The sequence below is a fragment of the Callorhinchus milii genome, unplaced genomic scaffold, assembly GCF_018977255.1.
Source record: "Callorhinchus milii isolate IMCB2004 unplaced genomic scaffold, IMCB_Cmil_1.0 Scaffold24, whole genome shotgun sequence".
Classification (NCBI taxonomy): domain Eukaryota; kingdom Metazoa; phylum Chordata; class Chondrichthyes; order Chimaeriformes; family Callorhinchidae; genus Callorhinchus; species Callorhinchus milii.
In genome coordinates, this window is record NW_024704765.1 from 5,471,781 (window position 1) to 5,596,187 (window position 124,407).

The window sequence follows — 124,407 nt, forward strand, 5'->3', positions numbered from 1 at the left end:
TGTGTCGTTGCCTGATTCCCACAAACACTTCGTAGGATCCCATGAAATTGTGGCTTTGAATGTAGAAGAATTGCTTGATGGGACAGTGACCCTGATCTGGGGAGATTCTCAATAAAAAGACTCTTGAGTAGAATATGTACATACGAGCAAAGGCCTTTTGACAGTGTGAAAAGTTCACTGCATGTATTTCTTTAGGTACTTGAAGATCAGTGCCCATTCAGTTTTCTCCATCAAATGCTTTCTTGAACAATCTAGCAATGTAATCACTAACTTTAGTGTCAGTGTTTTGGGGGTTGTCAGTAATAATAATCCCTCCAAAAAAACAAAAAAACAATAATAAATTGGTCATTTTCAATCCACGACTGTTTGTGGGACATTGCTGTGCGCAATTGGCTGCCGCGTTCGCCCACAAATATACAGTCAATTCACTTTACAGTATATTCTGTGAAGCGCTTTGGGACGTCCTCCCGACGTGAAAAGCGCTATATCAAATGCAAGGATTATTATTATTATCATAAGTTTTTGTGTAAGTATTGCAAACCCTTCACACTTCTGCGGTACCCATTCTTGCGGTTCAGATAAATGCACTAAATCGCTTTATGAATGACATCTGAAAGAGAAAAGTCGCCATAATGCTGAACTCGGTAAGAAGTCACAGGTAGTGACCGGATGTGGCCACCAGGTGGCAATCTGATATCACAAAGTTTAACTGGAAAAATATTCATTTCAAGTCCTTTTCATAGAAGTTCAGATATTTCAGCATAATATTTTAAGATCATTCTTAATAACAAATCATTAATTAGCCAGATTTGGTCACAAGAAAGTTCTATAAACAGCCACGATTAATTTTATCTAAGGAATTGCTGGTCATCTGCAGAAACTCCCTTCTCTTTCAAATAGTGCCATAACGCCCACCAGAATGTCTCATTCAGCACAGCAACCTCGAATGTCAGAGAGCGCCAGCCTGGGCTGTGAGCTCAAATCATGGTGTGGACCTTGTCCCAGAGGTGTGAGTGCTACCAATGGAGATGGGGTTAAGGTGCACCACCTCAATATTAACACCTACGGCACCAGCTTCTCCAGGGAATTTGGGAATCAGTAGATGTTCTTGAGTTGCTTCCTTTATATACAAATAGGCTGGGTTTTCCCCATTGTTCATTGCAGGCAATCAGGGCTTTGATTCCCACTTGATACTTTTCTAAAAGTTAAATCAATAGTTTTCCCTGTTCTGTTGTGCGGCTCATTGTCTTTATTAAGCAACTCTTTCATTTCCACCACAACCTCCATTTTTATGCACTTGTTTCCCTTAAGTTTTCCTGGCTTCATTCCATCTGGTCATATCCTTGGGAGTGTTCAAGCTGTCATTTTTTTAATGACTTTCATTATTAATCTCTATTTTCCCATGTAATTGGACACTCAGGTCCAACTACCCGAGAGGTATGTCATTGCCGGTGAGAAATAGGGCGACCAAATTAACTCTGAGTCATTTTCTTTCTGCTGTCTCATCTCATTTGCCTTTAAGGGAAAAGAGATTGTCACTTGGTATTCCACACAGTAACCACTAGTTGAGAACATAGAACTTTACAGCACAAAAGAAGGCCATTCAGCCCAAAGTTTGTGTTGGCTCTTTGAAAGGACAGTCCATTCAGTCCTGTTTCCCAATGACTCCACAAATGACTAACTGTTTTAAGATATAAGTCTATTTCTCTCTTTGAAGCTAATATGGACCCTATCTTGACCACTACACCCAGCAGGACATTCCGCATCCTAACAATTTCTTGTAAAATAAAATCCTCCTTTCCCCTTTGCACACTTGCTATTCATTTTAAACTGATGCCAGTGGAAATAATATCGCCCTATTTACTCGTTTTGATGTTAAAACCCTCATGATTTTAAGTACCTTGATAGGTTTCTTCTCATCCTTCTCCAATGAAGCTGGTCCCAAAGACAGAAGAAATAGAGAGTTAGAGTAATTTTGATGTACTGGGCATGATGTCTACGTTAGTAAGGCACCGAAGTGTGGAACTTCACACAGAATGAATAACCAGTCAAATGCCTCTGTGAGATAGGGAAGGAAATCAGTGAGTTGGGTGGATTGGTCTTCAGTCACAACAGGGAATTGAGTGCATCACAATATTGCAGTGAAGTTTATCAACCCTGGGTTTATATAACTCGTCTAAAAAAAAGAAAATGCTTTTATCGCTGGAGTCCCTGCAGATCTGAGCCCTGGTGTCGCAGTTTTAAGAAGCTTCAGAATTTAGCTTGACATCACAATATTTACAACAATTTGCATTTCCTGTTCAATTGTATTCAACGACATTTGTAGTTATCCTACAACAACAACAACAACACAATGTCATTTGTAGAGCGTCTTTCACGTCGGGAGGACGTCTCAAGGCGCTGGACAGTTGGGACAGGACCTGAGCAGAGGGGAAATGGTCAGGGTGAGGGAAGGGAAGGGCTTCACATGGAGCTTGCGGTTGTTATTAAGTGCAATATAAGAGTCTGCCAGCCTTACTAGCCTTAAAACGTTCCGCCAAGAATCAACTAGCACAGAAATTACTGACTGTTGTCTTTCTCAAATGATAAAGCAAAAGCTACCCTGGCGGGAGAGTCTGATTGCAGAGGATGGGGTGGAGGTGGGCAGGACAAGCATGTGGGTGTGGTATTGGGGGGAGGGCCATGCTCTGCGTCTTGTCAAGTTCTGTGAAAGAAAAATCCCCTAATTGCAAATTTGGCACCAGTGGTAAATGTGCGGCTGTTATTCCTATTGTCTCATTGCGTTGCACATGTTGCTATAATTTGTGGTGTTTAATAGTGAGAATATGAGAATCTTCTCATTCTAATATTGTCCAATTGCAAGCATTACTGTGCAGAGGGTTGCTGAGAAATTTAAGAAATTTAAGAACCAGGGAATGATTTGCTTATTTTTTTTAATACCTAATAAAACAAGAGTTTAAATTTTCAGTTTATTAAAATTTGTTTGAATCACAGGGGTTGGGACCCCACTTAAGTCAAGAATTGAATTTGTGTTGGAACAAAGAAGCAATATAATTGTCAATAGAGCAGCCGAACAGTCCTGCTTTGGAAGGTAAACTACGTACTAAAATTAATTCAATAATTGGAATGATTTTATACTTGTATTGGTAACAAAGATATAATGAGGTCGTTGGAATATTCTCCAAAAATTTAATTTCTTTGCACAAAACAATTAGTTTTCTTGTAATGTGGGACATTGCTGTGTGCAATTGGCTGCCGCGTTTGCCCACAAATATACAGTCATTTCACTTTACAGTATTATCTGTGAAACGCTTTGGGACGTCTAGAAGACGTGAAAAGCCCTATATTAAATGCAAGGATTATTATTATTATTATATTTGGACCTGATTAACATAGCAAAGGCATCTTCCTCCTTCCTGCAAAGCCATTCAGAATAGTCTGCTGGAGCCTAAGGACTCTGAGACTCGAAAAGGGATAATATAAATGCCAGTTGTTGTTTGTTAATTGTGTGGTTATCTCTGCCTGACCTGTGCTGTGGATGGTCAGCAAAATTCCTACACTTGGAGGGACTACTCCCATTGCCATTGCCCCCACCTCCCCCAGCCATTCCTTCCCTTGTGACAATATCCTTAACTTCTCTTGAGGTTCTGATCGGAGGTAATGGCAAAGTCAATCAGAGTCAAAGTGTCCGACAGTGCAACTCGCTCCACAATAAGGAAATATGCATTTTGTCAAAAAACTCGAAGTGGTTTCAGTTCTTTTTTTAAAAAAATCACAATGGAGAATATCATTGGGGAGAAATTGGGGAGAACAACAATCCGCACTTAACAGCACATTTCAAGTGTGGAGAGTGTCTATAAGTGGTTTACAAGGACAAAGTAGGAGCCTGCGATGCAAGAGGGGAGTGGAACGCTGATGGCACAGTGGAAGAGATGAGATTTGAAAGCAAGAGAGATGGGGTGGGGTCAAGGCCGAGGGATTTTACAAAATGAAATCGGTCATTTACTTCATGTCTGTTTGTGGAAATGGCTCTGTGCAAAATGTCTGCCTCATTCTGCAAAATCCACAAGAGTAGCAACTTGCATTTATGGAGAGTTCTTCGCATGGGGTAGATTCCTGAAATGCTTAGACACAGTAATGAGATTTGTTTATCCTCAGTTGTCGCAATTTACAGTATATTGTGTGATCCATTTTAAGACATCCAGGTGCTGTATAAATACAAGAGTCATGATTACGTTACAGAAAGAGATTGCTTAAAACCAGCTTTTGTTGCCCTGAAAGCAATCTCAGTGCTTGTACTTTGGCACAAAGTTAGAGGTGGGAAATAGAGAAGCACTGCCCTCTCTCAGAGGAATGGGATTCAAAAACTTTAGAGAGGGAGTGAGCAGCAACAGAGACACAAAGAGGGAAGAGCAAGATAGTAAGACTGGAGTAGAGCTCCAGTGGGGGAATGAGCACCAGCACAGACATTGGGTGAAAATGCAGCGGGTTGGGATTGGAATAGAGAGCTGATGGGAGGGAGAAAGCTGGCACCAGCACAGGCATATTGGACAGAATAGCTTCCTCCGGTGCTGTGATTTTCTATTATATTTAGAGAAACGAAGCAAAGCTCTACTTGTAACTCAAAGCAGGAAGTAGGAAAGGGCTGATCACAGAGTACATAAACCCACTGGCGGGGGACAATAACAAGATAGAGAGAATAAATTGAAATCTGAGTGAAAATACAGACTCACCTTTTAGCCTTTGATATGAGATTGTTTCGCGCAGACATTGATTTTTTCTATTAAACCAAGATGACTCGAATGGTTTTCCTCCTGAAGTGTTTGCACGTGGGTGGCGTGGTTTCAACTTTACAAAGTAACATGGGATATATAATATGCCTGTCCATGAAAAGGATAACAATAAGCAACAGATTGCCTTTTGGCCACTGAAGCTTCAGGGCAAATATGGGAGGTTCACCTTCGTTTTATACGTTGTTGCACTCAGAATCCACGAGGGACGTGAGGCGTGACGGACGGGAGACAAATTCGCAGTCACAGGCACTGAAGTCTTTCATCAAAGAGCGGAGATTTAGTTTAAATGTGGAACCAGTCTGCGTGGTGTGGGACACTGATCCTCACAAGTCCCAAGTTATCTTTTGCTGCTTTGGATTGAAAAACAATTCTTAATTTCTCAAGAGCCATGATAGAAAAACAAAATCTAAAAGTATTATTCGACTAATAAACTCAAACATTCAGGAGAAATAGATATAGAAACTAATCACGTTGGAATTCAATTCTTCAGAGTCAGAAGGTTGTAGGTTCAAGCCCCTGTATCAGGATTTTGAAGTCACAGTTTGATCTGACAGTCCAGTGCAATGGTAGGGAAGCATTGCATTGTTGGAGGTGCCATCCCTTGGACAAAATGTTAAACTGAAGTCTTGTTCAGGCGGACGTTAACGATCCTGTGGCACTCTTCGAAAAGAGACGGGAGCTTCTCCCTGTATCCTGGTCCACAATCCTCCAGATAAAATTGTCCGTAAATCTCACAGCTGTTTATGGGGCATTGCTGTGCACAAATTTGGCAGCACTTGGCTCGCAAGTGAGAGGACGGGTTCAATTCCCAGGCAGGGTGAATTGTTAGGCAAGTTTCCTTACTCCACACGCCTCTGTTTACCGAGCAATGAGTAGGAACCTGGTTGTTAGTTGATTGGTGGATCACTTTGCCAGAGGTAATAACACCTCATAAATAAATAGACAGACAGACAGACAGACAGACAATGATAATAATTTGGTCACTCAATCCACGACTGTTTGTGGGACGCCGATGTGTACAATTGCTGCCACGTTTCATCCCACAAAACATACAGCTGTGAAGTGCTTTGAGATGTCTTGAAGATGTGATAAGACGCTATATCAAATGCAAGAATTATTATTATCACTGATGTAAAAAGGATAACTACAGGTGTGTCAGCCCCTGAGATTGGAATCTGAAATAAAGGGAAATGGTTTTCAATCATAGGAGTCAATTTTGCGATGTGTATCATCCCCTGAAGATATATAGAAAGTAATTGAAAAATTAATGTTCAATCTGTTGTGAATATAAGATTGACACTAAGAAGCTTGGCTCGGGGCATTGCATATTAACCGAAACACAGAGGTCAGGTTGGGTGATTACAGTTGCTGAACAAGAGGAAATCATGTTAGTTCTGTGAGATGCAGCAGTACAGCGACCGGAAGGAGTTAAACTCCCAGATTCCACCCTGTTCCATACTGATGGATTAAGCTTCCACACTGGATCCCAGCCGGAGGCACGTTGCTACACGAGAGGGGCTGATAGTTTCATTGGTTTTGCTGATCCCTCGCTCCAATTTTATAATTGGGTTTTAGGAATTTTGAACGATTCTGGAAAATTTTAAATGTTAAGACAATTGTGTCCCACAGGCTAAGACTGGGTGGAATTTTAGGCAACTGAAAGCAATAGGGTGCCTTACTCTGATCTGAGAAACTGACCTGAGTTCATTGAGATTATTGGGAAACCTTAGTGGCTTAGTGTTCAGGAGAGAACAACAGCAGGTCAGATGTCTATCAATACAGTATATTATGCAATTAAAAATACAAGGAGTATTATATACATCTGGGAGAAAGTACAGAAAGAGGAGCATTAAAATAATAATCCTTGCATTTGATATAATGCTTTTCACTTCAGGATGATTGAGGCCTTGATCCCATTTAACAATCAGTTTTGTTTAAGAGGAATTGACTTACTTAATCAGCACCAGACAAGTTGGTTTGGATGGTTTGTCTCCGTGCTGTAAAGTTCTACAGTAAGAAACTGCTCCATGTTGTGATGGGTGGGTGTTCTGGCACCTCACAGGATATACTTTAGGCTTTCCGAGATGCTACCCTGCGTGAATGGCCCTTTATAAATGCAAGTTGTGGTGCTTTGTTGTTGTAATAATAATAATCTTTGCATTTAATATAGCACCTTATCACGTCGTTGAGACGTCTCAAAGCGCTTCACAGAATATATTGTAAAGTGTAGTGAGGGTGTGGCTTAATATACCGTTTGAAATTCCTCTCCACAATAATAACATCCCACAGGATGTCTGATGGTAAAACAATCCATTGGGAAAATAATAAATGTAATTACCTTCAACTTATAAAAACACATCTCGTAAAATCTAATAAGTGTCCAGGATGGTACACTCGTGAAGTCTGGAAATAGATAAATGGAGCAAACAATGCCTTTACTTTGGAACAAGCGGAGTGTAAATCATTACTCTTAACAAGCTTTGATTTCCAAAGTGCTTTGAAAGTTGACCTTGAACGATCAAAAAAGCATTGAGAACGGAGGTCCGTGTCTGTGTGCGTTTAAAATCTGGTCGCCAAATACCTCGATTTGTCACAGTAAATATAAACTTCTGCTTCTTTTGATCACTTATTACTTAATCACAGGATTAAGTTGTTGGTGTTGATATGAGCAATTATTTCCACCAAACCAGGGACATGGGTAAATCTAGATTGAATCGTATGTATGTCGTTTCCAATGTATAGCATTGAACAGAGGAGTTGGGGAGGAGGAATCCACTGGCTGTTACAACCTGCCACCATTCACACGATTCAAGGGACATTTGCATGTTTTTTGAGGCGCCGCACATTCCTGCACAGCGCTGACTTTCAGCAATTGTTTCCTCCCCAGATGGTGTTAAATCATAGTAAAATGACAGAAAGTTTAAAATAAACAGTGTGTTTATGTAGGTCCTGTCCCCCTTTTTTGGGGGTATTTTTCTTGCCACTAACAAGAATATCCTTCCCTTTGAAACGCAGAGCGTGGAATCTCTTTTGAGGAGTCGGAATCGCTGGCGTGAATTATGTATGAGATTCTGCCCCTGTTACTGATCTCCCTGTTGTTCCACTTGGGGTCAGATCCCAGAGCAGCAAACTGGCTCCGAGATGCACACCGACTGCTTTAATGTCTTGCCGACTGCCCCCCCACCGCCCCCCACATATCCCTCACCCACACATACCCTCCCCCCACATACCCTCCCCCACATACCCTCCCCCACATACCCTCCCCCACATACCCTCCCTCCCACATACCCCCCACTTATCGCCCCCCCACATAACCCCCCCAATACCCTCCCCCCCACATACCCTCCCCCTGTCCCGTCAGTAATGTTTCGCTTCTGTAACAGCAAACAGCTTTTTTTTCCCCCAAACCTGACACAATTCCTCGGTGACTCGTTGGAACCTTTCACCAAAGTTTTTTTTTGCCAACATTTGTGACATGTTGCGGGAATATGGCCTGATCGTTTGCCAATTAATAACGACATCGATCACCCGCCGCAGTTACTGTTCCCTTGTCGCTCGGTAGCGTCTGGGATCCCGCACTGGGGCGGGTCGGGCGGGGAGGAAACCCCAGGAGCTGCGGGAGAGGAAGATGTCGATGTGGGATTTAGACATTAAGGGGGTCTGGAGCGAGGTGGAGGGAATTCCTCATGAACTGTATAAACTGTGTCTGGCTCCTGTGCTGATGATGTGCAACTTCTACAAATACAAACCTGCAGAATTTACGCACAGACGCAAACCATGGCCGAAGCCTCTGGGCGGCTGGTACCTGGGGGTTCTTTTAATCACTTTTTTTNAATCAATCCCACTTTCCAGCTCGTTCTCCAATCCCTTGATATTTTTATTGCTCAGATGCTTCTCCAGTTCCCTTTTGAACTCTCCCATTGATCCGGACTCAACAGTCACTTGTGGTGAAGAATTCTCTCCCCACAGCACAGCTCTGGGCACTGGATCAGCTCCCCGTCTATCTTCTCTTACTGATGGCGATATTTGAGGCTTTATCTGTCATTATTGTGTATAAAGCTCTTGCCTCAAGTTCATCAATTCCTTCAAAGGGAATTAGATAATAATCCTTATAATATTCCTTGCCTTTGATATATGCCTTATGTTGTTCAGACGTCTCAAATAGCTTCACTGGCGTATCTTGTGACTTGTAGTGACTGTGTGTTTGGAGGCAAACACGGTAGCCATTTTGCCTACAGGAATAATAATAATCCTTGCATTTGATATAGCGCTTTTCACGTCTTCTCAACATCTCAAAGCGCTTCACAGAATAGACAGTAAAGTGAATTGACTGTATATTTGTGGGCGAAACGCGGCAGCCAATTGCGCACAGCAGTTTCCCACAAACAGTTGTGGATTGAAAATGATCAATTTATTATTGTGTTTTGTTTTGGAGGGATTGGAGTGAACTGGTCCATCAGGTTCGAGTCTTTCCTGAGAGCATTGCACAGAGATGGCTTCAGCAGCCACCAAATGACCAACAAACAGTCTTGAACTGAGTAACCAATTTTATTTGGGGGATTGTTGTCTCGGACACCTGGAGGTTGGAGTGAGCAAGAGTGTAGGATTAAACTAGGCTCAAACCAGTACCAGCCCCCTCCTCCTAAATAATAATAATAATAAATCCAGTCAACCTTAAGTCAACCATCCCAGCAGTGTAGCACAAACCTTAAATATCTGAGCCATAAAATAATAGTAATAATCCTTGCATTTGATATGGCGCCTTATTAAACATTGAGACGTCTCAAAGCCCTGTAAATCGTGGAATCATACAATCTTACAGCACAGAGGGAGGCCATTTGGTTCATTGTGCCTGTACCGGCTCTTTGGAAGAGCCACCGACTAGTCCTGCTGCTCCTGCTCACAACATTGGTACTAAGAGTACAGAGGTCGAGGCTCACAATGTTATTAAAGACGGATACCATGCGGTGCAGAGGAGTCTCTCCAGGGGTCCTGGCCAGCAATCCTCCAGATTCTTCATTCTTTCACCTTGTAGTTGTTTACGGAATCGTGTTGTGTGCAAATTGCCTGCTTACAAATTCAAGCACTGCCCTATATAGCAATCAGCTGTGAAGCTTTGAGATGTTTTGACATTGCAGGCAGTGCCTTAAATACCAGGGTTATTATTATAAAGGGGTTAATGGTTGGCTGTGGATTATTATTATTATAAAGGGGTTAATGGCTGTGGTTTCACTCGGCCACTTATTAATCGCCAATTCTTCATGACTGGGAGCAGTGGGATTGCTGATGTGCACTGACCTTCTCGCTGAGGTGAAGTGTAATGATGAGGTGTGAATCAGCCTTTTAAGGATCCTGTTAATGATCTCCTCCCACCCCACACACTGTAGATAAATAGGCAGTTAATTTACTCTTTCATTAATCATATGAATTGCTAAGTGAGCGGGTGGTGTAGGTAACAAGCATGTTCGCTACTCCTTACCCTCTGTACTTGGTTAGCAGTTTCTTGGATTAATAAATAATAAATAAAAGTCACATACGTAAATAAATGAATACATGAGTTTCCTCCTTGCGACTGTTTTCCTACATTGTCAATTATCTACACATAAGAGAAGTCCCTCAAACAAATAAACACTTAAACCAGTAATATCACTTGACGTCCAACTTAGGGGGAAAAAATACCTTCTCAAAACCTAGTTTCCTCTCTTTGTTTTGCTTCATTACAAGGTGACCCTTGCTGTCTGCTCAGCAGCTCAATTGGGATGTAAATCACTTGTTTCCACCTTGTTATTATCGCCTCACACCGTTGCCAACCCGCACACACTGGCTTGGTGCAGGAGGTCATCTGGCGAGAAGGGAAGGGATGGAGTTGCAGGCGGCTCATTATCTGCCATTCATCAGTGCCCACCAGGAAGGGTTACCTGTGACTTGGCAGTGTAATGAGGCCTTCACTGTGACAGTTACAGACTTCGCATCGTTCCCGCAGTTGATAGGGAGCCAAGTGAGAACCAGATTTTTATTTCTAATCAGGGAGGAGACCTGCTGACAACTGTCTCTCCTCAGATCCCATTGAACATTAGGGGAAGCCAGCAATCCCCTCCCTCCTCAGCCAAACCAACGTCAATCAAACGCCCTAAATACTTCCCCAGAATATGTCAAGGTTTGGAGTAAATTGTAATTTCATGACCTGAAGCTTCCTGGTCACAAGTTGACAGCTGCTGACAGCCTCATTCAGGAGCAGACGATTTCTGGGGGGAAAATCATGGCTCTGAGCTTGGAGACAGTCTCACTCTGGAAGGGAGAAAATGCTTGAAATGTTTTCTATCACAATCCTGTTACAGGAAACACAGATTGATAAGAGATTTACGCTTTTCCCTTTATCTACAATAATAGGGTGGCAGATAAGCTGCTCTTTCTACAGTTATTCATTTCCCTATAAATCAAGATATTCCTGCTATTTATTTTTAGGTCAATTAAAATAGACATGGGCTTATTGTGGTGACTTGTCCTTACCTTATTGGCAGCTGATACTCTGCTCAAGTTTACAAGATCAGTTCAGTTGAAAAAGGACCTTCAACTAATTTAATCTCATCCTTTCAGGATATGCAGCCTACTGTCCTCCCCCACAGCATCAAGCTGTTTCTTGACAGTATCCAGTGTGTCTTGGCCTCAATTACCCTTTCGTATACAGCTATTTCCCCTCTGTGTAAAGAAATACTTCCTGGTGTGTGTCCTGACATTGCTCTGAGCTGTGTTTTCTTGTCCCACTGCATTTAACACATCTTACCTATTGTTCTGGCTTCACTCTCTGAACCTCACTTAGTATGTTATACAACACTACACGTTTCTCCTGAGATGCCTCCTTTCGAGGCTCGGAGTCTTAGTTTGTCTAATCTAATAGTTTGTCTTAGGTTGATTATTGCAGACGTGGGCATTTATTTCACAGAGCAGCAGTTGTCCACCCGCTCGGCTTTAGAATTAATTTCCTGACATTAATGTTCAGCATGGCTGTACTTTTAATAAGTTTGCAAATCGTTTTCCCATCAAATATCAAATATTAATGTCCAAGACAAAGCTGGATGGGAACGTTCATTGTCACAGATACCGATCTTCAGACTGAGTGCCGTCTGCCTGTCCAAGCGCAAGTTAAAGATCCCATGGTTCTTTAAGTTAGTCAAAGTGGCGCTATTGGGAAAGAGAAGGGAGTTTCTGTGTCCTTGTATGACAATCCCCTGGATTAACTGGTTATTCATTTCATCGCTGTTTGCAAGATCCTGCGGTGCACAAACTGACTTACACTTGCAATGCATTTTGAAATGTGTTGATGTCAAATGAATATGGACACATGTCCTTAACTAGAAACACATAGACACGTGGACATAAATTGTTGGTACCTTCATCCTAGATAAAACCAACCTTTTCCTGAAAGTGAGTATAGCACAGGCAATCAGACTGGAATTGCAGCTAGATTTCCAGCCATTCACTGCATCTAATAATAATAATAATAATCCTTGCATTTGATATAGCGCTTTTCACGTCGAGAGGACGTCCCAAAGCGCTTCACAGAACACACTGTAAAGTGAATTGACTGTATATTTGTGGGCGAACGCGGCAGCCAATTGCACACAGCAATGTCCCACAAACAGTCGTAGATTGTAAATGACCAATTTATTATTGTTTTTGGTTTTGGAGGGATTATTATTAGACTCTGTGTGGAGTAAGGAAACTTGCCCAAGGTTTCGCCCTCTGTCTGCAATTGAACTCAGGTCTCTCGCTTGCAAAGCGAGTGCTCTAACCACTGAGCTACAGGACTCATCTATGAACTTCAGCTAAATCCTGATAAAAACATTCATTAATGTGATATGATTGAATCAATATTATTCTCGAATGATATTTTTTTTGGTCTCGATAGTGCCTCATTGTCTTGGAGATGAGTAATTACTGCTGTGTGTCTGACTCAAGCCTGTGATGATGCAGTCACTGACCTCTGCTTGTCAATCCAGGAATTAAAAACAGGATTCTTGACTAACTCAAAGAGTAGTGTTTTGGGGGCTGAGAGGGATTGGAAGCAGCTGAAATATTTATACCAACAAAGTGAATAAATTGCTCCAATGGAGAGAACCAACTGTGCAGTTTGTAATTGCGTTGCTGGCAAAGTTCCGGTTCTCGGCATTGTAATTTCCTGTCTCTCTTACCCGAATGTCTACAGGCATTGGGAGATGGGTCTGGGCTATCAGTCTCGGCCACTCATCCCTGCCATGGTGATGGTGGAGACTTCAGCTATTGCTCTCTTGAACTCCATCGTGGAGTGCCTCCGCCTTGCCCACTTCCTCTCCACTTTTAAAACTTGCCTTCAGCCCTCTCTCTTCGACTGTGCTTTCAGCTTCCTTTTCCCTCCCCTAGGACTCTCGCCCCCTTCCCCCCACTACACAGACACACACCCACAGCTTCCAGTCAGAGGCACTTTGAGACATCCAACCTTTGGATGAGATGTTAAACCAAGATCCCGTCTGCTTATTCAGGTGAATGTTAAAGATTCTATGATGCAATTCAGTTCCCCCTGGAGTCCTGGCCTACAATCCCCAACAATTTAATTGGTCACTCACTTGGATGTTTGTGTGCAAAATGGCTGCCGGGTTCATCTGCAAATAGACCTTACAGAAAATCCTGCTTTGAGGCATTCTCCCAAAGTGAGCTATGTCAAATGAAAGGATTATTATCCTCCTGAGATGAAATGCGCTTTGCAATGTAAATTTTTGTTGTCAAGTGGGGATCATAAGAACAGATTTCCGGTGATGTTTTGTGGGCAGGCAAAAGTCTGGCAGTTTCACTATATTTATGTAACGATGTCCAGGCTGTGCAGACACCGAATGTTACTGTACTCGATGCTCCAGTGCCAATATTTTTCACTGTGGCTTCAGAGTTGCTGGAGCAGGAGATCTGACTCCAAGTAACGTCTTGGATAATTCAGCGACGGAAATAACTTATGGCCATTTTACACTGGGTGTTTGTTGCCTCCGGAGCTGGGCTGGGTCTGGAGACAAACATGAGCGTAAAAGCAGCATAAATGTCACTTTGCTATTACGTGCAATACACAGTGTAATATCCATTTACAAACAGGGATGAAATCTCTACCTGGATACATGGAGATCATCCATTCTTCTGCACTATGTTCTAAAGGAACTTTGATTTGAAATGGCCATTGTCATTAAGTGAAAACAATTACAGAACCAGCGCTCACCACTAACTCAGTGTCTGCTCAGCTGCTATGGTGTGCCTCAGATCCTTTACTGTGTCTGATGTGTGGGAGAAATCCTGGAACTAAAAGTATCTGAAAGATATCAAAGGGAAGGAGTTTTGGCTCCATCGATATTCATCTCAAATCCTAAGAGGGTATTTGTAGAATCGGCACTTACCTGAGTCCTCATGGGTGTCTGAATTCAGAGTGGGTGCTGATAATTTTTTAAATAATTCATGAAGACAGCAGCCTAATTATTAATATTAATATCAGCTGCTGAATACCCACCAGCATCACAGGACCTGTAAACAGGATCCCATAATGCGATCTTGTCTGAGACCTTGACTTGCTGGGTTTTTGTGGGATCTGTTCCCAGACACTTTTCAAGTCAATTCCTTTCTAATTTTCACCAGAAATACAATACCTCAAGCGGCTTTTACAGGTTTTTTTTNGGTGGTCGGCCTGACACGCGTCTGACACGTGCGGAAACCATCAAGGTTATTAATGATACAGTGTGAGATGTAATATAATAACTAATAATAATCCTTGCATTTGATGTAATTCACAGAATTTATATTAATTCACAGAATATATTGTAATGTGAATTGACCGTGTATTTGTGGAATGTGTAAACTCTCGCCCTCCCCACTCCTCATACTCTCACACTGTTGCTGGAGGGGGGTGGGGGGTGTGGGGCTGATGTCTGCACGTGTGGATCATGGTGATAGTGTGCGTGCTCCTTAATCCCAGGAAACTTTCCTCATTCCGATCCAGTGGAGTTGTGCGCCTCATGCTGTGTTGTTGTGCTGTGTTTTGATGAGAAGCTGCTCGTCTGCAAAGAGCCGCACGGGGGGGAGGCATTGCATACAGTTCACTAACCCTCAGGCTGAGCATCGGCCACACACCTCTCAGAGCTACAGCCACACAAAGCCACCCTCCCCTGCACCCCCACCCTGACCCCCCCACTCTGACACCTCCCCCCCACCCTGACACACTCCCTTACCCTAGCACACTACACCCCCCCACCCTGACACTTCCCCCACCACCCTGACATACTCGCTTACCCTAGCACAATACCCACCCCCCCCACCCTGACACCCCCCTCACCACCCTGACACACTCCCTTACCCTAGCACACTATTGACTTCTTGGAGCAAAGATTTCTTCACCACGCCACATCCCTCGCCTCCCTCAAGGCCCGTCTCAAGACCCTCCTCTTCGACCGTGCCTTTGGTCACCCTCCTACCCTCTCCGCCCCCCACATCTCCTGATCCTAATCCCCAGCTCAGTCTCAAATCCTTGACTGTCCAGCATCTTGGGACATCCTCCCAACATGAAAGGCGCCGTGTAAATAATAATAATAATAATAATAATCCTTGCATTTGATCTAGCGCTTTTCACGTCGGGAGGACGTCCCAAAGCGCTTCACAGAACGCACTGTAAAGTGAATTGACTGTATATTTGTAGGTGAACGCGGCAGCCAATTGCGCACAGCAATATCCCACAAACAGTCGTAGATTGAAAATAACCAATTTATTATTGTTTTTGGTTTTTGGAGGGATTATTATTAGGCTCTGTGTGCAGTAAGGAAACTTGCCCAAGGTTTGGCCCTCTGCCTGGAATTGAACTCAGGTCTCTCACTTGCAAAGCGAGTGCTCTAACCACTGAGCTACAGGACTCCACGAATGTCATTTGTTGTCGTCACAAACTAGCCTACTGACCCCTGCACCTGTCCAGGCAAGTCTGTGCCAAAGGTCCAGTAGCTGCTGAGCTGTGAAGCTCAAGACAGGTATTCATTTGTCCACTTCTATATTGCCCTTTTCCTAAAAAAAACTCTTAGGTTTCCACCTCCGTCTGCCTCGGCTGCTCCCTCCCCCCTCCTCTGCTTCTGCTCCTCTTGTGAATCTTTAAAAGAACCTGAAGACCTACCTCTTTGTTCCCGTCTGTGTTAATCTCCCGCTGCCCCTTCTCCCTTGCTCGGCATCCAACCCCACCTCTGTACAGTGCTCCGAGACACTAACCTACTTAAAGGGACCTTAATAACTACAAGTTGTTGTAGTCACTATTGCTGTCTTTATTTAAAAGCCATAATCCCTTTGCTTTTTCCCACTAAGCAGAGATTTGCCTTCGATTGATACCTGCCCTAACTTTTTTAGTGAAAATTAAACCATGGACCCAAATGGGAAGAGTATCAGTGGGGTGCGTGAATCAGAAGTGCTTCTGAGCACGGAGACATTTCTGCTGAATGGTTCATGGCTATTCTTGATCCTACCTTTCACCAACTCAGACAGTGCAGGCAAATCAATGAGCCAGCCAGCCTTGGACTGGAAGTTCGTGCGTTCAGCTTGTACATGTTTTGATGGCGTGTTTACAGTGTCTAAGTGATGCCAGAGGACTTTAGTAGAAGGAACAGCTAGTCTCCAGGGAGCAAAATACTTCAACATTTTATTCAGGTTATGATCCGAGCTTGAAGAACAAATACTTCACAATGTCAATGCTGCTCTCTGCACAAGAGAGGAGAGTTTTAGTACCGTTCAAAATCTTCACATTCAGTATAGCAGCTTTGTGTTGGGAGTATAATAGTGTGGCCACCGCTGGTGGAAGGTGGAGTATAATATTATAAACCCCAAACCTGGTGTAATGGGAGAGACCTGTGTCTGCAGATGCCACGTTGTGGAATTGGTGCCAGCGATGGCCTTGCAAGTGAATTCATTGTAATTATACAAAATGTAAAAGTTCCTGCCGGAAACAGCAAAGATCCAGAGACTTAAGATTCCACTTGCTCTCGGCAACATAAATGACTGATCAAAGTTTGGTGAAGGAATGAGAAATGAGGGGAAGTATTATGAGTATACATTTATAAAGCACTTTAAAAGCAATTATCAGTAGCTCTGAGTCTAGACTGACAGCCCAGCTCATGCATTTTAATGTGTGCCACAGTGACTGCACGTTCCTCACAGCAGGAGGGACATGGCAGTCACGAAGGCTGACATCAGAGCCTCAGTGTGTCCCTCGCTGACATTTAACCTCAGACAGTCGTTTCAAATAAAATGTCAGTGCCATAGATGTAAGTTTCTTTTTATTTGCAGGTCAGTCCACACCGGATTATTTTCAAAACTGATTGGTTTTCGAGGGTGATAATCGCTTAAAAAATAATGATGTGGTCACTCAATCCACAAATTTTTGTAGGAAACTGCTGTGCGCAATTGGCTGCAGCGTTTCATCCACAATTTATCAATTCACTTTACAGTATATCCTGTGAAGCGCTCTGAGACGTCTCAACGACCTGTCAGGTGCTACATCAAATACAAGGATTATTAAGGCTGTGGTCAAAGGGAGATGAAGGGGAATCTGTTTCCTTTATTTGGGGAGTACAATCTCCACATTGTGTAGCATTGAAAACAAGAGTCATGGCAAGGGATGGAAGAATTCTTCATCTGATCCGATCCAATCTGACTGGAAACGAAAAACTAATTCAGGTCACCAAACCTGCGTGAGGAGTATGCGGGAGGAAGGGCCGTGTTAGAGCCGCAGGCAGACACCCTGAGGTGGATATGAATTTGGTTTTCCACGGTTCTACGACTGAATGATTTTTCAGGCATTCTGACCCTGTTTCCGGGAGCTCCTTCACTTTGCACCCTCTTTTCCCACCTTCCCATCAACAACAACTTGCATTTTTTTTTGGTCCCTTTCTGACTGCTGCGCTTGCTTACAAAAGAGTCACGTCTCTGAGTGCTTTACCCGGAGTGAAGCGGACACAGAGCGGGGTGGGGAGGGGAGGGGAGAGGGGGGAAAGAAGTGAGTGTTGGAATCGTCAAAAAGATAGGTGAAACCTGAAGAAAAGAAAGAGGGCGAGACAAAGGTATTGAGAGAAGCAAACCTTCCTTGAGGCCTATGTATTCCCCCGCTTTCAGCCACTTTACCCCAGCACTGCATTGGAGTGTCAGCCTGGATAATATGAGTTCAAAGTCCCGACGTGGGGCCTGAACCCACAAGCTTCTGACTTGGAGGCGAGAGCACTGCCGACTGAGATGAGGTTGATACACTTTCACATTGTGTGGAACTTGATCCGATCCTTGGGAAGTTGCAGTGAAAGGTACCAATCTTTTCTGAACATCCAGCCTGCCTCGTCGCACGCCTGTCAACCCGACTGCTAAGAGCAGATAAGAGGTCGTAGGCCACTTACATAAACAAATGAGGTAAACATTTAATCAGCAAGTGAAGTCTCCATGTTGACTTAGCTGACAGGTGTTATTCTGATTCCTGCCTTAGGCAGCTTGTCGTTCAATTAAAACCAAAAAGACCTTTGACGTTGAGTGATTGCCAGCCATGCTGTGAGTCATTGTGACACTGTTTTACACGGAGTAATGTCACTGCTCTCCATTGCACAGCCCAGTCCTCGGGGCTAGGATTGTAGTTGAGGAAGGGGATTCCTCTCACAATCGCTCAGCTTTCTCACTCCCTCAGTCCTTGTTTAGCCGCTGCTTTGAATTCTGTTTGGGCAACTGCGATAATATTAATTTCTGAGGTTATTTAGTACTAATAATTCTCACATTTCATACAGTGCCTTTCACATCAGGAGGACGTGTCAAAGTGCTTTGCAGGATTTGCTGTAATATGGAGTGACTGTGTCTCTTGTAAGCAAATGTAGCAGTCAGTGTTGCACACAGCAATGTCCCACAAACAGCCATGAAGCAAATGGCCATTTTTTTCTGGAGGATTGTTGACCAGGACACAGGGAGAAACTGCCTTCCCTTTTCGACTAGTGCCACAGGTTCTTTAATGTCTTCCTGAACAGTAACTTAGGTGCTTCAATGCACACTCGGGCCAAGCCATTGGCTTTTGCCAATCTACCAATAATATTTTTGGGATTTAAGTCAGTAGTGTGTCCCTCTGGGGAGAGAGAGTCAAATTCCTTTTCAGACACAGGGACAGGTCCATGTTGAGGATACTGTTGAGCATGGTGATGGGTTTCCGTGTGTGCCAGACACCCAGCTGACCATAGGGCTGAGAGAGTTAAAGAGATCAGCCAAAGGCACAGTCAAAGAGCTACACCTTGGGAAGTGATTGTTGAGGAGAAGAGGTAGTGAGACTGACTAAACGTCTCTGGGTAGTGTTTATGTGCTTTGATTAGTGTTTTCCAGTGGTGTGAGCCCATTGTGTTTTTGGTGGCTGGTATAATACCCTGGTATTTGCTCTGTTTCATAAACTAATAATTGATGGCATTGTGTTTTTATGAGACAACCTTTAATGCGAAGGAGCTTAAGTGTTGCTAGGAGAGCGATTGCGTGTGTAGTCCTGCTGCCTGGGCCTCCGGCATCAATAAGTAAATGATTTTTATGGTGTTTAGACATCGAAAAGGATATATATGTCAGTCAGTTCCTGCACCCTCTCTGCACTTCATCTGCTGGAAGTCAAAGGATAGAGACAGAAGAAAGTTTCAGATTCCTCCTCTTTGTCAGTGTGTCACAGGAAGCCCAAATATCAACAATTAGAATTCACATTTATATAGTGTCTTTCATGTTGGGAGGACATCTCAAAGTGTTTCACAGCACCAACTAGAAGCCTGAGCGGGGGTGGGGAGGTGGGGAAATATTATGAAAGTACAGTGGAAAAGAAAGGCCTTAAGATGTGTTGCAAAAGGGATTAAGAAAGGTTTAAACCTACATTATGTCGTCAATTTTCAGATATTGCAGAATTGTGGAAATTTCTTCAATTTAGTCTTAATTTGAAACAAAACCCGGATTTCCTCAGTGGTTTCAAAATTAAGGCTTCTCTCACAAATTTGCCAGTTTTGTGCAATTTTAGGGTGAAGAAATGGGTTTTATAGCATAAAACTGGATGGAATTTCAGGATGGGTTCTGCACCATGACCCTGACCAGGCAGCCCGGGCCCAGTTTGACATCTCATCTGTTTTTTTTGATGGAGAGTAGTGTCTGGCGAGGATTAGGGTGATGGACTTGCGGGCAAACCCTGTACATCAGGGCAGATCAAATGAGCTGTACGTGTGAGGTGCCGGAATGGGAAGTGAATAGAAAGACTGAGAGAAATGAAGCCTCATTAAGAGTCTCATCACAAGAATATGTGATTTTGCTTTGAAGCGTAAAGCAGTGGCTGAGGAGAGACTGCTGAGATATCAAACACTCTGTTTTCCCAGAAGCCGCCAACCTCCCCAGAGGATTGGGTAAATAGACAGATGTGTGAGGATTACTGACAGCTTTATCTGCTGTCTCCTAATTAACTTATCAGGCACTCAGATGTGGGCTGTCCGCACTCCACACTAAGTTTGTTTATCATTTCAGTGGAAAACCTTTCACGGCTGACGCTATTTTTGTATTGATTCTACACTGTGTTTACACTGATTACTTCTCCGCCCGCAAACTCACAAATACTAAACTCTGTACCCTCATCACCCTAGTCCTCGCCAGGCTCCACTGGCTCCCTATCATACACACTAAACTCTACTCCCATCACACCAGTTCTTGCCAGGCTCCACTGGTTCCCTATTAGCCAACAGATCAATTTCAAGATCCTCACATTTGTCTTCAAATCCCTTTCTGCCCTGGCACCTCCCTGTCTCTCCGATCTGCTTACTCCCCAGCTCACTACCTGCTGCCTACGCTCGACTAGCTCCAGCCTCCTGCTTGTCCCTCGTGCTCTCCGCTCCACCATCGGCAGCTGCACTTTCAGCCACTACGCCCTGAAACTCTGGATCACTCTCCCTCAATCCCTCTGCCTTACCCCTTCCACCCCATCTTCAGGACATGCCTGAAGACTTTCCTCTTCGATCGTGCTTACAGTCACCTCCCCTCTCCCTATGGCTCGGTGTCAGGCTCTGCCACTATTAAGCGCTCTAGGACGCTATCCTGCATCAGGGGCACCTTGTAAATGCAAATTGTTGTTGATTTTACTCTATGTTTACAATGTGTTTCTGTCTGGTCTTGCTCTGAGCCAGGACATTGTCCATTGCTAGTTTTGCAACCGTCCTCTTTGTGAAGCTCAGACTCTAGCCAGGTTTTAGGCATTGTGGTGCGATTGAGCTAAGTGCTAGTTGAGCACTTGCTCTTACAGGGGATTAGATGAAAAATACTTTGAATTCTATTTGAAAAGATACGCTCCAAGGGCTGTGTGCTGTAAGGCAGTCACCACAACCCAGAGTGTATGAATTATGTACCCAAGAAAACTGGATTTTCTTATACAACCGTTTGTGGAATACTAGAACCCATGGTAAGTGAGACATTCATGTAAAAGCCTCTATCACAGCCCGGCTAGTATTTCAGTCACTCGACAGATGAGGCAGTTTAATTGCCGGCACGTGTGCTCGCTGGCGTCCCTGTCCCCATTACAAACAGCCAGTTAATTGATCACTGTGTAAGCGCAGGATTCACGGCTAATTAAAGCTTTTCCACTTGTAAATGTAAATTCTGACAATATGTTCACGCGGAGGTCGAATGACATTCGATTTGTTCTCTAAACCAACCCATGAATGAATATCTTTCTTTAGCAACGCCGAGTCACTGCTCTCTGCCTTTGCAGGTGAATAATAAGTAAATAATTCTTACATTTGTACAGCATCACTTACATCAGCCGGACGTCTCAATGTGCCTCATAGGAATGTAATGTGACTTGTATTTTGTAGCCGCTTTATGCTCAGTGATGTCCCACAAACAACTAAGAAGTGAATGACCAATTTTTCTCTCTCTCTGGGAAATTGTCGGCCAGGACACCGGGAAAAACGACCTTTTTTTTTAAATGGGGTCTTTAACATCCACCTGAACAGGTGGGAACTTGATTTAAAGTCTCATCCAAAGGATGGCACCTCCACCAATGCAGCGCTCCCACCCAGCACTGCATTGAAGTGCCATCCTGGCCTGGGACTTCCAAGTTCCGACATGGGTCTTGGACTCACAACTTTCTGAGGCAAGAGAGCTACCAACTAAGCCAGGCTGCCACCGTGTGATTTCCCACTCGGAAATGTCCATATGCCGCATCCACAATTACACTCCGTCTGCACTTGACGGACATCAATGATGAATGCTTAGTGTTTCTCCTCTCAAACCCAGATATGTTCCACACGCAGGGAACAAACACAAGCCTTTACCGTCAGCCAGCTTTCACAAAACCTCATTTCTCCAAAGTCAGCATGTCACATTTTTAAGTCAAAAGTCACGGAAAACTTGCAAATAAGAAGTTAGATTTAATTTTTTTTTTTGTTTGTTACACCGGGCGTTTCTATTAAACTGTCAGATATTTGAGATGAAAGATCCTGAGATAGTTGACATTTTGACTTTAAATATCATCTTTCACAGGTTCTGAAACATCGTGATGTTGAGAATTTGCTTTCTTTGTCATGTGAAATGTTCAGGCAAAGTATCCTAATTAAACCCAGGATGCAGCAAGGTGGGGATATCCATCATTCACTGCCTGATCTGACGGAGCTGAGAGTAAGATTTTACCCTTGTTTGCTTCGACACAATGAAGTGCAATAAAAACTCAACTTTTACTTGCCTTTTACGCTCTCTTTTTTGTCTCGATCTCTCTTACAAGCTCTCTCCCTCCTCTCTCTCTCTCTCTCTCTCTCTGTCTTCCTTCCTCTCTATCCTACTTTCCCTTGTACATTCTCTCTTGCTGTGTGTGTGGATTTCAATACCCAACAACTCTCTGAGTGAAAAAAAATTCTCTTTGTAGCTGTACGCAAATTAGCTGCCATGTTTGCCCACGAGACACATGGGAACCACACTTCACAGTGATCCTGAAGTGTAGTGGTTAGAGCACTTGCCTTGCAAGCGAGATGACCCAGGTTCAATTCCTCAGTCGGTAGGGCGAAAAGGATGTCTCAAAGTGCTTCACAAGATTTACCGTAAACTTTAGTGACTGTGTATTTTGTAGGCAAATATTATGCATCCTGTACACTGTGCAAATCTTGCATAAATGCAGCCGCTATGCATGTGTACAGAATTACAGCTTCCCCAATGTCACTGCGTAATTAACTAATGCAAAGGCTTTATTAATTATGTCATTAACCAATCCTTCTCATTGGCACCTTCAGCTCACTCTGCACACGCACGCTTACACCTGGTGTAATGTTTACAGCTGTGTCTGCACAATGTTCAACATGCTGCTTGATCATTTCCGACGTCTTGGTCTGGTGAAATGCATAAATTTAGGTACAGGTGTTTCATTTGTTTCAAAACAAATCAATTTCATTCAAGTGTTGCTCAAGTTAATGAGCAGAAAACACAGGGTGTGATAAAATGCACCAATATTACATTGTGGAGCCTCCTGCCCTCCAGTGGTGATCTGAATGGCACAGTCTGAAGGGAGGGGGGCTTGATGGACAAAGGTGACTTTTATTTGGAAAATTCTGTAATTCAGTCACGGTTGAGCAGCCGGGTTTTCTGCCGTGATATTTGTGCAACGTAATAATAATGATCCTTGCATTTGGTACACGATCGGTCCCTTTGCATATCGCATCAGGAGCACGTCCCGAAGCCCTTCCCCAGGGTATAGTGTAAAGTGCAGTGTGTTTTGTGGGTGAATGTGGCAGCAGTTAGTGAACAACCAAGTTGAGAGATTAGATTTTTTGCCACACAGAGTGGTTAAGATATGGATTGCCCTTCCAGGAGTGGTGATTGAGACAGAATCCATATTAGGCTTCAAAAGGGAACTCGATATATATCCAAACTGGAGGAAACTACAAGTGGATGTCAAAGATCCATTCAAAAAGAGAAGTGGGTTTCTCTCTCCGGTGTCCTGGCCAACAATCCCCCAGAAAAAATCCAGCATTCACTTCACGGCTGTTTGTGGGACATTGCTGATTGCAAATCGGCTGCCCCGTTCTCCAAGAAAAACGTAGTTCAGCACTTTTAAATATTTTGACAACGTGATAAGGCGCTACATCAAATGCATGAATGATTAAATGAGATCTTAACTTTGTACCCTCTCATTAGTGACCCATGAAAATAATCTTATTGCTCATTGCCCTGTGCATTGCCCATCATCATAACCTTCTCAGCTCTAGAGCTTTGGAACGCTCCCTGAATCCCTCCACCTTGCCCCCTCCTTCCCCTCTTTTAGATCACGACTGAAGACTTTCTTCTTCGACTGTGCTTACGGTCACCAACTCCATCCCCCCAGCTCAGCTTCAGGCTCCGCCACTGTTAAGCGTTCTGAGACTCTGCCCTGTGTGAGGGGCACAACATAAATGCAAATTGTTGTGAAACAAAAANTGCCCTAACCTTTCAATTCTTGTTTCATAACTCACTCCTCCCCCACAATCTCTGGTGCTGTGGTTTAACTGCGGCAGAATTCAGCCCCGGTACAGTTAACTCCACGATAATTATTTCATTCTAAAACGTGGCTTAGGTCGACTCAATTAATTCATGTATTTCAGATCTATTTCATGATCCGGTATTTGTAAAATATGCATTTTTTTTTAACAAGGATCCTGGAGAGAACAATCTTTCCACTTTCATGAAACCTCTCTCTTTTCTTCTCCACGCAGAAGGCAAAATGACAAGTTAACAGAAAATAAGAGATTAAGACCAGCATGTGTGAATTATACATGAATCCTGTCACAACCTCTATTCTGTTCCGAGACTACATCTTCATTACAAGCTGTATTTGCTATTTGTTCAGTGTTGCGATGCACCAATCAGTGTCGGGAACTCCAATGCTGCTCATTTCCTCTATTTTTCAGAGGCTTTTGTTAGAAATTGACACAAATAACTGTAAATTAACACAACTTACTTCCCCGGAGGCAACAACAACCACTTGTGTTTGCATGTCTCGAATCGCTTTTCATAATGACCTTAATTAGAAATTAATTGAATCTTGTTATAGAGACAAACACGACAATTAATTTGCCAGTAACGTTCTACTAAATGGTGGCCAATTCATTTCAACTTGGGGTGAAGATGAGGAGAGAATAAAAAGCAACAGAAACCGGGAGGAAAAGGTGGGTGGGGAGAGTAAGTTAGTGGGTGTGGGGGGGCGCGCTGTGGATGTGTGTGTACGGCCCTTTAACTTGCACGGTGCAAATTCGACCTGAATGGATCGCTCAATCAAAATACACGATGACCATGTGGAAAGTGCAGGTGTACCCCAGCTCTCGCCTCCGAGTCATGGCTGCTTGTGGGGACAATGTTGTGTGGCAAATGGCTGCAGGGTGATACTCTTAGAGACAAACTCTTGCCATATCAAATACAAGGATTATTGATGCATTTATTTATTTATTTACGTCATCTACAACAACAACAAAATTACATTCGCATTGGGAGGACGTCCCAAGGCGCTGGACAATCAGTGTTTCAGACTTGAGATCAGGATCGGGAGGGTGGCGGAGGATCCTTTGTGTGATGGGAAGCCAGTGGAGTTGGGTGAGGCTGAGGATGATAGGGTCATGGACCCTGGTGCGGAAGAGGACTGCAGAGTTCTGGATGATCTACAGCTTATGGAGGGAGGAGTTGGGGAGGTCGACAAGCGGGGAGTTTGCATAGTCAAGCCTGGATGTTATGAATACGTGTATGAGGGTCTCGGCGGCCTGCGGTGTGCGACAGTTGTTGCTATAGGATGTTACTGACACACAAGGGGACCCTCCTGTCTATTTGGTTTAGTGCAATAGTGAATGGCTCAATGGGAATTCAAAACCTGAATGTGTGTCATCACATACTCATGGCCTTGGGTTCAACAATTTTCCATGTTGTAATTTTCACACCGAGATTCTTTACTAACTAAGGAATACCACAAATTAGACTTGTTATTTCACTGAATGGTATTGCACTATTTTATAGCAAACAGAGTAATTTGGAATGCATCGACAGATATTAATCAATCTATTCCACATTCTGTATAACTTGTTTGTCAGCGACTGTTTTTATTTTCCGTTGTCATTTGGTGCCATTTTTCCTACAAAATACACAGTCACTACACTCGACAGTGTATCCTGTGAAGCGTTTTGGGATATCCTCCTCACATGAAAGGAGTTGGACTGAATGTAAGGATTATTATTAAATACACAGTCACTACGTTTATGATAAGGCACCACATCCAATGCAGGGATTGTTTTGCTGTTCTCTTAATTATTCGATGTGTTTTTCAAAGGAATTAAGTGATTAAAGCTTTTGCAAACTGTACACACGGCTTCCCTGTACGTACTTTCCTTTAAGTGCTTTTAGGGTTTTATGTAAGTTAATGACAAAATCTGAGGAAAAGTAACTAATAAATAAAAACATAACCGATGTCCTATCGTGACACAGATTTGAAGAACACAAGTCCACAATGTTCTAACAGTGGGATATCTCTGCTGATTGGATATCTGGGGAGTTGGCTCCGCTTCCTTTGATAAATGATGAAATCACACTTCTCTTACCTGGGGATACGCAGAATAATAGATTTCACACCGGGATGAATGGTCGGTTGCGCTTTTTTCCCCTTTTTTTTTGTTTTATTATCTTTGCTCTTGATGTAGGCAAAGCTGGGAGCATGAGCTGGAGGGCTGGCTTCAGAGACGTGTGGGAGCAAGTGAGCAGAGGAGCGCGCTCTGCTGGGGGGAAAGAGTTTCTCCCAGCGAATTGGTTGCCAATCTTCCAGTCCAGCTTGAAGCTGTGATGGGAGGGTGGCTGTTGAGGTTTGATGGGGTCAGATGGGCCGAGGAGCCTTCTTCATCTAAACTAAGCTTGTGATTTTGTGGCTGTGTGATCGCCCTGTGTGACGAATGGGCTGCCCCACAATAAACAGTCACTACACTCGACTGTAATTACCACAAAACACTTTGCGATGTCCACCTAATGAAAATGCAAGAAGAAGGTGTGTGTGCGGAAACCTTAGCAGCGCAAGGAACGAGAGGAAAACAATCTCCATTTGTTCAAAGTCACAGTGGAAAACGATTCGACTTTCTGGACCAGTTTAAGCTCATTTAATGGAAAGTAGAAGTGCGAATGTATTAGTTATTTAGCATTTCAATGTGTTTAATATCAGACTGCAATACTTTCAGGAATAAGTATTCTCAGAAAAAAACTCTATTTGAACTATTTCCCTGTTTCCTCCATCATCCTCCCTTCCTTTCCTATTTATTTCTAATGATTTGAAGGATATGTTTAAGGGGGGAGGCATTATGATAAGGAATGTGATAAAATGGCTGTCATTATGCAAAGTTCCTGCAAATTACATCCCGTAGCACTCGTCTCTCTCACATCTCGGCTGAATAATTCATCAGTCGCTTTAAAACCTCGTGTCTGATCTCGCTTTGCTTTCCAATTTCATTGTTCAAAGATTCAGCAAACAGTTGATGTTGGACGGTGCTGAGGACAAACTTTCTCATTCACAAGAAACCGCTACTGCTACGGTGGTTAGATGTTAAAATAAAAAAAAATTTACATTCGCAACCAGCGACTTACCAGTGAGCAAGAGGCAGATTAAAACCATTCCCCCTCCTGTCTACTCCTGGTCAGGTCACCCCAGGTCAGTGACTCAACTGCCTAAGGAGGACTGAAAAGTAATTTAAGATGATGTCCACTTGTTTCAGATCCCTCTACCGGAGGGAAGAGTCACCCTCTTTAGGTTGTTGACTCTCTGCATTATTTTAAGATAATCACTCACAAAATGATTTCAGGTGAAGAAGCCTTTTGTCAGATCTGATCTGATTTCTCCAGAACTGCACCCCCCCCCGCCCCTTCCCTCCCCCATCACCCCTTCACCCATCACAGCGCCAAACTGCTGTCCCAGTGTCCTGGCCTCAACTGCCTTTCCTGGCAACCCGTTTCCAGTCAATAATTACCTTCTGCATAAAGAAAAACTTCCTGATATCTGTCCTGATATTGCTCTTAGATTATTCCCTAACCTTACCACTCGGGATAGAACCCACGTTTATTCCGGTTATTGATTGAATAATTTCTGTGAACCATCTATAAGCAGTTGTGTGGCGTATTGATATCCTCTCCAGCTGTGTAAGTGAAGTCCACTCCTTCCAAGACACTAGCCTGCGTGAAGGGCACCATATAAATACAAGTTGTTGTTGTAAATTATATTAACCCCTAGAGTGGAGCTATAACCTAATCCTTGTGCCTTACGTCAGGAAACTTGTGCAGAAACAGAGATTGAACAAATTGTGAGTGAAAATGAAATGAAGATGGAATCTGTTTTCCTCTTTGTGGTTTTTCACCTCCTCGTGTTCCTGTAACTTCTTTCCAATGCCTTGATCCTCTGAAAGTTAGCTATGTTTTAATGTAGTAATCTATTTAATAAACATCGCCACTATTTAAATTAACTGAGCTATGTGTACATGCAAGGTTGCTTGATTTTTAGTTTGTGAAGCTGACCTGATATTGACAAGGTGCTTGTTGAGAAGAGAATATTGCTTCTGTAAGTGGAACAGTGATACAGTGGAATCTCTTTAACTATTCTTTCCTCACATGCAGGGCACTGGTGGGGTCAGAGTTGGATCACTGTGTTAGCAGACGAGGCCTCATTTATCTTAGCTCTCGATGTCTGACAGCTTGTTTCAAACCCGTCTCACGGCTTTGAGCTGCAAAGAACTAAGGATGTCAATTGGCTTTGTCTGTCTTACACCAGCAGTTACACAGCACAGCGACCACAACGGATTCTAAAGAAGACGCCACCTTTGCTCCGTGTGGAAGCTGAGGAACCTCTGTAACAGCAACTGTTAATTTTAAATATTAAGCATATCCAATATAACCCCTCATCTAACTTTGCCATGTGCTTTCAGAATCTTAAATACTCCATTACATCCCCTCTCGATCTCCTCTACTCCAGGGAAAAAGCTCCAGTTTAGCCAGTTTCTCTTCGTGTAACAATTGTCTCGTACCCGTATCTCTCTGAGTTCCTTCCAGTATTGGGGACACACTGTGCAAGTCATTCTAACACATCTGAATATTCCACACAAATAAAGCAATGTCTGTTACAGACACGGTGATGACTGGCTTCTTCGGAACATTAACAAACGAGTAAATTTGGGGCCTGATCATGCCTACATATTTCTGCTGAACGGTTGTGTTTTCCCCGTTTCTCATCTCATCATTAAATCTGAAACATTCTTATGAGACAAACTGCTTAATAATCTCCCCTTTCCCTCGGGCTCGGTTACGTTTCAGGTTTTTGCTGATAATAACACACTTTAAGGGCATGAGAGCTCAAGAGCTTCATTCAGCCAGTGATTGACATCTTCCTCTCTATCAGTAGATTGAAAGCAATAATGCTCATTGTTGTTGATATTCAGATATAATTCTTTTAGAGCATCCTTGGAATGCATTGCTGATCCCAGATCTGCTGAGTTCCTCAACTGCACCAAATTGTTCTGCAGTTTTATTGAGAGCTCATATATATTGTCTTTTGTATTGGGATTGTCTGACGTGCTTAATTCTCAGCTAGAGTTTGACGTCCATTCCTTCTTGTACTGCTTTGTGCTTGCTACAGAAAGACAGACCTTGCACTTTTATAGCGCCTGCTACATCCAACCGTCTCAAAGCGCTTTGTGGTAATTATTGGCAAGTGCAGTGACAGCCTTTGTAGCCACCTGAGCAGGCAGACAGAAATCTCATTCAAAGGACATCTTTGACAGCACTTCCCACGTGTTCACTGGAGAGTCAGTGAAGACCGAAAGCTTAAACTCCAAAGTGGAGCTTGAACCCACAGCCTTCTGCCCCAGAGGCGGGAGAGAGAGAGTGTGCCGCACATTGACAAACGTCTCTGTCTCTCACTGCCTGCTTCCCTGGTTTGATTTGGGGTAACTATCAAGTGCAAATGTTTGTTAGTTTCTCCTGCACACTGACTGGGAAAGGAGGGGCATTGTTATATTGCTCCTTTCAGATGTAATGAGCTTTGGAAGTGAAGTAAAAGGAAAAAAAAGAGAAAAGAGAGAGGGAAATAAAGTAAATATCGAAGCGAGAGGGAGTCTAGATAGAGGAAAATGTGATATTGGCTTCCTTTGACACCTCCCCACACACAGAGACTGTGGTGTAGTGGAGCTGTGAACAGGGAGAGACAGCGAACAGGTAAATGGTCTCCACAGGGAGATGCTGTCTGGGGGCTGCTTCACTGATGGAGGACGAGTTGACAAAAATCTAAGGTTGATTTTTATTTTCCAGAATACAATACAAAACCATTGGAGAGAAGATGGGCTCCAAAGCTACAAACTTATTATGTCGGCAGCCAAATAGCCTGTGATTCTATACAGAAGCTATGCAAGTCTATCAATAAATCAAAGATCTGGCAATAGGTACCAATATATTTTATAAGAATAATCCTTGCATCTGATACATCGTCGAGACATCTTTCTCAAAGTACCTCACAGGATTTTGCTGCAAAGGGTAGTGACTGTGTATTTGTAGGTAAATGTGACAAGCCAATTTGCGCACTGATATTCTACAGTTTTAATCCAAGGGAGAAATTTGGGGGAAAGCGAATAATGGGTTTTAATTAGTATAATAATAATAATAATCCTTGTACAAAAACAGAAGTGTCTGGGAACCCTCAGCAGGTCAGGCAGCATCTATGGAGAAAGGAAAGTGAGTCAACCTTTGGGGTCCAAGACCCTTGTCAGAATTGGAGCGTGTTGGGAGGGAGAGGCTTTTAAGGGCTAACAGAGAGGGGGGAGGCAGGACAAGGAGGAGAAAATGTGATAGAGGACAGGGGATGATGGGTTAAAGAGGTATTAATGAAGCCAAACAAAGGGGGGATTGCTACAAAGGAGGGGAATAGAGGTGTTCCGTGAAAACGGGTTTTAGTGAACACATTATCAAACGCAAGAAGGGAAACAGATGGCAAAGAGGGAGAGCAGGGCAAGGGGGAAGAACGAAAGACACGTCGAAGCGAAGAGCAGAACTTCTTTAAGGTAGGCTTTCCTAGAAGAGAAGTGGCAGTGAATTAAATATAAACAAGACCCAAAATACTGCAGATGCTTATCTGGCTTATTATTTTTCACCTCTGCAATCTGCCCCCTCTGCTTTACTGCCATGGTCCTCTCTCTCTTGAAGCGTCCCCCCACCGAGGGCTCAGCGCACAAGGTTGGCTTGCATTTCTGTAGTGCATCGCAAGGTTGTTGCACTCCTCAGAAGTCACTTGTGATTTGAGCGCCTGGAGAATATCGCTGCTCACGCCGCTGGCATCCCATCCAACCCCCTGGCACTGTCTAGCATGTGTGTGTTTGATTACCTGACACACACGGAAACAGAGAGAGACACAGGCAAGGTTTCCGCACAGAAACCTTAACTGCGAAAGACTTGCTTGGTGCTCAGCCAAAGAGTTTAAACGATCCAGGATCTTGCTTTATTATTAATAATGTTTTATCAATGTTCTGGAGACTGCGTGATGAGGTTAGCTTTGAAAATGCATCCGTCCTGAATAATGATCACAGTAATCATGCAATCCCATCCCCAGCCTGAAGGGGTCGCTCCGTATCCTCATGATCAGCAATAAAACTCGAGAGGTGAGCAGTCAGATCTATATTTATCTTCTGATTAGCTGACAGCCCTCGAGAAGGAAATAACTAAAGGGCACCTTTTACTTTACCACGATATCGGTTGTAAACACCTCTGTCTGAGCGAGTTTGCTTACAACTGTTGAACATATTGAAGCTCCCTCCCGAGCCCAGGTCTGACTGGGGTGGCGGTGGGCAGATACCCTCCAGAGAGGTGTCTGTAACCCAGAGGCAGCTCATAGCATCTTGAACCTTGGCTCCACTTTCAATTTATTTGGTCCTTCGGATGAGACGTTAATCCGAGGTCCCATCTTCCTGTTCAGGTGGACATTAAAGATCCCATGGAACGATTCAAAAAGAGAAGGGAATTTCTCCCCGTCCTGGCCAACAATCCCCCAAATAACATCAATCACTCAATCCAGGACTGTTTGTGGGGAAGCTGCTGTGCGCAATTGGCTGCTGCGTTTTGCCCACAAAATACTCAGTCAATCCACTTTGCAGCGTATCCTGTGAAGCGCTTTGAGACGTCTTGAAGACGTGATAAGGCGCTATATCAAATGCCAGGATTATTTTTTTATTTACTCTATGTAACATTTTCGAACGTACAGAAGTCTTAAACGCAGGCCTTCAGTCTGAAAGCCAGTTTTCTGTAAATTATTTTTTAAACAACGAACAAAACCACCTCCAAAGTCCAGACTGAACACAACCATTTGCACAATCATTTGGCAATGATTTGTCGCTATATGCCTGTCCCATGTAAGCCAGACTGGATGTTATTAGTCTGTTAGTAGTATATCAAATTTCTGAAAGGATTTTATACTCAAAATCGACAGATCTGAGACTGGAACCAGAGCGTTTCCACTTTAGTGACACTGGACAATACAGAGCAGGGTTTGTATTGATTGATAGACTTAATTTAAACGTTGTATCACACGTTAAAGCTTAATGGATTGTTTGCATTCAGCATTTAAGATCTGTGTTTATTAACTTAAAGTGTTTTACACAATATACAGTAATACTTGTCTCTGGGATAACATTGCTCGCATCTGGCGTTTAGTTCCTGACGAGAAAGAGGATTTCTCACCGGCAAACATTGCATTTCATCAATTCTCCGTCTCCACATGATGTCATGACTTTGGGCCCAAAGGAGTGAGTACAAGTAAGTATTTAAACATAAAAGAGTGAGAAATAGGAGGTGGGGAGAGGGCGAAGAACAAACCCAGCATGAATTAACACGTCAGATATAGCCAGAGAGAAACAGACTTCAAGTAGGAGTTGAAGGTTAAATCGATGTTTGTGCAGCCAGCGCTGGTTCCTTGTCGAGACAATTAGCTACTAGTTTGAGAAACTTGTCATGATAACACCATTTGCACTGTGGTTTCAAACCGCTCCACGCATTAATTACACTGATGCTTGTTTGCAGCAATTTCTTAGCAGTGAGATGTTAATGACAGTAGATTTTTTTCCCCCAGAGAAGAGACTGTCTGATAATCGAGGGTGGGACAACGATAGATTGGATCAGATAATAATTATCTTTGGGATTAACAAAGATCCAATGGGAGGGAGGAATTCCTTGTTTGGAACCTTGCTATCACCTCCAGAACTTAATTGTATTAACCAATGGATTGAGATGGGTTCAGGTAATTTTAAACAAGAATTATCCTGTAATTGTATGCTCTGTTTAAAGAGAAAGTGGAGATTTCATCTCCAGCCCTAATTGGGTCGTCAAATAATGTTTCTTCCCTCCCCCCCCCCACCCCCCAACACACTGTGATATCTGTAAGCTTCACATTTGTTTTATAAGGAGCTAATGTCAAGCCCTGAACAATGTGCTTCACCGCTATAAGTGCTGCAACCGGACAGCCAATATACGCACAGCAATGTTCCACCTCCAGTCATTCAAATGAACGATGAATTTATCTTCCAGAGAGATGTTGTTGACCATAAATAATAATAATAATCCTTGCCTTTGATACGCGTTATCACTTCGTTCAGACGTCTCGAGGCAGAATATACTGGAAAGTGAATTGACTGTATATTTTGTGTTTGAAATACGACAGCCAATTGCGCACAGCAGTGTCCCACAAACAGTTGTGGATTGAGTGACCAATTTTTTTTCAGGGATTATTACCCGGGGATCGCGATCCACCAATCGACTAACAACTGGGTTCCTACTTACTGCTGGGTAAACAGAGGCGTGTATATTGTGTGTACTGTGTGTGTATTGGGGGGGTGTATTTTGTGTGTATTGGGGGGGGGTGTATTGTGTGTGTATTGGCGGTGTGTATTGGGGTGTGTGTGTGTATGGGGGGGTGCATTGGGAGGTGCACTATATTGGGGGGTGTATTGGAGGGGGGTGTATTGCGGGGTGCACTATATTGGGGGGTGTATTGGGGGTGGGTGTATGGGATTGTGTATGGTGGGGTGTGTATGGGAGTGTGTATGGGGGGGTGTATTGGGGGAGTGTATGGGGGTGTGTATGGGGGGGGTGTATGGGGGTATGTGTGTATAGGGGGTGTATGGGGTGTGTGTGTGGGGGTGTATGGGGGGTGTGTGTGTATGGGGGGGGGGTGTATGGGGGTGTGTGTGTGTATGGGGGGGTGTGTATGGGGGTGTATGTATGTGGGGGTGTATGGGGGTGTGTGTATGGGGTGTGTATGGGGGTGTGTGTGTATGGGGGGTGTATGGGGTGTGTGTATGGGGGTGTGTGTGTATGGGGGTGTGTGTATGGGGGGTGTATGGGGTGTATGTATGTGGGGGGTGTATGGGGGTGTGTGTGTATGGGGGTGTATGGGGGTGTATGTATGTGGGGGGTGTATGGGGTGTGTGTATGGGTGTGTGTGTGTATGGGGGTGTATGGGGGTGTGTGTATGTGGGGGGTGTATGGGGGGTGTGTGTATGGGGGTGTATGGGGATGTATGTATGTGGGGGGTGTGTATGGGGTGTGTGTGTATGGGGGTGTGTGTATGGGGTGTGTATGGGGGTGTGTGTATGGGGGGTGTATGTGGGGGTGTGTATGGGGGTGTGTGTGTATGGGGTGTGTATGGGGGGGGGTGTATGGGGGGTGTATGGGGGTGTGTGTGTATGGGTTGTGTATGGGGGGTGTGTGTATGGGGTGTGTATGGGTGTGTATGTATGTGGGGGGTGTATGGGGGTGTGTGTATGGGGGGTGTATGTATGTGGGGGGTGTATGGGGGTGTGTATGGGGGTGTGTATGGGGGTGTGTGTGTATGGGGTGTGTATGGGGGTGTATGTATGTGGGGGGTGTATAGGGGTGTGTATGGGGGTGTGTGTGTATGGGTTGTGTATGGGGGGTGTGTGTATGGGGTGTGTATGGGGGTGTATGTATGTGGGGGGGTGTATGGGGGTGTGTGTGTGTATGGTGGTGTGTGTATGATGGGTGTATAGGGGGTGTGTGTATGAGGGGTGTATGGGGGGGTGTGTGTATGTGGGGGGTGTATGGGGGTGTGTGTATGAGGGGTGTATGGGGTGTGTGTGTATGAGGGGTGTATGGGGTGTGTGTGTATGGGGGTGTGTGTATGGGGGGGGTGTGTATGAGGGGTGTATGGGGGGGGTGTGTATGTGGGGGTGTATGGGTGTGTGTGTGTATGGGGGTGTGTGTGTATGGGGGAGGGGCGCACTGTGTGTATGAGGGGGAGGGAACGATCACAAGCTCTGCGTCTGATTGGCTCGCGGGTGAGGACGGCTCAGCCAATGACGGGCGGCGGGGTGGGCGGGGCTGCGCGGTGATTGGCGGGCGGTGTGTGAGTGACGGGCGGGGCCGCCCCGCCCCCCGCGCTCTCGGTGTGAGCGGCGGAGCTGCGGCGCACAGCGCGGAGGGCAGGACGGCACCGGGCGGGCGGGACGGCACCGGGCGGGCGGGACGGCACCGGGCGGGCGGACGGCACCGGGCGGGCGGGACGGCACCGGGCGGGCGGGACGGGGCGGGATGGCGGCCGCGCGGCTCTGCGGGTTACTGTGGCTCCTCTGCAGCTCACACGGCGGCTTCTCCCCATCAAACCAAGGTGAGAGACCCCGGGAGGGAGCCTCAGGGGGACCCCCACAGTGCCCGGGACCCCCCCTCCACCCAGTGCCCGGGACCCCAGTGCCCGGGACCCCCCCTCCACCCAGTGCCCGGGACACCAGTGCCCGGGACCCCCCCTCCACCCAGTGCCCGGGACCCCCCCCCCCAGTGCCCGGGACCCCTCCACAGTGCCCGGGACCCCCCCAGTGCCCGGGAACCCCTCCACAGTGCCCGGGACACCCCCCCCCCCCAGTGCCCGGGACACCAGTGCCCGGGACCCCCCCCCAGTGCCCGGGACACCTCCCCCCCGTGTCCGGGACCCCCCAGTGCCCGGGACCCCCCCCCCAGTGCCCGGGACCCCCCACCCAGTGCCCGGGACCCCCCCCCAGTTCCCGGGACCCCCCCCAGTGCCCGGACACCTCCCCCCGTGCCCGGGACCCCCCCCCCAGTGCCCGGGACCCCCCCCCAGTGCCCGGGACTCCCCCCCAGTGCCCGGACCCCCCCCCAGTGCCCGGGACCCCCCCCCCAGTGCCCGGGACACCCCCAGTGCCCGGGACCCCCCCCAGTGCCCGGGACCCCCCCCCCAGTGCCCGGGACCCCCCCCCAGTGCCCGGGACCCCCCCCAGTGCCCGGCCCCCCCCAGTGCCCGGGACCCCCCCCCCCCAGTGCCCGGGACCCCCCCCCCAGTGCCCGGGACCCCTCCCCAGTGCCCGGGACCCCCCCCCAGTGCCCGGGACCCCCCAGTGCCCGGACCCCCCAGTGCCCGGGACCCCCCCAGTGCCCGGGACTCCCCCCCAGTGCCCGGACCCCCCCCAGTGCCCGGGACCCCCCCCCAGTGCCCGGGACCCCCCCCAGTGCCCGGGACCCCCCCCCCCAGTGCCCGGGACCCCCCCCCAGTGCCCGGGACCCCCCCCAGTGCCCGGGACCCCCCAGTGCCCGGGACTCCCCCCCAGTGCCCGGGACCCCCCCCCAGTGCCCGGACCCCCCCCAGTGCCCGGGACCCCCCCAGTGCCCGGGACCCCCCCCCAGTGCCCGGGACCCCCCCCCAGTGCTCGGGACACCAGTGCCCGGACCCCCCCCAGTGCCCGGGACCCCCCCCAGTGCCCGGGACCCCCCCCCCAGTGCCCGGGACCCCCCCCCCAGTGCCCGGGACCCCCCCCCAGTGCCCGGGACCCCCCCCCAGTGCCCGGGACCCCCCCCAGTGCCCGGGACTCGGGCTGTGGGTCCCTGACCCCCATTGAGAGCGCACCGCAGGTGTTACCGCGGCTCCGGGGGGTTCCTCCTCGGCACTCGGACTGAGATTGCGTTAAATGTGCATTTAAATGCGTTTTGCTGACATCTGTCTCTCTGTGTGTCTCTGTGTGTCTCTGTGTCTCTCTCTGTGTCTCTGTGTCTCTCTCTGTGTGTCTCTGCGTATCTGTGTCTCTCTGTGTGTCTCTGTCTCTCTCTGTGTCTCTCTGTGTCTCTCTGTGTGTCTCTGTCTCCCTGTGTCTCTGTGTCTCTCTCTGTGTCTCTCTCTGTATCTCCCTGTGTGTCTCTGTGTCTCCCTGTGCCTGTGTGTCTGTGTCTCTCTGTGCGTCTCTCTGTGTCTGTGTCTCTCTGTGTCTGTGTGTGTCTCTGTCTCTCTGTGTCTCTGTATCTCTGTGTGTGTCTCCCTGTGTCTCTCTGTGCGTCTCCCTGTGTGTCTCTGTGTCTCTCTGTGTGTCTCCCTGTGTGTCTCTGTGTCTCCCTGTGTCTGTGTGTGTCTGGGTCTCTCTGTGTGTGTCTCTGTGCGTCTCCCTGTGTGTCTCTGTGTCTCTCTGTGCGTCTCCCTGTGTGTCTCTGTGTCTCTCTGTGTGTCTCCCTGTGTGTCTCTGTGTCTCCCTGTGCGTCTCCCTGTGTGTCTCTGTGTCTCTCTGTGCGTCTCCCTGTGTCTCTCTGTGTGTCTCTCTGTGTGTCTCTCTGTGTGTCTCCCTGTGTGTCTCTGTGTCTCCCTGTGTGTCTCCCTGTGCGTCTCCCTGTGTGTCTCTGTGTCTCTTGTAATAAATATTCCCATCTCACGTGAAGTTCTGTTGACTTTGTTCCGAGTCAAACTCGGGCTCCGGCCAAGAGCTGCTCAATTTACCCCATCATTAAGTGCGGTCAACTCCAAATATATATATATATATGATTTCCCGCTGTCCCGAAGTGATGAATTATATTCAAAACACAAAATACTGCAAATCAGTATTTGATCCTCAGGGGGTCAGGCGGCAGCTTCGTCGGAGAACGGGGTCGTGGACCCGAAGCGTCGACTCACTTTCCTCTCTCCACAGATGCTGCCCGACCCGCCGAGCGTTCCCGGTCACTTCTGCTTTTTGCGATGGTATATAGTGTCGGATTCGGGCGGACTATCTGTGAAAAGCGCAATCGATATAATAATAATAATAATAATACTAATAATAATCCTGGCATTTGATACAGCGCCTCTTATCGCGTCTTCGAGACGTCTCGAAGCGCTTCGCAGTAAAGTAAAAACATATCACAAGTAAAGTAAAACCTCCCACTGCGAAGTGTACCGACTTTCTGAGCTAAACTCTTCGAGTCCTTGTTTCTTGCAACAAATTGCCTCCAAACGCTGAGCTGGGGAGGGTTTCGCAAACTGTTCCTCATTCAAATTATTTGTACCTCTTGTCTCGGGGGCAACTAATTTTTCGGAGACTTGTCATGTGGTGCTCAGAGCACTCGCCTTGGAAGCTGGAGCACTGGGGTTACAAGTTTCCTTCCTCCGCTCACTCACCTCTATCTGCTCAGCATTAAGCAGGAACCCGGTTGTTAGTGAATTGGCGGATCGCTTTCTGGGGTAATAATCCCAGAATGATACCAGTAATATGTCACTCAACACACTATGGTTTGTGCGGACGCTGCTGTGCTCAATTGGCTGCTGCATTTCGCCCGCAAACTACACCGTCACCACTACGCTTCACAGTATATTTTGTGAAGCGCTTTGAGACGTCTCAACAACATGATAAGGAGCTGTATCGAATGCAAGGACTGTTATTATTATTATTCAAGCAATTCTGGGTTGACGGGACACTTATTAGGATAGAAACAGATGATTGCTTTTAAATACAGGGAATTAATTGAAATGAATCCCCGTTCACACATCGAGGGGTGGGGGGGGGTCGGTTTCACTTGCAATACTCGGTTAAATAAAACAGGTAACTGTCTGTAAAGTTCCGTTGGTTTGCGCTGTGCAAAGGTCGGTGTTATTTTTACACCCGGAGTCGGATCAATGCCCCTAACAATGTGCCCCCAACACCTTTGCGCTGCCGTCCCGTCCCCGTCCCGTCCCCCCCGTGAAACCTTCGTGAGTCACACAGTTCCTTCGCAAACGCTTCTGGAGGAGGCGCCGCAACGGTGTGAAACTGCGGCGCAGAAGGGAAGAGAAGTCCTCATCTTATTAAGCATTTACTTCCAGGAGTGACACCGTTATAAATATGTAACGTTATAAATATATAAATCTAAATGTTCTGAGAGATGTCCTTTTTGTTTCTCTTCTCCCACAAAACAACATGAAATCGGATCAAACTGAGATGAGTTTTAATGTGCGAAGGGGTGAGATTCCGGCGAACGAATTTGCCTTTAATCCAAATGTTTGCGAAACGGATCCCCAACGACTAAATAAACGGGAAATAACGACTGCGCCTTTCACAGCGGGAGGTCCCCGACACTCGGAGCTGCGCCGCTCACAGCGATGAGCCCTCACAGCCCGGGATTGCGGCTCAGCGCTGAGGACAGGACAGGGTGGGGAGGGGGAGAGGGTGGGGAGGGGGAGAGGGGAGAGGGGGAGAGGGTGGGGAGGGGAGAGGGTGGGGAGGGGGAGAGGGTGGGGAGGGGGAGAGGGTGGGGGGGAGAGGGGGAGGGAGAGGGTGGGGGGGGAGAGGGTGGGGAGGAGGAGAGGGTGGGGAGAGGGTGGGGAGGGGGAGAGGGTGGGGAAGGGGAGAGGGTGGGGAGAGGGAGGGGGAGAGGGTGGGGAGGGGGAGAGGGTGTGGAGGGGCTCGAGGGTGGGGAAGGGGAGAGGGGGAGAAGGTGGGGAGGGGAGAGGGTGGGGAGGGGGAGAGGGGAGAGGTGGGGAGGGGAGGGGGAGAGGGTGGGGAGAGGGAGGGGAGAGCGGAGAGGGAGGGGTGAAGGGGGAGAGGGTGGGGAGGGGGAGAGGGAGGGGAGAAGGGAGAGGGGTGGGGAGGGGGAGAGAGGAGAGTGGGGAGGTGGGGAGGGGGAGAGGGACAGGCTGGGCAGGGGGGGAGGGGGTGGGAGGGAGGGGGGAGAGGGGTGAGGGTGGGGAGGGGGAGAGGGGTGAGGGTGGGGGAGGGGGAGAGGGGAGAGGGTGGGGAGGGGGAGAGAGGAGAGTGGGGAGGGGGAGAGGGGACAGGCTGGGCAGGGGGAGAGGGGGAGGGGGTGGCGAGGGAGGGGGGAGAGGGTGGACAGGGGGAGAGGGGAGGGGGGAGAGGGGTGGGGAGGGGGAGAGGGTGGGGAAGGGGAGAGTGGGGAGGGGGAGAGGGGAGAGGGTGGGGAGGGGGAGAGAGTGGCCCGGGGGAGGCGTTCGCTATTCATGTCTATATTATCCGCAGTTTGTAATCGCGGCTCTGGGATCTCACACAACACCTAAACTATGAAGAGTTTTTTTGGGGGAAAAGAAAATTAGGAAATATTGGACACACATTCCAGTGGTTTTCCTGACGACGAGAGAATCAATGTTTCCCAAATCCGCCCATCACACAGTCCCGTTCCATCGGATGCAGTTGTTCACCTTTTTTTTTAATTGCACAACATCAACGATCGCGTTTTAATTATAAATAAAAAGGAAATTGCGAAGAATGTCCACAGGGGTCCAGGTTTACTGCAGCGTTTCTGAGGAAATGGGCAAATTCTCAAATGCAGATTTCAAGTTTCTTTTTGTAAGTCTTAAGGAACTGTAGAGAAAAGGGTTTTGGAACGGTACAGTTCGATGGTGGAACTTATCCCCAGTTATCGCGGTGAAGGGACCAAGGGATACGCAGTTTTATCTTGTGCCGAAAGGTAGAACCAGAGGACACAGCCCGCGACGGAACGGGGGACATTCCGAACAATTTGCGGAAAAAACACTCTCTGTCGGGGAGCGAGTGGTAAACTCGGGGAACCGGCTCCCTCGGGAGAGCGGAAAGTGTTTGTTTCACGAGCAAATGAGATGGATTTCTGTTGGAAAATAATATCTCGGGGTACGGTACGCCCCCCGCTTAACTAATTCTGGAGAGTATCAGGCACAGGTAGGCAAGAGCCGAGGCTTGGGGACCCAGTTGCAGCGATCTCACCTGGCGGGGAATTAATGCTGCATTTGAGCTAACACACTGGAGCGATGTGACCGACTTCTTGTCTGTGCTAAATATTGTCAATATTTTCTTTGCAGTTAATCTGTTAGACACTGGATCGATATCAGGGGATTGGGGGTGGCTGACGTACCCGCACAATGGGGTAAGTGACCCTCGCTCTGCGTTTTTGGTTTGGGCTGGTGGGGCCTCAACCTCCAACCTGTATTGTAATCTGCTGTACAACGCTGTCCTGTGCTGCACTCCACGGGGAATATCTCCGGGAATAGCGATTACATTGCCCAGTGATCCGCCAGGTTGAAGCCTATTTTCGTTGTTTTATTAGACTGTGTGTGGGACGCTGCTGTGCACAATTCGCTGCAGCTTTTACCCATAAAACATACAGTCAATCCACTTTACATATATCCTGGGAGGCGCTTTGAGTCGTCTCGATGATGTGATAAGGCGCGATATCAAATGCAAGGATTATTATTATAATTTGCTATGTTGCTGCCAATGCATTTTTGCCAGTTTTCTGCAGTTTATACAATTCCCAGAGCCACCAAGTCCAGAGCTCAGATTCGTTCTTGCCCTTAATAATAATATTAATAATCCTTGCATTTAATACAGCGCCATGTCTCGTTGTATCCGACTGTATTTTGCGGGTGAACGTGAAATGTTCTTTACAATTTTAGTTGCTTTAAGAATATTGTGAAACGTGTGTATGTTTACTATTTCCCTTCAAATATGTCAGAGAGATGGGAATAGAGGACGTGGGAGGGGAGAGGGTTAGGGTTGGGTGGAGACTTGTGTGGAGTTTAAGTGCCTAATTCAGCCCAATTGTGGTGCTGCAGATTCTATTCACAGTGTGAATCTGTGTGTAAAGCTGTGTGTGTCTCAGTGTGGCTGAACACGTGTTGAACCAGTACAGAGCTGAGCAGCTCACAGAGGAGTAAGGGACCCAAGTACCTTCTGTCTCCAAGTGCCTGGCAGTAATTACAGTGAAGCACTTTGAGACGTCTTAAAAAAAAGATTGCTTACGTTAGTAAGGAACGGAGAGGAGCCAGAGCCAAGTACTTAATCCAAAAATAACGTTCAGATCTCGGCAGATCGGGCTGTACATGACACACCACTGGCTTCTCGTTAATAGTAATAATAATAATAATAATCCTTCTGGAAACCACGAGTGTCATTCAGTGTCGCTGTGACACAAATCCAACACAATCCTTCCAATAATCATTTGCAGTTTAATAAGTGGGTTGTTATTGTTCCTGAGTTATTAACAATCATCTTTGTATTTGATAGAGCACCTTATCACGTCATTGTGACATCTCAGATTTTACTGTGAAGCGTAGTGACTATTTTGTAAGGCAAGCATGGCAATACAGTCATGGAATGAGTGACCAATTTTTATTTATTTTAATTGTTGTCCAGGACACCGGGAAAGAGAAACTCCCTTCTCTTTTCGAATAATGCCACGGCATCTCAAACGTCCACCTAAACTTGGTTTAACATTTCATTCCGAAGGACAAATGCAAGGTTTATTAACCTTTCACTGACTATAGTCAGGCACCGGCAAACTCAGCAGCTTGACGTGGTGATGTGCTCTTTATACCCAGCAGCATGTTAATTTATCCTCCCATGTGAAGCCATGTCACTGTCGCTATTTGCCTCCATGGTAGAAATGAGCGGTGATCTCTTGCTTCCTCTCCGTGTTAGTAACTGTCGGCTCTACTTTTCCGCCAAGGAAAGCTTTCTCCGTGCTTTATGTCTGCAAGACACATCCAGCCTTTGTCCTTTGTGATTCATGCTCTACAAACACTCATTTGTGCTTATGCCAACTCCCACATTGGAACTGCGTTATCTACTCTAATCCCAATTCCCTGCGCCTTCTTTCATACACTTTCGAACAATTATCCAATTGCCTATTAACTGCATAGTTCAGCCTCTTGTGGCTTTCTGTGTGGAAAAGTTTACTCTAACCTTTAACACCTCCAGGCATTAATCCTGTGTATCCATCCTCTGAAAAAATTCTGAAAAGCTTTGTAGATGCTCTTAGCAAGTGAGGAACAATGTTTGTGTGCCTGACATTCTGTATTAAATGCAAGTTTAGTTATTTCCAGATCCGTTTGTCTTTTGATTACAATACACATTAACAATCTCTGCATTTGATAAAGCGTCTTTTGCATCAGGAAGCTGTCTTGCAATGCTTCACAGGGTGAAGATTCAGTGCTTTTTGTTCCAGCTTTAATTCTCCAAACTAAGCTGATGTTCTGCACAACGTGTTCAGGGCAGTGGCTCTGGTGCTGTCTGAGGAGAGAGACTTTTGCCGCAGAGTCTGTGTTTACGCCTCAAACACATGTACTTCTTCCTGCTCTATTAATCATGCGAAGCGAGTGTGTGTTTGCGTCACGCACTGCTACAAGGTTTAGACTTACTTCATCATCCGTTTCCAGTGTCTGTTTTGGCTGCATAAAGTGAATATTTTATTTAAGCCCTTAGGCTTGCTGTTACCTAAATCATTGCCACCTTTTGCGTGATTTTCCACATCAAATGGTTTCAACACTGATACCAGATGAGTTGGAAAGCATTAAAAAAAAGCTTAGGCTTTCAGTCGGCTCCCGAGGTGAAAGGCTGTGTGTCAGTGCTAATCAAAATAGTCTTGTAAAAAGCGCTATATCAAATGCAAGGATTATTATTATTATTATTATTGTCACAGGACACATCCGCAGCACAATGTTCCTCAGCCAATTTGAGAGTCATTTGTGAAAAGATTTGTAAATAGCTGATCCGATCTTTCAAGTAATCATTAATAATCCTTGGATTATTACATGGACCCACAAATCTTCTGACACATACGCATGTGTGTCTATGAGTGTCGAGCAAGAGAGGGTAAAGAGTATGTGAGAGGGTGAGATTCTGAAAGAGGGTATGTGTGTGTGTGTGTATATAACGGAAGGATTGTACTGCAGACAGGACGCACATTATTGGTCACTAGACACTCGCTAGGTCTGGAATTGGTAGCATTTACTGTGAGTTGCTGGGAGTAATTAATATTTGACAGCTGGAAGTGGCATCTGGGGAAAACTAGAACAAAGGAGCCTGTCGCTTTAATTCCGAGAGCTGCAACGTTTTCTGAAGCAAAAGTTTAAAAATAACAAAAGTGACACCCCAACCAGCGATACGAATGTGACCATTAATCACGCCTGCTCCACATTCGCTGTGCCGAGCCCTCCTGTGTTTGTGATATGATGCACTCGCTTTCCTTTGGCAGAGGCAAATGTTTCTTTATGTCTTTAAGTTATTTTTAAATTCCTGCTTTGCTGATGTTGTTTGTTCTCTCCATTAAACATCTTCTCTTGGCTGAGGGTGATGGGAACGAGATGCCTTGCCAGGTCTCCAATCTGCCTGTGATTACGACACTGCTGGAACACATCAATGTAAGATAGCTGCTAGCAGAACTACTGGGGAGTTTAGGAGGAACTTTTTAACACAGAGAGTGTGTTAAATAGCATTAATTTAGACATGAGGGAGAAGGGCATCGAGGGGATTCAGAGGGGTGGGGGCTTGTGTGGAATATGAACCCGCAAATGCTTGAAGATGTTTCCACGTGATGAATTATTACAAAGTTCTTTCTTGATGACATTTTAATACCTAAAGTAGCCTTCACTGAGGTGACTTAACAGATGAGGTTCTTGACACAATTGTGTGTATGCTATTAAACACAATCTGTTATCTGTACTTGGTATCTATTGAGGTGTACTTGGTATAATAATAATCCTTGCATTTGATATAGCATCTTATTATGTCATTGAGCTCTTCAATACACTGTAATGTGGATTGACGGTATTTTGTGGGTGAAATGCTTCAGTCAGTTGCACAAAGCAGTTGCCCACAAACAGTCGTGGATTGAGTGACCAGTTATTTTTATCTACAATATATATATATATATACTATGAGGATTGTGGTTTACAATCTGCTCGTGACAAATATTGGTGGGTGAGACTGAAATCTGCCACTATTGTAACATGACCTGATTGTCTCCATCATTGGAACGTGAATTTTCTGGAATTGATAGCATTTAATCAGTTCATTTAATCGATCTCAGTCAGTCATACTCTTGCTTCTGAGCTCACAGTCTGGCTGGTGCTCCAGTGCTGTTGTCTAATTCCCTCTTAATAGGATTTGTGGGTGAAACGTGCAGTTTGTGAATTAATGCCCCGTGATGTTCATCATCACCTCGTAGTACATCGCACTCCTGGAGACATCTCCGTGGATGACCAACACGTCCGCCTCTTTAACTTCAATAAAACAAAAGCCAGTTGCTGCAATTAGCCAGCTATTTTGATGCTGACTGGTCCAAGCGTTACAGTGCTGGCTCAGGGACTGAATAGATTGAGAGAACTCTGGCCTCACAGTCAGAAGTTTGTGGATCGAAACCTTTGAACTCGCATAGTCTGGGTTGACTTTCGGATGCAGTGCGAGGTGCCGTCCTTCAGATAAGATGTTAAACCGAACTCTGTTCAGGTGGACATTAAAGATCTTGTGGCATGACTCGAAGAGAAGGGAGTTTCTCCCATTCTGGCTGACAAACCTTGTCTCCGATTAAATCGACTGCGGCTGTTTGTGGGACATTGCTGGGGCAAACTTTTGGCAACAAAGTACAGTCACCTTCACAGTAAATCCTGTGAAGCAGTTTGAGATGTCCTTCCGGTATGATTAAGGTGCGAAATTAATTGGAGAAAAAAATATGCTATCAGTGCAACTTTGCTTGGCTTTGAGTGGCGTCTGGCTCTGGATTGTGTTCCTGAGGTCAGGCCAACCCTCCGAGTGTTTGCTCCTGATCACGGTCTAAAATTCTGAACCCTTTTGATTCTGTTGCTGAGCAGCACTTGTCACAGCAAAGTTGTGTAGTGTAATCTGACAAGTACCATTACAAGGGCTTGTTCCTCCTGCGCACACAATATATGTTAGACTCAATGCCTTACAGCTCATGTCAGCCAGATTCCGCTGGCTCAAATCCAGGACATGCGTTACAATCTGTTTATCAGTAGCACATGTACTTAAGGAGAAATCAGTCTTGTTCTTGTAATGTTCTGTCACAAATGTTTAATGGTTTATAATGAGTTTATCCTGAAACTGTACGGCTGTAAAATCTGGAGCATTAATTCCTGGAACATTGGCAGCTGATAACAGTGACTTTCACAAAGTGGAGGAGTGTTGTTGTTCACAATAAAATAATTTAATAATACTTGCATATGATATTATGAGTTATGTCAGTGCTATGAGACATTATCTTGGCTGAAGGGCGCCATATAAATGCAAGTTGTTGTTGTTCTGACGTCAATGTCTCAGCGTGTCACAGTAATTACTTGAACGTGAGGTGACTGTGTATTTTTAGACTAACCTGACAGCTAATTTGACAGCAATGTCCCATAAACAGCCAGACATGAAGTGAATGATGATTTATTTTTTCAAAAATCTGACACATTGTTAATTTGTGTGTTTGTGTTAATCTAAGTTTCTTCCCCCAACTCCTTTCTGAGGAGGTAAGAACGGAGGTTGCTCCAAAGTGATGTTCTTGGCAACCGAATGTTGGAATCGATTCAATCCTCTGTAGCCTCTGTCGTCCAATTTCTGATCCCATAAACAGCCAGCAATATACTTCATGGAATGGAATAACATTAATAACATTAGCTGTCACGTTAGTCTAAAAATATACAGTCACAGTACTTCAAGGCACTGCTGATAACAGCCCAGCCAACCTGGCACATTGGCAGAACTTGGATGGTCACTGGGGCCAGGGATTGAATTCTCACTCAGCTCCTGTTAATCTGAAGCCAAAGCCCCAATGGGCTGCGTGGTCCTGGCTGGACAAGCAGCGGGAAACTTGCATGACAACTCTCTGAACAGCGAGCTATTTCACATAATTGGTTAAACTCCAATGCACACTCTGGGGTCCCTGAGCCTTGGCTCTTGCCAACCTGAGCCTAAACCTCACTTGAATTCTCACCTCTCGTGTGTCTCTCCAGGGGGAGAAAGAGGGACATTTTCCATGTGTAGATGGTACATGTATCTGGTTTGTAAGGTGAAGGGTTTCTGCATGTTTTGGACACAAGATGACCAAAAAAATGAACCAATTCTATACTGAAATCCTCGCACCAGGAATGAGTGGCAGAAAAACCAGGTGAGAGTCTTGAGTTACTCCTTCATTGCCATCTCCTCATCAAACCCAGGACAGCCCAGCCTCGTCACTGTGAAGCGCTCCAAGACATTATCCCATACGTTATAAATCCAAGTCGCCGCTGTTTTTTGAGTTGACCAGTTTACGCTGCTTGCTGTCTAACGCATGAAACCTCTTCTTGAGCACTAAGGCTGGATTGACAAATTGGTACCAGGTTTCCCAAAGGAAAATTACCGTGAGAGTCCGGACGGAAAAGCCATGGGTGTGTGCCGGTTGAGGGTGGAACGGATTAGCTCGTGGGTCAGTGCGACAGACTTTGCTGAGTAAACCCCAGATTTTTATAAACTTTTAATAATTGATTGATTTGGAACTGACTTCTCGCTTCTTGTAAATGTTCGTGGGTGGTGTTCGTGGGAGGTGCTGTCAGCCAGCCACTGTCCTGCACATCTTTCACATCTGGAATCTGGCTTGAAAGCTGCCAAACTGATGGAAAGATATCTCTCTCCCTCTCTCTCTCTCTCTCTCCTCTTCCTCCCCCCCCATCTCTCCCTCCCTCTCTTTCTTTGTTGACTCCGTAGGAACAGGAAGAGATCATTCAGCCCATCAAGGTTGTCCTGACATCTCTTTTGAGACCACAGCAGATCTTTTTATCACTTTTTCCCATCCCTTTCTTCCTTCCTTTCCTTCACACCCTTTATTCCCAAACATCTATTCATCTCACTTTTAATTTCCCCGATTCTGCTGTATGATCTTCTGTGAAAATTATTCTCTCTCTCTATCCCTCTCTGTTTTTCTCTTCTGTATGTCTGTTTTTCTTTCTTTTGCGCTCCCCCCCCCCATCCCCTTGCTCTTTGTTGGCTGCAATCATTCTTCTATGAATTTTGACAGGGAGCTCTAACATGGTGGGATGTAGGGGGAGGTCTAACATGGTAGGGTGTAGGGAGAGGTCTAATGGTGTAGGGTGTAGGGGGGGGGTTGTGTCCCACTAGTTGGGAGCAGACACATTGTAAGGCAGGATGTGCTGAGTTATGTAACTTGAGAGGCAGTGAATCCACAGCTCGTTACTTGATTCCTGACGACAGAAACTGCATTGTTTCCGTGTCTCGAGTCTGTAATTCTAGCCCTAACGCACACTGCGTGGAACTGAAACAACAGAAAGAATAACTTTCCATTTGGAAGTAACGATCAGACAGCATTAATTCCCTGTTAGAAATGTAGCTTGTGGTGGGTTGAGTTGGGGGAGGGGGGCAGACAGTGGACTTGCATTACCACTTGGGATCAATCAAAATTTCTGCCGAGTTGTTTACAATCCTTACAAAAATCAATGTTTATGGTTGAAAATAATATTTAGATTTTTATAGCAAACTGGTTCAGGCACACGGGCCTCACACTATGTGAACCTTGAACCATGCAAATTTACTGTTTCGCTCCGAGACTCAAACCCGCATGAAGGGCGCTGTATAAGTCAACTTATTATTGTTGTTGTTGTTGTTCAGCCATTAAGTGTCTGAAGCATCGGTGAAGAATGTACGGACTTAATGGGAAAGGTGTTCAGAGGAGAACCTTCTGTTCAGTCACTCGCTAGCTGCACAGTCTGGGCTGTCACTCTAATGCAGTGATGGGGGGAGTACGGCATTGTCAGAGGTGACATTGATTAAATGCAATTATCCAATTCCAACTCTAACTGCCAAGCTTCGGTCCCTGCACTCTAAATCCATTCTCTATCCCTCCTCCTCACCTACTTGTGGAGTCCTGTAGCTCAGTGGTTAGAGACGTACTCAAAGAGGTGTGTAACATTTTAAATGGGATTGACCAAATAAACCCAGAACAGTGCTTTAGGGATGCACTAGGGGAGCAGAACAAGAGCTCAGTGGTTAGAACACTCACTTTGCAAGCGAGAGACCCGAGTTCAATTCCAGGCAGAGGGCGAAACCTTGGGCAAGTTTCCTTACTCCACACAGAGACTAATAATAATCCCTCCAAAACCAAAAACAATAATAAAATTGGTCATTTTCAATCTACGACTGTTTGTGGGACATTGCTGTGCGCAATTATACAGTCAATTCACTTTACAGTGTTTTCTGTGAAGCGCTTTGGGACGTCCTCCCGACGTGAAAAGCGCTATATCATATGCAAGGATTATTAGTATTAGTATTATTATTATTTACTTTGTATCTGTCTTTAAAACCTACCTCCCCCACAGCGTCTGTGGTCACCTCACCCTTTACCTGTTTCCTTTGCTCAGTGTCCAACCCCACACTGAAGCATGTGAGACACTATCCTATGTGAAGGGTGGCTGTATGAATGCAAGTTGTTGTTGTTGCCCAGACAAACTCCGCTCAGCCTGGGTGGAACCTGAGACCTTCTGATCTACGTGACTCAATTACTCACTGAATAAATTCCCCGAGTCTTTGTGGGATGGAATTTTTCCCTAAACATAGCTGAACCGTGGTGGGGGGTGGGAGCGGAAAGGAGTGACCACAGCACAGACTCCGGGAGTGAGCACAGCACACCTCCAGGATTTGAGGAAATTCCAAGCGCAGCTGTGTATGTTTCTGATGCTTCGCCCAAACCCCTTAATGAGCTGCATTGTCTAATTTAGGCTCTTTGGGTTTATGAAGCCAGAAAGAACTTGTTCCTTGACAGACTGTCTGTTAGGTACGATGTTTTAGTGATTGTTGTACGTGTGGTTATAATGGGAAGTCCCTGTAATTCTCTCTGGATTTCCCCTATCCCTCATATGTTGTTTGAAATGACTTTCTGATAACTCTTAGCCAATCTGCGCTTAATACTCTCTGGATTTAGCTGACTCTCTGGGAAGAGACTGCCTGGTCCATTCCAGATACAAGGTTATTTCTATGCATAGGTAGCACACCCGGGAATCAGTCTGATATGGATACTGTTAAGCATGTTGATGGGTTTCTGTGTATGTCAGACATTCAACTGAATAACAAAAAGCAGCTTGATTGAGGTTCGGGTAGCATCTCAGCGCACTTAAACAGTCAGTCTATCATCAGCACGGCTGCAAACTCCAGCGAAACGTCTTGATTCTAATTCTGTTCTCTTCCTGCTGTTTATTGCCCATTCCCCAGAAATAGACTCCCAGTTGTTCCTGATCATTCAGTGGATCGAAAACAGAACTTGTTACATTTGCAAAATGCATCAATATCCTCTTCAACACCTTTGTAACAGCTTTGACTCTGCATGCAAATGTCCCGTTTAATGGCTGTAAAACCAATGACTGGCTAAAATCTGAATGGAAGGGGCAGGATTTCTATATTCGGTCTCAGAGGAATTGCAGATCCAAACCTGTGTTCCCACTGTCATGGACAATATAATGGCCTCCATATTGTCAAAAATAAGGACTCTTTAATTGTATTTTTATATAAACATACAAGCCCATGTTAGGATTTTGAGCCGACACAGTCTAAGGTGGCTCCAAGTGCAGTGCATTATTGGAGGTGCCATTATTTGAATGAGATGTTAAACCGATGTCCCGTTTGGATGTTCAGGTGGATGTTAAAAATTCGGTGGCACTATCGTAAAAGAGGAGATAGTTTCTCCCGATGGCCCCCAAATAAAACTGGTCTCAAAATCCTCCTCAGCTGTGACTGCTGTGTGAAGCGTTTGAGACAAATGTCTGAAAGAAAACCAATGTACAAATGTAAATCCTTATTGAAGAGGTGGAGAGAGTTTTTGTGACTCCAAGTTGCAGAAGCAAAGAGGAAAAATTAATTGTTGCAACAAATTATGAGCCGAGTCCTATTGATAACCAGTCTGGAGATCGCCTGGTATTAGCACTGTTATATCCAATTCCTTGTTCTCTTTCTAGTGGGATGCAATCAGTGAGATGGATGAGTACTTCACTCCTATCCACACGTACCAGGTCTGCAATGTCATGTCTCCCAACCAGAACAACTGGCTAAGGACTAACTGGATCCAGAGGAACGGGGCGCGGCGGATATATGTTGAGATAAAATTCACGCTTCGAGACTGCAACAGCATGCCAGGGGTGGTGGGCACGTGCAAGGAGACCTTCAATTTGTATTACTTTGAGTCTGACAGGGATGTTGGCAGCAATGTGTGGGAGAGTCATTTCGTGAAGATTGACACGGTGGCAGCTGACGAGAGCTTTACCAGCGTGGACCTGGGCGTCCGACGGCTCAAGCTGAACACTGAGGTCCGCGGAGTGGGGCCGTTAAGCCAACGAGGCTTCTACTTGGCTTTCCAGGATATAGGGGCCTGCATTGCCATCGTGTCCGTGAGGGCTTACTACAAGATGTGTCCGGCTGTGGTGAGGAACCTCGCCGTGTTCCCTGACGCGGTGACTGGGGCCGACACGTCTTCTCTGGTGGAGGTGCGAGGCCGGTGCGTGGACAACGCCGAAGAGAGAGAGCCCCCAAAAATGTACTGCAGTGCTGAGGGCGAGTGGCTGGTCCCCATCGGCAAGTGTGTCTGCAGCTCGGGCTACGAGGGACAGAGAGACAGCTGTCAGGGTAAGTCTCCCATCTCTTGTTACCTGCTTCTGTCTCTGGCTTATCTGTCTTTGAGCTACAACGTTGGGACATCCTCCCGACGTGAAAGGCGCTATACAAATGTAATCTTGTTGTTGTTGTTGTGGGTTCAGGCCTCACATGAGGACTTGTAACTCATCATCTAGGCCATTGGTGGCCAACCTTTTTGGTCAGCCACAAAATACATTTTCTTGATCGGATATTCCTTGATTGATGCCGTGCGAGTGCAAATGTTCGGCGGCCACTTCCTGGCTGCCTCGTGCGCCTGCCTGCCCTCCGTTCCACCATCGGTGACCGCACTTGTTGTTGCTGACGTCGTCATTGTTGTTTATTTCCCTCTCTTACATTCCTTATGCTTTACCCACAAAACGTTCACTTTACAATCAATCCTGTGAAACCCTTTGAGACGTCCTCCTGACCAAATGCAAGTATTATCGTGTTAGTATTCCCCTTCTTTCATAACTGCAGCTATCGCTTTCAAGTGAAAAATGCATCAGATTACTAAGACGCATTAGAGCTGGGTTTGCCTGTTTGCTTTATGACTATAACAAGTAATGACTCTTGAGTATTAGATGAATTTGAGAATCTTTGGCCAAAGATCTTAATTCAGACGAACTGGAAAGAAAAATAAGCGGAACTCCCAAGCAGTCCATGTTATCTTTAATATAAAATGTGTGTTTGCTTTTGATTGGAAATGAAGGCTGAACAGTAACTGCGGTTCGGAGTCTTTGCTGGGATTCGCTCGGGTCAGTCTCTGTGGGACTCGTTGTTTACACGGCACCAGAGCTGGTGGGAAAGGCCTGGCCGGTGAGCAGGCAGCTCCCGGGCACAGCATTTACTCCCAAGATTCACTTAATAACAACAAATTGTATTTATATGCAGTAAAACTCGCACAAGTCTGATCTGTATAAATCATATAATCGCCTCTGGGGCACGGGGAGGCAATGAAGCCGGTAGAGGATGGGGTTGATTTGTTCACGGAGTTTAGTGAGGGAGAGGACATGAGCTGCAGACTTCTGGATAATCTGCAGTTTGTGGAGGGAAGAGTTGGGAAGTCTGGCGAGCAGGAAGTTAATCCTAACTTTCTAGTGAGGTTAAAGGTGCCAACCTTCAGACCCAAGCCCCGTATGCCCGTTCCCTTCGCTCAGCCGGCTCCGGCCTGCTACACGTCCACCGACCCACTCTGCCTCCTCTTCGACCATGCTATCGGCCAACACCCCTTCCTTCTCCCCTCCCTTCTCCCACCCCCCACCCCAAACCCAGCTCGGGTCTGAAATGCTGTACACTGTCCAGCGCCTTGGGACGTCCTCCCGACATGAAAGGCGCTATACACATGTAATCTTGTTGTTGGTTGTTAAAGATCCCACCGCGCTTTTAAAAACAGAAGAGAATTTCGTTATATTCTGGGAAGGGCTTTAAAGACGTGATAAGGTGCTACATCAAATGCAAGTATTATTATGATCATTTGATCATTCTCTTCAAGGGTGTTTGTGGGACCTTGCCATGGGCAGATTGGCTGCTGTGTTTGCCTACAAGTATACAAATTTGACAGGCATTGTCTGTGAAACACTTTGAAGCATTGCAACAAGAAAGATGCTATACTGAATGCAAAGATTACAGTTTTTACAATATGATTTCCTTAATGTGAACTAGAAGGCATTTTAGAGTCCTGGACAATCCAGACTCGTTAAACCACCCATCTCTGTGTTCGGTTTAGGGTGAGATTTTCAAAAGTTGCCACTCAACCTCTTTGAAGGCGTTTAAATTTCGTCACTCGCTAGGTTTAAATACCGGCAACAGCTCCACTGAGTGATGGGCGGGAAGAGATCTCTGCCGGGACAGGCTCCGAGTGAGACAGTTTGAGAATCGGGGCTTGACCATGGGCTGCGGAGCTACTGATCGTCTCAACAATTAGGTGCAGCTTTGGATTGATTTTCCCGCGAAGGAATCGGTGTATTTGCATAAAGTGTGTTTCCTGATTAGTTGGTACAAAGCAGTCAGTTCTCTCCAGACCAGATGACTAATATGCCCCAAGCAATTGAGGCAATCTGACTGCCTGTAAATAATTGGTATCTCGAAAACCCATTACATTATTTGATGAGAAAGAAAGTTCCATTTTCTAATAAATAGCCTTTTGATACTCTTAAGGGTTTGGTAGTGTGATATCTATCGGTGGTGACTAGGGAGGCTGACTAGTCAGCTGTTCTGAGACGCGCTTTGATCTGAAGGACATATTAAAGGGAAGTACCAGCAGATATGATATATATTGAACACCAATCGAGCTCATGGCTTGCCTTTTGCACGATCGCCTCCCAGGCTGGAAGGCTGTGGGTTCAAGCTCCATGGAGGGACTTTGAGCTCACTGTCAGTACAGTGCCGGGGAAATGCTTTATTGTCCTTTGGATGAGATGTTAAATTGTTTTCCCACATGCCTGTTTGGGGTGAGAGGTGGAAGGGTTTTGCCCCTTGTTTCTCCAGAGCGAACTCCCTGAATCATTCTGTTCTCCCAGATACACCCAGAGATGTCAGCCTGATATCTCGTTAGGCTTGTTAGTACACTTCCCCCCACCCCCCCGGTATTTAGCCCCCGTTCAAGACCTGTTAAACTCCAGGTTGATAGTCCAGTCAAATGTTAGATTGTATTGAAAAACAAAAGGAGGTTTCTCTGTTCCTCCAAGTAAACTGGCCATTCACTTTAAGGATGTCTGTGGGACGTTGCTCTGTGCAAATTGGCTGCTGCCTTTGATTACAGAAATACTCGCCACACGTGAAGAGTTCCAAATCCTGACGTGGGGTTTGAACCTGCATTGGTGATTTCTATGATGAACCAGTAGCTGTGACATTGTTCTCCCTCTCTCTCCCCCCACCCTCCCCCCCACACACCTCCCCCCTTTCTCTCCCCCTCACACACCTCCCCTCTTCTCTCCTCCTCCACACACCTCCCCGCCTCTCTCCCTGCCACACACCTCCCCCCTTTCACTCCCCCCCACCCCCCCCCACACACACCTCCCCTCTTCCCCATCACCGGCTTGTACATTTCAAAATTGCTGTAAGTAATGCGGAGTCAGCCCGTGCTGGCTGTCTCTTTGTGGTGACAATTGGACCAGATCGGCCAGTGAAATAGCAATGAGGGAGGCGAGTGGTGGAAAGAGAAAATCAGAATATGAATCAGTCGGAAGTGATCCGTATCACTTTGCGTTTGCAAATCTGTGTGTGTCAGCCTGGAGTGACTTGGATCTGATTAGGTGTGGCTGAAATCAATGCCTCTAAACACTGCCCAGAGATGTGAAGCTCATTCAGACTAAGATTGGAATCTTTACTGAGGTTTTCCCTCTCGGATGAGTTTCCTTCAAGTAAATCTATCCTTTTTCCATCTTCAAAAAAGAACAGATAGGTCAAGTGGAAATTAACACCAGAGTGCAAGGCAGTGAGCTGCTTGTATTGGAATTTGTTGTTGTTCGGCCTGGTGTCTGACACATTCAGAAACCCATCATTGTGCTTAAGAGTCTCCAAACCAGATAGAGTTACTCATAAGTCTGGCACCTACACAAGGAAATGTCCCTGTGTCTGGGATGGAGTAGGCACTCTGCCCACAGAGTGCCACACCCTGCTAAACTAAACCGCGTGTCTTGGTGCAATGGGATCCCGATGGGGTTTAACCAGCTGGAACTGCACAGTTTATCGCTGAGAGGACTGGCTGGCTACACGGGGCTTTGGCTTGCAGAGTTAATGGGAGCTGAGTGGGAAGGATCCCTGCTCCCAGTGACTGATCATCCCTTTCAAATCCTGTCAATGAGCGAGGCTGGCTGGGATACTGCAGCCCCGCCTGGCTCAGGAACCGGGATACCCAGACCTTCACAGAGGGTTAGTTAACTGGATTCTGACATTCTATTGCCAAACAAGTCACCTTACAGCCAGCGCAGCACAGGGAGACCAGCCTGCCTCCACCGCAGGATAGTCACTTAAATATAATTTTGTTGTTGTATTTGAGTATTTGAACAGGAAGAAGGAATGGAGGATATGGGAGAGGATCAGGAGGGGTGAAGGCTACTATGAAGTTTGAACACCGTCACAGACTAGTTGGGACTGATTGGGACTAATGGTCTGTTTCTGTGCAGTAATGTTCTGTGTAATTCTCTGCTGTGAGAAACCTCTAATGGACAGACTTGTGTCCAGGGGGCAAATTAAAACTCCAGAACCTCGTCGCTCTCAGCAAAAACACCCTCTGATCTGCACTCACTGACCCCGAGCTTTACACAAAAAGACTCAAATGGAAAAAATCAGCCACCATTTACGATGATTAGTGTAAATATATGTGCTTTTAATTATAAAATAGGAGTGCTGTAATTCATAAATATAGATTAAATGTCAGATTTGAAAAGTGGTGTTTTTAATTGTCGTCCGGTGTGAAGAGAACAAGGTTTCAGATCTGGGCTTTGGTGCAATTTTTCATTTCCTGCCATCAGACCTTGGAGTATAAATCAACTCTGTCTCCTCAATAAACCTTTTATAAATATTCCATATTTTCAATGAATGAATTTGAGCCTCATCCACTTTTAATTTAAGACTTGGTACCAGCTCTGATTCTTTCTCTTTAACTGCGCCATATCGAGTTGGTGTGAAATTCCCTTTAACGTTATGTTTTGCTATTTTGCACACAGAGTCCCACAAATAGACATGAAGCGAATGAACAATTTAATCTGGACACTGGGAGAGACTGTTGGATTCACTTGCATTTGACTCATTAAATCCCCGAAAAGGGCTCATTAGTGAGACTCCCATTGACTCCTTTTCATATCAAATGTGCAATTGACATGCCATAGCCCAATGGGGCCCTGCCCTGTTATAATCTGAATTTTTAGCCAAACATTTTGTTAACACATAACAGAAGTTGCCGCCGGGCGTTGAGTTTGCTCTGGTGTGAAGGGTAAACAAGTGTATTTTTTTTGTGCTTTGTGCGCACTTTATTGAAATTTATAAGAGAGAGAATCGATGACGTGAGGTGATATTGAAGCAGCGCTTTTAAGCAGAATAATTAGGAATGATTTAATGTTTGCCGGTGGCAAACCTTCAGCTTTGTTTGATTCATTCTTACCAGATACTTTGGGACTGATGGCCTGCAGGACTTTTGCTGCTCTTATTGAACGGGTTACTGTTTTTACGTAGGGGCTATTGTGACCCTGATGTTCTGTGAGTGGCTGTACACCACCGTGAGTTTTCTGCTTCATTCCAAAGTTGAAAGAAAAGTGAATAGCAGCCATATGGTCTTCTCTTCGGGAATTTTTAAATATCACTGCAACCGCATGCTTTCACACAGACTTATGTAGACGCACGCAAATTCACACTCTCGCACATGGCCCCACTCACAACCTTGTGCACACACCCACGTACACGCACTAAACCTTGTGCACACACCCACACACACCTGTCGTCACTCATGCTCAGACGCACATACTCAGGCAGAGAGAGTTGTGCACACAGACGCACACACACTCGCAGAGAAACATACACACAAACATACAGAGCCTGAGAGAAGGTGAACAAAAGTGCGGTCGAAATGATAGAGGTTTCAGATTTCTGGTAGGTCAGGGTATTAAGGGATGTGGGGAGAAAGCGGGGAATCGAAAGGATTAGATGAGATACAGATCAGCCATAATCTAATTAATGGCTGAACAGACTCGAAGGACTGAATGGCCTCCTCCTGTTCCTTTGTTTCTAGAGGTGCTACAATTATGCTGCCACGTTTGCCCTATTTAACATAAGGTCAATTACAGACCATGTGTAAACCCAGCTGTTTTTTGTGACGTGTACAGAGAAAATTACAAGTCATTATGTAATTAAAAAATAATGAAAGATTGGTTACTAATGACATTAATTAATAAATCCTTTTATTGGTAATTGCATAATAAAGGCCATTTGTAATTCCCTCTGTATACAAGCAGCATAATACGGCTGTGATTATACATGATTTGCACATGGCACATAATCCACTCAATATTTTACAGTTAGCCTCTTGACAGCTAATGTTATGGCATCAAGGAAAGGCGATGCTTATCGTGTCAGTGTTTCAGTGTCTCCTAAACGAGGGGTGCAATTCCCCTTCTCATTAGCAATGTCCACCTGAGAAGTTTGAATCCCCCTCTCGCTAGACCTGTGGGTGCATCACGTTGTGTCACGGTGATTGTGGCTGTGCTTCCCAACAAGATGAGGAGCAGAAATATCAAACCAGCTGTTGGTAGTTGCCCTGAAACCGGTGTATGGAGTGTGTGGTGTGTGGGGTTGTATGTGTGTGGGGTTGTGTGTGTGTGGGGGGTGGGGTTGTGTATTGGTGTGCGTGCGTATTGAGGTGGTGTGTGTGTGGTTGTGCATTGGTGTGTGTGTATTGGAGTGGAGTGTGTGTGTGCATTGGGGTTGTGTGTGCGTGCATTAGTGTGTATGTGTGGATTAGAATGGAATGTGTTTGTATTAGTGTGAGAGTGTGTGTGTGGATTGGAGTGTGTGTGTGTGTGTGTATTAGTGTGTGTGAGAGCGCGTGTGTGGATTGGTGTGTGTGTGTGAGCGTGTGTCAGCTAATCTCTGCCTCCTCATAATACTGTTGCTGTCCCTGATGACCGATGTGTGTAACTGGCAGCCAAATCCTGTAGATATTGTGTACAAATGTCCAATTTTGCTGTTACTTTGTGAAGCAGATTATTTTGTCAGGAAAATGATTGAAACCCCCCCGAAAGGCATTGAATCTTGTTGACCAGCCTGCCCTGACTCTCACATCACAGGGTTATAAATGTGGGGAAACAGATCAGGTCTGGAACGATGCTCAGTCTGAGGCTGTGCAGTTTATGAGGCAGTATAACATGAAAGGCTCCAGATTTTCCCCTCCAGTGATCCGCAGCCATTTAAGCAGTTAATTGTCTGATTAAGATGGGGAAGAACAATGTTTGAGGCACATTAGGGTGCCGCATAATTTTCTCAGCATATTTATGACATGTTTACACCAAGAAAACGTTTTAAAGAATCGCAGCTCAGCAGGATGTAAATGAAAAGCAATTAGATTACTGCGGGAATAATAAGCCTCGCATGTGATACAGAGCCTTCCGCGTCAGGAGGATGTCTCAAAATGCTTCACAGGATGTACTGTAAAGTGCAGTGACTGTATTTTGTAGGTTGTGTGGGCAGCACAACAACGTTTCACAAACTGCCATGACGTGAATAATCTCGGGGACTGTTAGCCGGAACACCAGGAGATACTCCTTGAATGGGATTGTGTTAAACATTCTACGGTAAACCCACTCCCATCTGACCACTGGGTCCCTGGGTTAGTTAATGAGTACGCCAAGCTGTGAGCACAGTACTGTCCAGCTGCATTAAGCAGGGCTGGGTAACAACAGGAGAAGAGGTTGGTGAGATTGCTCTGTTAATATGCGGCGCAGAGCAGACTTGTTTATTTGACTGACATAATTAGAGCAAACCACTGGATTGTAATATTTCTATTGGATTATAATTATTTCTCTGATGAATCAGCCCAAATCCGAACCAGCAGTTTTCGTACTTGTGTTCCCCCCCCCCCCCCAGCTCCTCGTTACCGGCACGGTGTAAAATGTTTCTGAGACTCACTGCACCGTTTGCAGTTTGTGAGGTGAGGCACATGTTTGATCTCCCTGTTGCCAAAAGTTTGAAATTTTTTGTGGCTAAGATTTAAGGTCATTTGGGATTTTGGAAAGTTCTACAATTCAGTGTAAATTTTAGAAAACCTTTTGCACGGAGAAGGAACGACAGCTGTCAATACTCGAGCGCCAGTGACAGTGTGGAGGAATCAATGGCTCGTTTCCAACCATAATTCTAGGCTGACTTGTTTGTCATCCACTCAATCCTCACCACTTATTAACAGATGTTCCTTCATCTCGGGGGAATGTTATGATAAATATCGGCAAGTGCAGATGGCTCTTGAAGACTCACTCCCCAGCCCCCCATCCCCACCACCCCACCTCTTTTCCTCTTCCATTCGATCTCTCGCAGCAGTAAAAGGTTTGCTATGTTGATGGTCACTTTCATCATTGGGTGGGTTGCCTACAAAATACGCAGTCACTACACTTTACCGTATAATCTGTGAAGAGCTTTGAAATGTCTCGAAGACGCGATAAGCTGCTGTATCAAATTATTATTATCACATTCATCGTACAGGCTAGACTCCCATCACTCCAATGGTCTGTCAGCAATACAACGCCTCAGAAAGATGGAGAGGTAGAGAATGATACATATACATAGAGGAAGGTAGAGGCAGTCAGTGATAGAGAGAGAAAAAGATGGTTGAAAACCTTTTAACCTCAGTGAAACTCAATGCCTTGGATGACCTCCCGACGTGAAAGGCGCTATACAAATCTATTTAAATGCAAGTTGTTGTTTTAGATTAATATATTTAGTCTTAATGTTCGAGATCAAGGAGAATTGCAGTAAATCCCGAAGCTCAGTGTTAATTTGGAGATTGGTTCTTTTTAGATCTGGGGGAGAATGGCTTCCAAAGTAAGATTTACTTTAAGAATCTACCACAAAATGTGTGAACTCTTACATTTTAAGACAAAATGATCTTGCAGGCTAAGACTGGGTGGAATTTCAGGGCGACAGACAGATGCACAGAACCCAACTCAGAGTCCAGGCTGATACTCTGCTCAGGTAGATGTGAAAGATCCTGTGGCGCTTGTCAAAAGCAGAAGGAGTTTGTCCTGATGCCATGGCCAACAATCCACAAACCCCTGGATAGAATTGTTCATTCACTTCACGGCTGTTTTTTGAGACATCGCTGCGTGTAAGTTGGCTGTGGTGTTCGCCTGCAGATTACATGGTCACTTGCGCTTCACAGTCAACCCTGTGACGTGCTTTGCGATACCCTCCCCACGTGAAGGGCACATTCTCAAATAGAAAATCATGCATTATTAATAATCTGTGCCCAGCTGCTCTTCGAAGACGGTGCAAGTCTAAGTTAGCTGCGGCCCCTGTTACAGACACCTTCTGGTCCTTGCCCCGTATATTGCCGTCAGATCAGAGGTGGGTGGTGCAGACATTCTGGACCCCCTTCAAATGAAGGAATGATAGAAGGTAAGAAAAAAAGCCACTTAACCTGTGACTGCAGACCTGCTGTCTTCCTGCCGTGCAATCAGTTGGCGGTACTCTGACTGAAATAGTTTGTGACTGTTTGTAAGATATTCAATAAGTGAAAGAAAGGATCGCACGGGTTTTTGAAGATCTTGAACAAACAAAGAAAAGGCTCATATTTTTATTGGGTTATATCGGGTTTCATCGTGTTGCAAAGAGCAAGTTACATTTCGGGTCTTGTCTGAAGGACGGCATCTCTGACAATGCAATGCCCTGCGGTGACACAGCAGGAATCGCCAACACAAACAGTCACTGCATGTGACGTGATTAACGTAGGAAGTGCTTTGACGTGACAAGGGACAATCCTCACCCATATTGTGGCTGCACTTTATTCCTGGGTTGAGGGCTCATGTGGAGTCTAATCACCGACGAGGACTAGTTGGGCTGAGTGGCCTGTTTCCGTACTCTGATGCTCTGTGTAATTCCATGCAAATAGCTCCTTAAATACTTTACAAAGAGATGATGAATAGAACATACATAAGTAAAATGTTATTAACTGACTGAAGATGGACGGCATTTTGGCTGCGATAATAGCTGTTGCTCAGCCAAGTCGCAAGTAATATTAATATAATGTGGCTGAATGGGGGAACTCGTGTTGAATATGCAAAATCAATTTAGACAGAAACGAATGCAGTGAAGTGACATGTGGAGAAATGATTTTCTGATGGATTGGAAATATTCCCTATTTGAGAATCGTCTGCCAGCTGCATAAGCAATATTTTTGTGTTTCCACTTCCAGATACATAACAACATTTCCGGGTTAACGAGGGAGTGGGTGAGCCAGATGAAATGGAGGTGTGGGGGTGGGGCGGGGAGCGGGGGGTGAAATCGGCCCACAGGCTGCCAGTTGGACTAATTAAAGTCATCCCATCCCTGTCAAGTCACTTCAAATTCCACGCGCAAAATACAGAGTTAACGACAACAAAATGACGTGTTTCACGTCGGGAGAACATCCCAAGGTGCTGGACAGACAGAGTTATGGACCCGGGGTGGGGGAGGGTGGAGGGCAAGGGGGAAAGCAGGGAGATCGAAAGCACGGTCAAAGAGGAGGGTCTTGAGGTGGGTCTTGAAGGTAGCAAGGGACGGGGCGAGGCCCAACAATTTCTTGGTTTGTAACTTGCAAAGTATTTTTTTCCTGAGGCTCAATCCCGTCACCTGCCGCACGTGAAGCAAATGTTTATTTCATTCACGTTGTGGAGGGTCTAACAAGTGCGACTCTGAACACTGAGTGAATTCAACAATTGATGTTTGAGAAATTAGTAATTCAATCAATTGCTGTTGTGCTTTGTTGATGTATGTTCAGGTGTGGCTGTGCACCTGTGAGTGCCACTTCACACTCTGTATTCAGTAGTTGAATGTAATTAAGATGAGTTAAGAGCCACTTAGTGGTAAATGGATTGGTATTGGAGTGTTAATTCTTCACTTAGGATAGGCCCCAGGGATTGTACACATCCCACTCGTGCCCTCAGTGTCCGTGTGAATATCAATTGCTTTGACCTTGGGTCAAATGGTGTTTAATATCTAATTGATGAAAGGAGAGAATAATTGAGAAAGCAATGTGACAAATTAATCTGGGAATGGTGTGTATGTGCATGAGCGAGGGATTGACTGAGGGGGATGAGAGGGAGTGGGGGCCTATTTGATAGACTGATAGAGAGCGAGAATGACAGAGAAGATGTGTATGCAGTGACTGCACACAGGTAAGTTCTGCAAACAGGTGTCTGAGGGACATTGCTGTGTGCAAATTGGCTGCTGTGTTCACCTACAAAATATAGTCACTAGACTTTACAGTATATCCTGTGAAGAGCTTTGAGATGTCTCAATGACCTGACAAGGCACTGTACCAAACACAAGGTTTATTATTATTCATGTTATTTATTATCAGAAGATTCAAAGGTGAACTGAGTTCCTCAATTATTTGGGGAACAGTGTAAATAGAGGAGTGTTGTGGCCTTGCACCAGCAGTCTATTAGCTTGATTTTTGCTGTGCATTTTCTCCCTGTGTTACTGCTGCTCTTACCCGGGCTGCTGCTGCTCCTGTTATTACTGAGATTCATTTCCTCTGTGTTTATTGCAGGCTGTGACCCTGGATTCTTCAAGTGGATCTCTGGGGACCTGTTGTGTGCCAGGTGCCCCTTTCACAGCCGTTCTGACACTCCAGGCTCTCTGTTCTGCCAGTGTGACACCAGCTACTATCGAGCTACCTCAGACCCACCAACTGCCCCGTGTACCCGTGAGTACGTGCGAGATGGGGAGTGCGGGGACAGTGGGGAGGAAGCTGGCCTCTCTCGGGCACTGGCACCAGGCGTTCATTCACTGACTTCATGAAATTCTAAGTGAATATTGGCCAGTTCACTGGGAGACATCTAGTTTCCAAGTGGTCTGTTGGCAGTGATGAGAGCGCACTGCACTAAGCCACCAGTATGTTTATTCCCGGTGGATCATTCGGCACAGAGCCCAGTGTGGAATCCCATTCTCCCACCTGACCTGACTGCTCTGCGTTAAGATGTTTGTGGGTCGTGGCTGCATGCAATGGGCTGCCGCATTCACCTGCAAAATACAGTCACTACACTTTACAGTATATTCTGTGAAGTGTTTTGAGACATCTCCCAGTGTGAAAGGTGCTAACTCAAATGCAAGGTTAATTATTTATAGATACTCGATGTTTAAGTCTACGTTTTGAGAAAATCTATTTTAAAAAAAATATATATAGGCTTTCTATGCTTTAAAATTGGACGCAATGAGTTTGAGATTATTTGTGCTTTTCAAAGAAAACTCCTCAACAGATGGGCTTTGGAATCAATTATTTTTTGCTCAAGTTTAGTTGGAGCCGAGGTCACCAGAAAGAAATCGCCACAACATTAATGAAAGATTTTACTTCCCCGTATTAAAATAAGTCCATCTAACTTGCTTTTATATCCGTCTCTAACCAATATCTGCTGAGTGTAAACTCCCTGGCATCTTTCCAGGGATTTCAGGTAGATTTGGGATCAATTTCAAATTAATCTGACAATTTTACTTTCATCAACTGCTTGAACTCACAACTAATCAAATGGCATTCTAATAGCCATTCGTTATGTGATCAGTCACAGTCTGATTGCTGGTCTTGCAGAGAGACTGAGTGTCACAGCCCAGAGTAGGGCAGGTCTCCTGCTTCTCAGCATCTGCCTTGGCCCCATCCTGACAGGATCCTTGCTCTGAGCCGGAGGCTGTGGGTTCAAGCCTCATGTCGGGATTTTGACCTCGCAGTACAAGGAATTGGATAAGCAGGTTTACCTGTCCAGCTAGAACCACGCAACCCATTATTCGGGCTTTGCCTTATAGGGTTAACAGGAGCTGAGTGGGAAGAATCCTTGCGCTCAGTGCTGTGTGATTGAGGGGTTCCAATAGTGTATCCAGCAGTCCCATCATCGATACTCGAGGTGATCATTCCTGATTGATAATAATGGTTTGAGACACTTTTTACATTTCTTTAAATCTCATCAGATGCTAACATCAGGCCACGAGTAGTTTAATTTCATTCAGCGTTTGCAAAACCTTCAGAAGCTGATGGACAGCTCTAATCTGAAGCGCATTTGGTGCTGATCTGGAGATTATCTACAATCCATTTATAATAAATTGCAGCAGCCACAAAAACTGACACCTTGTCACCTGACCCGCGCTGGGTCTGAGATCACCCCAATTTACCATCCACCTCCTTAATTCCTCTCACTAACATCTCACGCCTACCTCTGACCCCCACACTGCCCACTGAGCCCCCCCCGAATTGCCCTCTGACCCTGCACTCCCGGCTCACGATAACCTCTGGACACGTCGCCTGCTGTGGACTTAAAAATGTCAACTTGTTTTTAATGCTAACATTTGCAATATAAGGTCTGATTTATGGAATTCCTTAACAAAGAATCCAGCTGGAATTACAATAAAAATGACATTTGTTTAGCGCCTCTCACACGTCGGGAGGACGTCCCAAGGTGAAAGGCCAATTCTGATTGACCCACATGAGCTGGAGGTAGAGCGCATTGGAGTTGCTTTCCTACAGGTCAGAGTTTCCTGTTTATTAAGGAATCCTGTTAAATACCGTAAATTGTTACCTTTAAAAGAGGGGCTTTAAACATGGGGAGGGAGGGAGGGGGTGAGTCAGAGGGATGGAGAGTGAAGGGGGAAGAGTGAGGCTGATCTTCTCAGAGAATCTCACAATTTGTCCTCTCTCTCTGTCTGACACAGGGCCACCCTCCGCTCCATTGAATGCCGTTTCTAATGTGAACGGGACCTCGGTGAGGCTGGACTGGAGCTCGCCCGCGAGCAGCGGAGGCCGGGGGGACGTCCGCTACAACGTGATGTGCAGGAAGTGCAGCAGGGAGGCCATCCAGTGTGAGGCCTGCGGGAACCACATCCGATTTGTCCCTCGGCAACTGGGCCTGGAGGAGCCATCAGTCAGCGTCCTGCACCTCCTGGCACATAACAACTACACCTTCAACATCCAGGCTGTCAACGGGGTGTCTGATCTCAGCCTGGAGCCCAGGCAGTTCACCTCGGTTAATATCACCACAAACCAGGCAGGTACGGTAAACCACAGCCTCTGTCAGTCTGACACTGGGGGGTGGGAGAAGGGAGAAGCATAAGTTTTTAATTGACCGAGATCCAAGTTTATTGTAACGTTACAGAGTTGAGGAGAGCTGGCAACTGAGATCCAAGGCCTGGGGCATCTCATTATCCCAGCGAGGAGATCATTGCTGCAAATCTTAACATCGCACAGAATTTGGGGAAAAAAAACTAGAAAATTCACTTAATTTGAAAGTCGCTTTTCTTTGAAGAATTGGAAGAAATCGTGGCTGGATTGTGATCTTGATTGACTGGTCCCCAATGCTAATTAATCTGCTAGAATCTCTGTTGGTGTCACTCAATATATAAGTGACACTTCCTTCCACCGACTCACCGTTAAATCTCATGTTATGGCTTATTGCTTTGACCGGGCACTTTGAGTCATTGCTCCACTTTTCCCCCCCCCCCCACACTCCCACCCGGTTCGGTACCCCAATCAGCTGTGTGAAGCACCTCCTGATGTGAAAGACACTGTATAAATGTATAAATGTAAATGATATTGTTCTGTAACAATGCGCCAGTCAGATCTGCCAACCAAGTGATGATTCTTGCCAATGTATCAGAAACGATTATGTCAGGTCGATGCGTTTTTGTAGACGTCTCACCTAAAATACTCGGTGGCTGCGCTTTACAGTAAATCGTGTGAAAGCTTTCAGACGTCCACCCGACGTGAAAGGGGCTGTAGAAACCCGGTGTGTAACCACAGCAGTGATTCCAGTTTTGTTTCCCTGGTGTGGGTCTCATTCAGCTCCGTCGGAGATCTTAATCATCAGACAGGAGAACAGCAGCCAGGACAGCGTGACTCTGCTGTGGCTGGAGCCCGATCATCCCAACGGCATCATCCTCGAATACGAGATCAAGTACTTCGAGAAGGTAACGTCTGGTCTCGGAGCCACGGCACCAGACGGAGCTCGGCTGCTTCACTCGTCTGTAGAGTCACCTGAGGATTATTACTGTCTGTCTATAGCTCAGGCACCCAGGGCTCTGCATTCACATTGTACACCTTTTATTATGTTTTTTTCTTTTATTTCCCTTTTTATTTGGTCGGCCGGGTGTCTTGACACGGGCAAAAACCCATCACCGTTGCTTAAGTCTCCAAACCAAGCTGAGATTTCCAGGTATCCCACCTACACATGGAAATCCCAGAGACAGGTTGTTGGAATGGTATGCGCTCTCTCTCCCTGGAGGGACACATCCTATTTACCTAATTCCGGAGAGTATTATGCGCAAATTGACGAGAGAGAGGACAAAATTCCTGGGTGGGACGAAACCTTAAGCACGTTTCCTTACTCCACACGCGTGTGTCTGTTAACCTGGCAGTCAGTAGAAACTGGTTTCTTAGTCGATTGGCAGATCACTTTCCGGGGGTAATAATCCCTTCAAAAAAAAATTATGATTTGGTCACTCAATCTACACCTGCTTGTGGGACACTGCTGTGCGCAATTGGCTGCCGCGTTTCACCCATAAAATGTACAGTCAATTCACTTTATGATATATTCTGTGAAGCGCTTTGAGACGTCTGAATGACGAGATAAGGTCTGTATCAAATGCAAGGATTATTGATATTATGATTATTATGATATAAATGGATGTGGCTGTTAGACTGGGTATCGATCTCAGTTTCCACTCACTATTTCAATGTTCTGTCCTGCAGGATAAAGAGCAGCAGACGTACTCCACCCTGAAGTCCAGGGGAACGAGTGTGACCATCTCCAGCCTGAAACCAGGGACCCGCTACGTGTTCCAGGTTCGGGCTCGCACTTCAGCCGGGTGTGGCCACTTTAGCCAGACGGTCGAGTTTGAAACGGGCAAAGCAGGTACGAGGCTTCTGGGCAAGCTGAGAGCTGAGCTTGGTACACAGTCATGGCGGGCTGTGGGAGGGGGTGCTGGGGCAGGGGGGCTGGAGGTAATCCCTGAGGCTGGGCATCTGACTGTGATGAGAGATGGCAAATGGTGGGAATGTTCACGTTGGTGATCACCAGGAGACTTATTAAAGTCTTTTGGACTCTATAAGATGCAATTGGGCTGCAATACATTGTTCACTGTGGTCGAGGGCTTTCTCACACAACCTGGGTCGACAGACACCTTCAAATCTTCTTGTCTGCGGTATTCCATAACAGAAATCCTTAACGTTTAGAATTTCCACTCGGGCCGGTTTCCGTGAGTCAGGGTTGAGGATTTCCAATTCCTGGAAGGAGTTTGCTCTTTCCCTGACTCGGAATCCCTACGGAGGATTCCTTGTAGATATCTGTTCGGGGTTGCCTTGTTGTACTGTTTGCCAGAGTGGCTCAGCTGGGTGCACGCTCACCTGTGGATCGGAAGGTACATCATCGTCTAGGCTGACACTCCAGCAAAGTCCTGGGGGGAATCCTGCATCGTTGGAGGTTCAGGCTCCTGATGAGATTCTGTTTGACAATGGATTAGATGGTTGCAGACCTTGTCGTGATGTTAATTATTCCAGCAAATGAAAGTCCATTAAATGTTTCATTAATTGCTGCTAATCCCCTCCATCAAATCTAACGGAGGTGTCATTTTCTGAGGGAAATAGATCACTGGAAAGTTGAATAAACTATTTGTTGGGGGATAGAGAGCATGTAAAGCGGGGAACCTGTTTCCAATGTCCAATTAATATCATTCAATGCATAAAGGCTACAGGACTCATCAAATGGGATTCCTTTCTAAAGATCAATAACCCGGTCAATCATCAGTCTATAAACTTCTGGTTCAAAGCCTGACACGTCTTCTTTGGCTTTCTCTCTCCAGTGGGGCTGCGCTACAAGACCAGCACCATTGTGTGGATCTGCGCGGCTCTGGTTACTGGGCTCATCATCCTCCTCGCAATGTGTGTCTGTAGGAACAGGTAAAGCCACAATGTCAATTTGTTCCCTTAATAGAATGAAACTACTTCTTCTCTAACTGTGAGCAGAGCTGGAGTTTCAATCTTAGGACTATGGGAATTTATAGCACAGAAGAAGGCCAATGGGCACATCGTGTCTGCACTGGCTCATCTAAAGAACAAACCGTTTGCCCACTGTCTTCCCCCCACCCCCCATCCCACTGGCTACGGTTAACATATCAAACTGTGTGTCCGTGTGCTTGCTCTATCTGCCTGGCGATGTACCAGCTGCTGAGACCATCAGAGGCTGTGTTTGTCACTCACAAGATTGGGTCAGATGAAAGAGGCCTCTTGGCCTATCTGGTCTCATCCCTCCAGAAAAACCTCTCTATCCTCCTCCCATCACAGCATCGAGCTGAGTCCAGTGTCCTGGCCTCAATCACCTTTCCTGGCAACTTGTTTCAGTCGTTAATTGCCCTTTGGGCAAAGAAACACTTCTTTGTTGCCGTCTATCCAGAAATTGCGCTTCACATCCCTCAACCCGTGGCGTCTTAATAATAATAATAATAATCCTCGCATTTGATATAGTGCTTTTCACGTCGGGAGGACGTCCTAAAGCACTTCACAGAACACACTGTAAAGTGAATTGACTGTATATTTGTGGGCGAACGCGGCAGCCAATTGCGCACAGCAATGTCCCACAAACAGTCGTAGATTGAAAATGACCAATTTATTATTGTTTGGTTTTGGAGGGATTATTATTAGGCTCTGTGTGGAGTAAGGAAACTTGCCCAAGGTTTGGCCCTCTGCCTGGAATTGAACTCGGGTCTCTCGCTTGCAAAGTGAGTGCTCTAACCACTGAGCTACAGGTCTTGCTCTGCTCCCCTAGTGCATCCCTAAAGCACTGTTCCGGGTTTATTTGATCAATCCCATTTAAAATGTTACACACCTCTTTGAGTACGTCGTGTGAGAATCGGCCACAGCCCTGAATCAGCTCAGCTTCCTAGGAGATCGGCTGATTGAACCTTGTGTTTTTTGTCGTCGGGAACAGGCCTTGAAGGAGGCGGACTCCAGTGAAAGCCTGGCTTGTGACATTGTTTAAGATTCCACCACATCGGTGCTCGGCTGCTGATGTTTCAAGATGAGGGGAGGGATGAGGGTGTCCCGATTGTCACCACCTGGGATATTCTAGATGGGTTCAAAGACTTAATGATTCAAAGAAGCCACAGGATCTGCAGTACTCATCAGAGAGATGAGCTGATAATACTGTAACTAATACTAATCCTTGCGTTCAATGCAACGATTTATCACGTCGCCGAGATTTACCAGGAAGTGTAGTGACTGTGTTTGTAGTCTGTGTACCCAGGAGCGATCTGGGAGTGACTCGCAGGGTGACCCGGAGTGATGTGGGCCACGCGCAGACAGACAGCAGCAATTCTGTCTCCGAGTTTCCTGAAGCTGCTTTGTTGTTGCAGGAGCTGTGGCTACAGTAAGGCCTTTCAGGAAGCCGATGAGGAAAAGATGCACTATCAGAATGGGCATCGTGAGTACATCCAAACACTGTACCTCAAATCCCACAGCATCACAGCACAGTTACATAGACTTTACAGCACTTTACTTAAACCACAAGCTTGACAACAACTTAGCAGATACTCGCGATTAATATCCTGCACTGTATAAGCTGCAGCTCTTGGCCACGTTGATCCTTCATTATATGACGAGCAATTTCATCCCCCTTTCGCTGGCTCCCCTTCAGATCTTATGAAGGATAGAGGGATATGGAGATAAGGCGAGCAGATGGAGTTAGGTTAGAAGATCAGCCATGATCTTATTGAATGGCGGGGCAGGCTGGAAGGGCTGAATGGCCTACTCCTGCTCCTAATTCCTATGTTCCTTATCAAACCAGAGGAGGGGGAAGAGTGTTAGACTGGATCAGGGCGACCTGTTTATCCGTTGCTTTGACGCATGTTACAGAGATTGTTCTCTCTCTTTTTCCCAATATCAATTCCCAGTCGGATTACCGGACCTGAAGATTTACGTGGACCCGCACACGTACGAGGACCCCAGGCAAGCGGTCCACGAGTTTGCTCGAGAAATAGAAGCCTCGCGAATAAAAATTGAGAAAGTTATTGGCTCGGGTGAGTTTTTTTTCTCTCTTTGGTTTTTCTCTCCTTCCCCCCCCCCCACCAAAAAAATCTGAAAATCCCACTTGTCACAATGGGAACAATCTCCTCTCCACTCCCCGAGTGCCAAGCCCTCTGAGTCGCTGCCCTGTATGAAGGGTTGTCACGCTGTTTGCTCTCTTGCAGGTGAGTTTGGCGAAGTTTGTTACGGTCGGCTGAAGTTGCCCGGCAAACGAGAGGTCCCTGTGGCTCTGAAGACCCTGAAATCTGGCTACACAGAGAAGCAGTGGAGAGATTTCCTGAGCGAGGCCAGTATCACTGGGCAGTTTGACCATCCCAACATCATCCGCCTGGAGGGAGTGGTCACCAAGAGTGAGTTTAGTGACGAGTTTCTCTCCCGGGGGGCCGGCCAACACTCTCTTCCCCCCCAAATAAAATAACAATAATAATAATAATAATCCTCGTGTTTGATGTAGCACCTTATCACGTCTTCGAAACATCTCAAAGTGCTTCACAGAAGCAGGTTGTAGGAGCCGTGTATGTGAACGAAAGCTTTAATTTATACAGTGCCCTTCAAGGAGGATAGCGTCTCAAACCACTGCATCGTGCGAGGGGAGATGTGACGATTGCCAAGGTCGAAGAGATTCTCAGGTGGAATTTAATGACTGACGTCATTTGCTGTGTAATTAACCACCAACGTAACAGACGACAGAATCGCACATCATTCTCTCTGCACACCAGCATTTACACATGGTCAGCACCTCCTCCAAATGAGACGTCTCCAGCGTGTAATGGTGCTGACTCTCGTGATGACAATCCTCACAGAGCTGGCTGTTTGCTCCTTGGTTGACTATAATTGCTGCCAACCCAAAGTATTTACATGGAACCATGCGTTGCCTCCTCTCAGTTTACCTGGGCGAGAACAAGGCTGGAGGTGATTAATATTGAAAGAGAGAGGTTGTCCCAGCGTTTTCCGTGTGACTGCTCGTTCACTGCTTCCGTTACAGTCTGGCGTGTGCGGTGACAATAGATGCCGCAGCTCATTACTCTGACATTCTGTGGCCTGCAACAAGGAGAATGTTCCTCCAGCCTGTTTTGCCAGCAGCCTGGATCTGACTCCCCCATCTCTCTGAGCCCCTGACCCCAGTCACACAGATAATTAGCTCCAGTTTTAATTTACATTGTACCAAACATTGCTGACGAATCTTGGTTTCTCACATGACTCCAGGTTCATGTTACTTTCCGACTGAGGTGCACAAAGAGCAGGGGTTACTGTCCTTGGGATTGTTTAGCTGGAGAGCGATGTCGGTGCTAAGGCTGGAGGGGAGAGTATCCTGACCATTCGTTATTTCACTCTGTTTCACACGGCATTCTATCAGCTCAGAGCAATAGTCAGTGAGAGAACACGGGCTCAAGACTGGCTCGGTCGCTCGCGCTCTCGCCTCTGAGTCAAGATTGTGGGTTCAAGCCCTGTGTCGGAACTCGGAGCTCACAGTCAAGGCTGACGCTCTAATGCATTTGTGGGGGGAGTGCTGCACTGTCTTAGCTGCCATCCTTAGCGAGAGATTAAAACGAGGTCTCGTCTGCCTGATCAGGTGGACGCAACGATCCCTGCGTCCTGGCCAACAATCCCCCAAATAACATCGGCCACATTCACTCGCACAATACACAGTCACCGTGAAAAACAAACACCCACTGGAGTTTTTTAAAAAAAAATCTTTTGTTTGTCTTGACGAGGTGCTACCCCAAATGCAAGGATTATTATTAAAGTGTCTGGAGATGTGGGGGGGTGGGGTGGGGGGAGATACACGAGACTCACAATGCAATTTTGAATAAGAGAATGACCTTTGGGATTGTATTCCCAGGTTTGGGGGCCACGCCACAGGGTTGTTGTTGATCCTCTTTAAGTAGCTGGACAGTCACTGGCTGCTTTTCACGAAGTGAGTGATGGGTTACAGGACCTCAGTGGGTTAAACGTGCACGATATTGAACCCACTTGGGACGGATGTCCTCCCGATGTGAAAGGCGCTACAGGAATGTAAATTTGTTTTGTATGTGATCTGACTTTATTTATTTGGTCTGTAGCTAAACCAGCGATGATCGTAGCGGAGTACATGGAGAATGGATCTCTGGATTCATTTCTGAGGGTAAGGCTAATGGGTCAATGTTATGAAACCAACTCGTGAAAGATTCCTATTCCAGCGGGAGAGATCCCAATGCAAACCAGAACCAATGGAGAAGAGGAGGGAGCTTCACCCCCCCCCCAGTGTCCTGTCAACAATCCCCAGATAAGGTCCAGCTTTCACTCCGTGGCTGTTTGTGGGACGTTGCTCCGTGCAAGTTGGCGGCCGTGCGGCCACCAAAACACAGTCGCCGCGCTCAGCAATGGCTTGAGATGTCCGCCTGACGTGAAAGCTGCTCCATCAAGTGCAAGGAATATAACTTGACTTGTGTAACGCACCGAACAGCGGTGCGAGTTGTCTGTCCCCTCAGAAGGAGAAGCAATATCGCCCCCTAATGGCAGATAGAACACTGATCAGAGACTTTGTACTGAAGGTGGAGCAAAGGGTTCGGTTTGTGACCTAAACGCAAAGTTTAGGTTGATTGACTTTTTCCCCCGTTTGGTTGTTCGCTCTCCGGCTGCGAGACACTGCCCCGCGGGACAGACTAAGGTACAAATGTAAGCTGTTGTTGTGTCAGTGACCGATTTCGTTCCGTGTCCCTGCAGAGACATGACGGACAGTTCACTGTAATCCAGCTGGTGGGAATGCTGCGTGGGATAGCTGCCGGGATGAGCTATCTCTCGGACTTGGGATACATCCACAGGGATCTCGCTGCTCGTAACATCCTCGTTAACAGTAACCTGGTGTGTAAGGTGTCGGACTTTGGCCTCTCCCGGAGCCTGGAGGATGATCCGGACGCAGCTTACACAACCACTGTATGTCTGCAGGTTACAGACGGACGTCACCCTTCACGGGGGAGGCGTCCCAGAGCGCTAACACTCTTTTTCCTGAGTCACAAGGTTGTGGGTTCTTGGCCCACGTCAGGACTTTGAGCTCACGATCTAAGCTGTGTCATCGGAGGTCCTGTCCTTCGGATGAGATGTTAAACCGAGCTCCCGTCCGCCTGTTCAGGTGATGAGGTTCAGGTGGACCTTAAAGATCTGTGATGTCCTGACTGACAATCCCCCCGATAAAATCACTTATTCACTTCATGGCTGTTTGTGGGACATTCATTGCTGTGTGCAAATTGGCTGCAGCGTTCGCCTACAAAATACTCACTCACTGCGCCTTGCAGTGAATCCTGTAAAGCACTCGCTTAAGAAGCTTTGACAACGTGGTGAGGCGTCGTATCGAATACAAGGATTCTTCTCCTGGCTGAAGGATGTTCCAGGGTGTGAAGGGTTAATGTAGTAGCTGTAAAGTAACAGGAATGTTTCTTAAAGCTGCTGATATGGTCAGCGCTCGACATTAATACAAATTGATCCGTGTACGCTCAATTTGCCCATGTAAATGGGAGTAATGAAGTGGAATTTCGCTGTTTGCATTCAATCCTCCGAGGGCAGTGGGTTCTGCGTTGTGATCGAGGCCGAATGTGTGATTTGAGAATCTTTGGAAAAGCCGCCGGGGAATAGGTTTTATAAATTTAAATTGGGACAAAAAGAAGGTTTGAAACATCACAAAGTCAGCTGCCGTCTTTTTTTTAAAAAAAAAACATCATTCTCTCTGGCAGCTGTTGTCCTGGTGTAAATGCCATTGATTTTCTCTCCGTGCATCTCGCACCTTTTTTGCCCAAGTAAAGTGCTTTAACCCTGAGAGCCATCCTCACAAACCTCCTCCTGTGTCTCTAGAGCTGTCTGACAATACTCCTGACCTGTCACTGTACATTGTTTCGCCTGTCACACGCTAACCCTGAGTGCTCGCGCCAATGCCTTGGGAGCTCGGTGACCCCATCAATTCAGGGCAGTAACTAATTGGAGTCCAGTAGCGTAGTGGTTAGAGCACTCGCCTCACAAGCGAGAGGACCCGGGTTCGATTTCCCACCCCCCAGGCAGAGAGAAACCTTAGGCAAGTTTTGTTACTTCATATGCCTCCATTTACCAGTATCAGTAAGTAGGAACTTGCTCGTTAGCTGATTATAGGGGTAATAATCCCTCCCCCCAAAAATTGGTCACTCGTTCCATGTCTGTTTGTGGGACACTGCTGTGCACAATTGGCTGTTGCATTTCGCTCACAAAATAGTCAATTCGCTGTACAGTGTTTCCTGTGAAGCACTTTGAGACATCTCAACGACATGATAAGGCGCTGTATCAAATGCAAGGATTATTATTATTAAGCAAGGGGCGTTAGGAGCGAGCAGAGAGAGTGTGTGTGATTGAGGTGGCATGGGGAGAATAGCAGGTCGTTTAGCCCAGCAACTGTACAATGATGCCTTGTCCTCACTGAAACGCCACTCTTGCCCACACTCTTCCAACCCTTTAATGTTCTCTGATGAGAACCTTTGGGAATGAGCTTTTCCCAGAGTTTGCAAGCTGAGCCTCGAGTAAACAGGATTATCTCAGCAGTTGCAAGAGCTGCAGTCATATTGTGCTGTCAACTTGCAGAGATGTTCTCTCTCCAGCTGAACTGTCTCCAAACTCTTTACAGAAGTCTTCGCAGCACTTTATAGAAGTGCTTTGAGACGTTTTGATGATGTAGTAAGGCGCTGTATCAAATGCAGCGATTAATGTAATGATAATTAATAATAAGGCGGTAATAATCCCTTCTAAAAGATCAAAAATAATAATTCGGTTACCCATACGTGACTGTTTGTGGGACACTGCTGTGCACAATTAGCTGCCACGTTTCGCCCACAACATAGAGTCAATCCACTTTACGATATATTCTGTGAAGCGCTTTGAGACGTCTCAACAAAGTTCTAAGGCTCTGTAACAAATGCAAGGATTAGTATTATTGTTGTGGTTTTAAGATGCAGAAATTAAAGGTTTAAAAATGTGTTGTTGCTGATCAGGTTAGAGGTTTGAGGGCATGTGGGGAGAGGGCAGGGCAGTGGGATTGAGAGCACAGCTTGCTCTGAGATGGGCTGAATGGGCTCCATCTTCAATGTGAATCTCTACTTCTATGATCTCTTTCCAATGTGGGGCACGGGGAATATCTGAAGTGGGAGTGGAAATAACAGGGCATGTCTGGCCTTGCAGGTTGGGACCTGGGTTTGGCTGATGCTCAGAAGGTGCTTAGAAGAATATAAAATCACACCCTGATTTTCCGCTCTTTGCTCAGGGGGGAAAGATCCCGATTCGATGGACCGCCCCGGAGGCCATTGCTTTCCGCAAGTTCTCCTCGGCCAGTGACGTGTGGAGCTACGGGGTGGTCATGTGGGAGGTGACCTCTTATGGAGAGCGACCGTATTGGAATATGACCAACCGTGATGTAAGTACTGTCACCTCTTGAGGCAGCTCATTGGCGTAGACCACAAGGGACCTCTTCCACAGTCCATCACCATTGCAAAGCCCTTAACGTAGATCACGAGGGTCTCCTAGTGGGGACGGAGGGGAATTTACATGTAAATATTTCAGAGATGAACCAATTTATCATTTAAACTCTTTCTGCGTGACCGGAAGCTGTGCTTGAAGCAAATAGCAGCAATGTACAACAAGAACAACAACAAAAATATGACGCCTTTCACTTTGGGAGGACGTCTCAAATGTACTGTTGAGAGAGAATTTGATGTGTGCCTGAGGGACAAGAGAATTGAGGATCGTGGAGAGGGGAATAGTGGGACAGGAAGCTCTTGTGAGTATAAACATCGGCATGGACTAGTTGGGCTGAATGGTTTATTTCTCCATGTTATTCTACGTGACCTGATCCAAAGTGTTGCTGCTCTGTGGTCTCGAGCTGTGTATAATGTGGATATTGTCGACGTACATGCTCTGAAGATAATACTGTTGACGGCCAGCTGTTCCTGATCCATCTTCCAACATCTGTTTTTAGGAGATGAAAGGGAATTGATGTCATTGCTGGAGAGTTCCACTAGTTACTCACAGATTATTATCATTAGTATTTTTATCATCATTATTATTATTGTTGTAGCGTTGTGGCTTGGGTTTTTACTTTGGATTTGACTGACAATCACTGGTGGAACTTTAACCAGAGTAAATCTAGAGTAGCAAACCTGGTATACCTAAAAAACACAAATCAAATCTTCGACACTTCAGAGGAGTAGCTGCCAGAGAGCTTGAGAGTAGGATGGAAGTCCTACAGAGAGGGTGGGAGGAGATGTGTCAGCCTGGCTCAATGGTAGCGCTCTCGCCTCGGAGTCAGAATGTTGTGGGTTCAAGCCCCACATTGGGACTTGGAATCGCATCGTCTAAACTGACACTGCATTGGTGCCGTCCTCCCGACGTGAAAGGCGCTCTATAAATGGAATCTTGTTGTTGTTGTTGTTAAACCAAGGTCCCGTCTGCCTGTGCAGGTCAATGTTAAAGCACAATTCGAAAAGAGAAGGGACCCCCCCAAATAAAATGGGTCATGGCTGTTTGTGGGACGTCGCAGTCACTTCACCCCACAGTAATTCCTGTGAAGCGCTTTGAGACGCCCTTCTGACGTGATGAAGCTCTGTACCAAAATTCAAGGATTATCATAGATACCAAACTCCCGGCTTTACAGGTCCGTTAAGGCGTTGTATGTTGTGCTGCAGGTAATCAAGTCGGTGCAGGAAGGCTATCGCCTCCCGGCTCCGATGGGCTGCCCCACGGCTCTGCACCAGCTCATGCTCGACTGCTGGGAGAAGGACCGCAACGAGAGGCCCAGATTCCTTCAGATTGTCAGTGTCCTGGACAAGCTCATTAGGAACCCTGACTGCCTCAAGATCATTGATACCACAAGCAGGTGAGGAATTGGGAGCAAGGCTTCCATTGATCTGTATTGAACATCGTTTGCCAGCCATCAGGCTGTGAGCAAACTCTATCAAGCTCTCTTTATAAAACCTTTGTTGCCTCCTCTGATTCCACTGTCATTTCCACCCTGTGGCTCTATTCGAAAAGATAGTGATGCCCTGACCGACAATACCCCCAACCCCCACCCGCCCCGAAAAACCTGTCCATTCACTTCACAGCTGTGGCTGTCATGTTCACCTACTAAATACAGTCACCACATCTCACCGTGTACCCTGCGAAGCACTTTGAGACGTCCTCCTGATGTGAAAGTGCTAGATAGATCTAGTTGGGAAGGATTAAGGATATTTTTATCGCTGTTGTTTTCCAGGCTGCATACCACACTCCTGAATGGGACCATTCCTGACTTTACCCGCTGTGGCTCTGTGGATGAATGGTTGGAGATTATTAAAATGGGACGATATAGAGACAACTTTGCAGCTGCGGGCTATCTATCACTCGGCCTAGTGATAAGAATGAATTTCGAGTAAGTACTTGCAGGGTGAGAGTGATTAATACACTGAATTAATATGATGGATTTAAATGCCCGTTTTGCAGTAAAATGTATCGAAATTAAACCGTATTTAACTTCCATTTCTCTCCCGTCCAATAAATCATTCTTGGTGTTAAATCCTGAGCTTTTTGTGACTGGTTAACAGAGTGTGTGGGAAGGTGCGAATCTAAGCATTACTCTCCCGCTCCACGTTCCACGGTTTCATTAAGCGCTTTAAGGAGTTGCCACTCGTGCTGCTTCATATAAGCGCTGCAAGAAAATCACATTGTATTACACGTAGAGGGTTGGTTATCTGCAGTACTTGCGATAAAAACCCAATTTGGATAATTAGTCATCAAACAAAGTACAAATTGGCCTCTTTTCCAAACAAACTATTTTTCTATCAGGAGTTTTTGCTGCTGAGTCTCTCTCTGTCTCTGAGTCTTTCTCAGTTTATTTTTCTCTGAGTCTCTCTCTGGATCTTTCGTCCACAAAATATACAGAATATATTGTAAAGTGGAGTCACTGTGTATTTTGTGGGCGAATCGCGGCAGCCAATTGTGCACAGCAGTGTCGTACAAACAGTCGTGGATTGAGTGAACAAATTTTTTTTGGAGGGATTATTACACCCGGAAAGCCATCCGCCAATCGACTAACAAGCAGGTGCTTACTTACCGCTGGTAAACAGAGGCGTGTGGGTGCAGTGAGGAATCTTGCCTAAGGTTTTGTCACGCCCAGGAATCGAACCCAGGTTTTCTCGTATGCGAGGTGAATGCTCTAACCAGTTTGCTACAGGACATCCTACAGCGTGCTTTGCTTACAGAGTAAGGCACAGTGTGACCCGCTCTCAGATGTTTGGACGTTATGAAGTGCAATTTATTTTGGTGTTGGGAAAAAAAAAAACTTGTTCTTAGATCAATTGCTTTATTCTGTATTTGGGCTTAAACATCCTGCCCAATTGGGGGGAGGGATGGGGTGGGGGGTGGAAAAATTACCAACAGCCGGTGGAGAAAGGTTTCCATCCCATCTGTCTAATTCGCATCGATGAATTGCCTGCTTCACCACGTGTGAACGTGTGGACAATTAGAGAATAGAGGTGTTTCTGCTCACATGGCTGTGACGGCTGATGTCGCCTCCACCTCCAGCTCTGGGTGTCGGACGTTTGAGCTGGTGACTTGTTGGTAATGTTAGGAATCCTGTAGCTCATTAGATAGAGCATTCGCCTCGCAAGCGAGAGACCTGGGTTCGATTCCTGGTAGGCCGAAACCTGGGCAAGTTTCCTTACTCCACTCGCCTGATAATAATCTCTCAAGAATAATAATGTGGTCACTCAATCCACGGCTGTTTGTGGGACACTCACTGCTGTGCGCAATTGGCTGCCGCATTTTGCCCACAAATCAATTCACTTTACAGTGTATTCTGTGAAGCGCTTTGAGACGTCTCGAAGATGTGATAAGGCGCTGTATCAAATGCAAGGATTATTATTAAAATAACAAGGTACATGAGCCAGCGCAGAGTATGTATGTGTGATACCCCCAAACGTGTGATCATCTTCCCACGCTGTGTTTATTGATGGTCTCTTTAGAATGCCCATTAATGGCGTCGAAGGTCATTACATTACTCGGGATACAAGCACTTAATTGCTGGTGTGATGTCTGCTCTGTTTTTGCGGTGTTGTTTTACCTGCTCCACCCCATCCCTCCCACTCCTCGAGCAGCCCAGCTGTGAGGATCAAGCCCTCTTGGGCTGTCCTCACAATCATATCCACAGCTGCTTTTTTCTAGCCATCGTGGTGAGGGTGGGGGGAGGTCTGACCGGAAACTAACCCTTTGAGACTCTGGATGTGTGTGGGTGTAAAATATTCACTGCTTTTTCCACCTCATCTTGCCTTTTATTCACAGAGATGTCCGGAGGCTAGGAATAACTTTGATGGGACATCAGAAGAAGATTCTGAGCAGCATCCAGATCATGAGAGCACAGCTGATGTGTATGAGCGGGCCTGGTGTTCACGTATAGCCAGACAGAGGCAACAACCTATTGCACAGTTAACAACAGGATTCCATGTAATAAGGCTCTTGGAAATCTCAGCAATTGATCGTCAGTCTTCTACAGGTTTTGCCTTTAATGTAAAGCTTAGAAATAATTCACCAACGTGACAAAGGCTGTCGCTGTTTCTCCCGATAAAACTGCACAGTAGCTGCCTACTTGAGAAGAATCAAACTCCTTTGATGCAGTGCCCTTTCTTACAATCATTCCCGTGCTTCCCATTTTGTAATGAACGCTGTTGGGTAGTCAGACTGCCTTTTCCAGCCGACCAAATCTCTGAGACGGTCATCGCCATCAGGGTGACCCCGTATTGACAATGAACTCAATTGAAAGCCAGAGCCCATGGGAAGGGAGTGCTGTGATGGTGGTGGGACTTCCTAAATGGTGCAAATAATCCAAGTGTGTTATTCCAGCCGATCGCAATGACTTTAATAGCAGAAGCGACTGTTGGACAGCACCGGCCAGCACGGACGGCAAGTTTCAAAGCCGAGCTGCCCCAGCGATGACTGTGGATCTGCCATGAACCAGGACGGGAGGTGTCTCTCCCCAGTGACCGGCAACTTCATCGGGAAACGAGGTAGCGTTTCTGCAAACTTCCTTCAATCACTGCGACCACCCCAAAATCAGCAGTTTATTAATCCGCCTATTTCACCCTTTGTTCTGCAAATGAATCCGAATCTCAAGCACTGCTTGTCCGGACGTTGTGATTTAAAGGATTACATTTCTGATCAGTGGAATTAGGGAAGCTCCAAAGTGCTGAAATCAGGACGTCAGTTGCTAGGATATCGGCCCATGATAGACTGTGCCAGGCTTCGCTGATCTCAGTTTGTCTGTCTCCTCAGCGGACTCTCGGCAGATCTGAAGGTTGTGTTGGATTCACAGACGTTTGGTGCAGTTACTGCCTCCTGCCAGTAGATGTCTCTGGCACTGATGAGTCATCAACATGTCAGAAAGCAAAGTATCATCACAGCACCTTCTCACAAGATCATTTCGGATGAAGTGCGCACTTTGGTCCATTTGATCTCCTCCTTCCAGAACAACCGCCCTACAATCTTCCCATCGCAGCACCAAGCTGTGTTTTTTAAACAAGTCCTAATGTCCTGGTTCCTGGTAATCTTTTCCAGCTGTTGATAACTTCTGGACAAAGAAATTCTTCCCGGTGTCTGTCCTGAAATTGCTCCATTGCAACCGGAGACCAGTACCCTCTAGTTCTGTTAAATCGGTGCAGCTTAAAGTGTTGTCTGGGATTTCTTATTCAATCCCATTTACACAATGTTGTATAACGTATTATCCACATTGACTGCTTAAATCCAACGCAGACTTCTCTATTGGATTTGAGAGTGAAAATGAGTTCAGAATTCTGGATCTAACCATTGAGGCATCAAGGCTGTGGGAGTGAATGTGGTGGCAGTTAATGTTCAGACAATAACTCAGCCTTTGCAAATGACAGCGTCTGTTTCAGTGGCTTAGTACGGACCCGAGCTCCATCCTTCAAACACAAGACGTGGTGGATTCTTCAATGACTTTTATGAATTTTTTGAAAAATGTTTTCATTTGACTTTCAGAGCTCTGAACCCTTAAAGGCACATCTTACCCTACAGTGTTGGGAGAGGCTGAGTGTTAATTGGTTGCACAGTGGGAATGATAGACTGAACTCTCTCACTATCACTGGTGTGTCTGCGTTTCAACTCCCGTTCTGAGGTAATGACATGTAGCAACTAAAGCAGATTTTGTAATATTTCTAAGCTTTAGAATTATAAAGTAGATTTAGGGAATTGTAAATTCAGAGAACATTTTTATACCACTCAATAGAGAGAACTGCGCTGTTTCTATTAATGTATATCTCCAAATGGTTATTCTGTTATAGGGTCTCGATCGATAGCTGGATAAAGCTCCCGAATTCATCATAACTTAACACATAAGGTATATTCATCTTTAGAATGTAAACAGAGTAGAATCGTCACAGCTCAGTATATCAATAGTGTGTAACTTGGTGCCAACTCAGACTCGCATTGTGTTCTTGCAGGAATTTCCACTTGTAAGCAGCAGACATAAAGGGAACTTCCAGTCTGGGTTTTGTAAGTCTCTGCATGTCAGACACCCGGCTGGTCACGGTGACGGGTTTCCGTGTGTGTCAGACACCCGGTTGGTCACGGTGACGGGTTTCCGTGTGTGTCAGACACCCGGCTGGTCACGGTGACGGGTTTCCGTGTGTGTCAGACACCCGGCTGGTCACGGTGACGGGTTTCCGTGTGTGTCAGACACCCGGCTGGTCATGGTGACGGGTTTCCGTGTGTGTCAGACACCCGGTTGGTCACGGTGACGGGTTTCTGTGTGTGTCAGACACCCGGTTGGTCACGGTGACGGGTTTCCGTGTGTGTCAGACACCCGGCTGGTCACGGTGACGGGTTTCCGTGTGTGTCAGACACCCGGCTGGTCACGGTGACGGGTTTCCGTGTGTGTCAGACACCCGGCTGGTCACGGTGACGGGTTTCTGTGTGTGTCAGACACCCGGCTGGTCACGGTGACGGGTTTCTGTGTGTGTCAGACACCCGGCTGACCAAAAAAAAAATTTCTTGTGTTGTGTTATTGGAGGACTAGACTGGTTCGTGGTTGACTGCTTTGTTACTTTAGTATCTCCCCAACCCCTCACGTTTCTCGTGACTCCTAAATATCTCCCATTTCTTTAGGTTTCCAACATGTAACATCCAAGGCAGGTTCCTAGGTCCTGTTATTGCTGCAACGAGGAGGCTGGAGGTACCTTAAATTTGCCCTCACTCTTGGGGTGGGGGGGTGGGGGGTGGAAGCGAACACTGTCATTGACTTTTGTCTTTACACAGACTAAGCTGAAACCTAAAACTCACCAAATTGGGTGGGAAAGTGGGGAAGAGTCCTTAATTGTACATCAAAATAGAAAACGTGCATCTCACTGGGTTCATTCAACCTTGCTCACTCTAGCACTTAATTTAAACAGTTATTTAGCTGATTACTTAAAATTGGAACGCTATTTTTAATTGACGTGTGATAGAACTGCACGGCTTGAGAGCTAAGTGTCAAGCCCATGCGAGTAATGGGGAGAAGCTGGGCTCAAACCTAGAAGCTCGTGATGGATGACCTCTGCAAGCTTCCCATTCACAACATCATGAGAGGTTCAGACAAAGAAAATCCTTCTCCTGGTACCAAACCCAGTTCACTGTCCGCCCATCATAGTATCCTGGCCACAACCACCCTTCAGATTGCCTTCTGCAACTCCAAACCTGCATCTGAATGTATTGTTTCCTTTCTCAATCCCATTGTACATCACTATAAAGTTCACTCTCCTGTCAAGACTGAAGAGCCTAGCCTGTCTTAATTGTTTTTCATTTTGCATTCCCCCCCAAAAAAAACTGCCACCAGAGTCTGTAATGGGTTAAAAAGAATATTCTTTCTCTGCCCTACTGAAAATGCAGATGGAGCTGGAAATATTCCTTTGGTTAAAATATTCATGAGATTGAAAACAAGGCTATTGTGCTGAAGCACTTCAAAGAAATTATCTTTGAGCATTCTGGCTCCTGCAGGCATCTCATGGAGTTAATGAAACCTTAAATGACCCCTTAATTTTCACGCACAGCTTTATAATCCGTTGCAAATGCACTAAAATAGTCTGACTTAGACATGGAGTATCTGGGACGGGTGTAGATCTATTACGTAAGTGTTCATGTCGATTTGCATCATTTCCTATAGAACTGTTAACATTTATTCCAAAAATCATTCAGGCCTTTTCTGAATAACATCACCCATTAATATAGGTGCCCAATAGAGAAAGTCATTCAGTTATTGGCAATATCCAGGCACTGGCTGTCACCTCTCCTGGTGAGTAAATGTAGGAAGTTTTGTAGTAAATCTACCCAGGGCTGTGGTCGGTATCACTCGGTCAGTTACACTCTCGGTCAAAAGGTTGTGGCTTCAATCCCCAGTGTCAAGACCTTAGCTGACAGTCCAGTGCTGTACTTGGGGAGGGTTGCACTGTCAGAGCGTCAGATTAGACTGTAGGTTAAACTCTCAGTTACCTGCGCTAGAAGATGATCCAAAACATAATCCCAATTTACAAACAATAATACCTTTTTAATCCCTTTTGATATAGCGCCTTTCCCGTCAGGAGGACGTCTCAAAGCGCTTCACAGAATACATTGTAAAATGTAGCCAACTTGCGCACAGCAATATCCCATAAATAACCATGAAGTGAGTGACCAATTTTACTTGTGGGATTGATGGCCAAGACAAATGTGATAAGGCGCTGTATCAAATGCAAAGATTATCATTATAAATCCCGACATGGAGCTTGAACACATAAGCTTTTGACTTAGAAGCAAGAGTCCTACCAACTGAGCCAAGCTGCCACTCGGGAGAATAGCCACTAACAGTAGTGATTCCAAGGGTGTATGAGAACCTCAGTGATTAGGGATAGCAATAAACTCTCAGCCGCCTCTCCTGATCTCTCCTTTGATTCAGCCAATGCCTTGGTTTTATTCTTGAATATTCCAGGAGAAGTAAGAGTCTGTTTCCCATTGTCAGTCTTCAGCTCGAGCACATCATTAATTCAAGTTGCTTCGTAATCTTTTTACATCAAGTGCAAGTAATTGGTGGGAGCAAAGCTTTACACGTTCTGTAATTTGCATTGCTAAATCAGTGTTTAGTTCTCAAGTATCATCACATAGATTTATTGTTGTATCAACTGAGTACTCCAGGGCTGTGTGCAATAGTGGAGCTTGTCTGCCTAGTGAGACAGCTCCCTTGTGCTTCCATCCCATCCAAATTGTCAATTGTTACTCCAGTTTAGATAAATACTCTGTTCCATCGATTTACTTCTATGGTCTGTGTAGGGGAAGTGGGGAGGAGAGCAGACAACTCCAGGACTTCTCACACTGCTTATGTGACTAGATATTGACAGAATGTGTTGCAAAGGAAAGTAGGAGGAGGCCAATCAGTCATTGGCGAATAATTTTAGAATTATAAACTGGGTTAGCATGGGTGATAGATTTCTAAATGTGAAAAGATGGAAGGATAAACGCACCGATGACAGTGTAATACGGTCAGATTCCTTCAGCTCAAATTACAGTCACTTAAAGTTTGATTTGGGTATTGAGCACAGAAATATAGCAGAACTGGGGTGTAGTATGGAATACGTAGCTATTCTGAGTGCGAATGGTGAAAGGGTCAGATTATTTTAGGGAGAAAGTAGGCATTTTCAGATCCCTTGCGGTTTGTTGTATCCTTCGAACGAACCTGTGTAACTCGTTCATGCTGAGTCAGGTGGCTGCTGATTCCCTTGTTCACCTTACATCCCAGAATATCCTCCCACCTTTGCCTCAGCTGGTGATAACGTCTGAGCTGCTGATGATTCTGTTCTCTGCAGCGATGATCCTCCAAGTTGATGCTCCAGAGAGCAAAAGAAGCAAATCTCCTGTTCTGCCTCTGCTGCTGCACCAGCTGACAAATCATCCCTTGTGTGATTGTGTGTCAGCCCGGCTCAGTCGCTGGCGCTCTCGCCTCTGCGTCAAAAGGTTGTGGGTTCAAGCCCCACGTCACGACTTGAAGCTTTACAGGTTAAGTTGACCCTCCAATGGAATGCCGCTGTGTGTTGCATTGCTGGAGGTGCCGTCCTTTGGATGTGATGTCCCCCTGATCACATGGACGTTAAAGATCCCGTGGCACTATTCGAAAAGAGAAGGGAGTTTCATCCGGTGTCCTGGCCAACAATCCCCCAATTAAAGGTTGGTCACTCCCACCATGGCTGAATGAGGGACATTGCTTGTTTGTTTCCCATCAAACTGCGTTGTCTTAACAACAGAATGGAGTCCCTGTTACAAAACAGCAGCTCCCAGCGTCAAGCAAAGAGGTGTAACGTTTACACTGTGGAAGGGCAATGTCTCAACTATAAAAGGAGTTAGCCTTCCTTTTATTTATTTATACACATATATAGATATACATATAGGCGCACATTCCGTGTAATACTTTAAAACCTAAAACTTTTTAATTCAAACAAAATTGCACTTTTTGAATAAGGTTCTAGTTCAGCATCAATCAATCAGGTGATGGCCAGGGATCTGTTTATAACCAGACTCAGTAATCTACTCACCCGAGTTTGGTGAAAACCACCGACATCTAATTTGTTCAAGAGGGTGATGATTCTCCCCTCCCACCCCACACACACGCACACATATCTCTTTCGTCTTCATCCCCATCACTGCCACCAACGCTACCAATAATCTAGTTTATAAATCAATTGGGAGGGTGTCGCTGTGCACAAATTGTCCGCCTCATTCTCCCATAATACACACAGTCGCTCTGCTTTACACTATATCCTGAGGTGTGATATATCTTCCTGACATGAAAGACGCTATCCCCAAGTGTAAGGATTCTTATAACCGTCATTATAGATTAATGCATTACTCTGTGTGTGCACTTGCGTGGGTGTGTGAATGTGTATGGTTGTGTGTTTGCGTGTGTGTGTGGTTGTGCCTGTGTGTGCATGTGGTTGTGTGCGCGTGTGATGTGCGTGCGTGCATGCGCGTGTGTGTGGGTATATGCGTGGATGTGGTTGTGCGTGCATGTGTGTGCGTGCATGTGTGTGTGTTTGTGGTTGTACACGTGCGTGCATTCGTGTGCGCACGCATGTTTGTGTGGTTGGGTGGATGTGGTGTAAGTGTGTGGGTGTGTTGTGAAAGTGTGTGTGTGTGGTTGTATGGGTGTGTTTGGTGTGTGTGTGTGGTTGTGTGGGTGTATTGTGGTGTAAGTGTGGTTGTGTGGGTGTGTGTGTGGTTGTGTGTGGGTGTGTGTGTGCACACAGTGGTTCCTGGCTGGAGTCAGTAACCTAAGCAGTAAGGTTTTTCCAATGAGGACCTACAAAGCAATGTGTGAGTCGCTCCGTTTTACAATGTACAGTGTTAATGTTCAAATGATACCTTTTTGATCGCTTCCTATGGAAGATCCATGAACAGATATGATGTTATTTTTAAAGCTTTACCATTTGTTCAGAGAGAAATAAAATAAGCCTTTTTTTTCTTAAATCTGCTTAATCTCTTCATTCATCAATCTATTTTTCTACTGTGTTTGTGAAAGGGACCAATCTTATTTCAAAAGTTTAGCTTACTTTACTGTACATAACCTTTGAAAAATCTCAAACCAAAGATCCCTTTATGTTTTCTATGTTAGTTGTATTTACAAGAAGTATATTTGCACTTGCGTTTGAATTGTGTTTTGGTCCGTTTAGTTTGTCTCTTATTTATTTACTTTTGGTTATTAAATAAATGTTGTATTATTCTGCCCTTGACTTGGCTGATCTTCTTTCCTGAAATTTCCTCCTGCTCAGAAGTGCGAGAATCTCAGCGCTGACTGGGATTTGTATTGGACTGAACAGGAAATTTGTTGGAGAAGGTGTTCCCAAAAATATACAGTAAATATAGGCCTGTAGCAAGCGAGAGGATCTGGGTTTGATTCCCGAGCAAAGCGAAACCTCGGGCAAGTTGCCTTACTCCACACAAATGCCTGTGTACCTAGCAGTAAGTAACGACCCGGTTGTTAGTCAAATGGGGGATCCCTCCAAATAAATAAATAATAATGTGGTCATTCAATCCACAACTGTTTGTGTGTGTGTCGGTTGGGGGGGGACACTGTGTGTGTCGGTTACTATTCAATGCCTTGGGACGTCTTTCCGACGTGAAGGGCGCTATACAATTATAAGTTGTGTGTGTGTGTACCTCTGTGTGCCTCTGTCTGTGCGTGTGTGTCTCTGTCTCCCTCTGTGAGTCTCTGTCTTTTTGTGGGTGTGTGTGTGTGTGTGCGCGTGTGTCTGTCTGCGTTTGTGTCTCTTGTGTTCACGGTGGCGACCTCGAGAGACAGGAGACTGCCTCTCAGTCAGCACTACCCCAACCAACTCCCCCACCCCCATGTGGCCATTCAGGTTTGGTTAAAAAAAACCATTACTAATCTAATGTGTTTATATATTTATAATATGAAAAAATGTAGGTTGGCAGTAAAATATACCTCAACAGCACCAATCAACTCCCCGTAATTGTCTGTAAAGTTGTCAAATTTCCCTGCAATTTTTGTCAAATATTTCCACACTTTTCTATTGGCCCAGGTAATAGCCAATTCAAAAATAAATTAAAATAATTTGGTCGCTCGATCCACGACTGTTTGTGGGACGCTGCTGTGCACAATTGGCTGCCGCGTTTCACCCACAAAATACACAGTCAATTCACTTAGGCTGGTATAATCTTTCTAACACTGAGTGCCCCCAAACTGAACAGTCTCCACCAAACGAGGTCTGACCATCGCTCTCGATAACTGGAGCAGCACTTCCTGCTTTTATAGTCCAGGCCTCTTATTAAAAAGCTCAGCATCCTATTAGCCTTATTGATTGCTTTCTGCACCTGTAAACTAGATTTCAATGATTTATGCACCTGGATCCCTTTGCTTATCTATCACTTTGCTTTTTTCCTGATTCAAAGCATATTCCCATCTGCATTTTGGTATCTGGAATGTACTACGTCACACCTTGCCATGTTTCGTCCACAACATATACAGTCCATTCACTCTACAGTATATTCTGTGAAGCACTTTAAGACATCAAAGACAGGATACAGCGCTATATTAAATGCAAGGATTATTATTTATTATAAACTCCACCTGCCATTGTTCTGACTGATTGCTTAATCTGTGCATTACCCTTTTGTAATTTTCTCTTGTCCATTCTTCGCAAATGTATGATGTCTCCCAGTTTACATATCGTACGCAAACGTTGAAATCATCCCACTATTCCTAAATCCAGGTATTTTAATAATAATAACAATCTTGTATTTGATTTAGAGCCTTATCATGGCATTGAAAACTCCTGAAGTGCTTCACAGGGTTTTGCTGTGAAGTGTAGTGATTATGTATTTGTAGGTGAACGTGGCAGCCAATTAGTAAACAGCAGTGTTCCTCAAACAGCCATGAAGTGAGTGACCAATTTTAATTGGGGGATTGTTGGCCAGGACTGATCCTAGCACGTGTCACAGCCCATCAATCGGAATATCCTTTCCATCCCAACTCTTTACCATCCAACCAATTTCCTGTCCACATATTGCCTGATATCGCCTTCAATTCCACTTGCCTTCATTTTAGTCAGTAATCTCTCGTGTGGCACCTTATCAAATGCATTCTGAAAATCCATACAAATGACATCCTTAGATCCTCCCACATCTATCACGTCTGTCGTTCTGGCAAAGGGGCTCTGTCAGGTTAGTAAAACATGATCAGCCTGTCACAAAACCAAAACCTTATGTGCACCTCGATATTGAACCACCTCCAGACACTTCCAATCAATAATTCAATCAAACTGTGGTGCTTAATCCCACATTTCTGATTAATATCTCAGCTCTGCTTGCGAATGTGACTTTGCAGTGATCAAGCTCACATCCATAAGGCTGAGGCTACCTGTTGTGCGGGGGTGATAGGGGCACTCGGTCTGAAAGTCAGTCCAACAATATCTGCAGGTTGTGGATATCTATCGTCATTCAAAACTATGAAAACGTTTTGCTACAATATCAATATTTTGTTTTACAATATCACTGGAGTCTAAAGTGCTGTAAGACCCACTCCTTTGCTGTTACATGTAACAGTAATAATAATCCTTCTGTTCGATATAGCTCCTTATGAAGCGCTCCAGGATGCTATCCCACGTAAAGGTCGCTATCTAAATGCAAGTTGTTGCTATCACATCATCAAAATGTCTCACAGCCCTTCATAATTTTTGACAGCAGAGTGGAGTGACTTCTTTTTCTCTCCTCTTTTTGAATAGGGTCACGGAATCTGTAACGTCCAACTTGAACACTCGGAATGGATCTCGGTTTTAACGTGTCACCCGAAGGCCAGGACCTCAGACAAACGTCGCTCTCCCCAGCACTGCACCTGCACTGTCAGCTCGGACCGTGTGAGTTCAAATGAAACATTTTGTGCGAATGTCATTGAAATATAATATAAATAATGTTAAACGCACGGCTCAGTGGAAACAATAGTAATGAGTTTTAAGTAGTTAAGGCTGGGCGAATGTGCGCGGAGTAAATGCTCAGGTGTGCTGTGTCCAGTGCTCAGGTGTGCTGTGTCCAGTGCTCAGGTGTGCTGTGTCCAGTGCTCAGGTGTGCTGTGTCCAGTGCTCAGGTGTGCTGTGTCCAGTGCTCAGGTGTACTGTGTCCAGTGCTCAGGTGTGCTGTGTCCAGTGCTCAGGTGTGCTGTGTCCAGCGTGTTCAGTGCTGAGCTGCGGTTGCTGACAACAGCATTAATTGAGTCGGCTGAGATTGGGTGAGATTTACACGGCGCTTTCAAAATCCAGAGACGTCACGTGAGAAGGATTTAGATAAGTCTGTCTGCCTGTGACATCTCGCCTGCAGTTTATTGGCACTCGGGAAAAAAACATCTTCACTGCATAGAGCAAGGAATCTCTTTAAATAAATAAAAAAAGTAATAATCCTCGCATTCGCTTACAGGAGTTTTCACGTAGGGAGGACATTGCAAAGTGCTTCATTGTGTAAAGCGTATTGTGTATTTTTGTAGGCAAACATGGCAGCCAATCTGACCTTACTTTGTTTTTCAAAACTTACAACATTAGAAATTTACGGGAAGAATGATTTTCCGAGAGTTGCTTTTCTCATTGAATATTCAAGAGAGCAGACAAGAACTGGTCAGGCTGGTTATCTTCGCGTTGTATTCCTGTCGATATTCCATCGGGCTCATTCTTCTTCATTAAGATTGAGTTACAGTTGTCTGACGGAGGCTGTACACACTCGCACACGGCTCTAGCTGGGAGATGGCAGCATCCGCACTGATTGCTTGTACGGTATCGACAAGCAGATCATTAGAGATTTAGTCTGATTTATTAATGCTTCGAAATTCTCATTCCAGGCAGCTAATATGTTTTGTTTGTTTGCTGCTTTGTTTGTGCAAAACTCCCAAATTTTATGTGATGATCAGAGTAAGTAGGAGTTTAAAATGCCAACGTGGGGATTAAACCCACAGCCTTTGTCCTCAGAAGTGAGAGTCCTACTGACTGAGCCCACACTGTATAGGCTAACACTCCAGTACTGCGCTGGGGGTTGGGGGTGGTGGTGGGGTGCTGAATTATCGGAAGTGCCGTCCTTTGCTTGAACAGTTAAACTGCGTATGTTCAGGTGGATATAAAACAATATTCCTTGTATTTGATATATACAGCAGCTTATCACATCATCGAGACGTCTCAAAACGCTTCACAGGACATACTGTAAAGTGGAGTGACTGTGTATTCTGTGGACGAATCGCGGCAGCCAGTTGCGCACAGCAGTGACCCACAAACAGACGTGGAGTGAGGGACCAATGTTATTTGGAGGATTTGTCAGCCAGGTCACTGGGAGAGAGAAATTTCCTTCTCTTTTTGAATCGTGCCGTGGGATCTTAAACGTTCACCTGAACAGGCGCAGCCTGGAGCTCGGGTTAACGCCCCCATCCACACATCGCTATTCAGACCAAGAAGTCAAGTTATCAGTGTATGATAGAGACTGACACACGAGGTCAATCTTCATCAGTGAGAGAGAAGCTGTGGCTCATTGAAACCCTAACCTCAGAGCTCGGTGGGGGGGTGTGGGAACTGTTGGACACCAGTACTGAGTAGCTTAACAGTGAAGCAGTGTGTTTGTCTCCCTCCACATAGGGGTCGTGAGTTCCGTGCAGGGTTTGCCTGCGTTTGCTGCTATTTGATTGATGACTGTGCGCCAGAGCCTATGAGCTGGTCAGGAGCAGTTGGCTCCAGATCACAGATATAATTCTGTCATTGACGTTATATCAGTAACTGCAGTAAATCACCTTTGTGCTGCAGTAACCTTTTCCCGTCTGCGTAGGAGGCTGTCACTCACTCACTCCTCTCTCTCTCTCTTCAAACACTTTTTGTTCGTTTCCTTCACAATATAATCCCTTCAACTGGACATTCCTGACAGGCTCGCCCAGACTTTGGTTTGTGTGAGATCGTTTACCTGCTCATAATACAATGACAATAATCCTTGCGTTTGATACAGTGCTTTATCACCTCGTCGAAATGTTTCAAAGCGCTTCACAAAATGTTGTGACTGTTTTCCAGGCGAATGTGGCACCAATTTGCTAACAGAGTAACTGACCAATTCTGTCTGGATAAGACTTTAAACCGAGGTCCTGTCTTACTGTTAAAGGTGGTATTCGAAAACTGAAGGGAGTTTTCCCTGGTCAGCAAACCCCAGATTGCTCACTTGCTGTGTGGCTGTTTGTGGGACGTCGCTGTACGCAAATTGGATGCCACATTTCGCCCACAAAATATCCAGTCATTACGCTTTCCAGTACATCCCATGAAGCGCTTTGAGACGTCCTCCTGACGCTATATTAAATGTAAAGGTTTTTTTTATTGTAATATTAGCAAAGACAAAGTGCGTGACCATAATCCTGAGATGAGTGCGGAGGGAGCAGTGTGATGATAACTTAATTCATTTGCCATTTGTTAAGAGGAAATTACTCTGAGGTGTGGAAATTCCAATTTTAGAGACGATTTCTACAGGGTGATGGGGAGTGCTAGAGATGGCCAGGTTACCAATCAGGTAACTGTTCTGTCGCAGCCTTGGTTTAACATTACCCACCGACAATAAAAGATTTTAACAATCTGTTGTAATTCCTACACTGAAACGCTGGCAGTAAAAGTACAGTATTTATCCAGTTCTCCCATGTTGGCTGCTTTATTGAAAGCTGCTTCAACACAAGAGGTTTTACGTGTCATTGTTTCATTGTGCAATTGCAATGGCAGTTGAGACTATTTACTGCTGCTGATGTTGAGCCAAGACAGCAGGAGATCCAGCCAAACCCATTGGAACCACTGCACTAACATGGTACACATGATATTAAAGATCTTTCTGTCCTGGCGTCTGGCAGTTGTGTATGGCTTTGATAGGGAATACATGCTACTAATACAGATACTAGAAACATTAGTGCCACCTCCTCTATCACTAGTGCAGCTTACCCTGCTCTGTTATCAGTGTCTGTGATACACAGGTAATTGACACGTGCGGAAACCCATCGCCGTGGTTAAAAGTATCCGAACTGAGAGTTCCATTCTTCCCACTTACACATGTAAATTCCAGAGATAGATTGTTTTTCCGGAGACTATTAGGTACAGGTTGGCAAGAACCAAGGCTTGGGGAACCCCAAGTCTGCGTTGAGTTTAACCAATTAAAACTGCATAGCTTGCCATTGAGAGTACTGTTTGTTAAGCTTTCCTGCTTCCCCCCCCCCCCCCCCCACACACACACACACACCCAGGTTGTTTGTGTGGGATGTTGCTGTGTGCAAATTGGCTGCTGTGTTTACCTATACAATGCACAGTCGCTGCTCTTTGCAGTATATCCTGCAAAGAGCTTTGAGATGTGCTCCTAATGTGAAAGGCGCTACACCAAATATAAATTGTTTGAAGTGCTTTGAAACTTTCATCCTACATGAAAGGTGCTGTGTAAGAAATAGAAACATACGCACACACAGTCATACCTACACACACACATATAGTCATACTCTTCCACACACATACACCCACACAGTCATATCCACACACACAGTTTGTGGAGTCCTGTAGCTCAGTGGTTAGAGCACTCGCTTTGCAAGTGAGAGACCTGAGTTCAATTCCAGGCAGAGGGCGAAACCTTGGGCAAGTTTCCTTACTCCACACAGAGCCTAATAATAATCCCTCCAAAACCAAACAATAATAAATTGGTCATTTTCAATCTACGAGTGTTTGTGGGACATTGCTGTGCGCAATTGGCTGCCGCGTTCGCCCACAAATATACAGTCAATTCACTTTACAGTGTGTTCTGTGAAGTGCTTTGGGACGTCCTCCCGACGTAAAAAGCGCTATATCAAATGCAAGGATTATTATTATTATACCCACACACACACAGTCATACCCACACACACACAGTCATATCCACATACACATCGCTCGTTGAGTCAGTACGTATAATGAGCTCGGTACTGACAGCCACCCTGGGTTCCCAGTGCCTCTGCTCCACACGTTACCAGAACAAAAATAACTTCATTAAAAGTCTGGATGTACAGCCACAACCAAACTATTAATATCCTCTATTGGAAACCAGAGAGAAGTTGCTGTGTGAAAGCTGTACTTAACCCCCAAGTGGGACCCAAACTAGGGAAATTGGGAGAAAATTAGGAATTTGTAAGAATAAGTCCCAATGGGGGAAATATTTTGTCTTGACATTATTTACGGCTCTCCCTCTCCAGCTTCTCCCTGTAGTTTCAAACCCAGTATCAATAAGTGTCGGTGCCAAAACAGATGTAAAGTTGCTTTTATTCCAACAGAAAAGCCCTCTCCCCCTCCCCTCTCTCTCTCTCTCTCTCTCTTCCTGTGATTTCATCAGGGACTTCCTGAAGATTTTCACATCAAAGGTGAGAATCCTGCTACCCTCCTGCTGAAGGGGATTGGATTCCTTTTCATTCCTCTCGCTCAGCTCAGAGGAGCACTCGAGGTCTCACATTAATTCACTAACGGCTGCTGGGGAAACTTGATCTCGTTGATGGATCATCAAAGTGCAGGCGGTTTGAGATTTCGTTAACATTCACGTTGTTGCGGTGAGACTTTTACATGTTGTTCCCGTGACATTGAGTTTACAAAGGTACGAATGTGTTGACCTGCTCCATATTGCCAGTCAGTACCTGGGCAGGTACAGGACACTGGCGAATGGGAATCTGGACTTCCCTGGCCTTTGAGGATGTGATGGAGGGGCTGAAAGTTGATAGATTTAAAAGGTGATTTTCACAAGACAAGCAGCAGAGCAGCCAGTGGCAATGCGAACAGGAAGGTGGTTATGTTCTGTGTTTCTACGTGAGCGAGAGCCACGCTCGAACTATTGAAACCATCAGCTTAATTTTTGATTTGGAAGACAACTGATCCAGCCCCCGCCTGCCCAAGGCAAATAAAGTTCTTGTTTATAATGACTCGTGTTTTTATAGTGTCTCAAAGGAATATCAGAGTTTGTGCTCAAAGCTGTGCAACATTATTACGTAAAGGATACCAGCCAACACTCACAGGCACTTTGATCCTATCAGTCTTGACAGCATCAATGTGGCTTTGCCTGTCAATGCATGTTCACGCAGGGTCAGCACAGGGACCTCAGAGCGCTCCAGCTACACACTCGCTCTGTTATTCCTGCACCGACTGCCTCCTTGCAAATGGGTTGGTGTGGAAACTCAGCCGGGACTTACCACTGCCCATTCATCCTGAGTACGTTTTACTCCTGAGTGGGAAAGTGTCGTGTGTTGGCGAGCGACTGTCTGTGTCTCTGTCCATCTGCTCACTCCTCTGACTGTGTCCATCAGCCATTCTGGACATTAGTAAATGAGCTGTGGGGAGGGGAGAGGGGGCCGATTGTCGTGGGATTGTCTGAGTAAACTCCGCTCAGGATAAACTCATTTCCTTTTGAAGTTTGGCTTTCACTCTCATAAAAATCAACAAGCAGCTCGGAGCACCTGGGCTTTTAATAACATTTCCTCTGAAGGACTAGGTGCCACTGCCTGCAGTTCATTACGTTTGCTTCTTTAATCATTTTTTTTTAACCCCTTTCAATAACTTTCTGACAATCTATAACCCCCACCCCCCCTTCCCCCCACTTTAACTCCTCTGCCACTTGCTTTAATTTATTTGGCTTTGTAATGAGGTGTTTGGAGCCCAGCCCGGTTTCTTTGCTACACAGTCGAATTGTGGGCGAGGATGAGTATAACAGTCAGTGCTGGACTGGAACTCAGTGTTTGTTAAAGAGATGGCAATGCTGTCTCCTCTCTTCTGGGACCTGTGGTGAATACAGCGCTGACAGATGGGCTGAAAGTCTCCTATCTTTCTCCGTCTCCCACTCACTCACTCTCACACTCTCTCTCTCTCCCACACTCTCTCTGGTTAGTGTGGGTTTTGAGTGAAATTATTTGGGATTTTTTTTGTTTTAGTGCAACTCGCGGTCTGCAATATCCAATCACTGTTCTTTCTCCCACTAACTCCCCACCCACATTAATCACTAAGCTACAGAACTAATAGGGATGAGTCTTCAAAGCAGACTCCTTGCTCTGATTACAGGATTTTTACACTGAAGAAGGAACTGGGCAGAAGGCAGTACAGACACCAATACCAGGAGGTGCGATATGAAGATGAGAATTCCCCACAGTGTAGAATGGCCCAGATAAGAGCAGATAAGAGCAGGCTCTGAGGTAGATGGTCACTAAGTACTCGATGGAATATGGCTCCAAGACTGTATGACTTTCAGAGGCTGAGTGAAATAATGATAATATTCCTTTATTCCTTTCATCTGATATAACGCCTTATCATGTCGTCGAGACGTCTCAAAGCACTTCACACCACATATTAAATGTCTGTAAAAATACGTAAATACATAGAGAAGTGAAGTGAAGTGACTGTGTATTTTGTGGGCAGTAAAGAGAGAGGCTTGAAGAGTCCAGAGATAAGGCTGGCAGTTGGGTTTGGATGAACACCTTGCTCTGAGAGTCGGTGAAGACCCGATGGGCCGAATGGCCTCCTTCTGTGCTGTAAATTTCTATGATTCTGACTACTGAGTGTGTGTGCATGTTCAGTCCATATCCTCCAGCTATCTATTGTCACTGGGGTTTAGTTGAGCTGTGAAATATATAGCCTGCACACTTAAATGAGGAAAGCATATCTCTCTTTAAAGATTGGTCTGGGCTGCGCACAATATCAAGGTATAAAAAGCTGTGTTGGTAACCTGAGTCCACCCGTGAATAATGTTTCTGTGTCCCTGAAGGCAGGTTAGCCTTTGATGCTTTTCTGTTGAGTAAAATAACCGCTCGCATCCGAACCTTTTGATGTGAGCTCAATCCACAGAGTTCCAATTACACTTGCAATGGGCTGAGCTCCTCATTGAATAGCATTCTCAGCGATCGTGTCTGTATCGGGATCAGCCACTAATACCCGCTCTGGCCGGGTGCAGGTGGGGGGATGAAATATAATCCAGGGTATTTGTTCATTTGGAAAAAAAAAAGCTAACTTTGCCGGAAGTTTGAAATAAATAATATGGGTAGGTGGGGTGGGGAGGGGGAATCCATTGCTCTGTGAAGATGATATGGAATATTATACATTGATTACCCGTGCACAAGATATCAAAGGAAAGGTTTCCTGGTTCAGAATGGGTCCGAACAAAATAATAATCCTTTTTGCTTTTGACACAGCGCCTATAACATCAACGTCTCAAAACGCGAGACAAGGGATTGCTGTAAAGTGGAGAGACTGGGTGTTTTGTAAGCGAACCCAGCAGCCATGTTGGACACAGCCTTGAGGGGAACAACCCATATAAGTGGAGGATTGTTGACCAGGTTTATTTCTTTGCCCAAAGGATAAGTAATGACTGGAATAGCTCACAAAATAGTCGTTTGCCCTCAAAATATGGAGTGGCTGCACTTTACGGTAAATCCTGTGAAGCACTTTAAGAGGTCAACAAGAAAGACGCTGTATTACATGATATTATTATTATATTTCTGTCCCCTTGTTTCAGACTCATCAACCAGTGAAACAACCTATTAACATTCTACCTTATTGCTTTGACGTGCTGGAGATCAATAGCAGATAGAGCGAGCAAGTAGGCCAGCAAATGGTCTTTACATATCCTTCAGCAATCCTTTGTTCCTCATTATTCCTGTTTCTTTCATTTAAAAACTTACAGCTTGACAGAGACAAGGCAGCGGCAACGTGTGGTCTAATCTGACCGAGCGGCGAGAGAGAGGGTCCATCTCTCTCTCTCCTTTTCCTCTATTTTTCCGTCAGCTGCAGCTCCCCCTTTTGTTTAGCAAACGGGATTTAAAGATCCACTGACACTATTTAAAAAGGGAAGGGAGTTTCTCTCGTGTCCTGGCCAACAAATTACCCCGGGATAAAAATGATGGTTTACAATGGCTGTTGGTGGGACGTTGCTATGTGCAAATCGGCTGCTTCTAGTCAGTGCACTTTACAGTAAAATGCCTTAAAGCGTTTTGAAATGTCCTCCCAACATCAAAGGCGCTGCATCTCGACTCGCAGTCAGAGTACACACAATCTGGAACAGGGAGCAGATTGGAGCAATAAAATATTTGTGATTGTGTTAGAAATCAGCCGAGGGACTCTGAACGATTTCTGCTACTTTTATAATTGTCTCCGGTAATAACAGTTTACAGTGTTTAATTATTTGGAGTCTCGCTGTGCCTCTGCTACGTGTGAGGGAGAAAGAGCGAGAGAGAAAGAGAGAGAGGCAGATCCTGACTTTGCTCAGGCAATTCTGGCTCTCATGTTTTCACAGGCGTTTGCAGCCATGATGGGAACGATTACCGTTCCGCATCAATCCATCTGGTTTATAATTTCTATTAAATTCCGCTCTCACAGCGAGGCTACGATTACGTAACGTATATAAACTTAAATGTTCACCAGTTGCAGCGTTTGAGACGGAAACTCATTTGTTCTGTCTTCTGCCTCTAATGCTCGGGGAAACAAAGACTGACTTGACTGTTTAGAAGTTGCTCAGTGTTCAGTCGTGATCTAAAAGAGGGGAAGGGGAGGGCAAGGCGGAGGCAAGGTGGAGGCCGGTAGCTCAGTGGTTAGAGCACTCGCTTTGCAAGCGAGACATCTGGGTTCAATTCCCGGCAGAGGGCGAAACCTTGGGCAAGTTTCCTTACTCCACACAGAGCCTAATAATAATCCCTCCAAAACCCAAAACAATAATAAATTGGTCATTTTCAATCGTCGACTGTATGTGGGACATTGCTGTGCGCAATTGGCTGCCGCGTTCGCCCACAAATATACAGTCAATTCCCTTTACAGCATATTCTGTGAAGCGCTTTGCGATGTCTGGAAGATGTGAAAAGCGCCATATCAAATGCAAGGATTATTATTATTATTATTATTATTAACATGAAAGCCCATTTAAGTGTAAATTTGTACTGTGTATTGTACGTAACTTTTTTTAAAAAAAATGCAGTTATTTATCTATATCTTCAAAGACATTTTGCTTTGGGCTATTTTTCTCAAACCTGGGCAGATCGCGCTCCCTCTCCCCCTCCCCCCAAGCTCATTAATATGCATAGGAAGGACCTTCTCCTCGATATATCTTGCGTCACGAAGCTCAATCGAGGCCGTTATTATACTTATTCTTTCCTGCTGCACAGTCCCCGATGAGGGAGTGAATTGTTACTTTAATTAAGGAATTATTTTGTACAAAAATTGTGAGCAAGATTGAGCAGCGCTGAATTGCTTCTGCTAACATAGAGCAGAGCAGAGATACGTGGGGTCTGTGAGGGGAGAGACACACACAGAGCATACAAGCACGCACACACACGCACACAGAGCGCGCACACGCACACACACACAGAGCACACACACACACAGAGCGCGCACACACATACACACACACAGAGCACGCGCGCACACACACACACACAGCAGGTTGCTTTTACTGCCTTGCTGTTTCTATGTCTAGATTACAAGTCACGTCAAACCTGGCTCAGTCACACTTTGGCCTCTGGGTCAGAAGGTTGTGGGTTCAAACCCCACATCGGGGCTGTGAGCTCAGAGTCTGAGCTGATACTCCAGTGCGGTGCTGGGGAAGTGCTGCCGTCTTTTGAATTTGACCTTCACCCGAGGTGCCGTCTGCCCAGACATTAAAGATCCTGTGGAGCTACAATACAATACTATATTACATTTGTAAAGTGCCTTTTCACGCCGGGAGGACATCTCAAGGCGCTAAACAGTCAGGGATTATGACCCGAGTGGGGGTGGGGGTCGGGATCAGGGAGGGCAGAGAGGGTAGGAGGGTGGCTGAATGCACGGTCGAAGAGGAGGGTCTTGAGGCTTGCCTTGAAGGAGGCAAGGGAGGGAGCGAGGCTAATGTGGGATGGAGTTCCAGAGGGATACAGGATGAATCTATCCCTCTCCTTCCTCATCAAAAACTGGTCAAAAAGAGGAGTGAAGAAGGATGTCCCGGTGTCTTGGCCAACAATCCGCCCCAGGTACAAATTGATTGTTCACTGAATGGCAGTCTCTCAGCCTTTCACAGAATTTATCGTGAATTGTTGTGACAATGTAGAGCTGCCCCCAGTCCCACTTTGCAGTGTCAGCTTAAACTGTGTGAATCCCGACGTGTGCTTTAAACTCACAACCTTCTGACTCGGAGGTGAGACGCCTACCCATTAAGCCAAGTGGATACACCAATTGCGGTCAGTATCACCGGACGAGCGAGGAAGGGTGTGCAGAGGGGTTGTAACTTTCTCTTTGATTAAAAAATGACCTCAGTCAGGGTCAGTTACTCCCTGATAGTTCGGGCTGTATGTATTAATATCCAGAATCTGCTTAGTTTGGCATTTTACAATCTCTCCTGCCTGCCACACGCTGCACTTGTGTGGAGATCACTCATTCACCTCGGGTCCTGGACATCAATAATCCCAAAGTAATTTAAAATTTTTGACTTTTTTCCAATGGGTCAAAAGTTCTCTCTAGTAACTTCTCAATGGCCGAATGTCACTGTGACACCCTCCATCACCTCGCGCGACAGGAATCTAATCCAGTGGAGAAAGGACACAAGATAAACCATGTATAGGCTGCGAAACAACAGCTGAGGGGGAAGCAGGAGGATAGAATAATCCTTTCAGTTGACACAGCGCCTTCCAGGTCAGGCAGATGTCACAAAGCGCTTTGCAGAATAGACGTTAAAGTGTAGTGACTGTGTATTTTGTAGGTGAACACGGCAGCCAATTTGCACGTAGCAGTGTCCTACAAAGAGCCATGTCACTCTCCGCTGTTGCAGGTTAGGAAGATAAACCTACTCCTCGCGTAAGAACATCAGAATTTTCTAGACAAAAGAAGACCAAGGTCCATCCAGTTCGCCTTCCACCATCCTGGCAGTCGCTTGTCCAGGCCGTGTCCCAAACTATGTATTTTATCCCGAGATATTGTTTCCTGAAATAAATCTATCTAATTTGCTTTTGAAAGAATCAGCACATCTTCCCAGAACTCTAGCCGGTGGTTGGACTCTCACAGACCGAGGACCAGCTGGGGGAAGAGTTTAGAACATCCATGGGTTTGATTGTTGGCCCAGGAGCCTCTGCTGACATTACAAGGCTGGTTGGAGCCCAATCATTAGGTAACATTCCCCAAATGCCATCAGTACAGTATCCTCATTAATGACTCGGAGCCTCTTCATACATTTACCGCTTCAGTTGTGCGCAATGCAGGTTAAAGAGGCATCTGAATGAGGTGTTTAATATGCCTACGTGCGAATGTTGTTAAAAGTCAGTGAAGGGCTTGGTGTTCAAGGCTTGGCACTTGGCTGTCCTGGCAATCCTCACCCCAGCAACAACAACAAATTACATTTGTATAGAGCCTTTCATGTTAGGAGGATGTCTCAAGGCGCTGGTCCGTCAGCGATCCTCACCCCAGCAATGGGATTTGGTGAAATGGGAGGAGAGCTTGTGTCAGTCCTGGCTTACACGCTGCTGTTTGACGAGCCTGGTGCTAATGATTCCACCGTGAATATGCATCACAATGGCAATGAAACCTTGCAGTCATCAAGATCCACAGGAAATCTAGTCGTGTAGTCGAGTGACCGGGCAGGTCCTCTGGGACGTTAACAAAGTAATTTCAAGTTGTTATATTCAGCTCGGACAATTTTTTTTAAACTAGAAAGTACAGCTGGAGGTTAGCTCATGATAAATTAGTGTAAAATGTAATATCTTCAAGAACCATTATTTTACCTCCGTACCCAGTATTTCTACTTAATAGCGTTTTCAATTACTCAGTGTGAGTAATGATGGCTGAGGAGCTTTAGTTGGCTAAGCTATTAGTCTCAGTCACTGTCCTATAGCTTGGGAGGCCTACGATCAAATATAGCTCCTAGAAGGGAGGTGAGGAAGGCAGCTCACTTTGGGCTGAGAGAGAAACATGAAGAAGGAGGCCTTTCTGTGTGTAGCAGCGATGCCAACCATTCAGACCCAGTCAATCCCTCCTCAGCGACTCACAACACAATGTGTCGGGCGACTGCGAGGAGAGGAGCCTTTTGTATCGAAGGATGTCAGCTTAGAATCGTAGACCTTTACGCAGGACAAAACCATAATTAATTAGTTAATCAATGGTGTCTTTCTTAATTATGTTGGAAAATTACATCTAAATTAATGTATACAAGAGTCAGCATGACAGAATTAATTCATAAAATATAAGGTAAAGTATTAATGCTATAAGCTTTTCTAGTCTGGTAATAAATTTACAAAGATGGATTTGTGTAATTTTCTAAACACTGTCACGTGGCGTCACCTTAAGCAAAGCCTCCAGGTACCATAATCCTCAATCGCTTTTGATTAGATTATCAGCAGCAGTGTTTTCCCAGTGATAAATTGAAGCCTTTGATTGCCTTGAAACATATTGATGGTTCCAGGGTTACATGGCAGGACTTCATGGCTTCCTGCTGAGGGCAAACAGTATGAAGGAAACAATGGATTCAGTCTAAAAACTGATGTGACCAGTAAAAGTAAACTTTCTGATGGGGAGAAATTCCGCCCAATTCTAGATTTACTCTTAGAATTTCAGATCGCCCTGGAATTTGACAACTTCTTTGCTCTAACATGCAGCCTTAATTTTGAAGTCCTTATTCTGTATGTTTCTGCAATGAAGATAACAGAAAGCTTCATCGCTGATTTAGAAAATTGGATTCTCTGAAATGCCACGTTAATAGTCTATCCAGATCCAGGTGCAGTTTCTATAATAATAATAATAATGCTTGCATTTGAATCAGTGTCTTATCATGTCATCGAGACGTCTCAAAGCACTTCACAGAACATATTGTAAAGTGGATTGACTGTGTATTTTGTGGGTGAAATACAGCAGCCAATTGCACACAGCAGCGTCCCACAAACAGCCGTGGATTGAGTGACCACATTTGTTTCTCTCCCTGTGAGCAGCCCAGTGGGTGTGCGGGCCGTGGGGGGATTGGGGGAGTTTCGGGGGCAGACATTCCCAGGTATTGTGTTGTGAGTGAGGAGGTGACTCCCAGATAATAACCCTCCCTGCCACATTGTGTTTGATATCCCTGCTCGTCCATCTTTACTTTAAACACCTGGAAGATGATTTCTGGTTTAAGAGTGAATTCTGCTCCAGCAGCACCTCATTTAGGGATGTTAATAGCTTTGTGGTCTCTCGTTTCCATATATTTAATGCTTGATGGGGAATAAGATGCACACATTGATCATAATCCTGTCACTGGGTTGGGAGTTACTGCACACTTGGCTGCCAGTGTTGCTCTCCAGTATAATTCTCATTGCTCTGTGATTTACACAGTCTCCAGGAATCGATAGCTTTCAGCCTCGCTGATGACAATTAATTGGTGGAGTGAACGATTGTTTGCGTGACTCAAGGGGTTTAAGGTGCTCGGTCATGTTCTTAGTGCAATAACCTGACTTTTAAAAACAACACAAGTGTCCTGAGCGCAAGTGTTGGCCCTTAGTGATCAGAGCTCCCGGGGGACGCCACCTCACGTGAAGGGCACTGTATGTTATAATAATAATAATTTAGTGCAGACCGTCTGGTTCACCAAAGGTTCGGTTTGTGCCACTTTGACCGCGTTTTCGTTCATCTTTCACTTTCCCCGGCTCCGGTAACTTGGGACGTCCTCCCAACGTGAAAGGCGCGATATAAATGTCATTTTGTTGTTGTTGTTGTTGTACCTGGATATTGGTGTGAAACCAAAATCGAGGGGATACGTTCAGCCATCTCTGCCCCGTCCGCAGCCACCCCCACATCACCTCTCCCTCATGACCCACCCCCCCACCCATCCCCCCCTACACTCCTTTGACCCTATCTCTCCCTCCTCTCCGCAATTGTTCGCAAACTCAAGCCCACCACCTGCTCCCTCGATCCCATTCCCATCTCTCTCCTCATCTCCCAGCTCCACCTTCTAGCCCCTCTCCTGACCGACGTCATCAACCTCTCCTTGTCCACCGGTTCAGTTCCAACCCCCCTAAAAACAACCATCATCACCCCCATCCTGAAAAAACCTTCCCTGGACCCATCCCTACTCTGCAGCACTTTCTTCAGCTCAACGTGCGAAAAACCGAGGCCCTCCTGATTGGCTCACGTCAGCGCCTCCGCACCTCAGGCGCTGACACCATCAGCATCCAAGGCTGCACTCTCCACCTCTCAAAGCCAGTCAGGAACCTCGGCGTTTTGTTCGACCCTGAGTTGTCCTTTCTCCCTCACATCCGCACCACAACTGGCACCGCCTTCCATCACCTCCGGAACATCGCCAGACTACGGCATTACCTCACCCCTCACGCCGCTGAAACCCTGGTCCACGCCTTTGTCACCTCAAGGCTGGACTATGGGAACTCTCTCCTCGCCGGCCTTCCCGCCACCTCCCTCCACACTGCAGGTCATTCAGAACTCTGCAGCTCGTGTACTGTCCCGCACCAGGCTTCGGGACCACATCACTCCCACCCTCGCTCGCCTCCACTGGCTCCCCATCCCCCAGAGGATTGATTTCAAGATCCTCATCCTCACCTACAAGGCCATTCACGGCCTTGCTCCCTCCTACCTCTCCAACCTACTATCCCCCTACCTACCTGCCCGTACCCTCCGTTCCTCTGGCTCCGGTCTGCTCCACGTCCCCCGCCCCAACCGCCCTACCATCGGTGGTCGGGCCTTCAGCCTCTCAGCCCCCAGGCTCTGGAACTCCATCCCCCAGTGCCTTCGCCTTGCTTCCTCCCTTTCCTCCTTCAAGGCCGGTCTCAAAACCTTTCTCTTTGACCGTGCCTTCAGCTCCCCTCTCGACTCTCTTCCTCCTCCTCGCTCCCTCCCTTCCCTCCCCTCACCCTGACCATTTCCCCCCTCCTCTCTCCCTCCCTTCCCTCCCCTCACCCTGACCATTTCCCCCCTGCTCGGGTCATGACCCAACTGTGCAGCGCCTTGGGACGTCCTCCTGACGTGAAAGGCGCTCTATAAATGGAATCTTGTTGTTGTTGTTGTTGTTGCAGCTACCACCCCACCTCTAACCTCCCATTCCTCTCCAAGATCCTGGAACGAGTCGTCGTGTTCCAGTTCTGTCACGTCTGGCGTCCCCCAGGGCTCTGTCCTTGGCCCTCTCCTTTTTAATATCTACATGCTCCCCCTTGGTGACATCATCCGCAGACATGGGGTCAACTTCCATATGTCTGCGGATGACACCCAACTCTACCTTTCTGCCTCCACCCTCAACTCCAGGACCGCTGCTGTCCTGACAGACTGTCTATCGGACATCAAGTCCTGGATGAGGGCAAATTTCCTACAGTTGAATGTAACAAAACTGAGGCCCTCCTGATGAGCTCGTGCCAGCGCCTCAGCACCTCAGGCTATGGCAGCATCAACCTCCATGGTTGCACACTTCAACTCACCAGCCAGTCAGGAACCCAGGTGTCTTGTTCGACCCTCAACTGTCTTCTCTTCCCCACATCCAAGCCATGACCCGCTCTGCCTTCCCTCACCTCCATAACATCATCCGACTCCGCCACTACCTCAGGCCGCTGAAACTCTTGTTCATGCCTCCATCACCTCCAGGCTCGACTATGCAAACGCCCTACTTGTCAGCATTCCCAACTCCTCCCTCCACAGGCTGTAGATAATCCAGAACTCTGCAGCCCGTGTCCTCTCCCGCACCAAACTCCGTGACCCCTTCTCCCCCATTCTCGCCCGACTCCATTGGTTCCCTATCCTTCAGAGGATCCAGTTCAAAATCCTGGTCCTCACCTATGAAGCCCACAATGGTCTCGCCCCTCGGTGACCTCCTAACCCCCTACCAACCCGCCCGCTCCCTCCGCTCAGCCGGCTCTGGCCTGCTCCACACCTCGACCCAACCGCCCCACCATTGGCGGGAGAGCTTTCAGCCACTCTGTCCCCAACCTCTGGAATTCCATCCCCCAATCACTCCACCTCGCCCCCTCCTTAGCCTCCTTCAAGTCCTGCCTCAAAACCCTCCTCTTTGACCATGCCATTGGTCACCCCCCTTCCCCTCCCCTCTCTTCTCCCCCCTGACCCCAGCTCGGGTCTGAAATGCTGTGCATTGTCCAACGCCTTGGGACGTCCTCCCGATGTGAAAGGCGCTATACAAATGTAATCTTGTTGTGGTTGAAGCGCTTTGAGACATCCTACAGTGAATCAAAATGCAAGGATTATTAGGAATGATATAATTTGGGGAATATCACTTACTAGAGACGGAAGCCAAGCCGTGACCCATTAGTGATGAGATGACCGTAGCCACAGTGTATTAATGGGATTACGAACAAAATGCCTCCTGACTTGGAGAGGTATGAAGTGAAACAGGCTGGTTGGTATAGCGCGGTTGAACTCTATTACAGAGCAAAGTATTTTTATTCCTCGAGAGATTCCGGGTCTAATTCCAGCCGCAGAAATAATACTGAAGGTCACTCTCTGAAGACTGTTGAAGGTTACGTGTGAAATGAGTTCTATCAGTCGTAACCAAGCTCCCGTTTGACATGTTCCCGCTGCATAAAACTGAGCCCTATACGACGTTTGATTAAATCAATCCTGTATCTACTGGTGTGCGCCTGGCGGTAGGTAACTCAAGCTGCGTGTTTATATGGTCTATGCCTAAAGTATTCCAGGTACCTGGACCATTATCCTCACTGGAGCAATGAGGCACTCAAAGGCATAGGATCCATTTAAGTGTTAGCCTGGGTTAGTTGGTATCACACTCACCTCTGAGTCAAAGGTTTGCTTGAGTCCCAGGACTCGTATATTCTGAACTGACAGTTTTTCAATGCTTGGGCGTGCTGCATTGTTGGAGGTGATGTCCTTTGGATGAGACGTTAAAGATCCCACGGCAGTACTCAAAGAGAGAAGAGAATTTCACTCAGTGGGGCAGGCCAGGCGAACTCAGGAGGGGACATTCAGACAGTTTGTGAGTGAGTGCATAGTTGGATGGGCTTCCTGTTTCTGAGCTGTAATATTCTGATATTCCAGGGGTGGGAGCTGACCATTTGGAACAAGCTGAAAATCAGAACTACAATCACTATCAAACTGCAAGTGCAATAAACAAGCCTATTTCTTCAGCTCAGCCACTGAATTTCTCAGCTCATTTCCCCAGAGGAGGTCGATGTGTCCTCAGTCCTTGTGTTCTCTCTAAATCATGGCAGCAACAATCTCTGTGGGTGACGCACCTCATTAGGGTCATCAAAATGATGTTCTGAGTGAGTTTACCGCACACATCACACTAACGCCCTGCAGTGCTGTGTCTGCAGCGCTGCTGTGAGGTAAGGGCTTCTCCAGGCCCTGGAGGCAGTGTAGAGGAGAGCAATACAATTGATCCACCAATGGCAGAGGCAAGAGCTCAAGGAGTCACTGGATAAACTCAGGCTGTTCAGTTCTGAACAGAGACTTCTCCAGGGAGAACTTAGAGAGGTTTGTTAGGTGGTCAGTGATGTACAGAAATAATACCCAGACAATGCTCTCAGCTCCCAGGGCAGAGGGCACGGCTTCCGGGGTGCGAAAGGCAAGTTTAGAACAAGCTCCAGGGTGTATTTCTTTAGACGGAGGATCATCAACATCTGGAACACATGCAAGAAAGAATGATTGAGACCTTGGTCTCGTTTAAGAGGAGTTGACTTACTTAACCAGCGCCAGACTGGTTGGTCTGAATGGTTTGTCTGCGAGCTGTAAAGTAAATGGCGCCATGTTGTGACGGGTGGACATGACGTTGGGTATTCTGGCAGGATGACATCAAACGGACTGAAATGGAACATCGGAATGTCTCTTGTGTTAGATTATCTTGTTAAGAAATGCGCAGACACCGGAGGATCCAGGAAAGGTGAGAGGTTTATTCCCGAACCGAGAGACATGTGTCATAAGGTATAAAAACGACCACTTGCATATATATAGCGCCCTGTACACAGGGCAGTGTCTTGGAGCGTTTAACAGCCTGCTGCCGAGCCAAGGGAAGGGGAGGAGGTGACCAAAGATAGAGTCACAGATATAGAGGGTCAGGCAGGTACATCCACAGATTATCTGACGTGGCTTTAGTCAGTGCTGAAGCCAGTAAAAGCCCCTGTACAATGTGATCCCTGTGTGTGGAACAATCCTGCTCAATAGCTGTGCTCTCTGGGTGCCATTCAGTGACCTTTTGGATAAATTGGAAGGAAAAGTTGAGCTTGGACTGATGACAGTGTCTGAGCTGACTCACTGCTAGACTGCACACCGACATACACTAATAATTTTATGCTGGAGGGAATCCAGAATCGCTTTAGGTTTGGAGATTAATTGGCTACTGATGTACACCAGGACAGGCATGAATAGCTTCAGAGGCCAGGGTTTGTGCTGATCCAACTCAAACAGCCCAATAATAATGAACTGTCTGAGCTAAGAGACAAGCCCCGAACTCAGGAATAAAACCAGCAAGTGGGTGGGGGTGGGGGGAGTGTGTGTGTGTGGGGAGAGTCGTTACACTTTAAAGTAAAAGCCTGGGAAGAGTTTTGAGACGTCACGACGACGTGATAATGCCATAAAGGTGATGAAGGCGAGGATTATATAAGAAGTAAAAATAAAACAAAGTAATTGGGGTCTCAGATATCCCACACCAGGTACCTGATCCGACCTCACTGCTCAGTTTGAGGGCAAACCAATCGATTTCACACCCAGCAATACAAGAGTTTTACGCTGAGAAAAATGGGTGAAAGCTGATCATTAAAGATCCGAGTAACTATTTGGCCATCAAGAGAATGCTGGCGGAGCTGTGGCAAATTATTGGCACCGCTTTAATTGCAGTTTGATTGTTGTACTTGAACAATGAATGAAAATAACAAAGGGAGACACAGTGTGTCTGGGAGATTTGGTTGTATGTTATTGATTGCTTCATTGATTGCCAATATGGTGATTCTTATTTACAAGTAGCGAATGGGTTTACATGGTATGAAATCCATTGAGTATTGCATAACTATCTGTCAACAAATGCTGCACTGTATTGTTGTGGACATCTTTGCAATCTACAATGCATACAGTTTATAAAGTGAGACTGAATTTATCTCAACAAAACCGTTAGATGTTTTGCCTTATATGCTTTGCTTTCAGCACCTTCGGACGTCCTCCTGACGTGAAAGACGCTATACAAATGTAATCTTGTTGTTGTTATAAAATCCTACGTTGTGTAGAAATTTGGCACATTGAGTCTCAACCAAAAACAATAATAAATTAGTAATTTTCAATCTACGACTGTTTGTGGGACATTGCTGTGCGCAATTGGCTGCCGCGTTCGCCCACAAATATACAGTCAATTCACTTTACAGTGTGTTCTGTGAAGCATTTTGGGACGTCCTCCCGACGTGAAAAGCGCTATATCAAATGTAAAGATTATCATTATCAATGGTTTGGGCAGTGGGACATTGCTGTGCTCTACGAGACATCCTCTTGATGTTAAAGATGCTATCAAAAAGCTTTTTTTTATTATTAAATTGGGTATGAATTGTAAGAAGAAGTTTTGCGTTTATCATTTCCCTGAAAGTAAGTAAAGATGGATAGATGGATTTGGCTGTAAATTCACAATGTGCTTTTGAACGTTAAAAGAATATATTTTGCAGCATGAAATAAACGGAGATTATTAACAGGATAACCAGACAGCATAACATTGTATTACTTTCCATCTGATTGCAATACTTTTGATTGTTTCCAAGAAAATTCCCTGCTGCCAGCATCCCATCTGGGTGCAGTCTGACCTGTGTTAGTATAGCTGTAATCTCCGGTGCTGTTTATGTTGGCGTATTGGGCACCTTGGTTCTCTCTAAATGTTCAGGGTTTTTTTTTCAACATTTGCTCGGATTCGATCCTAAAAACACCTTTCCAGGTTTCACTGCTCCTCAAGTCAGCAGTTTGGAAATGTGAGCGTAGCTTGGGACCTGTCTCTGCCTCGGGGAGAGAAGAGTGAGAGACAGAGGAGGCTCCTGAGATTCGGGGTATGTCTCATTAAGATCTGATTTGCTCGGTGGGAGGCCCTCTTCCATCTTATTCACAGCTGTGTCAGCAATGGGGTAACATTCTGCCTGGATCTAGATTTACGTTTGGCTAACGCAGCGTTTTAGGCTTTGGCAAATAGTTGGATTGGGTTGCAACTTTTTTTATGTGGGGTCAGCCGGGTGTCCGACACACGCAGAAACCCATCGCCGTGCTCGAGAGTTACCGAACCAGATTGAGAGTTCCACACAGGCATGTCACCCACATGGGCATTTTCTGTGACTGGAGTGGACTAGTTTTTTTTCAATAAGTTGTTCCTCGTACAATCGATACAAAACATCTTCAGCAAAATGTGACTTGCACCTAATAAACTTTGGGGTCAAACCCAACGTGCTTCCTGAATCAGTAAGCACTGTGTCAAGCTGGCACTATATCCAATGGATGGTGAAGTAAGGTGAGATATTCTCGGGGTTAATTGGTCAAATTGATTCCTAATGAATTTGAGGAAAATGGAATTGGGTTGGTTTATTGTGCACATCTCTGAGATGGCTTAATGGTCCATTAACCGTTCTTGCTGTCTCTGTGCCGTGCAGCAGAGTGACTGATGTTTGCTCATCAAACAACTGAAGTGTGAGTGGAATGCTGCCCGACTCGCTCCATAGCGCCGCCTGGTTGACTTCCAGGTCACCATCAATGATGTACGACAACAACCCTATGGCCCAGAAGTCAGACATTTTTTCTAGCTTACACCAAGCCATCCAGTGCTGCATTGGGGTGTCAGCCTAGACGTGTGGCTCAAACCTACAGCCTGTGACTCGGGAGCGAGAGAGTGTGACCCTGACTGAGCCAGGCTCGCACCTATTGTTACAACCTGCAGGTTGTTCCTTTCTCTTCACTTTGTTCTTTGTTCTCATATCTTCTGTGAAGCGCTTCGCGACATCTCAATAGTATGATAAGGCCCTATATCAAATGCTATTATTATTATTATTATAGACTGTATCCTCAAGTGCTGACGTGGGGCTTAAACATATCGTCTTGTGACCATCGTCGAGAGCGACCAACAGTGGCCAGCCGGCGTTATTTAGCACATGCGGCAGCTGCTGTGCTTTAATGACTGCAGTAAAAGCTGTGATATTGCAGGACCCAGCGTGTGGCACCACGAGACCACAGGTTAAGTTCCAACAATCCTCATACCTTTTAAGCCTATTTTATTATACTTCACACCGCGACTTGCCAATGCTACGACAGTAGATTTGATGCTGGATTCGCTCCAGTGTCATCTTGGCAGTGAAAACGAGCTACAAGAAAAGTGCGGAAGGTTTACGAGATTGTACTTTGGCTCCCGGAAGCTGAGAGACTCGAACAGTCAACCACCTGGGAGAAAGTTTTGTACTAAGCGATCAACTTCTGATTACAGGGTGAAAGTTCCCCTCGTATGTCGAGGTGGGAGCAGAAGCAGGGGAAGGGAATAGTTAGCGTGAAGACCACCCGGCAGATTGAAAGAGTGTCTGAGAATGTCTGTCTGTCCTCTCGTCTCAAATTAAGTTAACGTTACAGACCAGCTTGTGGTTCCAGCCTGTCGATTTCCCGTCCTCATTCAATGGTCAATTTAATTTCTGCACGTTAAAACGTCTCTGCCGTTGAGAAACTCGCCAATGTTATTCAAGTAAAATAGAGGGTGGCGGGCGGAAGAGCAAAGGACTGATGTTATTTTGTTTGTTACAGCCTTGAATGTTGGGAGGATGCCTCAAAGCATTTCACAGGATATAACAAGTACAACTTTATAAATAGGCTAACATCTGTTTATTATAAATAACCTTCACTGGTGGGGAGTCTGTAACCAAAAGATACAAATATAAGCAAACAGCAAGGGGATCAAAAAAGAGAATTTAGGAGGAACTACTCCACGCAGAGAGTCGTGACATTGTGGAACTCGCTGCCTGAAGCGGTGGTTGAATCGCCATAGACCAAGAGGAAGCTAGACCTTGAGGGACGGAGGGAGGGAGGGAGGGGAATATGAGGGAGAGGGGAATATGAGGGAGAGGGAACAGAAGGGTTGTGGGAGGGAGTAAGAAATGCGTGAAGTCTCATGTGGAGGATAGACACTGGTTGGGCCGAGGGCTTGTTTCCGGACTGTACACCTTTTGTAATTGTTGAATTTGATACAGCGCCGTTCACGTCAGAAAGACGTCTTGAAGCGTTTCACTCGATGTTTAACCGTGAAGTGTAACGGCTGTATTTGGTAGGTATATATCTAGTTCCGAGGTGGAAATTTTAGAAAACAGGTGAATGTAATTACTTTCTATCTCGCGTTTAGAATTTCTTTTTGACAATTTAATAGTGAAGTCTAGGGGATTTTTTTTATGGCTGTAATTATCCCTGGATTAAATTCCCTGTGACAAATATCTAGGTGGGAGCTAATTGAATGTAATAAGCGGGGACAGCAATTTCTTACTTTCATGCGCTGAGCAATGCATGACTGAATAAAATAAATATGATGTCAACAATTACTTGTGGGCCAGGCCCTGTCCTCACCCGGCATTTATTATTGTGGCTTTGAAGTCGAGAGGTGCTTTGAAATCGCTTGCAATTTGCGGTCGTCGTTAATTTCACTGGCATAATGACTGTGCACTAATGACCTGGAGATCTGATTATTAGATGTAACCGAGAAACTCTCAATAACGTCGCTGCCCTTTCTCCCTGACCCGGTCAAAGTCGGTTTGTTCTGTTTTTTATTCTGAACGGATACAAGGGGTGGTGCCATAGCCACTCGTTACTGCTCCAGTGTTTACGTTCCCTATCTCTGGGTCTCGCTACCCCTAGGTTCTACCCCCCCCCCCCACTCCCACTCCACCATCCATCATGTCTTTATATCCATCTTTAAAAAAACTACCTCTTCGACTGTGCTTCTATTCACATTCCCCCCCACCCTCCCAGCTTGTCCCTCACTTGTTGTTTAACCCAGTCCTAGTAAAGAACCTCAAGACAGTATCCTATGTGAGGGGGTAAAGGACACCAAGTAATATAATAATAATCCTTGCATTTCATACAGCGCCTTATCACATCTTCGAGGCATCTCATTTACCCACAAATATGCTGCGTTTAATGATTCTTACAGTCTCAAAGTCCATTTTTGCAGCCAGTTGCACACAGCAATGTCCCACAAACAGCTAGAGAGTGAGTGACCAATTTTATTTGAGGGATTTGTTGGTCAGGTCACCGAGAGAAACTCCCTTCTCTTTTTCAAATAGTGACATGCGATTTTTGACATCCATCCGAACCGGTAGAGGGGATCTTGCTCTCATGTCTCATTCGAAGGACGGCATCTCCAATAATGCAACACACCTCCAGCACTGCGTTGGAGGGTCAGCTTAGAAGGCGTGAGTCCAAGTCCTGACGTGGTGTTAGAACCCACGACTTTCTGATTTTGAGGTGAGAGAGCTACCACTGAGCCAAGCTGACGCAATGGTTGAGTTTGTTTGTTGATGGTACCCATTATCTAATTAGTAGTTTCTTTGGTGAGAAGTAATCCCAGTGTCCCAGCACATGGCCAGTGAGATGCCCAAAAGTGCACTTGGCACATGGGAATAGTTACTTCATTGCAATAGCTGTCGTCAGATGGTAACCCGGGCTTGTATGAAGCTCAGACGTTCAGTATTTGCTGTATGATCAGATAGTGGACCACCTGACTGGCTTAGATCATGGTAAAGGGAAAAGATTTTGCCACCCGCCACCCCCCACACCCCAGCTCAGTGTCTGAGGGAAGCGAGGAGGTCTGTGCTTGATGGATTGACTAGCTGACTGAGTCCTGGTTGGGTGGGTGGGTGAGGGGTTTATTCTCCTGTCAGGTGCTGAGCCAGACACTAATGAGCTGCACTGCACGACTTTATTTTTCATCATAATGATCCAGGGGCAGCTCGGGGCTGACAGTGAGTTATAGCACTTCTTTCACAAGTGCAAAAGATCCATAAATCACGCACAGTGAAGGCGCGACAGAGTTACAATGCTCTCTCGCCACAGCAAATAATTGGCTGAAATACACCCTGACTCGTGCTACATTGGGTTCATTATGCGTGCAAAACTCTTCACTACAAAGCTTACGTGATTTCAAACCAACGCGCCCAATACACCAAACCTGCGTGCGTCCAACAGCCACAGCAAGTTATTCTGCACACGGATAAATTCCCATTTTGTGTGGGAGGTTTTTGCACCGGCCGTGTGTCTAACACACATAGAAACCCATCACCGATGCTTAAAAGTCTCTAAACCAAACTGGTGAATTCTGTGTGCAAATGGCTTTCGGTTGTTTGATGTGGAGTACGCGCGCTATCTGTTTAATCTGATCCTCGGGAGTTTAGGAGCAGGTTGGCAAGAGTCTAGGCTTTGGGAACTCTAAAGTGTGCTAGTTTTTTAACAGCTAAAATCACACAACCTACCTTCGCATTGCCCATTAGAGGTTTGGCTGGCAGGCGTTGGGAGCTGAGTTGGAATTATCAAAAATAATAAAAATAGTCTTTGAATTTGATAGAGTGACTTTCATGTCGGGAGCACATCTCCAAATGCTTCACAGGATTCGCTGTAAAATTAGTGACTGTATCGGGTAGGTGATTTTATGTTACAGTAAATCCTGTGAACTGCTTGGAGACATTTGGACGATATGATAAGGGCACATTATCGGGTTATTCCATCAGTATTCACTTTGAGTGAATTTCCCCAGTTGTCCCCAGAGGAAGCCACTGCTATTTGAATGAAAAGGAGGAAGATGAAATCTTAACAAATGAGCACTAAAATAAGATTACTGGATTCCCAGAGGATGTTAACAATATCACACAGTGCACAACGCTGCACAATGAGGTTGTACTATGTATAAACATGTGTACGGAGGGGATTACAAATGCTCTTAATCGTGTAATTCAAAGCCAATCATTTTCATGTGAGAAAGGCTGCAACACTATTTGGGGAGTTTTGAAGAACAAATTGCACTTTTAACAGGTCAACAGACATCGTAGTTGAATCTAAACTTCATACACACTGTGGAATGGGTGGAGTTTCAGGACAAACATCAGAAGGTTTTTCTTTATCTAGAGGGTAATTAACGACTGGAACAGGTTCTGGGTTAGGGTGGCTGAGGCCAGGACCCTGGGATTCATTTATTTTAAAAAACAGTTTCAAGTTGTGACGAGAGGACTGGAGAGTGGCTGTTCTGGAAGGATGAGATCAGAGGGCCTAAGAACCTTTTTCATCTGAACCGATCTTGTGATCTTGCGTGTATGAGAGTGGTGGGGGGGGTGGAGAATCTCATTTCTGCTGCACGCCTTGTATCTTGACAGTCACAATTAGTCACATGGGAATATATTGCAAACCGTGTGAAAATATCAGAGCCACCAGATCACAACTGCTTTTGAGAGGACTGTAAGCTGTAGTCAGCAGTCGATTTCTCTTTCCCACGCTCACTGAGACGTTCCTTACCTCTGAAGCTTTGCAGCGGCCACACATCTGCCAAGTAAAGTGTAATTTACACTAAAAGGAAAGGGACTCCTGTCAACTTTCAACTCCCAACCTCCGACCCGCGGAATAAACCGCTTGCCAAGCCCGAGGGGAGCAGCCAGGAAATGTAGACCATCGATACCTGTGGGTTCCTCTCTGGGGGACTGACTTCAGATGTTACAGCGCTTTCAATATAAGGCCGGCCGCTGTTTAATTCAATATAAATTCCTCCTCCTTAAAGGGCGATAAGGCAGCAATTAGGACGTTTTTGGCTCGTGTGTCTCATGAGGCACTCTGCCCCCAAACTAGGTCCGCAAGCCAAGCTGGGAGTTTATCCCGGTGTCCTGGCCGAAAATCCCCACCAGATTGAATGAGTCACTCACTTTACGCACGGTCGTTTGTGTGACGTTGCTGCGGGCAAATCGGCCGCTGTGTTTGCCTACAAAACGCAGAGTCACTACGCTTTGCAGGATATCCTGTGGAGTGCTTTGAGACATCCTCCCGACCTGAAAACCACTGTATCAAATGGAAGGTTTATTAAACTATTTTTTTATCCTCCTTTTAGATCCGCCAAAGACTGTCAGCCCCTTGGGGGGGGGGTCCTCCCGACGTCAATGGAGTTGTATAAATGTAATTTGTTGGCATTATTAGTCCTGTGATTAAGAGGTTTGCATTACTTCAAATGCACCTGTGTACCCCAGGCAGCTTCACTTGTAGTGGCTTCTCAGAGAATCACTGTGACGTGATCCGGGTCCCTGCCTCATGTAAAGGCTGCTATATAAATGCAAGTTGTTGCAACATTTTTATGTGTGATTGAATAGTATCTTATTTTAAAATATTGAACAAGTCTCGGCCTGGCTCAGTTGGTATCACTCTAGCCTCCAGAGGGTGTGGGTTTAAGCTCAAAAGTTGGGACCTTGATGTTATTCTGGTCTCTGGGTTGGGCTGACACTCCAATACAAGACTGGGGGAGCCCTGCCTTGGTTTCTTTGATAGCCGGCTGTCTGACACATCCGGAATCCCATCACCATGCTTCAGAGTATCCCAACCAGACTGGGAGCTCCACATACGTACACCATCTACACATGGAAACGTCTCTGTGTCTGGAATGGAATGTGCACCATTTACCCAGAGGGACGTACCCTAGCTTAACTAATTCCAGAAAGTATTAGGGATAGGTTGGCGCACACTAAGGTTTGGGGACCCTTGAGTGTCTGTTGGAGTACTGCTAGAGTTTAACCAGATAACACTGCATTGCTTGAAAGCTTAAATGGATTGAAACAGTAAACCCAGAATAATACTTTAGGACGCAGCAAGACAGTGGCACATAGGTTTAGGATTGCAAAGGGCAATGACAGGACAGATGCTAGGAAATTGTTCTTTACCCAGAGGGTAATTAACGACTGGAGCAGGTTGCTAGGAAAGGTAGTTGAGGCCAGGACGCTGGGACTCATTTAAAAAAGCAGCTTGATGCTGTGATGGGAGGACAGTACGGTGGTATAAGGGCAGGATGAGATCAGATGGGCTGAAGGGCATTCTTGCCTCTAAATCAATCTTTCGATCAGAAGTGCAGAAAATAACAACAACAAACTTACATTTGTAAAGCGTCTTTCACGTCGGGAGGACGTCCCAAGGCGCTGGACAGACAGAGTTTCGGACCCAAGCTGAGGGTCGGAATCGGGGAGGGCGGAGAGCAGGGGTGGATGCAGGGTGATCAAAAGCACGGTCGAAGAGGAGGGTCTTGAGATGGGTCTTGAAGGAGGCAAGGGAGGGGGCGAGGTGGATGGACTGCGGGATGGAGTTCCAGAGGGTGGGGGCCGAGTGGTGGAAGGCCCGGCCACCAATTGTGGGGCGAGCGAGGCGAGGGACGTGAAGCAGGCCAGAGAACACTGAGCAGAGGGAACGGGCAGGTTGGTAGGCGTTTAGGAGGTCGCAGAGGTTGGGGGGGAGCAAGACCATGGAGGGCTTTGAAGGTGAGGACCAGGATCTTGAACTGTATCCTCTGTATGATGGGAAGCCAGTGGAGTTGGGCGAGGATGGGGGTGATAGGGCCATGGAGCCTGGTGCGGGAGAGGACATGGACTGCAGAGTTAGTTCTGGATGATCTGCAGCTTGTGGAGGGAGGAGTTGGGGGGCCGACAAGCAGTGAGTTTGCATAGTCAAGCCTGGATGTAATGAAAGCGTGTATGAGGGTCTCGGCAGCCTGCGGTGTGAGACAGTGGCAAAAATGGGCAATGTTGCAGAGCTGGGGAAGGCAGAGGGTCATGGCACAGATGTGGGGTAGAAAAGATAGTTGAGGGTCAAAGAAGACGCCAAGGTTCCGGACTGGCTCAGTGAGGTGGAGTGTGCAACCATGGGTGGTGATGCTGTCAGCGCCTGAGGTGAGGAGGCCCTGATGGGAGCCAATCAGGAGAGCCTCCCTCTTGTTGACGTTCAACTGAAGAAAATTAGCTCTCATCCAGGACTTGATGTCTGACAGACATTCTGTCAGGACAGCAGTGGTCCTGGAGTCAAGGGTGGAGGCAGAGAGGTACAGTTAGGTGTCATCCGCATACATGTGGAAGTTGACCCCCAAGTCTGTGGTTGATGTTAACAAGAGGAAGCATATAGATATTGAGGAGGGGACCAAGGTCAGAGCCATGAGGAACGCTGCACGAGATGATGTGGCGGCTAGAGGAGAAGCCGTTTGTGGAGATGAAGTGCAGGCGGTGTGAGAGGTATGATCTGAACCAATCAAGGACAGAGCCATGAAGGTTGAGGTGAGGGGAGAGGCGGTGGATGAGGATGGAGTGGTCGACAGTGTCGAAGGCAACAGAGGGGACGAGGAGGCAGAGGGAGCCCTGGTCGCAGATGGACAGAATGTCATTTGTCACTTTGACAAGGACCGTTTCTGTGCGGTGGGCGGCACGGAAACAGAAATAACTGCATAAAACGCTTCTCACAGGGCGTCTAGTGAGGTGGAACACACCACAAGCGGGAAGGCAAACACAATGCCTTTTTTAGCTCGAGGACATCGATTTAAGATAACTGGAAAAAGAACCAGAGCGGAGACGAGGAGAAATATTTTTACCCCAAGAGTTCTTACGATCTGGAATGCATTGCCTGAGCGGGTGATGGAAGCAGCTTGGACAGTAGCTCTCAAATGGGAATTGGATAGGGAGTTAAAAAGATGTGCAGGGCTATGGGATTGGAGTGAGGGAGTGGGACTAGTTGGTAGCTCTTTTATTTGACTTCTTTTATCCTTTCATTTCAAGCAGTGCATTCCAGATCGCTGAGAGAAACAAATTCTCCTCGTCTCCCGTCTGGTTCTAGTTGCAGGGCTGCAATCTTCTCTGATGTGAGCTATTACGTATCTAGCAGATTTCGGAACGCCTTCCCTCCTTGAAGCAAAGGAATTTATGGATCTTACTTTTGATTAGAAGACTGGACAGTGAGATGGTGGCCTTCCACTAACTCCAGGCAACGATCGATTTCTAGCCCCAATATCCGTGCCATGATCCCGTGAACAGGCGCAGAGCCAGGGAAGAACAAACAGATTAACCTCTCGTGTTGAACTCAGATAGAGAGAAGCAGAAGCTACCGAATGAGAGCAAAAGCAGGATATAAACCCAAACAAAGGAATTATTCTCTTGGCGGTTGGTTTTCGGCTGTAGCAAATTGGAACTGATATGCGTCAGGGGGAACATGACCTTGTAGGATTGATTAATTCTGTAGCTTAACCTTCAATACAGCTTTTCATCTTACACCAGAGTAAGCCTTGTTCCACATCTCTGTCCCCACCGTTACCCTGCTGAACCAGCTGCTGTTTGTGAAAAGTTGATGTTAAATTCAATTTTAAATGGACTTGCAGTCTTTCCATTTAGATTATATTTTTGTCCGAGCTTCTGCGATATTGTTTTTTTTCCTGCTGCCGCTAGATGATCTGAGAGAGTATCTGAGCAAGTAAACACAGCCCCAAGTCCTCTCACCTCACTGCTGTGTGTAAGCCAGCCCATCGTGTCTCACATCATAATGTGCTCACACTGCATCGCGGGGATGTGGCAGGTGAGCCCAAAGTACTCCAGGGCACTCCACTTCATCTCCACAAACAGCTTCTCCTCTCACCTCCGCACCGTCTCATGTGGCATTTCTCAGGGTTCTGACCTTAGTCCCCTCCTCTTCAATATCTTTATGCTCCCTCTTGGTAACATCATCTGCAGATGGGGTCAACTTCCACATGTATGCGGATGACACCCAACTCTGTCTCTCTGCCTCCACCCTTGACTCCAGGTCCCACTGCTGTCCTGACAGAATGTCTGTCGGACATCAAGTCCTGGATGAGAGCTAATTTTCTTCAGTTGAATGTCAACAAGACCGAGGCTCTCCTTATTGGCTCCCGTCAGCACCTCCTCACCTCAGGCGCTGACAGCATCACCATCCAAGGTTGCACACTCCACCTTGCTAAGCCGGTACGGAATCTTGGGGTCTTGTTTAACCATCAACTGTCCTTTCTACCCCACATCCGTGCCCTGATCCGCTCTGCCTTCCCCCACCTCCGCAACATCGCCCAGCTCCGCCACTTTCTCTCCCCACTTTGAGTTATCCTCCCGACGTGATAAGGCGCTACGCCAAATGCAAGTTTTATTCTCAATAATAATAATTATTTATTGTTATTGGAGGAGAAGGCAGGTCACTGAGAGCAGGGGATACTTTCCACTCGGTTCCCAAAGCACTAATGGGTAGGACGGTACCAAATGGACAAGCAGCGGGAATCTTTGCCCCAGAGTTCTCCGTGCGGTGTCAGTAACCCACCGGGTGACACAGACATGGCAGCACATAACCGGGAACCAGGCTGCTCTATTATAAAGTTTGAGCTGAATATGAACGGTAAAGAGTTCCTGGATTGTTGTGTGAGGTCCCGAGGCAGAGTTGGGCGGCAGCAGATTGAGTTATAGATATTTGCGCCAGTGGGGGAGGTGTTCCTTGTGGCTTCTCGCAAAGATGTCTCTCTGCTCCTGGGGATGTGTTTACTCTGCAATCTGCTGCAGTGTGAACCTTTCGCAACTACTTGCACTCCGACCAAAACAACCCTTTCTCTTCCAAATTACCCCCACTCCCCCCACCCACGGATGCTTGTCCTCCGTGCAAGGAACCTATTGTTGTCACCAATTGTTTGAAGCACTCAGAGACGTTACCCTGCATGGAGGGCGCTCTATAAGTGCAAGTTATTGTTGTTGTTGAAGTTACCAAACAGAGACGAAGACAGCTCTGTATTGTAAATACTCAATGTTGGCCAGTACTCTGTGTCCTTTAAGAGATTGCTTTGTACTGAAATATCAATGTGTCCCACTTCTATAGATTGGAAATAATAACCTGATGTCAGCTAGGTACTGTGTTTGATTGATGATCAGACTGTACATTATCCACCCCATAATCTTTCATTAATGCCGAGGTCAAAATCTCAATGTTCTCAAATCCACTGGTTTGACAGCAATGCAATGATTATTAATACTTGGCGTAAAATGCTTTCTGTAGAGATCACGGGACCGATTGGGAACTGCTTGGAAAAACTTAATTAATATCTCTATTGGCAATTGTTAACCACACTCCACAGGGAGCAAAGCCAGCACATCGGGGCTGCTTTATACCATGTGATGTTAATGGCACACTCTAACGCGAATGGCAATGTTATGCTGATGTACTGCCGCTGTTCTTAATCCTAATGATGATTCTTGCATCTGGAAGATGGGAGGGAGGAAGTCCCAAAGCGCTTCACCGGATTTACTGTGATTTAAGTGCAGTGACTGTGCATTTTGTAGATGAATGCAGCAGCCAATTTGTGCACAGCAATGTCCCACAAACAGCCGTCAAGCAAATTACTCATTTTACTTTTGGACGTTCTTGGGCATGAACCTGGGAATAAATTTACTTGAACAAACAGTTTAATGTCTCATTCTGAAGAATGTATTGTATCAGCGTTGGTCTAAACTGTGAACTGTGAACTCAGAGTGCCAGTGTAGGACTTGATCTCCCAATGTTCTGACTTGTCGGCGAGTGGGCTGCACACTGAGCCAGGTGGAAGCTGGAAAGTGTAGTAAACAGGAAGTATGTTCATCAAATTGTCCTTGTATAAATGCTGGTGTATTAAATATTTAAAGGCTCCTTTGCCAGCCAGTGGCTCTATTGGCAATTACGAAATATCGGAGCAGACCTTTCACTCTGTGCTCACAAACAGCTAAAGTACAGCATTCGCTCAGCCCATCAATGAAGTGTTCAGTGGTAGCAGATCTGAAGTAATCAGAGCCTTTTGAACGACAATAATTGCTTCTTCTCCTCGGGAACCTGCTCTTTGGCCGCTCTTTTTGCCATTAATTGTCAGTCAGACGGCGAAACCACAAACTGCCAAGCCAACAAACATAACATGTCGGAGCAGGAGGAGGCCATTCAGCCCTTCGCGCCTGCCCCGCCATTCAATCATGGCTGACCTTCTAATCTAACTCCAGCTAATAACCTGACCCTGCCTTATCCCCATATCCCTTAATCCCTTTTGCAATACGAAATCTATCTATCTCAGTCTTGAATACGTTCAAGGACTGAGCAACAGCCCTTTGGGGTAGTGAGTTCCATACATTCTTTGAGTGAAGAAGTTCTTCCGAAGCACCGTTCACCTCAAACTCATTATTTTCTCCTTTTAAATCGCTGGCAGCTGTGTGTCGTATCACAGACAATTTGTGGCTCAATAATTTTAAACTTGTTGTGCGGTTCTAACATTTCTCACCTTGTTATTTCAGCTGGACTGGGCTGGCAGCGCTCTCAACTCTCCTGTGAGGAGGCTCAATGCTGTGATCGGCATCTTATCTGGGTGACGGGAGGGTCCTTTGGACTAAGGATGACTTTAAAGGCAATAAGATGCAATGGAGATGCAAGAGCCGGCATTAGCTACCAACCTCTCCAGGTCACAGTTTGCTTCAGTTGGTTATACTCTCACCTCTGGGACAGAACGTTGCAGGTTCAAGCTCCATGTACGTCTGAACTTTCAACTCAAGAGTCCACTGCGGTAAGTACTGTAATTGTACAGCGCCTTGGGACGTCCTCCCGACGTGAAAGGCGCTCAATAAATGGAATCTTGTTGTTGTTGTTGTTGTAACGGGCTTAGAGAGAAGCTCATGACGTGAAATACGTATCTCAAGTGCAAGGATTATTATTAGTATTGTTGTTCCTGTTTATAAAAATTGCTGACTTTATGATAAAATTCTCAGCATTAGTGATTAGTGTTTCTGTGTGGAGCGAGTGAGTGCGTGTTTGCCTGGAGGTAGAAAGCACTGATGACTCCCTCCTGTGTGTTGTGGCTCTAAGAATAATTCCCTGTTGTGTAGGGTCAGGTGGAAGCTCCCTCCATCTGATCGACCCTTCTCTCCAGAACTGCTAATATGTAATAACACTGTAAACAGCCCAAGGCAAGCGACAGGGAGTGTTTGGTTTGTTTTCCCTCTGCAGTATTTTGAAGCACTGGTAAAAATGTATTGGGTTTTTATTAAGGCGCGCAGCAAAACAGAAATTTCTCCCAAGCCAGGTTTCAATTGTAACAGCATCAAACTCTGGAACACTCTCCCTCAATCCCTCCGCCTTGTCCCCCACTCTCCCCTCTTTCAACTCCCCCCTGAAGACTTTCCTGTTCGACCGTGCTCCCTACTCCCCCCGGCTCGGAGTCAGGCACTGTTAAGCGCTCTGAGACACTACCCTGCGTGGAGGGTGCTGTACAAGTGCAACTTGTTGTTGTTGTCAAAGGCAGGTTTCAATCGTAACAGCCTTTGTTGGTGTTGAATCAATAGATAGAACAATGTCTGGCATTAAAGGTTGGGGTGGGTGTAGGGGGCAGTGGGTGGGGGGGGGGTGTGGGGCAATATTTATACTGTTTCTAAAAGGCACCGAAAAAAAGCAAAAGTGCTGTTGATTTCTGTACAGTCACAGTGTAAATAATGATAGTCCTCGCATTTAATATAATCTCTTTCACATGGGTAAAATGTCCCAAAGCGCTTCACAGGACAGAATGTAAAGTGCGGTGACTGTATTTTGTAGGCAAACACGGCAGTTGATTTGTGCAGTAAAACAGCCATGAAGCAAGGGACCGATTTTGTATCTGGGGTACTGTCAGCCAGGACACTGGGAGACACTACCCTCTCTTTTGCAATAGTGCCGTGGGATGTCCAAGATCCACCTGAACAGGCACAGACTGGACCTCAGTTTAATGGCTCATCCGAAGGACGGCACCTCCGAAAATGCCGCGCTTCCCTCCCTCAGCACTGCGTTGGAGTGTCATCATAGACTGTGATGCATTGTTGAACATCAAACTACCAGCTCTCACCGGGTACCTCGGGGCCACTTGTAATCAATTTGCCTTGTGTGCGCCAGATGTCCAGGGCTGACCCGGGTCCTTGCCCCGTGCCTGCCGTCTCCGTGACACCAAACTGGTTCCTGAGACAATCCCTTGGAATGGATGGCTGGTGTGAATGAGTAATTGGAAGGAACTGCAGTGATTTCCCCACGAGGCTTTGCCTAGTTTAAGACGCTGACAGAATATAAATGATCGTGGGTTTAAACTCAGCCACGGCTTTACAAAGCAACTGCAAACTGCAGGATGGATAGCTTTCCTTAGGAATTAATTCCCAGCTGAAGCTCGGCTCCAAGTGCGGTGGCTGAAAGGAGCCATCTGCAGGTGCAGTAAGCTCACTGCACATGAGCAGCAAACACGGCGAGAGCACAATTAACCCAATGAAGACTCGCGTTGAGGCCTGGCTAAATCCCATTGTAATGCTGCTCATAAAAGGGGGTCATTCTGCCCATTGCATCTGCGCTTGTACTCGTATTCTAATCCCATTTCTCCTGCTCTTTCCCCATCATGTCTGTACTGGGGCTAATTTCCTCCTTAAAGTTCCCTGTGCTAATCCATGTCCTCTGCTCTCCCTTCCCCCTCAACCCCTTTTATCGTTATTTATTGCACAGTATTTACACAGTTCTCGTTCAGAACGAATGAACGAACGAATGAATGAAAATGGAGAGATTTAGTGAAGAGCAGGGGGAGCGAGGGCTGAAGGAGAATTGAACAATATGGGAGACATCACATTTAAAGAACGATCAAAACTAACAATACGCTCAGGTTGCTAAATTGACTGGAGCGACGTGGGCAGTGGCTGTGTCAACACACGTGACTGCCTGTCAGATTTAAAACAAAGGAAATGGAACGG

The 124,407-nt window shown here is 46.0% G+C and overlaps 2 protein-coding genes across 2 annotated transcripts in view; both read left to right on the plus strand.

Moving 5' to 3' along the window:
- Positions 1 to 287, plus strand: part of LOC103187679 (zinc finger and BTB domain-containing protein 40) — a 9,870-nt gene extending 9,583 nt beyond the window's left edge. The window contains 1 exon segment of the mRNA XM_042343793.1: positions 1 to 287. This exon segment is cut by the window's left edge and continues 89 nt beyond it. Coding sequence (XP_042199727.1) covers positions 1 to 115 — 115 coding nt within the window. The 3' untranslated portion in view covers positions 116 to 287.
- A 35,123-nt stretch (positions 288 to 35,410) lies between these two features.
- epha8 (eph receptor A8) lies at positions 35,411 to 79,705 on the plus strand. The gene is made up of 17 exons (XM_042343497.1): positions 35,411 to 35,487; positions 40,891 to 40,955; positions 50,806 to 51,469; positions 62,712 to 62,867; positions 64,859 to 65,194; positions 65,985 to 66,109; positions 66,891 to 67,053; positions 68,000 to 68,096; positions 69,548 to 69,615; positions 70,085 to 70,210; positions 70,382 to 70,567; positions 72,281 to 72,342; positions 72,924 to 73,133; positions 75,475 to 75,624; positions 76,892 to 77,082; positions 77,458 to 77,613; positions 79,521 to 79,705. Exons 1-17 carry the CDS (start codon positions 35,412 to 35,414, stop codon positions 79,633 to 79,635), a joined length of 2,946 nt encoding a protein of 981 aa, XP_042199431.1. The 5' UTR covers position 35,411; the 3' UTR covers positions 79,636 to 79,705.
- The last annotated feature ends 44,702 nt before the right edge of the window (positions 79,706 to 124,407 follow it).

Excerpts from the sequence above, each read along its gene's own strand:
- epha8 (XM_042343497.1), top strand. The coding sequence starts at position 35,412 with ATGGCGGCCGCGCGGCTCTGCGGGTTACTGTGGCTCCTCTGCAGCTCA. Across the intron at positions 35,488-40,890 it reads CTTCTCCCCATCAAACCAAG|TTAATCTGTTAGACACTGGA; the intron begins GTGAGAGACCCC and ends TTTTCTTTGCAG. Across the intron at positions 70,568-72,280 it reads GGAGGGAGTGGTCACCAAGA|CTAAACCAGCGATGATCGTA; the intron begins GTGAGTTTAGTG and ends TTTGGTCTGTAG.